Here is a 121896-nt window from a genome sequence, read left to right as displayed (position 1 = left end):
GCAAGCGGCTTCTAAGTGTTTATTTCAGCCTGGAAAAGAGAAGGCTTCGGGGTGACCTAACTGCCCCTTTCAGTACCCGAAGGGAATTTACAGGAAAGATGGGGCAAGACTATTTACAAGAGCATGTAGTGACAGGACAGGTTCAAAGTGAAAGAGAGTAAGTTTAGACTGGATATTAGGAAGAAGTTCTTTGTTGTCAGGGTGGTGAGGCACTGGAACAGGTTGCCCAGAGAAGTTGCGGATGCCCCATCCCTGGAGCTGTTTAAGGCCAGCTTGGACGGGGCTCTGAGCAACCTGGTCTAGTGGAAGGTGCCCCTGCCCACGGCAGGGGAGTTGGAACTGGATGATCTTCAAGGTCCCCTGCCAACCCAAACCGTTTAGTGATTCTTTGATTTTCCGTGAGAGTGTAAAAGCTGGGTAGCGCGGGTGCTGGCCGGAGCACCCGGGGCGGGAGGCGGGAATGGCCGGTCGCGGCTGCAGGTGCACAGCGGCGCTGCGGGTCCGTCGCAGGGGTGTTCGCGGGCCGGAGCTGACGCTGGGTAAGGCACAGCTGTGCCCCTGAGCAGTCTACCGCCGTCCCGGGACCGGGCGGTGCTTCGGGAGGTGGGCCGTGACCCGCGGCAGGCGGGGCCGAGGCCGGGGCCGCGCCCCTTCCGGCGGGCGCTGCCGGAACCCGTGGAGCGGAGCGGGCGGCCAGGGCCGGGACGCCGTTTCGCCCTCGCTGCTGTTGACCCCCGCGCTCCCGCTGCCGGTCCCTCTTCCCTCCCGTCCCGTCCCCTCATGGCGGTGGAGCGCGCGGGCACCGGCCCCTCCCGCCGCCCGCTCCGGCCTCCCCCGCCCCCGTCTCCTCCTCTTCGTTCGCCGCTGCCTGCGGGGATGTGAGGGGGCCGTGACCACAGGTACCGGCGGGGAGAGGCGTGCAGGGCGTCCGGCCGGCCCCGCGGGGGGCGGGGGGAGGCGGGGCTCCCTCCCCGCGGAGCGCTCGGCGCAAGGCCCTGGGCGCGGGCGCTGCGGGTGAGGAGCGGGCGGGCCGGGGGCGGCGGCGGTTGCGGGGCTCTGGGTCTTGGACCTGCCTGTAGCAGCCCAGGGTGGATTTCTCCGTAGTGGGAAGCTTGCTGTGGTTTGGGCAGAGAAGGCTGGAACTAAAAACCCTAAATCTGGGTGTTTGTGGGGCTCTCCCGCCGGGCAGAAGTGGCCGGGTACGGTGGCTGGGTCTGCCAGAGCTCTGGAGCCGCTGTGCCTCGTACTGGAGTGTTGCTAACCAGGGAGCTAAACCGGTTCGTCTTCAGGGTTGGGTTACCCGAGGTTGAGGGTTGAGCAGAGCAGCTTCGGTAGAACTTCAGAGCCCTGACGGTGCTTTAGTTTGACATGGAAAACGGTAATCTTAACTTTGCATTGTAGTTCATTGTAGGCTTAAGCAGCGCCAGAGGAGGTTTAGGTTGGACATGAGAAGAAATTTCTTCACAGAAAGGGTGACATTGGAATGGGCTGCCCAGGGAGGTGGTAGAGTCAGCATCCCTGAAGGTGTTCAAGGAAATAGAGGACGTGGCACTTAGTGCCATGATCTAGTTGACATGGTGGTCTTGGGTCACGGGTTGGACACAGTGTTCTCGGAGGTCTTTTCCAACCTAATTGATTCTGTGATTCAGAATGATGATTTCTGTTTGTTCATACACTGTGAAGATGTTGCCTGGATCTGACTCTTTTGTCCCTGTTTTATTCCCCTGATCTTTTCTGTTTTAAGCAGTCAGCTTTCTCCATTTCACTGCAATGTCTTTAATGTTGCTTTTAATTAAAACATAATCATCGTGGCTCTTTCTTAATGCTTTTGATGTGCCTTGTATAGAGTTAGGGTTTTTCCCTGGAAGATAACAGCTTCATCAATAGGAAATTATTGCGTAGGTATTTGTCAGTATCAACGTATTTAGAATTCAGTGTCACACTAGTTCTGCTTTTGTTAAAGTGGTTGATTCTTAGCATAAAATCCTGGCAAAAAGAAGGCAGGTTGTAACAGGTTATATCAGTCATGTCAAAGGAATAGCAGTGACTAATATCTAGATTTGACTTTTACATCCTGAGTTATCTTAAATTTGAAACTGCCCATCTGAAATACTAAAGGTGGAACTTGAGTGGCCCTGTGCTGGTGACTCTTCCCACTGAGAGTAGAGGTAACGTGTCAGATACAGCAAAAGTGAAGCAACTCTTATCTTGAGTCTATTTTTATAGATTTCCTGGAAAACAGTTAATACAACATCATCTGCCTGTGGCACTGTCTGTATTTGCATTCAGTTAATAAATAACACTCTTTTAGTGAAGGTATTTGTAGCTTTATGTGAAAATGCTTTAATTAAAGGTCATTCTTTTCATAGAAGTGAATAACTACAAATAGAACATGCAAAGAAGAAGTTTTTAGTGTGGCATTTTTTTTATTTCCTCCTGGTTTTATAAAATGGAATAGTTGTTGCTTTTGTTTTATTAATAGAAATCTACTGTAAAGAATAAATTTCACCATCATTTAACTGAACCTTTTAAAATGAGCAACTTAAGAATGGTTAAGGTATGTTTTGCTTTCTGAGCACGTGCTAGTATATATGCATATACATAACAATATAAACAAATATTTTTTTAGTTTGCCTGCGAAATATGTAAATAATTATATGTATAAGTTTGAGCAGTCATTTAACTTTGACAGAGCTGGAGAACTGTATCTGTATTGGGGCAGATTTACAAAGTTGCAAAATTGAATATAGTGTTTCGTAAACAGTGTATATAGAATCTTTGGGTACTGCGTGCGTGCATCTTGGCCTTTTAAAGATGCACATGACTCAGTTTTGAACTGGCAGCTCTTTTATCCGAATGCTGTGTTACATCTGCCCCTTCAATGTTCTCTCTATACCTGTGCTTAAAAGATACATTCATGAGTGGACAGAACACAACTGAGGGGGACTTGGATTAAAGAGTTAGGTATATTTGGGGGATTTTAGTAACTTTACTGAGACTATTTCTGTGTTCATACTCCCCACTGCTCCAGAGTTCTGTATATCCAAAGGAGAGCTACAAAGATGATGAAGGCCCTAGAGGGGAAGCATACGAGGAGTAGCTGAGGTCACTTGCTTTGTTCAGCCTGGAGGAGACTGAGAGGAGACAACATTGCAATCTACAACTTGCTCACAAGGGGAAGCGGAGGGACAGACATTGATCTCTTCTTTCTGGTGACCAGTGACAGGACACGAGGCATGAAGCTGTGTCAGGGGAGATTTAGGTTGAATGTTAGAAAAATATTTTTCACCAAGAGAATGGTTGGGCACTGGAACAGGCTCCCCAGGCAAGTGATCACAGCACCAAGCCTGACAGAGTTCAGACCAGTGCGTGATTCTTTGGGCTGTCCTGTGCAGGGCCAGGAGATAGACTTGGCCCTTGGGCATCCCTTCCAACTCAGCATATTCTGTCATTCTTATCTTGAGTTATATAAACATCCTCTGAAAGCTCAGCATACTGAAGTCAGTAATTAAAACTATATTAGTTATTTTGTAAGAAAAGTGCCTTACAGAAAAAACCAGAAAGGACTAGGATAGTATTTCAGTTCAACTTTAACATAGTGCCTTCTAAAGAATAGCTTAGATCACAAGTTAGTTTCTTTGATTTGTGAAGTGAAAAGCAAAGGGATGAAATAATACTTCAGGCAAGACATACCTAAGGAAGATGAAATTTAAAATCACATTACTTTGTGTTTTTAAACAAAAATCCTGTCCCTTTTTAAAGCATAGATGAGACATTGTAAAGTCTTGTGTGTCATGCATGAAAATGAAATCAGCTTGAAATTATGGACAGTTTTTTTGCTGAATTCTTAAAATGCCACTTAATACTATTTAAAACTTCTGTTTTAGAAACCTAACTTCGAAATATTTTAGAAGTAAATGCCTCTGGATTTTGGAACAAAATTGGTATGTATAATGAGCCTTCTAAAGGCTCATCACCGAACATTTGGATTTTTGTTTTGTTAGGGAGTGTTTCTTTCTGTTACCTGTAGTTTTATGCCTGTGGAAAGGAAGAAGTGAACACATAATAGCCAGTGTGACACATAATAGTCAATGTTTATTTATTAAAGCAACTTGTTGATTCAACCCCTTTTTCTTCCATGGAAAGCTTTATGGCTAAAGGGCATTAAGTAGGTGCTTTATTCCAATGTTAGAAACATAAAAATTTTCATGGAGCTCTTGTAAAAGAGCAGAATTTACAATAAAATACCGCAGAACAGCTCAAAAGATGCGGAATGGCTGTACCTGGAGTAACTATTGTTTTGCCTGAACAGGCCTTTGTTTTAAAATCTTCTGCATGAGTCATGTCTGAATGAATTACATTCAGGCAGGAATAATTTGCTATACAAGTGCAGGAGGTTATACTAATAGAGAAGCTGAATATGAGTCAACAGTGACTACTGAGAAAGGGCTAGGAAAACCACCTGTTTTGGGTGTATAAGAAGAAATATAGTTTTTCACTGATTTGTGGAAGTAATAACTCAAGATAAAGCACTGTATGCAGCTTTGGGAGTTGCATTTAAAAAAAGCTATTCGGAAGGAACCCAGAGGGTGACACAGCAGGAGGTGCTGAGCACCTAACTTACAGAGTAATCTTAATATGTGGGTGCAAAGATAAATGGGCTTGTATCTTTTCCAAATCCAGAATGAACAAACACAGTGGGCTTTGGTAGTGAAAGTGAAGATCTAGGTGAAGATCATTAGATAGTGAGAATTCCTAACGGCATCAAAGCATGGCTGCCGTGTTTGTGAAGTTTCTTTTTCAAGTATTTCTTGGGAGAAGCTTGGCTGACTTATTTGTGATGAGAAGCAGCAGTGAATGATGCAGTACGTGGCAAAAGGTTGAAGTAAAGGGCCTCTTAAGGTCATTTTTTGCTTACTTACATCATCCTGTTCACAGTTTAAAAGATCAGGTTTTAGATAAGAAAATTGTGAATTCTGGTATTTAAATAATTTAGCGTATATTTAGATTACTTCCTGTAAGTCTTGTAAGACTGTCTACTGAACTCTAGAGGGACTGTGGCCAAGTAAGTAAAGTTGGAACAATCTACCATGTCTGCCTTTCCCAAGTCTAATTCTTGCTTCTATACAATGTACAGCTTGTGGAATTGATACTAATTTTCTTTGGCTGATATCTCCCACATACTTACTTAAGCTGACTTGCTTTTGAATGTAAACTGTTATTTCATCTCATTACGCCTCTTTTAGTGTTTCTGCATATTTAGAGAACTTACTTGCTACAATAAATGTAACATCTTTGAGCGCTGTGTTTGTGCTGCCTTTTTGAGGCAAAGAAACATTACCTTGTATTTTAGACGAGAGAGTCTGTATCTTGCCAACATTCATCATGCTTTTTGGTTACACCTTGAAAATAAGCAAACAAACTTGTGGCTAATCTGGACTTTCTTATGTTCCGCAGTTTTTTTTTTTACATTCAAAGTTTCTCCATCTCTCCCTGTCTGTTAATCTTCCAACCTGGTATACGTTCCCTGTATAGTCTGCCATTGCCCTGTTGCGTGCTGAGAGTTATGACTCAGGATAGCAGCAGATCCACAGGTAGTTCATTAACAAGTGAGTTTTGGAGGCATTGTAAAAGTTGTAGCTTCTGTGGGTAGGAGAGTCTCATCCCCTCATTACACCACTGAGATCAGAGCAGTCAACTAGTATTCCTCCATGACACTGCTGGTCTTGAGTGGATGAAATGTTCTTTGTGTTAAAATCAGCTGTGAACTTGATTACAGAACCTTTGCAGAACTCTGCTACTGCTGGTTTTATTTAACTCTTACATTTTCTGGTTTCTCTCCGGTTTATAACCTAGTAGTGGCCCTGGCTGCTGAGATGCAGTGGTTTTGCATGTCCCAAAGCAGAAACATGGAGGCACATTTATTTCAGAAACTGCTTGTTTCATGTAATTTTCTTTTCTTATTTCCAAAGATAATTTTTCTTTATAATAATTTTGAGGATGCATTAGTTCTTCTTCTTTACTGAGTCTTAGGGTTAGAATTGAACTACTGATTTCCTGAAGTGGAAAGCTTCCGGTGCCTGGTGTTGCTTTGACCTTGCAGCTGTACGTATCAGTTCTACCTGTGCAAATTATATCTCTTCAGAGAGAACTTGGGTTCACCATGACTATGGGACATTTGTCTGCAATTGTAGACATCTGTATAAACAGGGGAAAGTATGACAGTCCAGCCCAAGCAGAAATGGGACTGGCCATGTCTGTGAGGACAAATAAACTTGATGAGAAGAGCTAGCAGTAATTTACCTGAATTTATGTAATTTAAGTGATGAAGATGTGAGTCGTTTACAAGTTTAACAAAGTGGCTGACAGGGCATCAAAAACTCTTTAGTGTATTTGGGACATGGGGTAAAGTAGAACTACTAGTTTTGAAGTGTAGCATCCTTTTAAAGTATAAATTCATAAAATTACCTGTTAGCTCACAAGTTTCCTCATTCTTCTGCAATCAGATTCTTTTGCTGCTGCAGAGGAAAGCCGCCTGTGCTTCTCCCTTGTCTCTGAAATGCAGTGGGTGGAAGATGTCAGGATGGGACTAAGTGATGCTCTTTCCCTCTGTTAGTGTAGGTGAAGATATGCAAGCCAGGGAGAGAATAAAAAGGAAAAAAAAGTACGGAGAGTTCTCTTTTAGTAAAAAGCTATACTAGTAAAAATACTCCCTTTAGTAATATAACAAAAGTAGCAACTGTTGAAAAAAGTGGTAGAGTATAAAAGCTTAGCAAAAGCAGCCCCTCCTCCCCCAGGTGATGCTATACCAGTGTCACATTTTGCACCAGCTGGAGCTGGAAGAACATTCATAGCTCGATTACCTGAACAGTGTGCCTTACACCTGCTAGAGAAGATGGCAGAGAGAACAGTTGCAAAAGCCTGTTGATGTCTTTTCCTTGCATTAAAAAATCCCTTTATTCTTCAGGGGACTGAAAGTCTTGTTGGAATTCAAAACCAGGGGAATGTTTTATGTGGTAGGTGAGGCTGCTAGGTCTGGTCTATCTCATGCATTGTGATTTCTTTTCCTCTACTTCTTCACAGCCTCACTGGATGCAGGTAGGAGGATCTGTGTTCAGGTTTAACATTAACCTACCTGTAGCTCTCTGCTAGGTTTTTCCTAGGGGTATAGAAAATTAATCAAAATCGGAAGCACGAAAATGCAGGGAAAAGTAGTACTGAAAGAAGGCAGGTTCTGAAGAAACAGGTGCTTCATACAGGTATGGGAAACTGTAATATAAATCAACAAACAAATGCCTTATTTCTTGCCAGATTTTCCTGGTTGTTAAAGAATAATTGCATGTGCATGCATGTCAGGCTTGTTTGTGTTATGGAGATGACTATATGATTAAACACCCTTCTAATATTCTCTTTTATTTTTCTAGGGAGTTTATGTGGAAGAAATGCTGTGACTGTTCTCAAACTCTCTTACAGACTGATTTCAACGTAAGTCATTGTTTGATCAGTATCATCAGTTACATGGTGTGCCAGCCACAGATCTGTGTACTCAATGAAAAGAAAAATAAATCCCATATTTGTAAGCTTTGCTTAACATTTCTCAAAGAACTTTTATTTGTTTGGGTATCAGTTTTTATATGCCAGGTATATAACCATTCCTTCACTGTGTTCAGACTTGTTAGTCATCCATGGTGCAAGCTCTCACATGCTTCAAAGATTGCTTTTTTTTTTTTAAACACTGTTAGCAGAGACCATTTGTAGGAGAACCAGTCACATGAGCTGTTGAGGATTTTCCTATACAGCATGTATTTCTACCAGTTTAATTCTAATGTGTTTATTTTGTTCAGGTTTTGGTGTTGCATCATTTTGTGTTGAGTAACAGAAGTTCTACTCCTCATTGATCAATGTGACAGTGTTTAGTAGTTTACGAAATGAGCCAAACTCGTGGGAGATATGACTTCTGTATTGGTCTGGTGTTGGCTATGAGTTCCAGCATTTTCATTGGAGGAAGTTTCATCCTGAAAAAGAAAGGTCTCCTCCGGTTAGCCAGGAAAGGCTCCATGAGAGCAGGTAAATAAATACATCTTGTAATAAATTGCCAATGTTTAGATTTTGCTGTTTGACAGATTACTAAACCAATGATCTTGTTTTGACTTTGAGGGTTTTTTGTTTGTTAAATGTATATGAAAACTAAAACATAGGGCTGATGTGTTTTTCCTCTGGTGTCAGATACCCCTAACTCTGTGTGTGATACGTGCTATTTAATTTGTATGTAATACCCTCTGGGGACACTTGTCAAAGGATTCCTTTACATGTCAGTTAAGTCTAAATTGTACTTGCAAATTGAACGTGGAAGCAGCACTCTTAACTACATCTGTGCTCCTGAATGAGTGAATTTAGGAGAGTTAACAATGTTGGAGTGTCAGGAGATTGTTTTAGAAAACTAAAAATCACGTGTGGTAATTGAGTGTAACCAGCAGTGTCCCTTGAGGATTCATACTGGAAGAAATACTATTAAATATCTTCATCAGTGATATAGACAGTGGGATTGAGTGCTCTGCCACTGAGTTTGGTGGATGACACCAAGCTGAGTGGGGCAGCTGATGCACTAGAGGGAAAGGATGGCATCCTGGATGGGCTTGAGGAGTGAGTCTGTGCAAACCTCATGAGGTTTAACAAGAACAAGCGCAAGGTGCTACACTTGGGTTAGGGCAACCCACAGTATCAGTAGCAGCTGCAGATGAACAGATGGAAAGCAGCCCTGCTGAGAAGGACTTGGGGGTGCTGCTGGATGAACAGCTGACAATGACCTGGCAATTTGTGCGCTCGCAGCCCAGAAAGCCAATCGTATCCAGTGGCCAGCAGGTGGAGGGAGGTGATTCTGCTCCTCTGCTCTGCTCTGATAAGACCCCACCTGGAGTGCTGCATCCAGCTCTGGGGTGCTCAGCACAGGAAGGACATGGACCTGTTGGAGCAAGTCCAGAGAAGGGCCATGAAAATGATCAGAGGGATGGAACACTTCTCCTATGTGGACAGGCTGACAGAGTTGGAGTTGTTCAAAGAGAAGGCTCTGGGGAGAACTTTCAGCACCTTCCAGTACCTAAAGGGGGCTTATAAGAAAGACAGAGATTTTTTTTATTTTTTTTTTACCAGGGCCTGTAGTGACAGTACAAGGGGCATTGGTTTTAAACTGAAAGAGGATAGATTTAGATAGGATAGTTGCAGCATCCTCAGATCATTCAGAAGGTTGACTGAATATTTTTGATTCAGTACCTGTCATCTTTGCTTCTAAAAGATGGTTGATCTTGATATACCATAGTTCATGCTCCCTGGTTTGGAACGAGAAAGTGTGATGTTTGCACATGTAATCAACCACATAAACCATGTACGATTTCCACAGAGTAGCACTCTTAGTAAGAGACACATAACTTGGCTTTTCATGTCATTACAGTGAGTTGAAAGAACTGTTTCTCACAGCAATGCATATATGGTCATCAGCCATTTCTAATACAAAAGAAATAACTGGTTTTCAAAGTAGGCTGTAGGAGGCAGATGCATGTCAGAAATTGAAGATGTTCTACCTAGAAAGCCTAAGTATCAAAAGGTTGCCCATGTTTTTAAAGGCAGGGGCTACAAAAATTATTTTATGTCATGGCAGCATTACTAGTGATGGAGTGTTGATGTATGTTTTTAGTGGAGCAGCAAACATTCTTTCAATTTTAGGTCAAGGTGGTCATGCATACCTTAAGGAGTGGCTGTGGTGGGCTGGACTTCTTTCAAGTAAGTATCAAAAATATATTCATCTAAGTGTCGCAAATACAATCTGCATGATATAATTTTAATAAATAACTCTGCCACAGATGGCAGCAATGATTACAAAAAAAGGAACAAGATTGGGATGCTACAACGTATGGTAATGCTATCTGGAGATTGATGGGTGCAGCTCTAAGGATTTTAATATAACTTCTCTCATACCAGAAGTTCTTCCTTTAATTTAACTGCCCTCTTTGTGCAGTGGAGCTAGACAGACATTGGTCTTCTTGTAGGTCTTTGCTACTATATGCATTCTGGTTTTTGTCTTAGCAGAGAAGTGCCTAGATATATTGGATTCCTTAGAGGGAAGCATATTTTGGGATTATGTCTATTTTCTGAACTTCTTTCATTGCTTAAGCTCTCAACTTACTGGCTGTATTCAGGTAACTGGCTTATTGTATGTGCTGCGCTGTATCCTGCTATTGCAGATTTCTCCATGGAGAAGTTCATGAGTCAAGTAGGCAGGTTGAGCAGCTAGAACACAGACACTAAAAGAAAACACCTTGTGATTTGGTAGAATTAATTCTAATACCTGTTGCAGTTCCACAGCCTGTTTTTAAAATTTAATAGTGGGGCGGAGGGGCAAGGGTGTGCTCTGCTAGTACTGCTGGCTGAATGCTGTAATTAGAATTTCCATTGTTCCTTACTGCATGTCTGTGGCTACACAAACACTTGCACTGAATGTCAGGTTTGTTGTGTGACAGTCTAACTCCTGTTTTTTAATTACTGTTCCTCTGCAGTGGGAGCTGGCGAAGTAGCTAACTTTGCTGCCTATGCTTTTGCACCAGCTACGTTAGTGACTCCTTTAGGAGCTCTCAGTGTTCTTGTAAGGTAAGAAACACTAACAGAAAGCAGTGTGATTTGAGAGAGAGAAGTAAAACATTTCTTTAGTTATTTGTCACTGAACTATGCTGTAATAAATGGGGTTTGTTCTTAACAATAAAGAGTGCTTATAAACATCAGGAGTAACTTTTAAGTTTCTCCAAATACCCAGTGACTGTGATATGAAAGGGCTCTAGCAATGCATCTACACTTCTATGTCTGAAGAGTATTGTCTTCTGCATTTCAAGAACCTGGTGTATACAACAGAGCAGTATTTTCATTCCTAAGTAAAGATTTCTGTCTTTCTAAAATTATTTTTGCAAGTTCTTAGAGCATTTTTTTGCTGATAGCATAAAAAGGGGGTTCTGGGGAGAGATGCCAAATATTAACAGGTAGTTGTGTCCATAGCAAGTATCTTGAGATAACTATTTTTAAGCTGCACTCTGTGTATGCAAGTGACCTTTACAGTCAAAGCAACCTGTAAGTTGATGAGAAAATGAATATTACTAATTCCATGTTTGTTGGTGCATTTTTTTCTTCTTAGTGCCATTCTGTCATCCTTCTTTTTAAACGAAAAACTTAATTTACATGGAAAAATAGGGTGTTTGCTAAGTATACTGGGATCAACTGTGATGGTAATTCATGCTCCACAAGAGGAGGAAGTAGAAACTTTGGATGAAATGTCCCACAAACTAGGTGATCCAGGTAAGAAAAATGCTGGCTTGATATGTACACAGCCCATCATTTCTTTATTATAGTTTCATTACTGCTGCTCTCAAGTTTCGGGAAGATAGCCTGTGTTTGCTTCATTTTGTGTGAATGAATTAGAGATTTGAATTCTGTAACATAATTCCATAGGGAACTTTGTGTGATGCCAGTGAACTTGTCTGGTCTTGAACAAAGAGTCATGATGTGAAGCACTGAGATGACTGTTTATATAAATGCAGCAGCACAGGTGGATAAACAAAACTTCTATAAATGTTGACTGAAGTGTGTCAGTCTCCAAGCCCAAGTCTGAGCCGTGCTTTAAAATGAAAAAGTAGGTGTCGTGATAAGTGTCTGCTGAGAAGTGAAATTCTGAAGATGAGCTGTTGTGCTTACATGGAAGATGAGGCACTCACAAATGCACATCTGCAAAATACAAAGGCAATCCCCTTTTTAAACATGAGGAAATAGACAGCACAGATTAAAAAGCTATTCTTAAAGAATGACTTGATTTTTGGAAATGTGCAATGAATGCAGCTGCCTGCCAAAACCTAACTCCCTAAAAAGAGTCAGTTCAGACTCAAGCCTGTATCCGGCGGCATCTACACCTCAGTGAGTCTGCGTGTAAGGCAATTTAGCAATCTAATCCTGTAGATGTCTTGCCAATAGACTGGTAAAGGTAATACAACATGCCTGGGGTTCATTGTTTTGGTTAGCTCACTCTAAAGTCATTTTAACTGTGATGTTGGAGGGGTAATGAGAAACATCCTGAACTCTTCTGTTTAAGCTGAGTCGGTCAAATTGTTAATAAGTGTTTTCTTGGTACCCCTAAGACATTTTTGGTAGTGTCCACAACTAACAAGACTTTTTTCCCCCCAACCACAGGTTTTGTGGTCTTCGCAACGGTTGTTGTAATTGTGTCTTTAATTTTGATATGTGTGGTGGGACCTCGCCATGGACAGACCAACATTCTTGTGTACATAACAATTTGCTCTGTAATTGGAGCCTTGTCAGTCTCCTGTGTAAAAGGTTTGGGCATCGCTATAAAGGAACTTTTTGCAGGAAAACCAGTGCTGAAACATCCCTTGTCTTGGATTCTGCTGCTAAGCCTTACTGTCTGTGTGAGCACGCAGATCAACTATTTAAACAGGGCTCTGGATATATTCAACACTTCAATAGTGACTCCAATATATTATGTAATCTTTACAACATCTGTTTTAACTTGTTCTGCCATCCTTTTCAAGGAATGGCAGCACATGGCGGCTGATGACATTATTGGCACCTTCAGTGGCTTCCTGACTATTATTGTGGGGATCTTTTTATTGCATGCCTTCAAAGATGTTAATTTCACCCTAGCAAATCTGCCCCTCTCTTTGCGGAAGGATGATAGAGCAGCAAATGGCACTTTGCTGAGCACATACGACAGCTTTCATGATGATGAAGAAAGTTCTGCCTGTCTAGGTGAAATGCAGTCCACTGAGAGTCTCTCAGCCAGGAGAAATGGAAGTCTGTCAGCCTTCTGAAAATAGCTACATGTTACTTAAGAAAAGAACAATTCTGTAACTCTGGAAATTTTTTTTCTGCTGTGAAATGTCTGATCTTGTCTGGAAATTCATGTACTTTTTAACAGTATGTGTAGACAATCGTTGATTTTTAAGTTTGATTAGTTTGGATAAAGAACACTGAAACTGTTTTTATTTGCCTTATTTTTACTTTAAAAAATACTAAAATGACCTCAGACCACAACTGGTTTTGTTGCTTAAGTTATGTGTAAATACTTTCATTTCATTCTTCTGTTTTTAAGATGTATTGCACTAATGACAATTTTATCAAAAATAAATGGCTTTATTTCTGCATTGGTGGTAAAAAGTTTGCAGTGAACCTGAATCCTTTGTACTTGTGCCCTGACTGACCACAGAGGGACTGTAACTGTAATGAAACAGGAGCTGCAGCAACTACTTCCATCCTAGTTTGTGAAAGAGGAAAGGGAAAGCTACAACCAAGCACAACTGATCCTTTGAACGTACTGCTGTATGCTAAACTTGCTGCATTTGCATCAAAACACCCCAGCTTTACCAAATCAGATTAACTGGCAGCAACAAGAAGGCAGGAGCTTCTACTCTGCTTGGATAGGGAGGCCATGCCATTTTATGCAGGAAGAAGAATTTGAGTCATTAATAGTAGCCAAAAAAAGCAATTCCCTCTTCTGTAAAAGCAGGTTCTGTCTGTACTGCACCATGCTGCCCTGGCTCTGCAGAGCTGCTCTGTGCTCTTGGTGTTGCAGCTTGAACTCAGAATTGCTTGAATAGAATTACTGTTTTGTTTGCAGTAACGCAGTTACTGGCTGTAACACTGAGTTTTTCAAAAAGGGCCAGAAAAATTGGAACATAATGTCACTGCTTAAAAAAGGGTTAAGGCAGGTAGGTGGTAATTTAAGTTTGCAAAGGCAGAAGATAAAAATTAGTGATAGAGGTTTTATAAAAACATTTCTACCATGTATATGAAGGTTGGAAATACTTGGAACAGAGACTGCTACTTACTGCTGGTTGTTGTCAGTTTTAGTGCTTACTGTTTAAGAGTATTTAAGATTTTTCCCAGAACAGAAAAAAACCCTCAACAGTCCTCACCTGTGAAACAAATTCTGCTGCCTTCCTTTGGTGCATGTCTTAACATACAGGAACAGCGAAGGTGTCAAACAAGAAAAAAGTTCTTTCAATTCTGGCTGAAGAACAGGATTTGAACTTGCACCTCATTGTAAGGAACATCACGTCAGCAGCACTCAGGGGTAAAAAGTCCCTCCAGTGCTGACGCAAGGAAGAGCACAGAAACAGGGAGGGGCAGGGAGAAATTGCTGAACTTGGTTGCCACTTCTAGTATCAAAGCACCGGCCTACCTACCGCAAGAGCAGGTTATAATTTCACACAGTAGAGTCTGTTACTTTCTGTGGTGATGGGCACTTTGGCTTCCAGACCCACTGGTTTTGATGAGAACTAATGAAAAATTAAAAAGTTACACCTTTTATGCACCTTCCTGCATTTTTCCTTTTAGGTAGGAGAAGAAGTTATACCAGGTGAAGAGGATTTAGCTGCTATGAAGTCTAATGCTGTTAAAAATTCCTAGGACTAATGTCTGAATTCTCTTGAACTTTTTAGTAAAAAGTATGTAAAAAGTAGTTTTAAGATGTTAGAGACCAATTCTCTTACTGCTGAAAGTTAACTGGTGAGAATTAGAACTTACTTTACTAATATCATGACTAGTTATTTTTATTTTAAATAGTTCTTAAACAAACAGGCTTTATTAATTAACCATAGTGCCAAGTCAAAGCCTCATGTGTGCAAGACATCCCTAAACCAATGATTATCTCAACAAATTAGGAAAGTTGTTCATGTACGTAATTAAAGCCTGAAGCACACCAAAGAAGCTGGTTGACCAGAATTCTTCTGAGAACTAAAAATGTTTCTTAAAGAAAACTGTTCAACACCTTGTAAAAGAAATCCTGCAACAAGCTGGTGTAACAAAGCACAAGTGCTTCTTACTTCTGTCTCCCACGCAGTGGTCAGCCCTTGTGTGTGTTCTCACGACAACAGACACTGCTCCAGAATGGCAGCTCTCAAGCACAGATGTCCTGGAAAAACCTGTGACAGTGGAAACTTGCTTACAGATTGTTTGGCAAATCTCCATCCTCTGTTTAGCTGAGGAAATCTAAGTTAATTTCATTCCACAGAATCCAGTTCCCTGCCACCCCAATACCTACACACTGCTCACCTCCTGCATACTTCCTCTGTCAGAGGCTCATTTCTACCCATTACTGGACTCAATCCCGTGCTGTGAAGCATCTGGAAAGAGCTGAGCAGGAAAAAAGATGTGCTGTAACCTAATCATGAACTGGTAAGAGGGAAGGGGGAAGAACAGGTTCTCAAAGGGATGCATTCTTGGTCTCACACTGTGGGTTAGAAACACTAACCAAGTAACATCTCCAGATATCCATATCCTGGGTAAAACATGTAATTATCTGTCTGTGTCTGTTCTGGCCATCCTTTACTCATGTTTGGTTTGGCCTGATCCCAACAGCCAGCTGACAAACTCTGCTAGGACCCTGGAGTAAGCAAGCAGGAGTTACTACTTTTGCCTGAATGAGTTGCTTTAAAATTCAACTTTTACAGTTGCAAAGTTTTACAAACAATTTTACTGATGCAGTGTTTGCATAATACAGCAAGTGTAATTAAACAAATATTTTCCATAAGTAAATCATGATTAACATCATTAGAATTTATGTACTGGGTAAGATTACACTTGATTGCTGTAGTCAGCAATTCCTTATCACTTGTAAAGGTGTTTGGGTACACAGGTATGTATCCAACCAAAATATAAACTCTGTTAGAAGCTCTCATTAGGAAAAAGTAAACAGTACCCATTCTAATCAGTCAAACTACTGTCTTTTGAAAAGATCAGAACACTATCGGTCACCCCCATGCCAAATAACTTTGAAACAAACACTTTAATTAGTCCATAATAACTGACCTCAGAGAATAGCTTTGTAAAGAGGAAAAATAATCAACTGACTACAAAAATTATTCACAAAGCACCAGCAGAGTTTGTTTCGTTGTTTTTTAATTTTTTTTTAATAAAGGCAAATTAAGCAGTTAAGGCTCTAATACAAACAATTATGCATTGATTTCTAAAAATTTTTTTTCTACAGAACCCAGTTTTTTATCCTCCACAGCCATTATTTTGATAACTTCAGGGAAAAATTATGCCAGTCCAGTCTAAAATGGCTACCTCGGGACAGGAATGCAAAGAGATTTCAAAAATCTTACAAGCTTTTAATCAAAGTGTATAAAATTTTAGTCTAGAAAAATAAGTATGGATTGTATACAGTTACTGTGCTTGAAGACTGGAGAGGACAGTGCACCACTCAAATGGCACAGACATACAGAAAAATGCAGATGAGAGTATTCCTTAAAACTGTTGGTGTGGGTTTTGTTTCTTGGGGTTTTTTTCTTAAACTTTTAGCCTAAATAGGTGCAAAAAGTATCGTCAGGTGGGAAGTCTAGTTGCTGGCAAGGGACTGATGGATAGGTGGCTGGAAGCAGCGCACGTGTTCCACAGGAGTGCTCTCTCCATCGCCGGACTTCAAATACTTATCCAAAATAGCAATAATTTCATCATTCAGAATCTGGAACTTGCGAATTCTCTCAACCATTTTCTTCAAAGGCTGCAAACATCAAAAAACCAGACACACAGGAATTAGCTTTGGAGATAAAAAGCCTTAGACAGAAAAGCAGCAAATGCTGTTACCTCTCCGAGCAATGTTACCAATGTTTCCCTTTCACTGCTAAGCCAATGGAAATCCAAGGCTTGTTTTGGTTTTTGACAGTGCTGCTTTTGGTACAAAGAAGTTCAATTTACAGCAGCCTTATCATTATCTGAATGCACATATATGAGATGGAAGGCATTAAGAAAATCTCACATACGCGAGACATCAGAATTCTACTTGATCAGTCTTCACACTCCAGTATTGATGCCTTAATCTTTTGTTTCAAAAGTTCTGGTGCCCTCATTTTCAGCAATTCATTCTAAAAAACAATTGCTACATCTATGCTGCATTTGAGCACAAACAGCTCTGAGTTGTTGCTGTCTTTCTTACTGCAGCAAATACAGAACAGATGTTTTCAACTCACCACATTCTTTATAACCTCATCTTTGCCATCATGCTTTTGGACTTTCAATAGGTGGTAGCAGAAATCCAACACATCAAAGCGACGCTGCTGCCCCAAAAGCACGATGATCATACAGCCAGCCCAGTGCAGGCCATCTCCAAAGCACTGCCTGAAACAAGAAACACATCACACAGAGCAGGTTTCACCTAAATCTATTTACAGTAAGCACTTGGTAATCAGCCATTACGCTGAATAATAAATACGCTAGACATTAATCTACAAAACAAAAGCTCTGGTACATTAATTTTCTTTGCAGATATCACAAGCGATTCAAATGGATGCTTAAAAAAAATACCAGAAGGCCACCCTCCACAAATTTTACATAACGTAGAGTTACTCCAAAAACTTTTACTCCCCATTAGACTCCTGTGTCATTACATTTCATTTTCAGTGGAAACAATGCTTTCCAAGAAAACAAAGTGGGAATTCAACACCACTCTGTCCCTTCATGCTGCAGGCATGAAAGGAAGCAAATGTCCTACACTGTTTTCTAATTGCTCAGTGAAAAGCATGTTACAGCTCAACAGTTTTTCAAAATAAGGATATTCTCAAATTCAACAAAACTGAGAATAAAAACAGTTCCTAGTTAACTCATGTTAATCATGTTAAATTCCAAGTGCTCATTCCTGCTCTTAATTCAGAGAAGAAATACTTTTTAGAAATAGATGCACAAATGTTCTGCTGTTTTATTTAAGCTGAGCATCCATAGGGCTATGACCCCTATTGAAAGACACGTGCTAGGGCCTGTTTGTCATGGGATCACTCATTGTACACTGGCAATACTTAAAATAGAGGGCTATTTTCCTTAAAGATACAATAGTATCTGTGTTCATGGATTATGAGCCCCTCCCAGTGATGGCAGCACTTTTCCTTGTTTTTGTGCTAAACTCTTGCAGGCAGGCAGACAAACGCCTCTGTTCGGCTCCACTGCCGCTGACAGGGAGGACAAGCTGAACACTGTTGCCGCAGGTGAACCGCAGGCAGCTGGCAGTACGTACTCCACAGTGAACTCGTGTGTTCCCACAGGGATACAGTAGACAAACTGCATCGCGCTCCAGAGGCGATGGAATTCCACGCACTCATCCACATGCATCACTCCATTGCTGGGCAGGGGCCCGCGCCAGATGGGATCATCCAGGAAGGAGCGGATCCTTGTCAGGATAACCTCAAACATGGACAGGCCGCAGCAGAGGCGTTCTTTGGTCAGGAGGTCCCCTTCCCTTGCAATGGCTATTTGCTAAGGTGGAGAGAAACAAAGGGCAAAATCCTTGTAATAGCCACTTGACCCCAAGATCTTAGTTTAAAATATAAATACATTTTACATTTTCACTTGGTTTATTCTAGGAGAAATATCTCCTGACCCAAATGAGGTCAGCGACTGCTAACCTGGGGCTCAGATGAGTGGAAAAAACATTTCACAGAAAATTGTAAAAGCAGACAGGCTTGAAAGTGACACTAACTGCAGTAATACTAGTCCTGGACTTGTCTCAGGGAAGTTTAAAGAATCTGTGTCTGAATGGAGGCAGAGAGCAAAACCAAACACTTCTGTGCTCTCCTGCTAGTATGAGCAGTACCTCCTGCCTGTGCTCTCCTGCACATCTCCTTTACTGCTGCTATTCAAGATGGGAAAGCTCAGAAGAGAGCACAAACAGGCTCAGACAAAATCCATAGGGAAGTAATGCTGTTTAGGGCTTGTCCCATCTTGTGCCATCGCACCAAGAGCTCTCCTACTGCAGCACCTATGATGACGAAAGCAGTCTGAAGTTCGCTTCAGACCACTATGTGCTTAGTTTCTACTATTCACATCTCACCCACTTGTAAACTTCTACAGGGAATTAATGCAGCCCTCACACTGAGAGAAAGGGAAATAGTGCTGAAGCTGCAAAGGCAGTTAAAAAATGTTCTCTTTGGTCATTGTTTCCAGGAGCACTCAACTGAAATGACAGCTCATTTTCCAAGAGTTTCTAAATGACTGGTTGAAAGAGTAAAAAAATGTTTTAAAAATATATATACAGGTGCACAAGAAAATGGATTGTTTTTGCTGAAGTTTGCACAAGTAGCTCCCAGGCTGGACTTTACACTGGGAGGGTATCACATAGCAACATACATGCCAATTAGCATTTTCCCCCAAATGTGTCACCTTCACCCCCATCTCAAACGTTTTAAACTTCTGAGTTTTATATCTGAGCTTTAACGGATTTACCAAATTCATGGATCTAAAAAAAAATCCTGTTGTGCGAACAAGCTGGATGTGCAGGCTAAAGTTCTGACAGAGCTATCAGGACAGGCTTTCTGGTGCTCAGAGATTTCTTGAATTGCCTCTGACACAAATGAGAGAGATTACCTGGGGTGTGCCAAGTCTTTCAATGAGAGGAACCAAATGTAGTGAAGCATATTTTGATTCCAGTCTCTTCATTTTAGCATCAAGTCTTTCACCCTCTGAAAGAAAATTTAAAAAAAAAAAGAGAGCACTAATAAATTGCAGTTAATCAAGAAAATTCTTATTTTCACACAATCTTTATTCAGTGAGGAAGAAAACTCTGTGTGTCATTTTTATAGGTAATTTCAGTTCTAAATAGTGGGTTAATCTTCAACGCGCTTTTAGAAAAATATGCATTTATATTTTAAAATGTTACATTACTTGTGCATACAGAAAGAAGGATTTGTAGTAAAATATATTTAATTAACTAAATTCAAGGAAGAATATAAGGCTCTATCATGCTGCTGCTGACATATTTGACCCCTACTTGTACTAAGACAACTAAATTGTCCTTATGCATAAAATGCTTGTCTCTAGAAGGTGAAGTATAATGAGGATGGAATCTTGTGTATAGCAAGGCTGAAAAAGCAGCTGGCACCCCCTCAACACTGGCAAGTAGGAAATGTTCTCTGACAAATGGGAAAATACCATTTACAATGGTCTGGTTAGTTTTATGCAGAAATGCAAGTAGCTGCTGTAAGCCTGGAAATATTCTCACAGATTTCTAGCTGATGGGATTTCTCCAAGCAGAACAAATCAGCTGCTCTGGCAGCAAGAAATGGAGAAGAAAGGAGACAGAGAAGCAACACAGAAAGAAGAGAAGGTGGGGGGGCAGGGGGAGACAGCTCACTTTCTGTTGATGAAAGAGGAGAACAGATACCAAAGGAAGCAATATTGCAAATATTCACTACTGCATACTCAGTTTAGTAAAAAGGATGTGAAAAATCTACTGGGACCAGGAACCATTGATATTTACTTACTTGCTGACAGATTTCCTACACCCTGTGTGATCAAACCTACTCCATCTGACTGACAATCCTATAATCTGAACTGCAGCTTCAGAAAAGCCTCTCACCATATCCACAAAGCAGGATAATACTGCCCTGGGCATCCATCCTGCTTTTCCATATCATGGCATTCCTCCTCTTCCTCTTCTAATTTGCACAGAGCCTTGCTAAGAAACACTTGTTTTTTCAGCCAGGCAAACAGACCTCAATCTGTGAACTTTGTCCTGCATCTATCAGTGGTGTTGTAAAGGGTGTCTGGGGACACTTACCAAAACTGCAGCAGCAGCAAGGAAAGTGGAAAACATTACCCAAAGAAAGTATTTTCACTTAACCGTTACCTTTGACGTGAACCCTGGGCAGGATATTTTGGAATGGTGCCGCGTGCAACAGGTCGCACACTTCCTCTAGGGACTGGAACAAGAGGAAAATGAGAAGCATTTAGGACCAAAGAATCAATCACCAAACCACACCAGACCCCACAACAGAATTCCAAATGCAGGCCGATGCCATTGCAGAAACACAAGAGGGCAGCCGGCCTCCGTCACCACTGCAGGGAGCCCGCTCCCTCCTCATGGATCACTCCAAAAGACAATTTGATTTCATCAGGTTACCTTCAATTCCCAAACAAACTCCAGCAACTCTCCTCCCACCCTCAGCTAGTAGTTCATAAAGGGCAGGGTAATTATTAAATAAACTAATGCAGAATAAGTAATTTCGTTGGGAAAGTGGCAGACGGCTCCTGTGCAGACAAAGAGGGGAAGAAGATGACTCACTGCTTGGTTATTTTTACCAAAGCCACAACCCATTATCCTAGGGAGCTTATCGTAGTGGGAGCATCTCCCTGCCAGGCAGGCTGAGACACATAGCAGCAGTGAACCACGTCTTAGGAAGTATTTTACATCTTTAGGGACAGAGAAAAAGGGAGGCAGATGTCTCCTGTTTCTTGGCTGCTGTATGTACGTGCCGAGAAAATGCAGAGATGACCAGAAGCAGATGCATGACTTTGCTAAGACACACTCCTCATTTTTGAAGCAGAGGCCCTACTAATTTGTAATCCCTCAACACTAATACTAGAAGAGTTCTTCACCAGCTATACTCTCGGCAAGGCTAGGGTACTGGGGCTCATGTGCCTTTTCCAGGTCTGATTCCTTGATGTCAATACCAGGAAAATGCATGTGTTAGGCAGTCAAGATGAACAAGACCCACCCACTAGCAGAGATGTACTCAGAATTACACTTTGCACTGTGGTAAAGTCTAGATTAGTTATGATGGATGACCAGAATGGAAAAAATATGGAATTTCATGACAGGACATTGGGGCATGACTGAGGGCAAAATCAAGAGGAGAGGCAGTGAATACAGGTGTATGACTAGCAAGTGTAACCTAGGCAGTGTCCCAAAGAAGGCACCTCCACGCTCGTGTCACTTTGGTACACCATCAAGCAATCCTCTCAGGAGGGAGTTAGGGTCCTCACCTGCCTGGCCTTTTACCACATACCCACTCAGCCTGAATCCAGAGTAATACAGTTTCTCATTCTGTTTCACTCATGCCATTATTGAATACAGGTTTGCTGCTTGTCACCTGGCCCTCAAATTACTCTCCCCCATGAGGGAGGGATCCTTCTAACATCATGAGGAACAGCATGTCTCCATTACCTTATCTAACATCAACAGCTTTAACAGACCCTAGAGAAGTCATCTTCCGTGAGGATCTATTTTTGTACAACAGCAGGCCCCCATCCAGCCTGCTGAGGAAATGACGTGGCTGGTTTGCAGTCAGCAAAGATCTCTGTGTGATGTCCAACCTCGGCAGCACTGTGAGCCTGCGCAGCCTGGGCAGGGTGCCTGTATGCACAGCAGGAAGAGACTCCCCAGCCCAGTCTCAACAGCACAAGGCAGGTAAAGAAAGGGAAGGCAGCACACCTGTTGCTGTTCTGGTCCATTATCAATGCCCACCTTTCCCTCTGTAAGCACCCAAAAGCATTGAAGACAAAGAAATTACAGGGGCTGGCCATTTTGTTTGAACAGTAAAAAATAATAATGTGGAAGAAGAGTGGGAAAAGAAAACTAGAGGTAGGAATAAAGAGCAACTGTAGCACTGTGCCTTCAGCAGCGGGCAGGTTTGCACAGTGTGAAGTAGAATCAAGATATATCGGAACCAGCTGAAAGACTGGACACATTTCACAGCTTCATTCGCACTAGGACAGATGAAGGTCTGCCAGAGTGGGCACCACTGTCAGCCATCAAACCAGCAAGGGGGATGTCCAAGGATGTCCACATTAACTTTGTGATGACAACAGGAATGGAATGCAGGAAAGGAATATAACAGTACCAGATGTACAACTCACTGACATAAAGAGAGTCTGACTCTCTCTGTTGTGACTGAATGCAGTAGTACTATATGTGATTATAATTTATGGTGAAGATCACAATATTAGATCCTCAGGTAATGTCTCTCACCCAGCAAAGTCAGGCATCACTGCTGTCTCACAGATATGAAAGCCCCTGCAAGACTGTAAGAGATTAGCACAGGCAACTGTTTCTACCCATCTGCCCATCAGTAATAGCAAACTCGCAGATTTCCACCTTGTTATTGATGACGTCAGTAACAAAAATATGAGAGTACATTTTGAGAGACAGATGGATTTTAAACTAGCACAGCAGGCACGTACCAGACTCTGTTCAATGAGGAGGCAAAACAGGACAGCATTTCCCACTTCCCGCAAATTCTGGAAGCAAACAGTCTTCAGTTCTGCATATTCAACAATGTCCTTCAACTGATGGTGAAAAAACTCTAAGATACCTGAAATCAAAACAGAAGCAAAAAAATAAATAAATCTCAGGAACTGGAATAAAATCTAGTGACAGACACACTTGTTACCTCAGGAAAGCAGACAAAGGATACCGGGCAGGTGGATAAGTCACATGGACCGGGACTAATTTTTCTTTCTGCTTCAAAACCACTCTGACTTTCTAACCAACTTGCCTATTCAAAGGTTGCACAAATGTGTGTACATATAGTGTATAGAGCAAAACTAACCAAAGGTGCAGGTTTAGAGTTCTCTCTCCATGTATCAGCACATGAGATTTTATCTCCAGATGTGCAGCCCAGAGGAAACTGAAAGAAGCAGCATTTAAATGCATTAAAAATCAGAGGTTATGAAGTGTTAAGCCAGTCGTGCACTGACCTTTTTAACTGCATACATCATGCAAAATGGAGGCAGTGTAAGAGGTAAGAAATAAATACCCGGGAGCAGGAAGAGAGACTAGGCTCTTGTCTGCTATTAGTCCTGTTCTAGCCTCTGTTCCCCAACCTGCAACCTGCTGCACCACCCGACACACTCAATTCACAGCTGCTATTTTCATGGATGACAGGGCCAGCAAGGAGCAGAGTTAAAGATACAGGGAACAGGGGTAGTGTCAGGGTATGACTGACAGTGCCACAGGGCCAGAGGTGATCTGCAACCTCACAAAGCACTTAAATACAGAGATCCCAAGTAAAGCTCTGCTGGCTTGGATCCTGCTGACAAGCATAATCAGAACACAATTTCTGTCAAAGTTTTGCCAAAAGCTGATAAAAACCAGCTAAAATTATGATTTTCAAAACCACATAATTTACACAAACATATATGTTTTCCACCAAACCTCTCCCAAACAACAGTGATACCTAACACACTGGTGGACTTCCAGCTCCTTACCCTTCAGCCCCAGAAAGGTTGTGCAGTCCCTTGGTTAGAGATAAGCCCAGGAAACCATGGGCTCAGCAGCTTCTGCAGAGACCCGACCTGGTTAGCACCGCAGAGATTAAAGTGATGTGCGGGATGGGAGAGGAAGAGCAGAGAACTACACACAGCTCTTCAGCTTTTTACAAGTTAATTTTTATCAGCATTTGTCCATCTGTCTGCACAAGCCTGCCCCTTTTAAAAAGCCACCAAAACCCCTTGGCTGATAACAGAAGAAAATGCATCATACAAAGCTTTCCAGCTGAATGCTGCATATGGCAATTCATTTCCATTACACTGAATTAAGTCGGATAAATCTCCACCCAATTGCATCTAAAGCAATTGAGGGAAGACAAGGAAAGAGAACACAGATGCCCTTCACCACCTTCCCATGTGCTTCTTCAATACAAATGATGAACACTTCTCATGCAGGAGATTAGAGTTTGATATCTACCCAGTAAGGCAACAGCTGAGGGGAGCACGCAAATATAAAATACAGCCTGCACCCTATCTATTCCAAGGAAATCCCTCAAATTCAGCAGAGGAAATTGAAAACATACGGTGAAGGAGAGAACCGTGTAGCTAACTCCCACACTTCTACAGAAAGTCTTATGTGATCAAAACTAGTAGCACAAAACATCAGTAAAGTACATGACAAGGTGATGCAGGGCTGGCTCTGTTACATCTCAAAGAAGTGTTTGTCAATAGAAAATTAGCAGTAAATGAGTGTTCCCACATGTGTTCAGTGGAGATAAATTTCAGACCTAACTTTAGTACTCTGGTGACTCGACAGAAGAACAGAACTGAAAAACTAATGGAGAAAGGTCAGATGTAGCAAGTGCTTGCTGAGCTTAATTTATTCAAAAAAAACATACTTACGTCTAGCTAAAAAGCAAACAAGTCATGCCAGCACATTACCAACTCGCTCCTCCCCATAACACAGGGAGGGATTGCGTAATGAAAAAGCTCTGGAAAAGGCTGTCGGTGTTCTTTCAACGCTGCGGAATACAGGCCAGTCGCAATTGCCAGGTGTGTGAGGAGCAGTGAACACTTGTGTTTGTTATTTAAATACACCTGCCCACCATGGCAATGGGATGCTGCAGTGCTGAGTACTGGGACTCCTGTTTTAAAGATGAGGTTGAAAAGGCAGAAAATTTTTCACAAAAAATTTTTTGATGCCAGGAAAACCATGCAAAGTTAAGGAAGCTTTACCACAAGTTTACAGTGTGTTCTAGTTACACTAGTATTTCCTTTGTATTTGCTCATGAAAGGGTTTCCACAACTAGAAAGAAAGATCTTCTAAGGATCAACTGCAGAAGTCAAGTCAAATACTATCCTTATACCAAGATGTTTTGGAAACAAAAGTCTATTGTGTTATCCTGAACTTAAGTCCGTGCCACAAAGGAAATCAAACTAGAATACCTACCAATGCTTCTGGTCTTAGTATTTGTCTCACGTACACAGAGATTGATGATGAATGAACAGAAGTGCTGGAAGACTCCCTGAAACACAGTGAGTAGACTTCTCCACAGGGTTACCATGGCAAGAAAGCATTATCTGAGCAAACAGGATATTGGTGACATGGACAGTTATGGAGATGTTTTTCCTTTTAACTTGTATGGTGAGTGGAGAGCGACTTGGTTAGAAACAGAAGCTGAGCAGAACAGCAAGGACAATTCTGCTACTACAACATGGAAACAATCATTGGTCATTACAAGGATGGAAAAGGGTAGGGTTTTCAGATTCCACTCAGTTCCCTGTCCAGCCTGTGGATTTTGTGGGGAGTTTCAGAAAAAAGATTGATGTCTGGAAAGATGATGAGAAATTTTTTCATGGGCAGTGAAATTCTGAGAATAACCCATGTCACCTACAGCAAATATAAAGAAGCGGGATTGCACAGAGAGAAACCAGGAACAGCAAAAAGAAACTCATATTGAAAGTGTGACTGACACCAAAGCAAGCCATTAAGTCCACCCATAAGCAGCAGGATAGTAGAAGTCAGAGAGGCTTGAGGTTCATACCGTAAAAATTACATATTCTCTTTTACAGTCAGTCCAGGTGGCAGAGCTCCTCTCAAAATCCTTAGCAAAGTTCCTTATTTCTTCACCCAAAGCCCCAGTCTCCATATACAGATGTATAAATATGCACACCCACACAGATGCATTCATGAACAAATTGTGACATTATTTTGAAAAGCTGACAGCCAGTATTTAGCATGCATTTAGCATTGTTTCAAATGCTGCCATTATCTGTGTACTACTTCCCTTTAGATCAAGGGCTTGATTTACTAGCAAAACAGAAAAAAGTTTACAGAGCTACATAGGCTATTTTTGATGAAAGCACAGTCTGCTTCCCAATGGAGTCCTGTGGCAGAAATATGTCATCATGTTTTCATTAATGTTCAAGCAATGGCATTCCCAATTACACTTCTGTGTACAGTACACAGAACTGTATTTTTATGAAATACTATGCATGCCTACAGAAGCCCTGGAAAAAGAACAAGTGTCTTAGGAAAGTTAATTTCACTTGACTGCATGCAACCTTCCTCCTTCCCCTAATTTTATCTGTGGGTGCAATCATAAGTTACTGAGTTAGTTATATATACACTGAATTTTGCAAAGCAAATGAATCAAGGTTTTTGCTTCTCCTCTCCAAGAAAGCAATTTTAATTAAATCCCTCTATTCCTGCAGATGGGGTGACATTAGGTGTCATAATAATTGATCTTATAATCCCAGTTTCTGATTTACACAGATCTCAACAGAAGCAAAGGCTGCTGATATAAAATAGATCCAGTAAAGTACAGAGGATTAGTAAAGGATTAGGTTCCTTCTCTGCTTCCAAAATCCTATCCCAACAGCACTTAAACAGCAGATGCCAAGTTTCAGTTGTGCAGTCTGTACACTAATTCATTTAGGAAGTTCAAGCAAATCAACACATGCAACACAAAGCTGGTTGGAGTCCACTTTGGTCACCTTTCATTTCTCAGTTCACACCTACAGGCTGAAATCAAACACATTCCAGAGCTTGAACAATTGTGGTACCTAAAAGATTAGGACAAAAATGAGCAGCTAATTTCTGACTAATGACAAGTGAACTGAATTTCTGACTAAAACCAAACTGGATCTTTAATATAATTGTTGGCCTAGTGTGTTTTGAGTTATTTTCTGCAAAGAACTGACTTGACTATTATGAAATAAAATCTACTAATCTGCAATAGGAAAACTGCTCCCAAGAAATCGGGTGCTATAATGACCCTTAGTCTATGTTCACTTCCATACATTTCAATACATTCATACTTTTCAATACTAGCTCCAAATACTTCTTTGGTTCACAAGAGGCATCATTAACTCCACATATCACTGGTTCTGCCATTCCTTGATATAGAAATATTCATAAGGTTTAAGCACTTCCATGTATCCAGCAATTGTGACCATGGAGCCTGTGCATTGTGTTTATTTTGCTAGAAAGAAATACCCCATTGTTCTGCATATTTAACGAGTCCTTACTGCCCTTTTGCAGTCAACCAGGTGATTTAGGTCTTTCAAATAGTCTGTGATGTTCTCCCAAATTCTTCTCCAATGGATAGATTTCAGAAAGACCTATGAATACATTTCCTTCATCCAGTGAGCACTTAAGCCATCATGCCTCCACTTAACTTATTCTCCTACTCATCTGAGTTTGATCAAAAACCTGGGATAACAGGAAGCATTACTTAACCCTTCTGCTACGCTCCAAGTGATGCTTCCCCAGCAGCCTTCAGCCACTATTGCTCTTCCCCATGCTTCCCAGTGCAGGCTTGCTCAAGTTCCTATTACAGTCTGACCTGAAATATTCTAGAAAAAGAAGGCATGGAAGACCTCTTTTTTGCCAGATTGCTGTGCTGAAGCAGCTCACAAGTTGTTGCCAGATGTACAATCAGCCCAGGGAGAGATGGGAACACAGCAGCCAGCAGCACGGGGCATTGGGAGACTTCCCCAAATTGTGGTGTTAATACATGGGATTTCAAGATATCATAGCCTGGGGTAACAAGTGTTTTGTCCTGCACCAGCTTGAGTGTTTTGTTTCTTTGGTTTGGTTTTGTGTGGTTTTTTGGTTTGGTTTTGTTCGGGCTTTTTTAAAGAATATGGAAACGCTATACGTAGGAAAAAATACACAATTAGGTTACTTTCTCTTCAAGTTTATGTCTTGCTAAACTCATCAGTTTTTAAGAAACTTTCTTTTGGAGGGGTAGTATACCAGTGACAAAAGCCTCATCTCACAGCAGAGATGACAAATTACTTTCCTCATGGTATTCAACGACACTTCAGAGTGGCAGGATACTCATTCATCAAAAGCAGGAATGCCATGTTCAAATACTCAAAAATAGCAGAAGAAAAGGTTACCTTCAAGATGAAATTTCAAGTTTAAACTCTTATAAGGCAAATACTCCTTTAAGAGCTTCAGGAACTTTAAAAGGTCCCTTTAAAAATCCTTATGCCTAATGTATTTTTAGACAAATATTTTTATGAGTACAAGATGAGCAAGTTCCCCACTGCTTTAGACTGTTCCTATGGAAACAAACTCATTGGCAAAGAGGAGTCCTGAACAACTCTGATGCCACTGTCTGTACTCTGCTCCTTTTAGCAGGAATAAACCATCATTTAGAAATCCACAAGTCTAGAAGGCTGACTATGTATGGCTCAAGGAATTGCAATTAGCAGAGACCAAACAAAGCTCTCCAAATAAAAAGTCCAAAGTGTATGAAAGAGCTAGAGGCTTATTTACTGAGCATACTTAAAACACTTTGCTTGTGGAGAATGGACTCAGGAAATTAATTCTGAATTGATAAATGCATGTTATATCAAGAGAGATGAGAATCTACATATTTAATCTAGGGACTAGAATCACAGTTCTGGTCTGTGTATGTAGGTAGTGCCAGTTAAGTGATTGAATGATTTGTTATGAAAGAACAGAAGCAGCACACAGATATATCCCATAGCACTCAGGCTTACTACTACAACCAGTAACTTCTGAGAAAGCTTCTGGAGGCAGAGGAGAGAACAGTCAACAGTTGTCATGTATTGGCTTGCATTTTCTGTGGCAAAACACATCAACAAGGTGTGGCAAAGACTGCTACAGAGGAGAATTTAGCACAGAAAGGTGAGGACAGTGACTGAAATCAAGCACACTTTGAGCCCCCCCTTCTACAATCTGGCAGTTCCTCTCCAGATATCAGATGAAGGCTAAAATTTACAGCACATCCCCATCACAGAGAACATTTTGCTTTATGAGTCAGAGCTGTTCCAAGGACAGACAGCTCCGTGATGGGTAGGTGTCAGAGAGCACAATGCAATGCTCCCGTGACGTGAGAGAGGGATAGAGGGGCCCTGAGCTTCCACAAGTCTTTTCTGTCTGGTGTCTTTGAGAGAAAAGGCAGAAGTGGCAAGACAGTGTGATAAAGGCTGTCTCTGCCATTTCTTGGAAGAGACTCTCCAGGGGGTTATTAAGTGTCCATTGCTAGAAATAGTTCAGAACAAAGAAACTACATGTGTCAAGACAAAACCTGACAGGAACAGGGGCAGTGAAGGAGCAGAGAATCAGGTGTGGTTTTGAGATCCAGTCCAATTCTAGTTGCTATGATCTTCCATTGTAAAAACAGGAGTTGCTTTGATTTCTTGGTACAGTAGGCATCTAAACATACGGTATTTCTTTTGGAAGAGTAAATATGAGGTCCAAATTGTTTGTTACCATTGTATAAGTAAAGTTCTGCCTTTCCTATAGGATGGATTGCCTTTTAACATTAAGAAAAAGGTTTCTCCTAAAGCCCCTGGGCATCTCCTGCCATCTTACCTTACAGGTGAGGATTTCTGGCAAGAGACTATGAGCTTCCTAATGTCACCTGAAGCGTCACAGACCCTGGTGATGCATAATCTACATTTGAGAATACCTACTGCTTTTGAGGTAAGACTTTAATGAATGGATAAAAGCCTCAGATACGTTATTTTTATATTGCTAACTACCATGATTCATCCATTTCTATGCTCTAGGGAGAAAAATAGGAAGGAAACACTTAGTAAGGCCTCAGTTTCATTTAACATTGGTAATGAGCGTCAAGAAAACTGTGGGAAGCAGAAAAAAAACAACCTCATTCCAGCTGGAGTGGCATTTAATAAAACTAAGCAACTCTGGAAAAATAAACTCAGGAGGTGGGTGGCACATGGAAGGATTAATTTGTATTAATTAGAAGTTGTGGAGGAGGAATATTTTGAAGGGGGGAAGCAGATTCAAAATTTCAGTGAACAATGTGATAAATACTAATTAGCCAATTATTTCTCCATAGTGGCAAGTGGTTTTCAAAGCCATTTCTTCTCCTGCAACTGTCACTCCTCCTGCTGAGCAGCTAAGATGCGCCCCACACAAGCCTCAGACATAACTATTCTGGCAGGACCAGTTTGCTTCTCAGCAGATCACTCCTTTTATCTGACATTTGATAAGGGCAAAGGAAGAGGGAATAGAGGCTGTTCCAGAGAATCAAGGTTATCTAAATTAGTCATTTTAAAAGAAAAAATGTGAGAGGCTAACTTGCAGAGGGAAAAGCTCAACACACTTATGAGAAAGACTTGAAATAGAAACTATTGTGAACATCCCAGCTCAAGATCAATTAATCTTAAGACTGTCTATATACAGATTGTCATCCTTTTGCTCTCTCTTTAAAAGACAGAAGTCTTTAAACTTTATTATGTAATTTCAGAAAGCCCAGCATTCAATGATTCATGTTGTGGGAATAAACAAAATAAAACAAAACACCAAAGCCTAACACAGACTGTTGATTAACAGGAGGCAAAAGAGGGAGGGAAAGACAGATATATACAAGACCTAGAAGACAGTGGTTAGTATCATGTTATTAAGGCTGCTACGATAACACCAAACATGAACTAACCTGGAGAGCCGTACTCATGTCTTGGTAACCTACAGATCTTAGGCATCACTTCCATTAGGGTCTTGACATACTGAAGAATTGTCCCTTGTAACTAAGAGAAAACAGATGTATGCAAACATGTCAGTGCTATTGAATGAAGAAACTTTACAAGGAATTGCATTCAAACTACACGTGAATTGAAGCAGTTCTAAAAATCTTGCATTTAATTCCACCATTCATCATATTTAAAAAGGCAACTTTTTCAGATTGATAGAACTTCACTTTCCTTCATGTGGCATTAGACACCTTTTGCTACAAGAAGAGTGGCACAACAGTAAGGTCAGGAAGGTAAAAAAGATGAAAACATGCTCTTGTCTTGCACACTGTCTCTACTGTCCAACTAACTTTCAGGTTTTTGGCAAAAAAGTTACATTTGAATACTTTCAAAACTATTCAAAAAGCATTTGAATACTTTCAAAAGCAACAAGAGAGAAAAGCTGATGATCAGATATGACTGTAACTGCCCAAACTGGATCTTCTGGACATACCAGTTGAGACACAGTTCCCAGCCTACAGTCAGTCTGTCTTCCTCCCACTAGATACCTATCTCTTATCTATCTCCCCACATCTGAGCATCTGCATCAGGCATTGGCAGGATACCTTCCCCCAGGCCTTTTAACCTTCTTTGTAAATGACTAATTGTTCAATGCCACCTTTAATGAATTGAGAAGATTTACCACTAAGTTATTAAAAAAAAAAATCCCTCATGAAACACAACAAACCAACACTCAACACCCAAACCCTGAAAAATATATGTGATTTCCTCTTTCCCTGAAGATTAGACTACAGCACTTCTAGAACACCAAAAATGTAATTAGAACATTTTGGGAATTACTGTAAACAAACTGCCAAATGTGTCAAGTGCCTGAAGTGGGATTATGAATGCCACAGTTTTCCCCAGTTGGATTTTTGGCAGGAAGCTTCTAACAAGCAACAGGGACAGGCTAGAAAATACAATTTCTTTGGCTTAAATTAACTGCAGTACATTATGGCTGTATATATAGACACTAATAATATAGCAAACAGCCAGCCCCTCAACCTCCTCCTAGTTACAGAAAAGGTCCTTTCCAATACAGGATACCCAGGCTGTATGGGTAACATCTTCAACATCTGGTCCAAGCACCACTGCTAGATCAAGCATGGAGATCAAACCTGGCTTGTTTGATCTACTAATGATGTCATCTACTGAGTCATCTACTAATGATGTCATTAGTGACAGTCCTGAAGTTAGGCCCAAGGCAGAAAGCACACTCCAGCTGTTCTCAAAAACATATCAAGAAAGAAAATTTACAGTATGGTCTTTAAGTTGAAATCAACTACTTTGAAATATTCACACTTTTCCAGAGTCTACCTAGGCCCTAACATCATAGGTCTCCACAAATTAAATTAATCTCTAATGAAGAATCCAGGTTTTCAAAACACTGCTCAGGGTACCAAGGCATATCTATTGCTTGCACAAGACTGTCAAGCCCAGCTTATATTGAACCTCAATGGAAGTTATTTTAATTATTTTTACCCAAGATCTTATTTTCACTTTGTTTTCCCTGAGACATTTCCTACCAGAAACCCTTTGGAATAGCAGAAAATTAAAGACAATTAGCATACCAGGCTCTTGACAACTTTCAGCAATTCCTCCATCACCACAGCAATGCCCTGATATCCAAGAAGTCTACAGATGACTTTAAAGTGAGGGGGACCAACAAAATTCCTGTAGTTGCTGTAGATGCTGGAATATGCCAGATTCAATGCCTAAAATGAGAGAACACATACAATTAATGGAAACTTTGTCTGCCTGTATCTTTATAATTATATAATTTAAACAATGTTTTAAAGCATAATAAAACTAAAATAACATTTTATCCCACTGTCACTCCGGAAAGTTTAATAACAGAGTTTCCCTTTTATAAGGCAGGAACTTCAACCAAAATCTCTGTATTAGCAAGACAAAGTTGTAAACACTTTTTTTTTTCCCACCAGACATCTTCCATTTACCATTTATAAAGCCATGAACATTTCCTCTTTTGTATTTTTTTATTTACATGAGTATAAAAGGCTTAAGAGTAGTCAAAGCCAATGTTCAGATCCCTGAATTTAAAGCACAGCTTCTATTCCTATATCATCCATTTTATGCACAAAACATCTTGAAAGAAGTTACTTCAATTTTCTGTTTTAAGTCTCTAAGTACTCACCTCCAAGAAAAAGCCTTCTGCAGTTACTGCTCTCTGCAACTAATTAATAAGGATCTTTCCTCTTCAAACCCCTTAGGTGTACACAAGATCAAAGCAAATCTAAGTTTGGGATGTAACCTCATGGAAATTCTTCAAGAGCTGTATAAATAGGACAAGGTGCTTTGCCATATTATCATTTATTTCTATGAAAGAGAACACAAGTGTATGGACTGGTGCTGTATGGGGATTTAAGAACTGTTTGCTGAAGCCACAGATCAGAGAGGAGTCAGATAACTTGACATCCTCCATTTCTGCAACTGGGTTGTTCTCCTAATATCCTGAAATTTAATATTAAGAGGGAATCCTGCTCTTTCTTTGTCCTTTCTTACAGAAGGCACTGTTGTGTTTCCTTTTATTTTCTGCAGTTTCATTCTCTCTAATACACACATGGAAAACAGCATACTATTAGACTTTTAACTTCACACACAGCTGTAACAGAAAATTTTCCAGGAAGAACATTCCCTTCAATGCAGATCCTGCCCTAATTCCCCATGCAAGTCAACACCAGATACTGTAAAACATGGCATTAAACTACTAGGAATTCAAGTAATGAAATTCTACCAAGCCCTTGAAGGATTTTAGTCTCATAACAGAAAAGGACTTAAAAACCATCTTTAGAAGCAGTCAGGATCGAAAATGCATATTTTTATTTATGTTGTAAATCTCTATATAAACACTAGTTTCCAACTGTGGTCTTAGAAATTTAAAAATTGCATTCTAGATGCAAACTAAAACAGACACTTGAATAATTATTAGAATCCTAATACATAGCAGAGTCCTGCTATTAGATCAGAGCTGGCTAAAAGGCCAAACTCCAAACATGTCCCACCAGGGGGACAGTCTAAAGCGGCATCCCTCTAGTACAACCTGTGCATTTCCATAGCTTTCCACATATGGAAAAGGGCTCCGGGGCAAAGACAGTGGAGAAAACTGGGAAAACTTTAAGAACAGATGTGCAGATCAACGTCCTAGTACACTAAGCATTTACAAAACTGCCCCTAAAAGATGAGATTTCCTCTTTTGCTTTTGATGTTTCCAATCAGGTAGGTCTCCACAACAAACGTGTCCGAACTACCTATTTTGACTATAGCACAAGGAGAATTTTACTTCAGTAGGTTAAAGCCTTTTACTGCTGTGAGGTTAAGGGGAGGGAACTTCTCTTCAGACAGCAAAAATTTGTCATAGACAAGCAAGCCCTAAACTCATGATTTCAGTATTTAAAAAACTCGCCTATACATAACAATAAGAAGCCAGCCAATCTAAAAATACATCTTTCTTTAATGTAAACCTCATGGGGGAGTACCTAAAATGGTACACTGTAAACGCTGGATTATTGGAGCTTTATGAACTGTGAGAAGGGATTTAGAAAACACTATTACACACCACCACCACTTCCCCCCCCATGATGCACAAAAGCATAAAATCCTTAGGGAAGAAGCCACTAACAAAAGAGGAGTGGGGGTGGAGAGGGAGGGAAGGCAAGTTGTTGTTCATTATTTTTTAATCTATACTTGCTCCCTCCCCTACTTAAATTAAAAAAAAAAAAAAAAAAGGAGTTGTTAGTTGCTGATGTCATCTAAGAGCTAACATTAATCACTCACAGCATCACTGGTCCACGCACAAGAGCATATAACAGGGATGCTCAAGCAGTACACTGTCCAAGGGGAAGCAAGCAAGAGAGGGGGGGAAAGACATTATTTTTTTCTCCTGTATAGTCTTTGAAAAGCCAGGCAACAGCATCTTTAGACAAGATGTGCTCTTGCATGAATTTAAGTGGAGGAGACAAAGAAACCATGCCACTAGCAGCATCGGAGAAAAAAGCTGAAATCACCAAGCAATGAGAATTCAGTCCACGGAATCTGAGGGGAAGAAAAAGCAAACTGGCAAACAGAGATCAGTCAGGAAATAATTCATGTGGAAAGGGATACAGAAAACTTGGTGTCTAAATCATTTTCACAGCAGCATCGTCATATGAAAATTCTGTTCTGAAATTTCCATCAGGAAGTGACGGTAAGTACTGACTTTACAATCCATAAAACATCAAATGGTTTTTCCAAACATTTACATGCCAATAACTGTCTTCTAATAACTGATGTTTTGTAACGTTAGAAATGTATCATTGTTTTTTAATTACAGTCCAAACATTCTACTTACAAAATGCTGTGAGGATTAAATTGATGAAACTATTGTTTCTAGGCTGTGTTAGGAAGTGTTCTAAAAACAAATAAATTATAATTTTAAGTGCTAGGGATATACCAGCTAAAGAGAAGACAGCCGAGAAAGTAAAAGCTCTGATCTTACTAATGCACCCAATTTCAGTATCTGCAGTAGCTGGGTAGATGCCAAAATGTGTCTGTCTGATAAGTTTATTTGATAGCAAACTCAGTTCCTTTATATTGTTTCTGTATTAAAAGGGTGCACTTACCACATAATTAGAACAGTAGCATCTACTCAGATCATTCATATCCATTTTTTTCTCACTTCCCAATAAGTATAACCCAAAAGCCTTGAGCAACAATTTTCATACATAAATAGGCATAGAATTCTTACTATTAATGTAATGTCACTATCAAAATCCCACTAAAATCATATATACTTTTCCAGTCTTCCATATAGTATAAAATACAAGTATTACAGAATAATTTCAGAACATGTTATGAGCAAATCTTACAAGATTTCTTCCTCAGAGAACTTTCAATACTTAATTGCTATTTAGCCAGGAGTAACATTTTAAATCTGATCATAACAAATTCATTTTTATAATGAAGTCATAAACAATTAAATACAGTGTTATTGTCATGGCCATTTATCTTCATAAAAAAAGTAAGAAACTTTCAAAGTGGAAGAAAAACTTTCACATGAGTGCCACTGGAAACAGACAAATGAAGAGATAGGCTCTTTTTCAAAAGTTACACTCACAACAGTAAAAGCAAAACCAAATGAAAATACCCACTGGCTGTTATTATATATTCTTTCATAGATGTGTTTAGAAAAGTGCACAAAATAGATGCTTTCCTTTCACTTTTTACAGTGGTAACGTATACTGAAAATCTCAAAATACTGGCAGGTTTTCTATTTTGAATTTTATTATGAGGAGGAAAAGTTCAGGGCAGACAGACTATGGGATTACATTAAATCATTTAGAACAGAAAAGACTATTAGTAATTAAAAAAAAAAAAACACACTACTTTTCCAAGAGGTATGCTACAGTGAAAGCTGTATTTCACTAAGCTTAACTTGAGAAAGCTTTTCCAAGAGGCTGACTAGAATCAAGACTAAATATTGTGATACTGATACCACCAATGTACAGTCATCACAGCCACTGCCGCAGTGGAGCCGCAGTAGCTACAGATGTGCTAATTCGCCAGCAAAAAATGGAGCGTATCATAGAACCACAGAACGGTTTGGGCTGGAATGGACCTTAAAGATCATCTAGTTCTAACACCCCTGTGATGGGCACAGACACCTTCCACAGCTTCTCTGGGCAACCTGTTTCAGTGCCTCACTGCCCTCACAGTAAAGAATTTCTACTTATCTAATTTCTTATCTAATTATCTAATATCTACTTATCTAATTTAAATCTATCCTCTTTCAGCTTAAAGTCATTGCTCCTTGTCATATCTCTATCTGCCCATGTAAAAAGTCCCTCTCCAGCTGTTCTGTCAGCCCACCTTAGGTACTGGAAAGTGCTGTAAGGTCTCCCTGGAGCCTTCTCCTCTCCAGGCTGAACAGTACCAACTCTCTCAGATGGTCTTTATAGGATAGGTGCTCATATTCATATTTGTGAATAAGAAACTAATGTAAAATACTGGAGACAAAATAATGTCTAGTGATGTTTCCAAATACTATTTTGTTCTTCAATTGAATGTGACTGGCAAAAATGAAGACTTGTGGATGGTAGAGGCATTTATCCCTCAATATCCACTCCTGCCAACCCTCTTTTTCCACTAAACATAAAATGCAAGATACTCAGACTAGAGAAAAAAACAACTGTTGCATTTTTCCATTATCACCTGGGAAAAAAATGTAAAAGGAAGTGATTCCCTGATTGCAAATTCTGCAAAAATTCACTGTCTCATGGAGAAAAGGTAAAACTGGTCACTTGTACAGGCAGCAACTCTGATTGAATTTCTCTAAGTTTATGTTTATCCTTTCACTTGGAAGAGAAATACACATTTTAAAATACCCCAAACTCCATGAACTTTAATCTCACAGTTTTACATTGCAGTACCAAAGATGAGAGCATACTTTCCTAACAAACTCCATTCCTAAATTACAGAGCACTGCGATTAAGATCCACACAACATCCTCAGTGCCGCGGATTCTCAGTTACCTCCAAAGAACGTCTTCCCTTTCCACAGGGAGATCAGCATCAAGAGAGAAAAAAACACACGAGCAACATACTGATGGGAATAACCATCCAAAACATCACAGGAAACACGGCAATGGTAATTTGGCCAAAAATGGCCAGCTGTGTTGACAGCTTTTACAGCATCATGTACCACCCTAACTGGAACAACATGCTATCCAGCTACTCAAGAAAAAGCTTTCAGAAGGAAGAGAGGGTGCCCACCAGTCGCTCCTCCTTTGTTGTTGAAAACCTAACTCCACTAACTACATACATCATGTGCGTGACCTGCCAGTCCGCAAACCCCTCCAGTGACCAGTGCAGAGTGTTTAACACACTGGAACGAGACCCAGCATCTGCGAGCAACACCAAGAAAGAGCTGGCACTGGGCATCTGGCTCACCAGCAGCGTCCTGCTCCTCATCATTGCTGCAATCCTCCTCTACGGCTGCCTGCACCTCCTGTGCCGCAGGAGACATGAGCGCTTGCAAGAACGAAACAGGACCTCCAAACAAGACCACGGGGAGGCATGGACCAAAAGCATGGCTTACACCTCAGAGGAGTTCAGCAGACAGAGACAACAGATGCAGGACACTGAAGAAAAGCATCCAGGTGGCATCCAGCTGGCCACAATCATAGAGAATCCCTCTGTGTGCAATGAGCCTGTCATGTCGACTTCCCAAAGTCGGGAACAAGTCCCAGTAAGAGGACAGTGCTCTGCTATAAATTAGAAACCCTTTGTCAGGGAGAAGATTTTTACTACGTATGATATCCCAACTGCTTCCAACACATCACATGCATTGCCAGCGCTCACAACAGGGAGCTCTGATTTTTCACCCCAGCGCTCTCAGTTGTACCTCTGCTGTCACATCCCTTTCCAACAATCTACATGCATCCAGAAGTACTCAGAAGCAAAGGTTCACATTCCCAAGAAGTGAGCACTTCAGTTACACTCCATTGTTTTAAAATGAAGCATGTAGCAAATAATTGGTTTACATTTCAAGGGGATTTTTTGGTTACTTTTCTTTAGTATAAAACAGCAAGCAAATAGAAAAATTAATCAAAAGTGACCACGAGAGTTTTTGTGGGTTTTTTTCGCTTTTTGTTTTTGTTTTTTTTAACTAGAGTGAATAAGACTGAGTAGAAGTTTTCAGATGGCAACCCAGACTGCTACACTACAGGCAACTGGAACATACACACAGAGTGCAGTGGGGTTTGACAGTGTGAGTTTTACTTGTACAAATTTAACTGCTTCCCAAACCACACACTGCAAACTACTACATTCAGATTATATACTTCACTGTCCATGGTGCTCTCCATAGCTCCCATGTGCACTGAGGTCAGTCTCAGCATGTAAGCTAAACTCACCAGGATTTTTGTGGTATCCTTTCATTTGTCTTTGAAATTTTCCCTTGGTCTAAATACATGCAACGCAGTGACTTTGTAAGGACACTTCTAATTAAGGAAACATCCTGAGTTATCATACTTTGCACTCTTCTGCTCCCACCACAAACTACCTTCTGCTCCATGGGCCAGCGACTCCCTGCAGAGGAAATGGAATTCAGAGAAGCAGCTCCCGGTCCTTCCTTCTCTCTTTCCCTTTCAGTTTTAATGATAAAACTCACTAATCAGCTGCAAATTTCTTTCCCATAGCACAGTACATTTTGAGTAATGAAGGGGGGCAAGATAGTAAAAACACAATTTATTTTTGTAAGAAGAAAACCTGTCGATTATCTTACTCTGCCTCAAGCTTCATGGCAAAGTGCCATGGTCCTTTAGACAGAAACCTGTTCACCCTCACAACATGACAACTCTTGTCTGACTTGCATGCGTAAGTCACCCTGTTTTAAATCTTTAAAGTGCATTTGTGTTCCATAAAAACATAATAAATCTTAGTATTGCTATATAGTACATATAAAATACAGGATATTTTGCCTAGAAAACAAAGGTACACTGTGACTGCAGGCATTTTAAATTGTTATTGGTATGAATGTATGTGTGAAGTCAGCTCTCACCGATACAGCTCCGTTGTACCAGTAAAGGCTGGAGAACTGTTAGCTGGGCAGATGCCATCCTTTTCCACCATGCCCTGGAAGTTAGGGGAGTGTACAATTTTGGCAAGAAAGTGCCCAATCTCACAGCAGGTAGCAGATCTCTTCAGCTACTCTATTTTGACAACAATTCCCACAACTTGTGAAAGGCATCAACTCTCATAGTGGTAGGAAGACAAGTTGGCATAAGTTTGATGCATCTTCTTTATTTTTTTTTTTACTAGGATAAGCATGGCACACAGAAATGTGTGCTGATGGGGGTAAGTATTACTTTTAGAAATCAGTTCAAAAGGCATCTGTATTGTGTGAAGTTAGCCATAATGTTTTGTCCACCTGCTACAGAGAATTTCCTCCAGCTGACATGTTTTTCTTTGTCTTGCACATCAGTCTCAAATAAACTTGAGAATGATAACAGTGTACCACTGTTTCAAATGATGGTCTTTTATGAAACAGATACTGAAAAACCTCTTCAGACAATGAAGCCAACACTACGGTTAACTTCCGAAAAGCGGTGGCTGGGTAGTGGGGACAGAAAAAATGCTTTAGTATCTTTTTGTAATCAAATTAATGGTAACACTCCCGTGATCGGGTTTTCATCAAAGAAAAGATGATTTTTATGTTAAAGGGATAGAGCTAAGACACATCTTCTCATCTCTGCCAACATCTTGGGCCCTTGAAAACCTGTTTACTTCTCTGTTTCTTTATGTGGGTTTTAAAGCAGTCCAATACACATATTTCCATACATTTATGTTATATACACATGTATACATCCTATTGAGAACAAGGAGCAGTTCAGTCTTAAAGCAGTTTCAAGCAATTCACCTACTGAATTTTGTTATTTGTACATAAACACATATCTCAAAAAAGACACGTCTGTGTCAGACTGAGACGACAAAGTGGTACCACAGAAGTGCTCCCAAAGGGATTTACCTCATCTAAGTATAAAACCATTCCACCCACAGAGTTTACTGTGCACTTCTTAGATAAACATTTATATCATCTTACAATCAATGAACCATCTTGCACCCACTGCAAATGAGCCATGTATCAGAGTGTCATCTGTGTTCTCCACTAGCTTTGAACAACTCACGCCATCACACGCTCACAGAGCTACATGATTCTTCCTCTCTTGCTCAGAAAGTTTTATTACAGATTCATTCAGGTTTGTTCTGGCAGTTCTGTGTTTTGGTAGTTCACTGTCCAGTTTTAACCATCATCTAGTAAGGGGCAAACACTCTAAGTGATTACCAAACTCATAACAAGTTACAACATAGTGCAGACTGATGTTAATTACCAGCAGTAGATAAAAACCATTATATTCACATTGAAAAGTACCTTCCAAAAGGGGTGTTTTTCAGAAAACAAATGAGTTAGCATCTATAAAATGCAGGACACATGCAAACATGAAAATCTTTGGAAAATACTGAATAAGAAAGCAAGCTCTGAAATGCTGGTCTACACAACCTCTACAAAACCAGGCATTTCATTAACATGCCAAGTTAGTTCAAATCCCCAGAGGAGACTCTTTATTATATGTACATTATTAAATATTTTATGCATCCACTCCTTGTTGCCAAATTCCAACCTGTTAACATTAATTTCATTAATCCTACACTCACCTTACCTGAGTAAAGGAATTTCAATGACCATGCTCAATGAGCTTTTAAAATATTCCAGCTCACTTAAAAGCCTGAGGAGCTTCTGCAGGTCAGCCCCTTCTCACCTGACAGCTCTGCTTCCACCTCAGCCAGAAGAAATAAGATTTATCTGTGGGGTTTTGTTTTGCTAATTGGATGAAGATACCGCTCAGGAACTTTAGATGCAAAAGAGAATGTTGCTATAACTGTCTATGCTAAGCATCAATACACATTAGTATAGACCAAATGCTTTGGCTCATTTAGAAATATCTGAGAATATGTGAACACTTGGAGAGCCAAACTAAAATCTTCTTTAATTACACTTATACAAGCATATTGCTCGTGCAGAGCTTGTGCACAGGAAGTGTTTAGCCATTGCAGTGCAATACATGCATGTATGAGTGTACATACGCACAAGAAATCAAAATACTTTTGACTTGACCTAAATAAACACGTGTTGCTAAAGAAACCTAAAAACTCAAAAATGCCAAAAAACCCCAAACCTACTAGCAACAAAAAAATCCAATATGGAAAAGACATTTCTTTGCTATGAAGGCAAAATGATCAATGTGAAGTGCTCACCTGAATTTCTTAAACAGTTCAAGAACTCAAAAAAGACAAAACTAAAAAAAAAAACCAAACCACAGCTACTCCATATTTCATTATTTTCCAGTCAGGAGGCAATTCAACAACGTAATAGTTACAGGACTCAAACAATGATGTGCTCTGTAACAAGCCTGGCTATATACTACACAGAATAATATCATGCAGTCATATGCCACACTAGAACATGCAGGCTCTATCATGTAAGAATTCCTATCTGTTACTGGCTATATACAGTAGAAGTGTAAAAAATTTCATTCAGATATCCTCAATTTCAAACCACGCTAGATTCAAGAATAAAAACATGCTCCTGTAAAAATTTAAAATTACAGAGAGTCAGGAATATTTGCTAATATAGGCTTATTTAGTTACGAAATTTGCTCCAGAAATGCAAGTAAGACCCTCCTCAATTGCTTCTGTTCATAGATAAAAATAATCAAGATTTCTGAAAATGTAGAGCTCTCAGAGTAAAGATTACTAAACTCATTTTAATAATGTAACCCGACTGATAAAAAAGTGTTCCTCAGTTAATCCTCTGTCACCCCCCCACTGTATCATCGCTCAGATAAATTAAGTTAGCAATCTCTATGAAATTCAGTGGGTTTTTTTGCTCTACGCTGCATCTGGTCAGCTCCTAAAATAGTAAGGAACACAATAACTCTAATGTAAGAAAATTCCACTTTCCTATAATTTACTGTTCCCTGTTGGCAAATAATTATATAAAACACTATTCACAGGACCAAACAATCAGCTGTTACATTCCACATTAAGACATGTGAATAATTTTCTACTTCCTTTACATTTTAAAAGCATGAAAGTTTTACAAATACAACAGATATTTTAGGACTGAAATCTGTAACTTCTGAGCTATCTCTTCAGCTCTCAAAAACTAGATTGCTGAGCAGAGATTGCACCACATAACTAGGATAGGATGTACAGAAAATAACAGTAAGACACAGACTAATTATGTTCACATTTAAGCAGGAGGTAGATAATTAAAGTAGCCTGACATGACACTTAGAGTACGCTTGTATAAATTAAAAGTATAACTGAGTACGTATTTTTAAATAATTTTAAATAATAATAAATAATTTTAAAGTTTTTTTATTGTGAATCCTCTAATGTGATCCTTATATTTTCATTTATCTTTTCCATACTTAAATTTGCCTCCCTGGTATTCAGAAAAACAACACAAAATATAGAACAACAGCTCGTTAAATATTCTCAAATGATTTGCTGAAGATATCACTGCTGGTTTTTAGTGCTGTTGGAAGTAGGTCAATATTTCTGACTGGATATTAAAAATGCAGATAAATGTTAATGCATTATGCCTTTAACTGTCATTAAGACTCAGGTAATAATTCTGAAGCATAAGAAAATAGATCTGCAGTGATTAGGGAGAACAAATCTATCACACATGAGCATAGCATTGGTCCTCTGAATACAGGTTAACTTTCCTCACTCAGGTAGCCCCATGAAAACCCACAACTATTCTCTTGTGTCAAGTGCTATTTCAACTTGTCACCCACATAAGCTCCTTTCCATCCTTAGTATCAGGGATTGCTTTAAGGCACAGAGTATGTGAGTGCATATCATGTACACTTCTACTGAAAACTTGCATAAATCTTCCAGGCCCTCCTAATCTGCAAAAGCAAGAAATATGGTGCTAATGCAGGAGATGAGATGGCCTGAATTCCAATTTCATCCCAATGACTTTGAGGTCCTTGGTTGGAAGATGCCAAAGGAATGCTACATTTAAAAAAATTAATTTAAGCAGTTTGGTATCTGATAGTTTACGATGGTCAGAATCTATATGCCTTTTAAGTCAGATAACATCTGAAGCAATTTTTCCTATATTTTCCCTTTACTTCAGTCTTGCTTACTGTAACAAGGGAGCAGCTGCACCCAAGATGGGCTCTCATTCTCACTTCACCAGATGAGTAATTAATCTTTTCTTTAAGTCTGCTCTGCCACTATAAGCAACTGTGCAATGCAAGGTGGTTGAGAGAAGGAATTATTTTTAGCTATGTCAAATAAGACCAACCATCAGACTAATCACTTGCACTTTGGCTGAAACATATGGTGCGCTTCACAGTAAAGTCTGAAAAAAAAGTGTGTGTTCAATTTAAAATACACACAGAATGTATCTCATTTAATAACTATTTAATAACTTTCATATACCATACTTTCTATAATTAAAAAGAGATACCTTTAAACATTAGCAAACCATAAACATAACGGGAATTAAATCCAACCTTTGATCCATAGAGATACTGTGGCTGTGCATTAGGCTGCTTATCTCGCTGAAACTCCTGAGAAAATGGTAGCACGGTCCGAACAAATCTATTAAAAAAATAGTAAAGAATTAATTAATTATACTTAGGTTAGTCAGTGTGCACCTGATGCACCTTCCCTGTATAATACTGCTTTTGTCTGCATATAAAATCAAAGCCAGATTGGTAGCCTTTCAGCCCTAGGAGAAACGGAGGAAGCATATAGCCTGCATTGCCCAAAAGCATGGACACAAATCATAATGCAGTTCAACTGTTACTGTTCTTCCAGTGGTGTGCAGAGTCCCAAAATAGTCCTCACCTCTACTCTAGCCCAGCCCAGCAAATAAGGAAGCAACTAACAAAGTAGCAATAACCTCTCATGGGGAGTAAGGAAGCTCCTTATGCTCACAAAATTAAATCCTTGAGAAAGAAGTACACCTTCAAAGAAGAACATGACATTTCTATTTAATGTTTTGGAGCTTTATTCCCCCCAAACTCACAGCAGGAGAAGTATGTTAGATTGTTACCTTTAAAAAGAGTCACGAGGAAGGGTATAATCCTTGTAGCAAAATCAATGCTCCTAAAGTTTGATTAGACTTTAGTGTGAGCAAATACCAATACAAACCACATTTAGCTTTACCTCTGTATACTGTTAAGAGGACTGCAACAGAACTACAAAGATATGGAGCAGTACAAAAGATAGGATCAAACAGCCAACTGAGTGCCCAACTGAGGGCACCAAAGTCAGAAGGATTACTCACCAGTCCTCTTGTGAACAAGCAGCACAGACTTTCCCCCCAGTGTTCCCTGTTAATAGTGTTATGAACATTTGGCAGCACTACAGTTTTAGTGCAGAAAGAAGCTAATCAATATCCACTGCAATACTGATTCTGCTAAACTTCACTAAACAGAGGAAAATTATTGGGGGGGGGGTGTTTATGAGTTGGATGGACACTTTATTTTTTAACTTGATTAAAAAGGATTTCTTGCTAAGTGGTGCAAAGCTGTATAAGCACGGCGAAAAGCGAAAACAGCTATTTAAGGAGTGCACATCAAATGATTGTATCAAATCAGGCTGGTCTGAGTGGTAACCAAGCAAAATAAATGCATCTAGGACAAGGTTTCAGGAAAGGAAGTTTGCAATAAGCTACAATATCATAAGGTAGAATTTTATCTTGATCTGGTTTTGTTTAAAATGTATTTTAATTTAAATCAGCATACAAAATCAATTTTTCACTAACAATTTTTCCTAGAAATAACAGACATTCTATTTTTAATACATCCATTTTCTAGCTGAAAACAAAAACAGCTATGCTAACCCAAAATTGTTTCATCCAGACAAGTATAAATTGCACCATGTTGCTTTCAATTATTTCCACTATGTTTTATTTCTGAGAAATCTGAATCATTCTTGTGAGACTCTACAACTTCAGGACAATGTTTTCTTTTTTTTTTTATCCTGATCAAAAATAGGTACAGTTACTTGTTCAGACATAGTTTATCCCATCATCCCAAAAATACTTGTATTTGCTGCAGTCCAGAAAGCATTTGCATTTAGAACTTTTGAGGAAAAATACATCCTTTATGTGTATTATTTTTGATACTATATATATTATTGAAATCTCCTTACGTTTATATTTCCTCAGTTTACAAGTTTCCCCCCTTCTCTCTCACTTACATAGAAATTGAAAACTCTCCTTTGAGATCACTGGAATCTGTTTTCTGCAGATACTTCACTAATGAGTTTATCAGAGATGATATAAACATTTGATGGAACTCAAAGTAATCTGCAACATACGACAGTCCCGGAGATTACTCTATTCCCCTTTATCTCTCCAAATCCCATTCCTTTTGAAATGGACACAACTTTGAAGCCCTAAGAAAATTTCTAAAATGAAAGAAATCATAAGAGATATGTCATTTGATAAAAGACTGGGTTTCAGTGTGTGGGCACATTGGGCAAGAGCTGAATTCTTATCACTAAACTCACAAGGAAAAGAGTATTTCAAAATATAAGTGGGGGCACGCTATAACTTTGGAAGTTGCAACTGTAATTCTTAAACTTTTCAAAAGGTTTTGTGAATATATCTCAATGACAATGTCATTAAGAGTCTGGGAGCAAACCAGTTAGTACAAGTACAAGCACAAGTAACTCTTGTGTGTTTCCCAGTGTTCCTCTGCATTCTTGGGTGTTTCTCCAACTCTAATGCTTCAGAGCAGTAGCAAAACAGTCTTAAAGCTGTCTTGAAGACTTGAAGCAAGCACTCATTTTATACTTTCTTGGGTGAAAGAGGTCAAGAGAGGAAGAAAAAGAGTAAGGAAGTAGCAGTAAGAGACACAGTCACATTATGTTACGGACAGGCAATGTCTAAGGCTAAGGATACAACAGGCTAAAGAGACTGCATCATTCTAGGAGTTATGTGACTAATCCCAATATCATTCAGATAAGTATTAGAAATTTCTTCCCTCAAAACTAAGGGCTACATAGAAACCTTTACAGTTCAGCATCATCTACTATTCTTCAAACTTTTTCTCTGTGTATGTGTTTTCTTTCTGACATTCTGCTGGTTGGCTTCCTCCTGCTCCTCCAAAAAACACAAATATCTCTTTGAAGGACTGAAGCTCTTTGAGTGTCAATTCTAAAGCTAAGTAAATTTTTACTTTCCCTTGGATACTGATTGGATGCAGGTTTCAGCATACTCCAAGATAATCAGTTTCATTTTTAATCAGTGTTGATGATCTCATAGCAATTTATCCATTTTAATCAGTACAGGTTGTAAGCAGTCCAAGCAGATTAAGCAGATGAAAAGCCTTCTGGTTTACCAAAGCTTTGCAACAGTGATTGCTAAAGGAAAATATGAGCCTCTAAAGTAAGTATTTTAGGGATCACATCATTTAATATTGGTGTTTGTGTGATACCTGCCAGGAAGCAGTTCATAGTGAGCGCTTCACAAACTAACCTAAATGATTCCATGATTCTAATTACCATAATATATTTAAGGGGATATCTGAAAGATACCACTTTGGTCAATGAACCTCCTGCCTTGCTACTGCAGGCACCAGGTCAGACAATCTCATTCACAAACTTCCTGAGCTTCATCTCAGAAGTAATAAGATATCACTATCCTCCCTCCCTGCTCCTACAGAAACTGTCCCTTTGCACTCCCCTGCCTAATTGGTATGGACACTTTTAACTTCCAGCCTTCTGGTTAGTTTGTCCCATCTACCTAAGAGTAGCCCTACACCTTCTCTCTAAGTGAATGTTAGATCCAACTCACCCTTCCTGAACATGGATGTCAAAATGGAGAGAACAGAGGAAACAGCAGACAAAACACCACATGAAAGAGTAATAGATATCTACCAATCCATTGCTATCACTTTTCCTTTTGGCAGAAAGACTTTTTGTTTGCTTGGTTGCTTTCTCAGGTTGGGAAAGGTAGTCACCTCAACTTTGCCTGAGTCTGTAACTCTGCACCATTTGGCTCTTTGTAGCAGAAACTAGGTAATTTTCACCGCCAGTGCTTCTTTTCAGGTTTGCTCCAGCAGTGCCTGAAAGGGCTGAACGTTTTTCTGAAGAGTGACTGTCAGCGTATATGCAACACAAGAAGACACAGCTGTTCTCTTCTGAATGCTAGTCTCAAAAGCAGCATGAGACAGAGAGCTTGCAAAAGGAACGGGGAGAGGCAGGCAGGCAGGCAGGAAGAGTGAAAAATAAAAAGCTGGTCTTTTTGTTCATTCTGTGATAAATCTGTATCCTTGGAAGAAACATGTCACACTGCATTTGGAAGACTGCTATACAAATGAATTTATACCAGAGAACATAGATTTGGGTAATGTGTTGAGAGAAGATGGAGCTACTAGTCTGACTACTGTGTCCAAAAGCTTGTATCATTTGTGTCAAGAAAGCACAGAAAATCTTCTATTTAAATAAATATAAGACTGTCTCACACTTGCTCCTCTATTAGTCCTTAACACAAAACAAGCTGTCATGGAAGGAAAAGACAATCTTAGAATTAGTAAAGAACATAAGGCAGGAAAAGGGACACTACAGATAGTGGAAAAGGAACAAAGAACAAAAATGTGTATGTTGTCTTCATGTCATTTGAATCCAGTGGACAGCCCTAGACCTCCTAATTGCACAAAGGGAGGTATAGGGGAATGAAAAAGTACAGATGCAGACATAAGCATGACAAAGATTCCTGGTGTGGAAAGACCTCTGGCTTGGGAAGACATGCGACTGAGGGCCAGCATGAGAGCAAACAAGAAGAGATACTTGCAGCACACAGCTTCACTGCAGCACATCACAAATGCCAAAATCTCACGTAGCTTTATAAAAAGGACAGGACAAAGCAATGAGGGGAAGAAATTATACCTGTAAAGGGCCAGAAATACACTAACATCCCAACATTTTTATTTTACAGAAACACCTAATCATTGCTAGAGGCTGGCATGTTTCCTGGGAAAAAAAAAATCACCTTAAGCCTCCCTTGTTTTCACACTCGGCCCCTTTATGGCTGCTGACAGCAGCAGGACACTGGACTAGACACAGCTTTGACATCACCTGCCTTTGACCATGGCATTGAACCTGCAATTCATATGCTTGTGCATTATCCAAAGGTTTGTTATCTTTCTTTCACGATTGTCAACTGCTGCATTAGAAATACCCTTTGATTTTACCGCTAAGGCCCATCCACAGAGGCCCCCTCACTCATCTCCCCACTGTTCTCCACAAACTGCTGTCTCTGAGTCTGGTCACATCTGTACAGCTGGCCAGCATTAATAAGACTAAATTTCAGATAAATGGCAACTGCAATTACTAAATTATTAAATTTTTTAATAGCAGCCTCACTGCTTAATCTCAGTACGTTATCAGATATAAAAGAATTCCTAAGTCCCAAATAATTAAACGTGCAATGTGTTTCAGCACTTCTGCATGAAAAGCCTTAGCTTTGAACTAATATGCAGGGTTTCTAAATGCTTGAACTCTTCTACAGATATCTGAAATTGTAACATTCCAGCATTCTTGGGAAAAGAGCTTCAAAAGGTACTTACAAAAATCCACCAACTTTAAAAGAAGGACCCTTACACTGAAGCTGCAGACAAATTAATATAAGGCAAGCCATAGGTATTACACATTTTCTGGGAACTCTGTCTCCAACCCCTCACACCAACAAGTAACCTCTCTGCTTTTCATCATGATTACGTCTCTTCCAACCTTTCATTGCTACTTTTCTTCCCTTGCTTACATGTAGCCTTCATGCAAGGCATTACCTATCAGGAGTCAAGAATTAGACTAGCAGCTCTCACACAGCTCCTCACTGTATCCTCCTGTATTTACACACAATAACCTGTACAGTTCAATGCAGAGAGCTCACCAATTGAAAATTCATACTAACAGTTAGGCAGCAACAGACATCGTGAACGTGCTTAAGAACTACAAAAATGCTAAAAACTTCCTGTTCCCTCTCTCGCCAAAAATATCAAAGGGCACTGTATAGCACGTGCAACACACGCATTAATTCTTTCCACACTGCTGCTTTTGACTGAAATCAAAGCAATTTTGTGATGAAATCAGACAACATGGTACACAGATTGCCTAAGATCTGGCTCCCTTTATCATCTCTTAAATTAATTACCCTGAATTAATTACCCAACAAGCTTGAGGATCAGCTTAACTCAATTCTTGTGTACAGTTTTGTGGTGGTTTGGGCTAGGCCTTCCTTGGTGACCAGTTTGTAACCAAGGAAGGGTCCAGATTTACCCAGTATTCCCTACGATTTTTACGTAAGCCAGACTATAAGAAGAGAGGAGGAGAGGCCTTCGCTCTCTTTCCTTCCGGCGGCTTGGAGGTGCAGGTTCCCTGCTGTTGAGTCTGCCGTGTTGGGGAGCGAGGCCTGGCTAGGCCTTGCCGACCTTGGGAGACAGAGGTTGCCGGCGATCGTTCCGGAGCGACTCTCGGTTGTCCCAGGAGAGTAGTGAGATATCTTCTTTGCTAACTCTTTTGTTCTTTAGTTACTAGATCTCGGGCTACTGATTGGGATATATATATATATATATATATATATATTTTATTTTAGTTTTGTTCCTTCTCCCCTTCCCCTTTCCCTTGTGAAATTGTATATAAGTGTAAATATATTTATATATATCAGTTTGGTTGTCCTCTCTCTCGTTTTCGGGTTTTTCTTAGTTTTTTTCTCCCTCTTCTCCCTGAGGTTTTTTTTTTGTTGGGGGGGGGACTTCTGGTGGTAAGGTTTGGAGACTTGGCAGGGAGCCAGCTTCAAACCATATCAAGTTTTTAAACAGACAAGCAACTACAAGACTCTGCTGGTGTCCTTTGGCACTTCACTTTGGCTTTCCAAGCGCTGTGGTCTGCAGTACGTCAGTCCTTACAGCCAGGATGAACATAGACTAAACTGTATAGGACCTATTGAATGTCTTTCAATAAAGCTGAAAGCAGCAGCATTTCATCAGGATTTTCTTTTAATATTATGCTTATATGATTCTTAATACAGCGCACTGAATATTCTAATATTGATCTCCAGACACATCAACTGCACAGCAGCTCCCTCGGAAATATATTCAACTTCCCTATGCAAACAGATTCACTTAACAGAAGTTAGCCACAAAAAAAACACTCCTCTTTTTTTTTCTTTGCAGACAGAATCTTGGATCTAAAATACAACATAACCATCATAGAACATGTCAGACAGGGAAAGCTTTTGAAGGAGACAGTGAAAGATGAGAACAGGTTTCCTCCTCTTCCTACATCTCAATATTCAATATCACTTTACTGTCACTTCACGAGGCTTTAACCAAAACCTGAGTAAAGACTAAAAGCAACACAAATCCTAAAAACAGCACACAAGCAGGAAGCCCATAAATGAAAAATCTTGAACACTGCACCTTCCCCCTCATTCAAACCTTAGATCCCACCTTCCTATTCCTATTTCCATTACTCACTCAAGGCTGCAACTGTAGTTGCAGTGAACACTGAACTCTTCCGTTCTCCAGTAAACAATCCTTCATATTAACACAGAACCAGGAATATAATTTTATTTCCATTGTCTCACAGTTGAAGATCATGTTTACCAAAATATCTTCCTGATACACACTTCGCAGTGGTTTTGGACACACTTTATTTTTCAGCATACCATAACTAAGTCATTAAAATGTCAGAATTTGGATGCTGTGGTTACATTTGACTTCTATTGCGGACAAATAAGAGGCTTTCATACATTTAACAGTAATGAGTAAAATGACTCGTGCCACTTCATTTGAAATGGAAAATACTAAATGAATGGAGATGGACTTGTCAGCACTTGCTAAGAAGGAAGTTGCAGGAGGATGGTAAAATAACAGTTGCAAACAAAAAAGCTGCCTTGCTAACCTGTTAGTGGATCCATTGTAGCAGTAGTTTGGCAGGAAATCATAATTGAGTTCCCAAAAGACATGAAGAGTGATTCTCCCATAAGGGGCTGAAACATTGTGATTGGCTTCTCTGAACATGGCATCAAAGCTGTCCAAGGTCATATATCTACTCAGAAGCTTGTGAGTCATTTTGTTTATCTCTATCAAGCCATCCAGCTCCTACAAAAAAACAGGAGGAAAGAGAGTGATGCATTTAGTAAAGTGGAGAAACTGCACAAAGTATATCAATAACCTTGACCAAACAGAAGATTAGAAAGAAGTCAAAACGAACACCTCTTCCCTAGTCTCTTACTTTAATGATAACAGCTGGAAAGAATCAATGCTCTTGGGACTGTTTTGTAACCAAAAAAACATCAAAACCCTTGGAGAACTTCAGAGTATTCAACAAAATCGTCCACACTGCAGATGGGTCTCATATACAGATCTGTGCCAACTCTTCCTCCACTGAGCAAAAGTTAAAACTCCCAACATTTAAACGGGGTCAGACATAAGCCAAAAGCATTTCTGTGATACCTTATGAAGTAGGAAATACAGAAAGTAATTTCTGCTAAGTAGGGTAACTGGTAAATTAGCTGTTGTAGTGCTACTGGTAGGAATAACATCACATTTACCACAAATCCTTCTCATCATTTACTCCAGTGAAGGAGGTTACTAAGATGCAATGAAAGACCAGATCAGACATTTACAAATGTTGTGAAGATATCCATAGAATCACTAGCTGCAGGCTACATAACTATGTATAAGCACTGCCTTTCATAATGCTTTCCCTCTTAACAAGAAATTCCTAGTATCATTTCTGACACTTTCTTTAAACTAACCCCATATCTGACATCAGACACTGAAAACACCAAACAGAAAGAACACCACCTCTTTTTCCAAAAAATCCAAGCACTGCTTTTAAAGATTGTTGTACACTGACCTAGTGAAGAAATGTCCAGTGGTTTTGTTTAGCTGTGTATCAAACTACTGGTCATCTTCCCATACACTGTTCTCTCATTTAAGTGCTCCATATTTCAAAGGATTTTTAAACATGTGAGTAAAAGCTACTTCAAGGAAAAAAACCCATTATGATTGTTATTACAGTATTAAGTCCAATTTGAGGGGAAAAAATAGCTCAGTCTTGTAAATACCTTAATTCAATTTATTTAACTTGAAAAACAGTAGAAATTATAGATTACTTAAGTTATTAGTATCAGTTTCTCACTGAGGAAACCAAGCAGTTTTCAGTGGAAATTATTTTGCATCAAACAAACAAATAAAAAAACCAAAACACACTTCCCCCCGAAGAAAAAGAAAGAAAGAAAAAAAAACAAAAGAGGAGCACGGTGAAGGGACAACACCTTAGTTCTGTCACTTTCTAACTCAAAGAATGAGAACTTGTGACCTAAGAAACACATCAACAACAGTTTCTGTTCACCTAGCCACTACGAAAATTCTGCACATAAGGAAGAAAAACTACATTTCAATAATTCAAAGGTTATAAAACCAAGCACTGAAAAGTCAAGAAGCTCTATGGCCTCAGTATTTGATTTCTCTTCAGTAAAGAATGAAATTAAATCAAGGTAGTTAGCTGCATGACAAAATGTCACTGGTAAAAAACCTATTACAGAATGACCAACTGTAAACTTTCTTGTGTAACTTTTAACTTATTTTTCATTGCAGCAGAACTGAATGTGCCTGATATATTTCTTGCTGACTGCATATTTACTTGTCAAATTCATGCCGTCTGGAAATAAAATTTGTTTTTTAGCATTTTAATCAGGAAACTAACTCAAAAAGACACCTCAATATTGCACAGATGCTCTTCTTCCACAGGCACAAGTCAGATCTCCTTCCCCCACAAAAAAATTATTTTTGTCATGCTACAAAACCAAGCTGCCTGGATAAATAAACTGATTTTGATTCTACCAGGCACAAGGCTGTTCTGTTTTGATTTGCAATTTATCTACAAGCATGAATGGAAGTGGGCATTTACAGAAATTTAAATCAGAAGAACGCTGTTTTCCTTGTTTCCTCGTGGCTCCTAGTATACTCCTTCTCTATACTTTACTACTTTACTCCCAGGGTCCTCAGTTGCACTAGGTTTGGGTTTTTTTCTGGGCAAGGAAAGAACAAAATTCTCTATCTCAACAGGACTGGGACTTGCACAGTCCCATGTACAGCAGCACACTTCAGAGGACTGCATCAGCTCAGGCCAAAGCACTGTTTGAACAGAGATGCAGGGCAAGGCATGGCGAGATAAAAATCATGGCACATCAGAACTAATGAAGTCCACAATACATATATTACAATGGTAACAGAGTGTTTGCCAGTATAATTTATGACATAGATGGAGGTAACTAAGAAAATGCCTTTTGTATGACTAAGCTGTTTCTCTGGTAAGAGGTTTTATTGACCTAGACTTAGTAAACCAGACAAACTTCAACCATTGCATTGCATGATTTCACACTTCTAGGACAATGAAGACAAAACATCAGAACGAAGAGTTTTGTTATTCTTCTAATGACACTGCTTAAATTATTTCCCATTTATATATATGTAATTAAGGTTTAGGATAAACAAATTTGCCCATTTGTCATTCAGCCTCTTCTTATTTCAGGAGCGACTGTCCAGTTATTTGCTTAGTGTATACTTAGAGGATTTCCAGCAAAAGACAGAAGTCCTAATGCTTCTGCCATTAAAACACAAATACCAATTCATAATGAAGAAAAAAAATATTTTAAAAATCACTCGATATTTATGATTCTCAATGCAAATAAAAGAAGTAAACATTTAATTAAAATAAATTACATTAAAACAAAACAAAACTAGCACCTAGACCTCAACTGACGTGTCAGTGACCTGGCAAAACTGCAACACAACACTTACCACTATAGAAGTCAAATCCTCACTTTCAAATCTGCCAATTGCCAGTTCCATTGACCTGTACATGGCTGCTGAAATGCGCTGAGTGATCAGTCGATTTAGGTCGATCGACCTACCAAGAAGCTAAAGAAAAACATGCTATGAAGTTTTGAACTGGAAGTCAGACTATAAGACAAACTCTGCAACGACTATGAGACTCCACAGATTAACAGACTCTCACATTGTGAACTTGCATTCCAAACACATTGAAACAAAGCAGATGGACAAAATTTATAAATTCATGAACAAATGAAGTACTAAAATTTACATCCCAACTCTCACAAAAGGCAGTAAAATTACATGTTGCATTTACACTTAAGTATTTATATCAGCATTTTATGCTTCCATGACATTGTGTCAACAACATATTGAAAACCGGTGAAAGACATTACTAGGAAGACAATGCTACCACCTGTGACATTCTTATTTGGCCTGTGTTTGCTTAACTGCAACAGACATTTGCATTAAAACAGGATCCTTTTAAGTTTTTTTTTTCCTTAACTTACTCCTTCATATGACAAAAAAGCAGATCTCAAATGTTCAGTTATGCCACTCAGATGACAGAACATAAAGCACATAATGAATTTGGTTTACCTACATAAATCAACACCATTGGAAAATTGCCAAGCAACTCCAATACAACATAGTAGGAGTTAACTCACTTGAACATGTCTCTGTTTCAGCAGTGTCTCGTAGCGGTTGGACTGTAGCAGCTGAATGGTTGCTCCCTGATTCTTGCATTCTGAACGCAATCGCTTATCCAGAAGCAGGCTATTGAGAAAGGAAGAAAATGCTTTAAGTACATTAAACAGCAAAGCAGAGTCAAAATGTGTGAAGAAAAGTTCTCATTACTGGAATAGCTACCTGCCAGCCATTGCCTTGTAGTATGCAAATATCTGGTCTGCCAGCTTGTAGACAAATTGGTCAAAACATAGGTTAACCTTGAGGGGAAAAAAAATGTGCATTTAGAGGTACTTAAAATTAAAAGAGGGGACCTTATCCAAGACCTCCCACTGTTTATCAAACAGAATTGAGAAAGTTAATACATCCAAATTTCCCAGTACAAGAGAATATGACATTCAGCTTTCAGCATTAACGTGAGGCACTTTGCACAGGTCTGCAGGTTTTCTCACAACATATCACCCAACCAGTTACCCATCTCCTGGTCGGTTTTCTCAGTTTCTTTGTTATCTCCAGCTGAATCTCTTACATAGGTCTCTGCCTTTACCATCATTTTCACATTCAGGTACAGATTATTTTTGTCCAGTAGGTAAGGTTACTTTACCTCTGCCTCAATTTCATCATAGAGGAACTGCTTCTTAAATTTAGTAAGTGCATAATGAGCACTGTCATTATAAAGGTCCAAAGAATACAGAACATACCTGAATGAAAAAGAATAAAAAAACAGAGTTACATGTGTATAAAAGTTATGACTCTTTAGGATGGAGTAGTCAAGATGCTGCAAGCCAGTCAATACTGTAATCTACATGTGGTTCATGCAAACAGGATCTTTTTCTTTTTCAGTTTATATAAAAAAAGTATCATAATTTTTCCTTTAGAAAGTATTCAAGAAAAGGTGTAGATAAGTTTTTGCTGTCTAAAACTTGTTTAGACAGCTACTAGATGTAGCTTTCCATCAAAATGGAACTAGGCTTTTACCACTATACATTATATTTGATATCTTTGAAGGGTAAGTAAGGAGAACTCACTCAGGGAACAAAATGTGTGGCTGGTGCAATGATACTTATACGAAAGGTTCAGCATTTCAATTATTTCAAGAAGAAAACTTAAGAGAATCTGGAAATGGGCAAATGTAAGTGGAAAATTTTACAAAGGTTTAGAATACCTTCTCAATGGCTACTTGTTAAAACCACTGAAAGCAGTAACATTATAATAAGGAATGGCAATCGTTAAGAATAAACATTCAGTGGAAGAGCACAAGTGGGTCTTACTCCATCATCGATGCCTCTTTTGTCTCCAAAATATGATCCGTCAAAATCCAAGGCATGGACATCTCAATGGGAAACTGGATTCTTCTGCCCATGGTCAGCTCTAAGAAGAATTCCCTGAACCACAGCTGGGACAGATCACAGCATTGCTGCAGGGTTTCTTTCAGAATAAATAAGGGAGAATTACACTTCTTATAAAAATACATCAGGCACAATACAACTGCAATTCTGATGATGCAACGTGAAACAAAAAAAGCAGGTGTGAGTCACTAGAGCTATACAGAGGCCAAGTATGTAAACCAAATTCAGAATATAAAGCCCATGACATTTTAAAAGAGTTTTGAATTCCACATTGGCCCCCAAAATGGTGCTTTATTACAGAAAAAAAAGAGTGGAAGTGGACCAGACTATCAGTAAACAGAAAAACTGTAAAGGGGGATTTCTAGTTTATTTTCTCAGCTGAGGGCTGAGAAAGCCATACACTGAACTTGGGAAGCAGCAGGCGAAGGAGACAAAATTGCACTGGATCCACCAGTACCATCTCTGCCTATGGAGGACTGAATCACTCCACATGTTCCTGTTGATTAGATGGACAGGAAGTGACAGACAGACACATGAAGTAGGGATTAAACCAACAGGTTCCTAAGGACGCTGTCAAGGGCAAAGAGGTGTGCTTCCCATCTCTATAGAAAATACTTGACACAATCCTTCTTTTGCAGAAGGCTTGAAAACTAAAACAGGAATGAAGTTTTTACATTAAGACCTTCTGAAGACCTTTTGCAGTGCTGTTCCCCAGTAGCATTATGACTGACATTAACAGGCTCCCCCTTCTCTGAAGGTAAAGGAGACCAGTAGCAAAACAAAAATAAAAGACAACACAGCATGGTGATGACAAAGACTAGATACACTCAATGTCAGTAGGTGAATTCTTTAGGACAGCATGTTTCCGATTACAATTAACTGAATAGTAAGAGTAGTGAAATGACATCAAATTTATCACAACAGAGATTTTTTTCCCTCTGTACTTGAAACAAAAACAAAAAATCTTCCAAAACACAAAAACTACTTCCTTTTAAAAATTTCCGTGTATATAGGTTTATCTGTCCCTTGTTTAAATAAATACATACATAAAGAAAATAGAAAAAGGAGTAACAATACAAAATTTGACGCATTATAAACAAACATATAACAAGTCAAAATAAAAACCCCACCACAATACTAAATACCATGTCTCAGAAAAAGTTTGGACAGACCAAGGCTTTTGATAAACAATCCAAAGGTAAGTTGGCTTAGGCAATCGGAAACATTTTCCAGGTCGTGTTAGAGGTGTTAGGACATGCTAAGCTGGACACTGATCATCTACGTATCTTACCACTGAAATTTATCAAATGAGTGTAGAAGAAAGACTCGCGATGGAATTTTTCTATGTCCAATATGGTGGGCCCCTCAAGGCTACTTCTCAAGGTTTTCTTGGAACCACTTTTGTCAGCAATGAGGGACTCTAACATAGTTCTCACCATGTAAAGCTGTATCATTAAAGGAAACAATTATGGTGGAAAGGGGGGGAAAAAAGGAAAATACACATGGTACATTAGTTGAGCAACACTGAGAATTACTATCAGTAAGCGACTGCTCCACTTCAAGTTGAAAACTGACACGGTGTGGATAAAAGCCTTTCAGGCAAGAGGAACTGATGCAACACTAGCCTATGCACCAGCACAAATGCCTACCCACGCCAAGGGGACCTCCACTGACACTTAGCAGCAGGACCATTTGCAGTGGAACAGTTCACCACAAAAAGTAAAAGTAATAAGTAATGTCTTACCACCAAAGTTTAAAAGAGGCGGATAGATGTAGGACTGCCTCAGAAACTTGTGTGTCACATGCAATAGCTTTTCCAATCCCAGAGACTTGAGCTGCTTCAACAGCTCAGCAGAGTTTAAGGACTCTGTCATAGTGCGAACCATGAAGAGCTAAAAACCAACAGAGGGCAGGCAGGGGAAAGAGAATCCGTTAATAAAAACACATGGGTAAATAAGGAAGGGGAAACAGAAGCAGAGAAAACATGTTAGTTTGTTAATAATGAAAAACAGCACAGTAAGCATGCAGAGGAGGTCATACAGAAAGGTTGTTCAGAATAATCACTGCAGTATGGTGCTCCCTCGAGCAAAGGGAAAAATTCCCATTCATTTCAGAGGACGCTCAGAGAGTCATCATCTTATCAAATGATTTCGCAAAGATTTCCAGTTATTAACCAATTACCAATTCATACACAGCCATTTTAGAACTGCATGAAACAGAGAAAAAAACCTATCTAAAAATCGATATATCTTCCTCCTGCCAGCCAAGAAAGACAAGTGTGCCAGCCCAAGAGCAGAAAAAGCAGACAGAACCACACACTCTAAGCAGCCTATTGCAGCAGGTGAAGCACCAGAAAGCACACTGGTGGTAATATTTAACTTTTTTTTCCCCAGGAAATTAGAAATCAAAACAATTTTTTCCAATTATCAAAACAAAATCTTCATTAAACCCATCTTATCACAAATTAAGCAACTTTTTATTACCCAAGATTATTCTCCATACATGCTCTCCTTCCCATAGATTTTAGGTATTAAAAGATTGTCTTCACAAACCACAGTTGCCTTTAGTTTGTCACCCAAAGTGCTCACTTTCTCAGATGAGCTCTGAATATCAGACCATACACTCTCCAAACAAATCCATAAATAAAATAAAAAAGAGAATTATATGGAGGTAACAAGAACAAGCATCTAGTATGGGATTTCAACGACCACCACAGATAACACTTGAAATACCTCTTGTTTTAGCAGCAGCAGCAGACTAGATAGATTTTAGGGACCAGCTTTATCATTCATTACTGAACACTAAGAGATCTTGCCAGAAGTTGAATACTCTCCCATATTTTCCAGGCATTCATTATATTTTAAACATATTTTAAAACTACTAGACATCTACTGAATAATAGGATTTAAAGAAAAAAATTTCACCAGCCATAGCAGAGATGGCAGTCAGTCAACAAATAATTAAAATAGTTCAAAAATATTATTTCAAAAACACTAGGAGCTCAATGAGAAAATATTTTTCCCAGGAAATCAAATTGAAGAAATTGAACACTTGGAAAAATCATGCATCAGAGCAGAAAATTACAGTAAACCAGAGGATCTTGGTTAAGTATATATAATTTTGTAAATATAAATCAGAGTAGATTTTCAGCATTTATAAAAAACACAATAAAACCTGCAATTTTAAAATAGTTTAGGACAGAGAGAAAACATCTCATGCAATAATTGTTGACAGGTATCACAACCACCAGACAGGAAAATACCTGAGTGCTGGAGGGTCCCACTGCACGTCTTGGGACTTTGATGTCAAAACCACTTTTGGGGTCCTTCTCTCCCCTCAGAGCTGGGTCATTGAATGGCTCGTGACCCGCTTCCCAGTCACAGACTGTCTTCCTTATGGCCTGCAAAACACTGAACACAATTCACACGACTTTAGACCAGTGTGCATTCAAGTGTGCTGATGAGAACACTTTCCAGAGCCCTTAAAGACCATCTAATTCCAACCCCCACACCATGGGCAGAGACACTCTCCACTAGATCAGGTTGCTCAGAGCCCCATCCAACCTGGCCTTGAACACTTCCTGGGATGGGGCATCCACAACTTCTCTGGACAACTTGTTCCAGTGTTTCACCACTCTCAGAGGAAACAATTAGGGACAAAAAAATAAGATTGGGAAATGTCACCAATCAGTGTTGGCAGATGGAGCACTGGAAGAGAGGTGTAAGGCAAAAGCAGCAGAAGCTGAGAAATAAGGCAGAATGCTATGAAAAGCAGGGAATAGATCGAGTGGGATAAACATGAGACACAAGGAGAGGAAACACTGGAATCATAAAGTGGACAGCGAAACCTTTCTTCAAAATAAAAACACTAATCTTGCTTTCAGAATCACTATATTCATATTTTCTTAAAATAAAAAGAAACAACAGGGAACACGAGACTTTCAGAAGTAGTCCTAAGAGGCTCAAGACAGCCTGGACGCTTACTTTAGCCATGCTGGCAGCCATTCATTTTTAACTTCAGGCTTCCTCAACTTTCAACATGTATCCAACCGAGCTAATTACAAATGCCAAACAGACTAGTAGGGGGATACAGATTAAAGAGGTAGAATTTAACAGCTGTGCAATTTTGTAACAAATTTACTAAGGCTTGGGGGAAAGAATATAGAAGGAGATGAAAACAAGAATGCTACCTCTGAATGACATTTTTCTTCTTTTTAATGGCTTGTCTTAAAGGCTCCCTAAGTGTGACTTGGGCAAAGTCCTGAAGAGCTGCATAAATAGTATGACGAATGGCATGATTGAAAACACTTTCCATCCGTCCCATCAGCACCTGAAGACCTTTGATCATGGCAATCACCTGCAAAAAAAACCCCAAACAACTGTATTTTTTTTATTTTATTTTTTTTATAATTGTTCAAAAATCCCTTTTTTAAATACAGAAAATTAGAAAAAAGGAATTAAGCTACAAAAGATAAAGGATAGTTTTGCTGTGCTCGTATATATTGAATGGAGGAACACATGGTGTTTCAGAGTCAGCACAGGGTAGGCTGTCTTTTTGCACTGGGTATAGAAAATGCTTAGAGAGAATGTTCTCCTTTGTATGGAATTAATCTATAGAAAATCCCTAAAAAAAAGACAATTATCTTACCTCAACCAGAGCAAACTTCTCCTCACTAGTATAATTGTATCTTGTTGCTCTTTCATACTCTTCTGCATTGTCAGGACAATCTTTATTAGAGTATTTGTCAGTTGGGTGTACCAGCTTCCATGAATACTGCAGTTTGCAGAGCAGAAGAGGGAGAAAAAAAGATGGTGGAACAAAAAATTTTTAAAAATGCCTGAGAAACACATAAAAGACAGCTGGACACAAATAACATGCTTTGAGAAATACTGTAATGTTTTCCTGAATATCTGAAAAACAGTATTTCGTACTATACACAAATCCTGCATAAATTCTGAAGCTACTATCTAGCAGAAGTACCAAACAATAATTTCCCTAAACAATTTTCCTGAAAACCAGTGATTCCATATTAGCTCAAAAAATGAAATTCAAACTCATCAGGTAATGCACTTCAGGGTATTTTTTTCTGAGCAAATGTTGGCATAGGCAGAAGTTTCTTTTCCGCTTCAAGCACAAGAAACACAGAAACACCTCAGAGCATAAGAAAAAAAAGAAATCCATCACACCCACACACAGAGTAGCTTCCTACTTGGCCAAATTGTCACATTTATATTTCAAAAAACAACTGGAAAACTACAGGGGGTTTTTTGAGGGGTGGGGGTGGGCAGAGGAGTTTTAAGTTTAATAGGCTGAAATGTGTGGAAATAACTGTATTATCTGGGACAATATGATCTGCACAGCATGCATTTCTTTTAAATACTGCCTTTTCAGTTACTGCAAACACAGCTCAAAATGTCCCTCAGCATTATTAGGCTGGTCTAATATCCATTAGGGTACATCAAGTATAAAATCCTAGTCACATTTAAATACAATTTTTCACAGTTTGAGTTCAGGGAATAGTAAGATCTGGTTGACCTCATCTTTGCATAAGTGTTTGATGCCTTAAACCCCAATGGTTTTCTTATTTTTCTACCTTATAAGTTTTATAGGTAATAGAAGTAGATTTTAGAAACCCTTTCTCCCTCCTCCCCTAGCACCCCTTACATTCCTTAAGCATCTCACCCCATTCCATACCCCCATGTCAACCCTATTCCCGTATCCAGTAGAAGATGTTTTGTCTCTTGTCAAGGCAAGCCTGTCTTGTTTGGGGAACGCCTGTATCTTGGCCTAAACTGCAGGACAGAGTCAAGGAACTGGGTGACTCTGCTCTCTGTACCCTGAAGATGATGAAGGATGATGAAGAGGGGGTCCCAAAAAGCCCCCCGACCCAATTCCAGGAGGTGGGCCAGGGGGTGGACCAGGCCAAAAGTTAGAGGGTGGACACACTTGGGATTGGCCAGATATTGTTATAAATGTAACATCTCGGGCACAGCCCAGCGCGCGTCGTTTACCATCTATTGCCTTGGCACAATTAAACCCTTTCTTATCTCACCCCAGCTAACGGCTCCTGGATTTTTTTCTAAGCACCAGCTAAGCAGGCATCAGTTAGATTACACAGCAATATAAATTTGCCTACTATAATGGATTAATAGTACCAATTTACCTATGGCAAAAGAGAGCATCACACCCTGCAACCTAAGTGCTAAAAAGAGGACACCGAGGAAATGATTAAACAAAGATGAAGCATTCTGGGAGGCATTAAGTTAAGATGGACAACAAACATAAGCTGAAAGTTTTTATCTGAACACAATGCACGTAACTACGTTCATGGATACTGAGTGAATGGGAAGACAGATAAATACTTAGGATACTCCATATCAGAATGAAGTCGCAGTAGGAGGACAGGAAGAAGGTGAATATGAATTTGAACTTACATAAGAAGTGCTTATGGGAATCCATACAAATTAGAAAGACAAAGAAAAGCAGTAAGAATATTCAAAAAACCCTCCTGTGATGCTCAGAGAAAGTTTGTTCTGGAATGAGGAGAATAATAACAGAGCTAAGAATGAGAGTTTCTTCAGTGACAAAATAGGAAGATTGTCACTTTGAAGAGACCCTGGATGCAGCGATTTTTGATGACAGAAATAAAGGGAGCAAGTCTGGGAGCTGCAGAGGCCAGGAACAGGTGACAGCAACCTCTCTTAAGAGGAGAAAAGGAGAACAAGATTTTCAACATAAAATACACTGTTGATTTAAATAGGAATAGAATAATATAGGAAAAAGCATGACTCCTACTACCTTTTAAAAGAGGCAGTTAAAAATACAGAAAGAAAGAAAACTGGGTCTCTAGCTATGCTCACTGTGACTGCACTGCACAAATTCACATAGTGCAAATTACTTGATGCCCCCTGAGACATCAGAGGCAGAAGTGGAGCAAGTCTGGCTTCTCTCATAAAGTAAATCATGTTTCAACCCTTCCTAGCACATATTTTGGTGCTGCTAAGGCATGCAACTTTTATCTAAGTCTGCAGCATAAAAAAGACTCCTGCATCTTCCTCTTCAATTTCTGCCTTAAGCAGCTTCTTATTGGAAAAAAAACCAAACACACAGTCACTTTTCTAACTGGCATCTGTTTTTAAAATAAACTATTACAACATAGAGAAACAACTCTGCAGGTTCTTTATTTCCCCTCCCTCATCTCCTCTCAAATTTTCCTTTCCCTGCATTATTTTCCTTCTGACTAAAAGCCTAATCTAAAGCCAATGGGAGCCTTTCCATCCATTTTTGTGTTTTAAGACTGTACATGCTTCAATTTACTAAGTGGTGATGTCTAAACATAACCAGTTGGAGCCATTCTACCACCTCCTGGGTGACTGCCTGTCAGTGTGCATAGTTCTCACAATATAATTTTAAACAATGTTTAGAAGAAAATGATGAAGTCTTAGTCTACAAAATGTACGTATCAAGAGCAACATTAAAACACCTGCTGAAGGTTCACAGGTGACAGCCTATCCTTTGAATACAACAAGTTGATGTACTGTGTGAGATGGTACAAGCTACTGGATCTTCCAAGCAGCAACATTACTCCCAAACTCTGAGAACTTCACATGCCTTCTTCTAAGAGCGGAGTTTGGAGCAGAAGGAGAAAAGCAGTGAAGGAAGAGGGCAATTAAGGGAACAAGATCCTTGCGGGTCCTTACAACTCAGAATATTATGTGATTCTGTGAAAACACAACACGAATTTTCCATTCCACTAAAGAAAAGCTGTTTTATTCTGTCTAACCTCACCAAGCCACCTCTTTTTCATCTGGTTATATTTCCAGATAACATACCACTTCCATGACATGTGCACTCCACTGAGAGAGAAGCTGCAGGCCTTGGAGAGAGAGATCAAAGAGCTTCCGATACTCCGCATCCGTTTTTTGAGCTTCCTGCCGACCAGACCCAGTCACCACCTAGAATATTATTAAACGGAAAAAAGCCCAACAAACCCATTTCAGAACATGCTGTATCCAGCATCAACAGCCAAATTTCTACCTAGGTTTCTTTTAAGCATTAAAACAACATCACATATACCAACACCTGCATTAATATCAGCTTTTGCTTCCAGAGATTTACGTAGCTAAGCTTCACAGATTTTGGTCAAGAGATGGAAATCTGGTATCCCCAATGACCAAAATACTACTGCGGATGAACTCAAGACATCAATTATATACACTATATATAGTTATATGTTCTATATAGATTATATATACAAGTGTGTGTATACATGTGCACTTCAGTTTTCCTTTACTAATCCCTTAACTTTTAGTTTCATTTAAATTGCTAAATTTAAATTGTTACAAGCACCTGTTTGGAGTAAGGGCTAGACAATATATTCTAAAAAATAAATAGCAAAAGTTTTAGGGTATTTATCCTAGAAATATAGAGGGAAAGAGGCAGAAGGAGATTGCACTTTGTATGATGTGTCATTATTACTTTAAATTTAAATAGTGCAAATATAATGCAGAGAATGGATACTATCCCTGCAGCCAGCTCCTGACTCAGGTGATCAAGTTTTGTCATTTTCCTAGCATGAGGTTTTCCTGCTCTTCAGATACTTAACAATAACTGTTAGTGAGTGATGTGAAATATGCACATGTAGCTCTAAACCCACACACCTCACTGTTGCTGTAACGAGCCAGTTCTGATATGAAACGCATGTGGTCTTCTCTGATCTGGATCATCTGCTCACATATATTGTACTGGGGACTGCTGCTGGAAGACGTGCATGTCCATCTGTTTCAGAAGACAAAAAACCCACCATATAAATCAGTTTTGGCAACAAACACCACAACTGATACTGCAAAGTAAGATCCACAATGCATTACTTTTTGGTTTGTTTTTTTTTTACATCTTCCTTCTCTGCTATTTGAGGCCTTTGCTCTCTTCACATCTCTACCTCTAACCCTGCACAATCCATTAGTGATGAACGGCCCTGCTGAGTTCAAAGAGCATTCCTTCCAAGTCTTAAAAAAAAAAGACCCCAAAATTTTCCTTTTCTGTTTCGGGGGTTTTTCTTTTTGTTTTTCAAAGGCTGTTGCTATGAAATACAAACCAGTATCTCTCCTCAGGGGCATACCCTTAGGAACAAGACCTAAAAGGTCTGAAAGGTCGGGCAGAAGTATAGGTATAGGGTGTAAGACATATCTAGCTACCTTTGGATTTTTTTTCTTGTTTAACTATGAAGAGAGTACAGTATGCTCCCAACTATAAAAAAGGCATTATTAAATACTATTAACATGTTATCAAGAGGTAAGAAAACATGCTACCAAGGACGTCATGTTAAGTAGCCTCATATTTTTAGTAACTCAGTAGGCCCATTGCTGTTGATTTTCTCTTAGCAATTACATGCAGGTTATATATTTTTTTCTGCAGGAATTAAAATGCAAAGCACAACATTCTGAATTCATGTAACTGCATGGAGGAAAGGTCTTGGAGAAGCGTAGAAACGTTCACTAAAACAAAGCAATAACCATAAACCATGGAACCATTTATGCAAAAACTGGCTGCATTTTCCAAACATTTTGCTGTGCTGCACACCTAGCCAAAAAAAAACAAAATCAAAAAGAGGAGGGAGACAAGCTAAGTTGCTGCTCCATGTACAATGTACACATGCCTATTTACCCATGCACTACTACTGCTCACCTTGCTTAGTAAAATCCTTCATTTCTTTTAAAGAAAGTTTCATATTTAAGGAAAAAATAAAAATTAAATTAGTACAAGATAAAATTAATTTCTTCCAACTCAGGTGATAAGAAATGTCATAGATACAAGAATGAGCTCAGCAGCATAGAAATGCTTTTAAACAATCTGTTTCTTCAGTTGTATCTATTACATGAATTACATTAATAGCGAAATACCCACACCAAAAAAATGCCCAGGTGAAAATCCCATTAATTACTACAGACTTACAGACTACAAGGTGATTATGAAAATAATCAAGGGTATGACTTTCCCCAGCCCAGATGCTCCACTCTGCTTCCTTCTCCCTCTTACCTGGATTTATTTTCCTCATAATGGGCACTGGTCTTAATGTATCTTGCAAGTTCAATCTGCATGTCACCAAACAGTGGGACAACCTGCAACTGCTGTACACAGGGAATAAATCAGATTAGATAAATTATTAACACAAATCTTAGTGAAATGACACCATTATTTACCCATAGTGTAATCCAAAGTGATCTTTATTCTATTTAATTATATTTAAAATGCAAGCGGAATCACCTTTAAAATCACATACTAAGATCACATCTTAACCAACCTTAAAGTACTTGTCTATCTTGGCTAAATTTATCCTTTTCTTTGCATCCAATTTATAGATGTTACTGACACTTCCATCCATCAGGTATAATCCAAAACCCATCACCTGAAAAAGAAAAAAATCAATCCTTTTCACAAAAGGACTTTCAGAGGTAAAAACCTGCTGGTAACATTTTAAAAACAATCCTGAAACACCAAACCTCCTTCAAACAGAATATATTTTCAAATACATACATTTATGAGTATTCTTTATTATACTATATTGGTAGTTTTTACATTAACATTAGCCTGATCAGTTAGACTTAGAAGTTGCTATTCGTTTGTATAAAGGTTTAGCATACAAAAAACCCCACCTCACAGAAACTAGAGGCTGGCTAATTTCAGACAGGTTTCTTTTTTCATTGGTATTTTACTATAACTCCGTATGTGCAAACTGATCTGTAACAGAAACTTAGATCTAACATCTCTGAGTGATTGCTTTTTATGGCTTTCAGCGCAACTCTGAAGTATACACATAAGAGCTCCAAAGCATCCAAAAAAGATCTAATTACATTTTGTCCAAGTTATTCATTAACATAGAGTTATAATCTGGTATTTACAGGAGCCAAGCATAGCCACTCACTGTTTTCTAAGCAAGCATTTACCAGATAAAAGGTCTAAATATTAAAGTCACATTGGACATCCCTGCAGACAGAAAGCAAATGCTCTAGAGTTTGTGTATGGTTTCGGGATGCTTTCATTTGATCCTAATAAACAGAGCTCTTCAGAAATTAAATGCTGAAGTGACTCAAAATATTTGAGGCGTATTTTATGTTCTTACTCTCTATCTTTTCTTCCACAGCAAGACATGGAGCTAAGATCAACCACACTTCATATTGCCTACCACCCTCTTACTCATGTACATATTCAAGCTAACAAAATTTACTTATTAATCCTAATTTTAAACTGCTTGTTCCCTGAAACATTTGATATGCAGCCTCACTTCCAAAAGCTTTTTATACAAACTTGCCACATATATAAACTAAAATGTAGCAGTTCATTTCTGCTGTCATACTTCATAGAAACACAATTCCATAGAACTGGATGTAGGTTCAATTGGGTCAACTTCAATTCATGAAAAAAAAAATTGGATTAGAAGCTTAATAAATACATTTAGCATGTAATATAATAAAGACAGTGTGTAAGGAAAAGGAGTAATTTATTTGGTTAATCTGGTTTCTTAAAAAAAACCAAAACACAAACTATCGGGAATTCAAACATCTGTGTCCTGTCTCAACATTCCTTTTTAATTTCATATCCAAAAGAAACCTACTTTCAAAAGCATATGTTTCTCACTGGGTGTTAGATACATTTTGTTTTCATAGTAGTCCACACACAAATTCACAATATCTGCAAGCAGCTCTTCATAGCCAACAATCACCTCCAACTGCTGCTGCAAAGACTGGAAAAAAAAGAAGAAAGGATATTAGTCAACTAGTTATACTTCTTGGTGAACAATAATTACTACCAAACTGGAAGAGTTTTATTTTAATAGTTTTGTAAAGCACTAGGTAATTTGCAAAAAGACGGTTAAAGCTTACTTGTGTTATCTTGTTGTGGTTGGCAAGGAACATGGAGAGGTTCTGGGATTCTTGAATGGACTGAGGATCTGCCATTTTCCGCAAGAACTGAGCAGCTCTTTCAAAACAGAAGAAAAACAGTATTTCCCCTAGCCAGGACTGTTTGTAAGCAAATCCATCCCCACTCAATAGAAACACATCCATCCCCAAATATGTCAGTGGAACTGCAAGTCATCAGCACACCTTTAAGTGCCAGTACAATAGCGTATCATTCACTGATCCTAAAGGATTGTCAACCTCAGTCCACCTCCAAACTCCTGAATGAAGCAGAAAGAAAACTGGGCAGACACAACCAGTACTTCTTTCACCACAGCTTTATAACAGTGAGTTATTCAAACACAGGCTATGGACTCAAAACTGTCAAGACCCTGTTTCATAAAGGAGAAGGTTTTTTAAGAAAACAGTAAAAAAAAAAAAAAGGGGGGTGAAAAATTCACTAGAAGAGAAATGGACTTAATTTATCCAAAATATACTGGTTTGCCATCCCAAATCCCCCACTACACCCTAGTTAAGAGGTCCAGTAAAACCCAAACCAAAAAACATGGGGTATATCCTTCAACTGATGCGTGCAGCTGTGGCTCTACAGATCCAAGCCACACAACAACACAGGAAAAGTCAGCCTTCCAGAAAACAAGAGTTTGGCCTCTAGAAGCACACCTCCAAAAAAAAAGAAAGGCAAACCAGGTAAGTTTAGGAGGTCTCCAGGCACAACAACAACTACAACAGGTGGAGGTAGAAACTAAGTCTCAGGTAAGTAGAAGCAGCATAGGCAAAATTGGCTAGTCATTGCCTGAATAGTTTTCTTTACAAAAGGTCACAGATGCTAGAGCTGGCATAAAGGCTGTCTTCCCCTGGCTCTGACCACTGTGTTCAACAGAAAATACCTGATACCATCTGGTAGCTCAAGTACAAAACTTGGCTACTGATATCCATGCCCTACCCTCCCTGCTACACTCATGGTCACAATGCTCTTAAACAGCAAAGCTGAAATGTCTGAAGAACAAGTGTAACAACTCTCAGCTACAAATGTCAAAAGTGGATGCCAAGAATAAAATAGAATAGAATGGGAGTAGCACAAGTGACCAGAAAGCCAGTTTCCTCTCAAACTTGAAAAAAATAGAAGCTTTACTGAACAAAGTATATGCATACACCAGACATAAATACTTGAGAGCTTGGCATCAAAAGGCAGGAAAACCTTTTGCTGCTGGAACAGCACAAAGAAAACAGATGCACTCAACTGCCTAACTGCAGTCAATCCGTCCCTAGTTTCAAGGTAATCTGTCCCACACGTGAAGAGAGTATTGTTGAAGAAAAAACTGTCCGAAAAAGAGCAACTGCTGCCATCTCGTGGGAGGCCTGTATCCTGACAGCAGAAACCCAGGTCCTGTTGCTCCTTTCCACTTACCGCTTGTAGGCTGAATGGTCGTTCTTCACGCTGCACTTCATATTCTTCAACTCATCCAATACCGCAAACATATTGATGAATTTGCCCAGTGTGATCAGATATGCTTCGGACACAAAGTCCTTCCTTCTCTCCGCATGGCACAAGCGTCTCACCTCCCCACAAAATCTTTCAATTGCATTTCTCTATTGGGGGAAAAAGAGAGAAGAAATGGGGAGTAAAAGCCATGACATTTCCAGGGAAAAAGTTTCATCATGTAACTAGAACTGGTCCAGTGAAAAGCTCCACTTAAGCGGAAAAATGTTTAAAGCATGCAAAACCAGCAAGGCATCATCAGCACAGGCCTTTCAGCTCCATCTGTGTACTTGATGTGTGCTACAAGTGGCACCAGTAATTTTTGCCACAGAGCTTGCTTGACACAAGAGCCAAGGTTCTTCTTTGCAGATAAAGGTAATAAAAGTATAAATAAAAAATAGGACAAGGGACAATAGTTTAAAACTGAAAGAGGGTCAATTTAGATTGGGTATAAGGAAGAAATTTTTTACAATGAGGGTGGTGAGGCACTGGTTGATCAGAGGTCATGCATACCCCATCCCTGGAATTGTTCAAGACAAGGTTAGATGAGGCTCTGAGCAACCTGGTCTGGCTAAATATACCCCTAATCACTGCAGAGAGGTTGGACTAAATGATCTTTCAAGACTCCTTCCAACCCAAACTGTTCTGCAATTCTACAAAGTTCAAAATCCCTTTGAGACAAGTAATTTGATGCTCTTTAGTGAGAAGTGTATATACATTAGAAGGCAGATTATAGGTATATTCCCTTCAAACAAACAAAAAAAAATCCACAGCACACCGTACACGCTAACTCTCAAAGTCATCCTGGCACATGTTTATTTGAGAGTTTATTTCCAAGCACACACCAGAGCCATTTCAAATGGAAATTACAAACACAAAAGAGAAAGCAACTTCAAATGTAAAGAGGAATCTGTTCTGACTTTAGAGTACTAATCTGCTTGAATGAAAGGAGATTGATTGTACTCAGTAAGACCCCCTCGGCTGGGGAAGATGACAGGAAATATTACATTTTATTCAGTCTCCTCTTCCTGTGTGCTCTGACCCTCGCAGGCTCTAGCTGCTCCAGCTCTGAATAATGCCTGGAAACATCCTCAGTCCATTGAAATAAATGGAAAGCTGCCAGGAGGCAGGAGAAAGCAAGACAGACTGCTATTCTCCAGCTCGGGTGGCTGGCAGGTCACAGCAACTGGGTTAGCTTGCCTCAATTATAAATTGCCATAGCCAAGTTGCACCTGCTGCTCTGTTGTCCAGTCTTGTGGATCCCTCATTCTCCAGCAAATGGTTTCTGTGTTGAGATGTTTTTATGTGTACATGTGAAACGCATTATATTTCTATTTCTTTTCTTCCTAAAGTGCCAGATCTCTGTCCTCATGTGCTGCATAGGGACTATACACAATTACTTTTGATTTTATGTTGAAAGTCTTACAGGAGATTGCCTAGTGTTTAGGGTGGGCACTAGAAATTCTGCCCTTCTGTGAGAGTATATGGTGGTTTTTTCTGAAGTATAATGACTAGGTTCAGTATCCGGGCACACAATATCAAGTATACAAAATAGGAACATAGAATTACAAGCCTACTGACAAATTTTGTTTCCATTTCTTTTACCTGAAAATACATAAAATTCATCAGTTTTGTGACTTCTGGCTCCAGAACTTCCACAGTTTTCTCATAAATTTCTACTCTGTTAGGCTGCTCATTGCACTTGACCTGAGGATAATTAAAGACATCATTACACTTGGAACTTTCCATGATTAAGCCTCAGAAACTAAGATCCTGAGAAAATGCACTATCATTGTAAAGAGACAAACATAAGATAAATTTCCAGGTTTGGTAGTCTTATGCTAGTCTTCTAAGCTTAATTGTGTTAAAAACAAAAAAAATTCTAAGATTTTTCTATTACCTCACAGCAAGTAATTTAGTTGTCAAACACCTCTGTATGGTTAGAACAATATTCTTTCCACATTAAGCCACTTGCTCAAAATCATGCACTAAAATAGGGCCAGAACTAGAAATTAAAACAGATTACCTGACTTCCGCTTTAAATATTTAAACTACACGACATGCCTCCCTTGTATTTCGTAACAAAAATGATTGCATTACAAATTCCTTGTAAAGGAAGGTGTCAGCTCATGGTAGTAATTTTGTTTGGTTTTCTAATACATCTTAATATTCTTCCTACCCCCTGCATGTACAACCATTCCCAGACACTTAAAGCTGATGTATCACCTCTTCTCAGTGTTCTACTTTTGTATACAGATCAAGAAAACACTACATAGCTCTGACATTTAGAAAGTGACTACCTAAGTTCTCTAGAAACTTTAATGTTTAACTTGAATGTTAATTGTTACATGCTATGCTAGTCGTTAAACCTGTTCTAAGTATTAAGCTGGGGAGTGGGAAGGGTCCACTCTCTTGAATGAAATTTTGACCCCAAACAGATCCCACAATCAAAATTTCCCTTCTAAAGCATATTGCCCCTATACTACTCTTGAACAAAGATTGACACAAAACCCATGAGGTATTACTATAGGCACCTTGTTAAAAAAAAAAAATCCAACTGGTCCCCAGGTGCTAAAAGACTTCATGCTATAGCATCCCCAGTTTCATAATTCAGGAATCAAAGTAGACTCCATTTTGGAGCTCATTGACAAAGCTCTATCTGTGCAGCTCCACACTAAAACAAGACATGCATGACATGTATGACAGTACAATTTTCATCCTTTACCTGAGGAATGGCTCTTGAGCAGCTTCTCCATGTGTATAACATGACTGCATATTCCTGACCTTCTTCTAGCATCTCATTCTGTAGGAAAGAATATAATTAGGCACTGTAATAAAAAAGAGTCAAATCCATGTGTCTTCCGTCATCCTAAACCCTTGTCCAAACAAACCTATTTCTCTTATCAGACTGTTTATGTACAAACACACGCATATTGCAAGCAGAATGATACATCATAATGTATGTATGTTAAACAGTATTAACATAATTCATAGGCTCATCTGACATATTACGCATATAAGAGCTGATCCACTATGGATGTGCAGCTTGCCTATAATCCAGCAGCTAAAAAAATTCCATTTATTCTCAGTCATCTGTTTTAGCATCCACCTAATTCTGAGAGAATTCACATCATCATCATTATCATCCCACTTAAACAAGTATCTATCAGATCATTAATCAACAATTGCAACAATTGTGCTTATCTAATGACAAAAATTATCATCTCCCCAGATGAGATTGGGTTTTGTGTTGTTCTTTCTTCCCAAAAATAAAGACACTGTGGTCTGTAAGTATAAATAAAAAGGCCAATCTGAGAGGGGAGGGTGATGGGATGGTGTTTATTTTTCTTTTTAAATTTAGGGACTCCAGATGGAATGGTAAAGGATAAAAGAGTCCACACATGCAGAGCAGTATCCTTTATTACATGGCAAAGGAGAGATACAACAATAGCCATACAGTCAAAACAGGTTAAGGAGTCACCAAATAATTTTATAAGTAGATTGGTGTAAACATACGTAATTTGTAGTAGCATGTAACCAGATGCTTTATCTGTCCACTTCACCATTTGTGAACTGGCCTCTAGAATCACAAGACATATTATTCCTCATTTTCCAAGAATGCCATGAAAAGAGAACAAGTTCAGTACAGACCAGCAGTGGCAGCCTGTAAGTTTTTTTGTATCCCAAAAAAGTTACACCGTCAGCAGAGATGGAATTACTAGCATGAATTCTTACCTTCTATTGTAGAACTGTTAAAACCACAGAATACCTTACACAAAAGAATGCCAATAAACCACCATACTCCTCAGTGAGGAAGCCAACAAAAACCTTTCAACACCATTAAACTGACAGAAATAGTGGAAATCTGGGTGGATGGAAGGTAATTTTTCATTCAAGTTACAGCAGCTAGCTGTCAATAGAACTAACTAGCCTCAGAATACTGGGAAAATGCACAATGAAAGCAGGGAACATTTGAACAACATTGGCTGATTAAGAAGAAAGGTAATTTAAATATGCTGGGGAAAAAAAGAAAAGTTGCACACTTCTTCATCTTACCAGAACATCTACTTACCATGCTAGAATGGACTGTAGCTTGCTCAATGTATCTTGCAATGCCCGTGACAAATGCATTTCTGTCTTCAAAATTAGTGTTGAAGTTTGGCTGCAGCAAAAGGAAAATACAGAATTAAATCTTTGGTAGCAGCATCGCTCCTATGAAGAAAACCTGAGAGACCTGGCATTGCTGAGCCTGGAGAAGAGAAGGGAGACCTTATAGCACCTCTCTCTCCGGGAGACCTTATAGCACCTTCCTGTACCTAAAGGGGGCCAGCAAGAGAGCTGGAGAGGGACTTTTTACAAGGACATGTAGTAACAGAAAAAGGGGGAATGGATTCAAACTCAAAGAGAGCAGGTTTAGATTAGACATTAGCAAGAAATTCTTGACTGTGAGGGTGGTGAGGCACTGGAACAGGTTTCCCAGAGAGGATGTGGAAGTCCCATCCCTAGAATTGTTCAAGACCAGGCTGGACGAGGCTTTGAGTAATCTGGTCTAGTCGAAGGTGTCCCTGCCCACAGCACAGGGGTTGGAACTAGATGATTGTTAAGATCCCTTCCAACCCAAACCATTCTATGATTCTATGAAAAGAATTTATATATATATATATATATATATGTATTCAATATTAAGACACTTTGGGTTTGGGCAGTTGTTTTTTTTTTGAAAAGCAGGTACTCTTTCTTAACAATGGAAAAACTCTTTTTCCTGCAGTGATAATATACCTGGTAAAGAAGAGATGATGGTGGGGGTTCAATACACGGTTGCTGATCCGGCAATGGTAATTCTTCCAAGAGATCCACATTGGACAAGGCATCCTCCAGTGTTACTTGAGCAGTCATTTTGCACCTGGTTAAAAAATACATACATACATACAGATATGTATATGCACATACATATAACCTTGTATGTGTTACTATATACACAGTAAACAAACGAGTAATATGAAGAGCAGGGAACTATTTATACTGTGGGAAATGGGAAGTTTCCCTTCAACCACAATGGTAGAGAAACAGTCAAACAGAAACTCAGTCAGTTTTAGTATACAAGCTTAGAAAAGACTTTTGGAACTAACAGTCTCGTCCTTACTTTTAGGAGTTGAGAAATGTTTCTCTTCCCCCTCTGCTGCACACCAGAAACACACCAAAAATAGAGGAAAGGATGACTTCTAATGCTCAGTTTGAGCCAATGTGCTATCAAAATCTCATGCAGAACTACTACACCCAGACCATCTTCAGAAGACTAGCCTGTCAAAAGGTGCCAGCAGTCTCCAGTGTTTCATTTCCTAGGACATCTGGATCTGCTTTGGGTAGTTACTGATAGAGAAGTCCAAAACCCCTCACGGTCATGGCAATCTCCATACACCTTCAATTGCTGTCACTGCATGGGGTTTTGAACCAAGAACAGCAATGGGAAGAAATCTGGGCGGCCTGTGACCAGTGACCATGCACTGGAACAGACTGTTCAGAGATGTTGTGGAGTCTCCCTCAATGGAGATGTTCAAGAACTATCTGGATGCAATCCTGTGCAATGTGCTCTAGGATGACCTGCTTGAGCAAGGAGGTTGGATCAGATGACCCACTGTGGTCCCTTCCAACCTTATCCACTCTGTGATTCTGTGAAATTTTAGGAAGCAAGTGTGGGGTGGAACAATTTAATCACCCACTTTTGTATAATGATCTACCCATTCTCCTCAGTGGAGTAAAAATGTTTAAGGTAACACCTCTAACCAAGCTGTCTCTCTTTTTCTGCAGGGCTTTGCAAGTTATTTTCCTTCACTTACCACAGCAAAACCAACCACTTTGGGTAAAAGGATTAGCTGAGCACTGCCTCTGGCTCTAACCAGGAGGGAAGGAACACTGAAGCACCCATATCCCAGAGGAGCAGGACCCTGCTTGGCATGTGTCACCCCCATGGAGCCATGACGTCCCCACATACAGGGAGGTTGCAAGCAGATCCCAGGGCAGATTTGACAAAAACTCACTGCAAGACAGCTGGCATGGGCTGGCGATGCCACCACTCACTGCACTTTTATTGGCCTGGCAGAAATATCTCCTCACTTTCTCTTGCCTAATTTTAGATTCCTGGGGAAAGCTCCACTGAAATAGCAGCTTTACCTTCAAAGAAGGGCTCAGTTGATAAAAAAATAGAACCAAAACCCAAACCAAAGGAAAGGAAACAACCAGAAGTGATTACCTATCTACCTCCAGAGACCAATCCCATGTCCCAAGCGATTGCTGCAAAACTAATGTACTCCAGATGGAGAGAGCTCACCAATAGCTTTACAAACAATGAACAGAAAGATCCAGGGGCCTGTTTCTTGAAGCCCTGGCCCAAACCTTGCTTCCAGCCTGAGCATATGAGTTTTTGTTAAAATAACTAAACAAACACCCATACTGTGCAATTTGTGATCCTTGCCAAAAAAAGGATGAAGAACTGGAGTGACAGCAGTGCTGGCTGGCATTCCAGCACTAGGATGCTTGCACAACACCTGCCTACACCCAGATCGAGCTCCAATACAAGAGTCACAATTATTCTCAAATTAGAGACCGGCAAAAAACATGGCATCCTCCCTTCCATAAATGAGCACATGCCAAAAAAAATTCCATGGCTGGGCAAAAGTTCAGTGAGGAGGTCAGACTGAATAGTTTTACCCCAGAGGAAATGGGGAGAAGAAGTCAGAACACCTACAGATGAGTCTGAGTGTCTATAGGTACTTTATATATGAGTCTGAGTATCCATAAATTCAAACTTTAGCTAAAAAAAGAAAAGAGCACAACACTTTACATAGGTTACTTTAACTGAGAGGCTCCTTCCAACTTGAAACTTTTCCTCCTCTTAGCCTCTCTGTCAAAGCAGAAACACCCAATTGTGCAGCTGCTCCGGGACATGCCGGTGGTGGGACCAATAGGCACACAGCCCTCTCTCCCACTGGACAGGCAAACAGCCACAAAGCATTGGTTCCAAGAAAGCAAAACATGCTCCAAAACCCACAGCAAAAAACGTCTGGCCATTCTACACCAAAAACTACTGCACCTATCTGTGTAAAGGGGAGCTGTCACTGAAAGCAAGGGAAGTATCAACACCCTTTCCTCAATCCACACATCTTCCTTCTCCTCCTAAAACATGGTCCATCAATGACTTAGGCCCCTGCTGCAGAACAGCGTCAGGCATTCACAAAAGCCAGGCTCCTGACTTATGTTTCCTCAGCACTACAAGCAAATATTTCGAAGATGTGGCTCTTAATCCCCATACATCCTATTTCAGAAAGCATACCTGCGCACTTTTGGCCTCAATATTTACTATTGTAATCCTCCAGCATCAGCTTTCTATGTTCAGACTATCTGTGGGATTTTTTTTTTAAATACTTGAAAAATAATTTAAAAATGGAAACCAAAGTCCCAGCTGACTTACACTGCTATGTAATTAAAAGCACAACTCTGGGAAACCCTCACTATCAGACCAGAGGCCCAACCAAGAAACAAAAGCTTCCTGCTGTCCTCTGGGTTGTGAAAAGAAATACGGGAAGGTACATTTTTCCAAGCCCTTCAGCATGATTTCCCAAAGACAGATCAGCATTTTTCAAACCAGGAACACATAAACCATTGGACACAAATGTTACAATGCAGTTACAAACATCTTCTTGTTTTGAGGTTGCTTGCTAACAGCTCCACTTCGCAATTTTGCCAAAGGTATCCACACACCTGGTGTTTCTTTGGCCAAGTGCAACGCTCCTGTTCTTCCAGCCCTTGTACTCTGTACCTAGCAAGACATGAAAGAGGAAGCAGCTCCTTCCCACCCATCTTTGACACTTTTGCAAACATTGTGAGAGGGTGATTCACGCTCCCCTTCTGCCCCCCAAGAAGTGAGCAGCATAGGTTTAACAGTGGCAACAGTGGGGGGATGGCTGGAGCTCAGCTACACTCCCAACTGTGTTAGTCAGGAGACAATGTACCACAGCCAGGTGACACCACTGCACAGTCCACGCCACCTCCTTCTTTGATGTGGAAGACCTGGGATCAGGACAGAAAAGATTTCCTTGAAGTTCAGGGGTTTTTTTCTCCTTTCTTTGATGCTGCTGTTCTTGATAAAACAAGTTCTAAAAGACAACGGTTGTTTCTAATGTCTAGTGATGAAAGGTTGGCAAAACCAGAACTTTTTTTTCCCTCTAAGATCAGAAAAATTAATTTAATAAAGCTAAAATTCCCAATTCCTTAAGAGGCAAAACTCCTTTGCCTCATTCACTATGAGTTTTTAACAGTTGAAATTACAGGGCAGGAGAGCTAATACCTTTAACAGGCTCCTTTTTGGCAGAGAACATAAGAGAGTTCAAAGACCTACTTAAGAAAAAAAAAGTCAGATTAGGAGTTTACCTAAATGAGAACGACTAAACCACTGTAATCATACTGATCATTATAGATACACTATTAAATTTGCGCAAGTTGTGAGAATTTCTTTCATTCTACATTCCTATAATGCTGTGTGTTTTCAGTTTAGTACCTACCTGAGACTATCCAGGACAGATTTTCTCAAGTAGAAGACATGTAAGTATTACTCCTGAAACAATCCTTTTTTTCTTTTTGGTATCTTTATACTATGACCCATCATTACAACAATAAAGTCAAAATGCACTCCAAGAACACATTTTCTTAGTCGTACACAACTTAATTAAAAAACGTTCAAGATCTGAAATCCTCCCTTCAGGAGAGAGAATCACACAGATCAGCAACCTGTCTTGCTAAATTTTGGTGTTAGATGAGCACAGTCAGCTTTCTAAGCAGGAGAGAGCAACATCTGTGCTTTTTCTCAGTTCCTTTTTCTGGATTTCAAAGCAAAAAAATCCCTGTCTCTGAACAAGCTTCAGCCTTACAGTGCCAAGTCCCACCATGTCCAAGAATCAGAGGTATCAGTCTCAGGGTGTTTTGGGGAAACTTTAAGTATGTTAGTGGAAGTATGCTAAACTAAGATATCCTTCTTCAGTTCTGAAGGAGATAAGCACCAGGTGGGCCTGACCTGCTCAGAAGACCTTGTGAAGAAGCTCACTGAGCTGCCTCTGTCACACTGCCCACGAGAAAAACCCAGCCAAAAAAAGGCAACTGATCTTGAAGCTCCTTCAGCATTGTTTACATTTTAATTTAACTTCAGAACTGGATTATTATTGAAACATATTCACAAAAAAAGAGTTGCCAATCTTTTTTAAATGTCCTAATTCTGTACTGTTGCTCTCAGCCATGCGACTGTGTGGTAAGCAGCGCCCTGCTCACAACATTGCTCTGGTATTTAGAGGAGATGATTGTCAGTCTTCGTAGAGACACCATTTCCACATCTCCATCCTTACAAAATGCCAAAGCCTTTGCTGAAGATCTATATTCTTAATTCCAAGTATACCAGAAAACAGACAGCACACATCTCCCAGCCCTGCTCTTATGGGCTTCTGGAAGCTTCAGATTATCTGGAAGAAAATATGAACAGAAACAAATAAGGGAGAAAAGTGTTTTGGACAAAAAAAAATACAGAATTAACCAGAAGAAATAATAAAAAAATGCAGAAGGTAAGGACTGACAAAGGAGAGAACAGAGAAGAAAGCATTAAATTCAAAATCACTGGGAGAGAGAGGACTACTGTAACACTATTCTGCTCTCAAGCTTAAAGGTAAAAAAAAAATCCCCCAAATTCTAGAGAGTTAAGTAGCTATATGAAGAAGTTTTTAAGTTTTCTTTCAGTGAAAGAGTTAAGCAGGACAGATTATTTACTAAAGAAATGATCAAAACACAAGTCAGGCACTCAGCCTATAAATAGCTAAAACAGGAAAAAATACGCTTATGATACGAGATAGTTCTTACACATGTTCAGCAACGGTGCACACAGTCCAACAGATTTAACTTGTAGCCAGCAACCAAATTAAAAATAAATAAATATGGGTAAAGCAAATGAACTTAAGTAACTGCAGCCTTATTGAGACCTTGTTATAAGTGCAGAAATCAGCACACAGTTCCTCTTTAGCCTTTGGCCAAGACTTCTCCAGAAATGTCCTCTAATTATCTGAAGAATCTATCCAGCTGAGCTTTAAAAGCACATGGATTCCCAACATAAAAGTTCAACCTCAGATAACTGGGTTTGATGATATCTATTTACTGGTGAAAAATAAAGCCCATCACCACAACAATTATCAGATGCAACTTTATAGCTGTGTTAGACAAGACCGGGAGAGGATGCTATCATGTTATCACAAAACATTTTAAATAAAGCAAAAGATATAAAGCAATAGGTATATTGAGTATCTTGAAAATATACAGGGAAAGAATGGGAAGTAAGTCCTTGGAGAGTACACATACATATGTATTAAGATTGTCAAGTGAACATTTCCACAGAAATCAGATAAACAGTATAATTCAGTCCTTTAGTTATAAAAAAAAGGTAGAGAATACCAAACTACAGTGAAAGCAACTTTTCTTCAGAAGATAAAGACACAGCAAGCAGAGGCATTTACTTCATAGCAATCCTTGCTTTACTTTTTGGGAATAGGACTAATAAAGTTAAACTTCCCTCAAAGAAACAAAAATAATTAAAATCTAAATCCCATTGCTGACAGGCATTCTTTTCCTTTGCATCACTCACTCAATGGTTTGACACCCTGAGATCACCTAAGCACCCTCACTCTAAACTCTTTAAGGATTTATCCTCACATTACCATCAGAGTGGTAAGACAGCAGCCTTCCCACTTCAAACATGGTGGATTGCAGCAGGGAACAATCTGGAGACAGATTTCCAGGTGGTTTTTGCTGTCAGCTTCTTACAGCACATCTTTTGCCATACTGCTGCATACTGGAAAGATCCAGATATGGACACAACTGTGTCTATTCCTATCACATGCTCATCTGATGCCCTGAAAGTTAAACTTCCCTGGGAAATGAAAGAAGGGTTTTGCTGATACAAGATCTGAGGAGTGATCAGTCAAATGCTATGGACGATACCTCTCCCCAACACCAATATCGCACATGGATGTGCAGCAACTAATCTCACCACCCAGGGCTGATAAGGTTCATCTCATTTAGGTAACAGCTCAGCCGTTCAGGGACGATGATTTTCTTCTATCATTAACCTCCAATAAAAATAAAAGTATAAAAGAGACAATGTCACAATGCAATGCACTTTCTTCAGCTTAGCTTCAGCTGAATTACCAGAAAGTCCTTAACAGTCTGAGAGCAAAACAAGTGTCTTTGTTCAGCTAGGTCCTTTCGCTGCCCTGGCATGAAGTGCTGCAGCAAGCTAGTAGGGACAGATGAAAAAAGCAACGGATGACATAACTTTCCTTGAATCATTCATCTCAATTTTCTCATTGACTGAAAAAGGGTGTCGAAAACCAAGGCATGTCCCATCTGCTCCTGAATGAATATACCCATGGTAGTGAGAGCAGAGCACACATCTCAGAAAAAAAAAAAACAACAAACCAAACCAAAAATAAAAACAAAATTAAGAAATTCTCCAAAGCTTTTACTTTCAGTCATTTAACCACAAGCTCTAAGACAACTCAGACTTTAAATGAAGCATGAATCCATTCAAAATGCAGATAGTTATACTTCAAACAGCTTGAAACAGTTCAGGAAAAACACATCATATCACCATCACAACTGCAGGGCAAGTTCCCACCACTCGAGAGGAGAGTTTGGGGCCTCCAGTCCCAAAGGGCTGGATCAGCAGTTCTGGGCCACAGCTGGCAGCCAGGGGCCATGCGCCACACTCTGAGCTGGGATCAGCAAAGCCTGACCCGCTCCAGCACAGTCTCTCTCTCTTTCCCCATTGTGGAAGAAGTTACCACAGCACGTTCAGCCACGTGTTCCTGCAATTGCTCAAGTGGGGCAAGCAAATGTGCTGCAGCACACCCCACCTCCTGCTGCACAGAACGGGCCCCTGCTGCATCCAGTACAATGTGAGCTCTAGAAACCAGCCTACGTCCAATACGAATAAAACACATGCAAATATTAGCTTGAGAACACAGCCCAAGAAAGCAGAGGGTTTTGGGACATTCGAGGAATTGGTTTTGGTAGGAGTATGCTCTACGTAATCCAAAAGGATCTCAAACGCTGAAATTTTAAGTGGAAAAAGTTATTTCATATAAAAAAATGGGGAAGGATCATGCCAAAGAGTGAGATAATTAAGGTGGAGTTTCCATGATTAACAAAAAATTGCTGGATTACAGAAATTTTAGTATATTTTCTGACTTTGCAGATGAGAACAGTGTTTCATTTGACTCAAAAATTATGTTGGGAAGGGATGCCCTATGCCTATTTGCAAACCACTGGTCACATTTTGCTTTTAAATAGACACATTTGATCTACAACTGCTTGTACATGTTCCCAGGCTCAAAATAAGACAAAGGGGAAGCATGTCTGCACTTCAAACAGCACTTCCTTTGACACTGTCTCTCTTCTTTCCTAAGTCTGCAAAAGCATCTTTGAATTTTAAATTAAAATATAGTGCCAAGCCTGGCATGGATACTGAAGATTGCAATTGCTGTGCAATCCATTAACTGAAATATGTATCCATATGATTTGTTCTGCCTTTTAAAAACAGGCATAAATAAATAAATAAATAAATAAATAAATAAATACATCTTACCCTACTGAAGAGGACAGAATTCTATGAAGAAAATCAGGAAAACTTTATGTACAGCCGGTAAGGAGGAAGAAGAGAAGAATATAATTTTAAAAAGGAGAAACAAAGGTATTCCACAGTCCATGCACTGAAGGAAAGAAATTCAAAAAATTCAAATGGAGATATATTTAAAAAGATGATCGAATGGCCTGCTGAATTGGGGTTTATGAGACCAACCCCAGTAAACTCCATGGAAACTAATGACAACATTCCCACAAGAATAGAATTGGTTTGCATGGCAGCAGAATTTAAGTTTTATCCCTATAGCAACACAATATTTTCAGGTTTCTTCTGTCCCATTATCTCATTCTCCTATGCCACCGGCTTGCAGAAAACCAATTAAATCATTTTTCTATTAAGAAAATTTGATTCAATATTCTGTGTAATGTTTCTGCTCAAGTTAAACCATGAGACTCCAGTCACAAAGGGCCCTTGTAAAGGGAAGAACTAACAAAAGGAACAGATTTCTTCTTCCAAGAACAGCATAGCAATTACTCTAATATTAAATTTTATTTCAAACCTCCAAGATGTCCCTCAAAAATTCTCTTTTAGTTCTATTTTAATTAAATTTCAAACACCTTGGCTGTTCAACTGCTTACCTATCAATTCAGAGTGAGCAGAAAACATTTTAACAGCATGATAACTAAAGTGCTTCAGAGAACACCAACACACTGGAGCTTCTCTGTTTGAATGCTCTTTTTCTGAGCTCTGGACAGCACAATCTGCCTTTTTGCCAAATGGATCAGCCTGAGATGTTCCTTTTGGGACTGGAGCTCCTTTTCGTTCCTAAGCAACAGATTTGCATAAGCTGAAGGAGCAAAGAAAAATGCTTTCCACATCATTTACTGGCCTGCCTGATTAAAGTAAAAGACAGAAGAAAGCAAACAGCAGCTGACAGTCCTTTGTGCAACAGATTTGACATACTGTTAAGCTTTCAGAAATACGTCTGTGACTGGAATAAAAATAAAAGGCTCAATAGGTGAAAAAGGGAAAACAAAAATTCCAACACTGAATTATCACAACTCAACATCACAGTCCTAGAAGAATGGCCACATAATGGAAACAATTAATTTAGTATTAGACTCCTACAGGGTGGTGCAGCTCACATCAACTGTTTTGCCTTGCCATTGGATGGGTGCAGGGAAGAAAGCTGCTTCCAAAAGCAGGCACAGATTGGAGGAAAAGCATGAGGCTAATAGTGAGGAAGTTTTCCTTTTTTTTTTTCGCAGAAAACCTCAACTTCCCAAAAAGCTGTTTGTGTTCAGTCATGTGTGAATTTTTCATGTGACCTATATTACTACCTGTCCAGCTTCTGTCCCCTGCAGGGAAACATCACAACAAGCAACCCTATCTCTTTACACAAGCAATACCTGCACTATGACTGTGCAAACAAGGTTCAAGCACTCAGTGATACACCAGTCTTGTCACCTGGAAAAGTGAATTCTGGGCAGTGTCAGTGAGCAAGAGTAGCACCATTTATGCAACCTAAAAGCCATGCTTTAATGAATCAGTACTGTTCCTCCCTCCCACCCACATGATAACCAAGGTCAGGAGGACGCCGCTGTAACAATGTTGGCACATTGTTACCAACAGGTAACCAGGACTCAGATGACGGTTACGCTTGTCAAGTAACTACAGCCATTCCCTTCCAACAGCCTGGATGAATCCAAGCACATTTCCAATAATGGGAAGGTCTGACGCTCTACTATCATCTCACTAGGTTATGAATGGGGAGTCTCAGGCTCTTCAGACAAAGCCTGCATCAAGACTGGTGAGTCATGAAAGGACAGAATCGCCTTTCCTGATGGTTACCATCAGGTGTAGGTCTGCTAGCTCCTCCTTTTTACAGCATCAGTAAGACAACTCTCCCACAAGTAGAGAAAATAATGCAACCCTAGCATTCCCATATCATAGCACAAGGCTGGAGTCACTGTGTCTTTGCTAGCAAGTCATCACAAGGCTGAGTTTATTTTTTCCTGCTGTTTTAGCAGCCAGCAGGAGCACACAGATGAGCACATACTAATTCTACAGCAGCAGTATCTGCACAATGCAGCAAGTAATGACCAGGTATGTTGAAGTGCAGCCAGGCCAGTACTATGCATCTGCAGCATCATTCCACATCCTGATGCTTTGGAGGAAAGATGAAACTTGCTGATGTTAAAACACAGGGTCAAATGCTACCCCCATGTGAATCTCAAGCACAAAACGCACACACTTCAAAAATGAGAACCTATTTGAGAATCCATTATGATGGTATGGGAGAGGCCTAAGTCTCTAAAATTTGCTCCAAAGGTATCCCACTCACATGAATAAGGAGTGGGATAATAAGCTGCAGCTTATTCTGCAGCATGCAACCCCCTCTGCAGCAGCACTTGTGCTACAAGAATTCAGAGGTGTTTTGCTTGGTTTGCTTTATCTGTGTACCTAAGTCTGACACTCAAGATAAAAGTCACAAATAAAAAAATAAAATTCTAATGTTGGTGGGGCTAGATGGCTGAGGGGATTTCTGCTGATTTACTAATTAATTCTTACAGAGCTGAGTTAGTTCTGAGTGAACTAATTAAACTTATGTACAAAATGAACCTCCTTCTGAATATTTTGTCTCTCTTCAGCTGAAATGAACTTAAAGATTTAAGCACTGTCATCATAGATTAGGTGTGCTGAGATCCATTTTGCTACACTTACTTGCCTCACCCTCTTAATACTGATATTACATCTTTGAGTTGCATCATTTCATCTTATTTCTTCTTGACTAACTCACTCTCCTCTTTTTCGTGTTCTTTTCCTCTCACCCAGCTCACTCCTCCCCTCTCCTGTTTCATCTCTTCTGTTTGCTGCTATCCCCTGCAGCTGTCCTCAACGAGCATTTCTTCCATACTTCTGTTCCTGATTGTTCCTGCTGCTGCATGGCTGTGTTAGGAAGCAATGCTGCACAGCAGTGCTTTGGGGAAGACTGAAGTTTAGCACAGAAGCCAAGCACTGAAGCACAGTGCTTACAGCATGTTCAGCGGTTGTGAAAAGCTCTCTCATTTCTTAGCAAAGATAACACCACCCATGTAAACAGCCTGCAAAGAATGAGAAAGGAAGGGACAAGAGCAATAACCACCCCACAAAAGAGAGAAGAAGCACGTGCACATGGAATTAGGCTGGCATGGCTCAGACACAGCACCTTTCATCCTGCAGGAAGACTTCTGTCACAGATTGCTCATGCCTGTTCAATTCAATGTGGGTTTGGTTGGCTGCCCTTTGCATGTTGTGTAAAGGGAGTGCTGTTACTTTAATCAAAAAGGGCACAGCTGTGGATGGTGGCTGTCATGTTACAGGCAAGAGAGATGAGCCACAAAGATACGAAGGCAAAGGTCTGGAGTCTTTAGATTTCAATCTAAGCAACAACACAGCCCCTCAGCCTTAGACAAACTGTTTATTTAGAATCATAGAATGGCTTCAGTTGGAAGAGACTCTCTTCCTTAGCTCAGTTACAGAGAGGGTTGTAAGTTAGTCTTACAGCTTCTCAGTCGAGTCTGCTTGGCAACACCCCTACCTTTGGGAAGCACACCCACTGCATCACTGCTGAGGGCAGCTGTCCATGCAGGGGCAGCTCTGCAAGTCTCCCATTCCACAATGCCTTCACATTATGCATCCAGCTCCGTCTTACAGCATGTGCCCCCCAATGACACGGCAGGCATTAATTATATCCAGTGGGTTTTTTTTTAAATGCAAGCCTGCAGCTGAAGCTCTGGCTTCAGCATTGCCTTATTTTGACTTTAAAAAGTAAACAAAGGCCAAAATAAAAATTACTCTTTAAAACATGGGCTGTCTGCTGTCATTCCCACTCCTTTCCTCTACCTGTAAGTACTTGGTAAATACAACTCTCTCCACTTTCAGTTTAAAAAAATTACATGGCTTCATCTGAAAAATAAGCTGGAAGATACTTTAGGCAAATTTGTATTATCTATGCTTAAAAGTAGCTTTTCTTTAATATACAAATCAGTAAAAGTATAATGTACAATTTTGCAAAATTGTAGTATTATAAAAAAAAAAGAAAAAAAAGAAAAACACAACAGGCTCCAGAAGCTGTTTAAGAAAACGTACCACTGTGTGCATTTCTGTGAGGCGAGTGTGAATCAGACAAGAAGCAAGTCATGATTTAATCATTTCCTTAAAAAAATAAAGGAAATACTACAGGAGAGGATAGAAGGAAAAACAGAAATAAGTACATAGCTTTTAGTTCTTAAGCTCTCTTTTTTCCCCAAAAGAGCTTATAATCTGTTACATTTTATACAAGAAAACAAGCCGTTTCAGTGAAAATTAATCCAAAGCTTTACTTCTGATATCACCTATCTCACATATCTTGAGCTATGTGTCATGACAGTTTGCCTGAACTTCACATTCAGAATGTATAATTCAGTGTACTCCCCTTACTGATTTTATGTCACTGAACCCACTTAAAACAGTTAGAGTTATACTGAAAGAAGACTATAGATAAGTTCAGGTCAACAGCATTTTTAGTTCCTGCCAATAAAGTGTCCACATCCATATCAGAATTAAAGTATTTTAAAGTGACGTACGGTACTACTGTATTTTTATCTAAATCCCAGAAATCTCTTCTACACCTGTAGTACATAAAGCAAGCATCTCCAAAAACATCTTGTACCTTTTGCACACCTGGAATCATTACTTAGCATGTCAGTTCTCAAGATTTGTGTCCTAACATAAACCCACAGTACAGGTTTTTAAATCTGATTATTTGTTTCTAAGAGTAAAAGCACCATTTCATTTTTTTCTTTTACTTAACAATATATTCTATATTAATTCATAAGAATATTACTGAGACTCAACTCTGTTAATCATTTGTAGAGAGTGTCATCTAGTAAGCATAAGTCTATCTGCCTGAATACTTAAGATGCCTTTCAGTGAAAGGAAGGGGAATGGCATTTGTTTTATCTAAATGAGCAATTATTGTCTCTAAAAAGTTTCTTGGTTATCCTACTACCTCCTAACCAACATTCCTTGAAAGCAGACCTGCAGAAACCAGCCATGTGAGAGGCTTGGTGAGAGTCACCCTGTTAAACTGAGAAAATCTCCCAACATCTGGTTCAAGCAAGGAGAAATCATACAACTTCACTCCATGAGTAACTGCTTTGTAAACCAGGAGCACTCACGAATCAGGGAAAGGACAGCACCACAGCCTGTTGACCTGGCATTTACCTCTACTGAAAGCAAGAACAGCAGTGCCAATTCCTCACATGTTACCCCATTAGTTGAAATAAGAAAAGCTTTATTAAAGTCAACAGGTAGAATGCCGCCTCTTGTGGAGGACACTCACTTTCAGTTGTGCCTATGCCAGAGCAGCTGTCCTGGCAACACACACAGAACCACAGAACAACCACACAACTGAAGGACCTCCACATTCGCCTTTACTTCTCTCTCGTCATTGAGTTTCATGGGAACCTCACAGCATAACTCAGAGGGTTGCAAATCCACACTTGGCAGACCACAGCTGGATATGTCCCACACAGGAGGTGTCCAGAAAGCAGCTCATTTAGCTGTGAAGGGATTCCCAGTCCAAGAGCCCTCTCTGAGCTCACCATGCCATTAGACTGATGCCCTGCTGGGGTCCCTGCCAGCAGGAGCAGAGGTCTGGCAGAATGAAACAGCTACAGAAGATGTGGAGAAAGCGATATGGCAGCAGGGCATAAGTGCTGCTCCTAGTTGTCCTTGGGAGCAAGGACCACCACCATCTATCAGCTAGGAAGGATTGGAGAGATGGGCTCTGTTTCCAACATCCCCAGCCAGATCTGCTCTCAGCTCTGCTGCCCACAACCTTAAATCACTTCTCTCACAATGGTCTTTATGTAGAAAGGCTACATAGCTATAAATTCATGTGCTATCTTGCTGACAGTCAGCCTGAGGGAAGGGGCATTTCTGCTGAGATGGCAAATGCCTGATAATTATTTGTGCCATACTCACCTTTACCACAAGTCTACTTTTTACAGTTAAAAGTCTAAGACTGTCACTTTTCTCACAAAACTGAACCGTGTAAAGACAGGAATTTCCCCCCAAATGCACACATTTATGAGTGCACATATATTTATAGACATAACAGAGGTAAAAATGAAACAGTGCATATTGTAAGAGAGAAAATCTTCCGCGTCTTACGAAGAAAACAAGCTTCAGGATTTTTGCCAGTGTGTTTACAAAAGATAAGGAGTTACCCAAAAGATCTTACATTTTTGGTGCCAAGAGATAGAAAGATTATCTACTATTTTGCACCCTCTGTATTACTGTAGCAAGTCTCATCAATGCATCATACATTAATTTTACCACTAGAAAGGCAGTGATGTGGATTAATGGAATTACACTTAAACAAAGCAGATCAATACACACTCCGTTATCAGTATTACACAGCAAAGCGTGCCCCCAAGCCCTACAAACATAAGCTTCTAAGGGCAGATGTGCAGTAGAGAATCCTGATGTCTGTAGCTTAAAACATAAAGCACTAAGTTCTCAGGTTTTGTAGGTATACAGTCATATTTCACAATGTTGAAATGTCCTTCTTTCATGTTACTGTCTCAGTTCTGCACACACGCACAAAACCGACAAACACGGGGGCTTTAATTTGTTGTGTATTCAAATAACAATGTAGCCAAAAAGTAACAAAATGTCCTTTAAGAATGAGGTCTGTCAGAGGCCACTGGTAACAAGGTACATGTTCTAAATATCAATCGTTTCCAAATCTGTTACATTTACTACTCTCTCTTTGTCTTCATCCCTGAGAACATGTTCACAGGGAAGCCCAGGACTGTTTAAATGAATTACATTCCCAGGCACACGGATGGATCCACCCGAACCACTTCACTGGTCATTCACGCTTGGGTTGTGTCAAGCTTCCGCAGCATCCCTGGGTAAACAAGCACTTAATTTGGTTCAAGTATAATTGCTTATTAAGTTGGGGCTTGCCATAGTAACTGCAGCTATTTAAAAATAAACAATAGAAATTTAGAAACTCACAGAGTCACTGTTTCAAGAGCAGCGAAGTCAATCACACAGGTGATTTCCAATTCACCAGGGTAAAACCTGCTGACCAACATTCAAGTTTACTTTACAGCAAAGGAACCACTTCAAGGACTTGCCCTGAGAACATGGAGTAACAACTGTAAAATGAAACCCTCTTGATGTGCACATAAATAGGTGCGGAAATTATACTAAAATTAAATTTCTCTTCTATAGCATTGCAAGAAATTCTAGCAGCTTTCAGACCAGAGGATGAATAAAACCAAATCCACAAAAAAGAACTTTGTGGGGATTTTTTGTTCCATCTTTTTGTTAAAACCTTGCAGCTCAATTCCACCTCACCTTAAATATCTTGGAAATCTTTGAGAAACAAAACTAAAAATAAAACAAGCAGATGATTCTGACAAGAGTTATGATAAAATTTTAAAACCTACTCATGGGAACAAGCCACCTTCCAAGACAACTCTCTCACATAATGAATAAACAAGGTACTAGCCAAAACTTAAGGAGTATATCAGACAACATCTAACGTAAAACATGTAGCTGGAACAGATATCTGTTAATTATTTAATTACACTAAAAAGTCTGTATAACCGACCAAGAGAATTTGTTGGTTTAAGCACAATGGACAATTTCCATCCAAGGCAAGCTGAAGAAACAAGAGTTTTGTTAATGAATGCTTTGGTATTACAGGTACATCACTAAGGGACTACCACCTTTTTTGTAAGTCACACATTCAGCAGTTAAGAACTGAAAAGTCTGGATTGTTTGGGGAACACTCCCTTTCTTGTAACACAGATTGATTTATTTTTTTTAAACAACTTTGGTAATTCAGCTCCACTTCAGTTTAAATATTGTGATACCTATTAAGGTAGAAATTTTAAGTTAACAGAGCTGAGCACATTCCAAACACCACTCCGCTCTCCCCATCAGAACCCTCAAGAGAAACTGACAAACCCAAGATCTGTAAACAAAACAAAGCCTTACCCATCTTCAGCAGGGCAGTTGGGGGGAGGGCGGAGCTGGGAGTATTTGGGTACTTTTCTAAGACTCTGAGAGGTTTATTCTCAAAATAAATAAATTAGGTGTGACAATCTGAAAACCAAAGTATATTAGAGATATTTCACCAATTGCATAGTCCCTATTAAAAAAAAAAAACGTAAAATTCTAAGCTGCTGCAAAGAAAAACTGCTGTACATTTTCTAGAGAGCAAGATTTGATGATACTGGGACTAAGCCTTCCTGCTATACCCCAATGCTGTACAGACTGCTTCCTCCTCCTCCTCCTTCCTGGCCGCTACAGAGACAACTGGCTGCCTGCACCAGCCAGACTTCACAGACCCAGTTGCCTGGGAAAGCTTAAAGAGCCTTTTACACTAGATCAACAGAAACTCTGTGTTTATAAATGTTAAAAAAAAAAAAAAAAAGATTTTTAAAGGTAAAAAGTGGGACAAATGAAGTCAAGAATCAGAACTTTAGTAAGGACTAGCAAAGCATTGTCTAGCATATAGCTCAGATATTCTCTCTCTGAGCATAAAACAGTTTAAGTACAACTAATACAAACATAATTCAGAGACTGCAGAATTGCATTACAGTATTATTAGAAATTCCACTTTGAAAAACACACTAACCATCAACACTGCATGTGTATGTGTTCAGTAAGCTTATTAAAATAAAGTTATGCCAAATAAGTAACTGGAATGTAATAAGGACTGGAGTCACTCATTAGCCTAAGCTTTCCATTTCCCACAGTTTACAGTAAAGCCTGGCATGACCTTCTAATTAAGAAGAAATTCCTCCAGCTAGCTTTCCTTCCCCTTCAATAACGCACACTCTCTAGCCAGCACTTCAGGCAGACTGGCTACATCCCACAAAGACTACTTCCTCCCAACAGCCTTCCTGGCACAAACACCTATTTACATGTCTGAATGCTACTCCAACCTGTCATCAAACGGCACGGGAATAAAAATCAAGGCAATAAGAGCCTACTGAAAGGCAAGAACTATTAGCAGAGATGTTGATGAACTACAGGAATACTCACGCAGATGAAGTGCGTGTCTGTCTTTGCTCATCAGAGGGGAGAGATGGAGTACCAGACCATCCATCTGGGGATTTTCCAGCTTACATTGCTGCTTTCACTACAGTATAGTTACTTTAACTCGATAAATCTCAACTTCCTCAGGAGGAAGTTATTCCATGTCCTTAGACAAGCACTATAGATCACCTCCTTCCTCTGAAGAGCGGGATGAACTTGCACAGGGCTTTCTACTTTTATTTTTTCCCTCTCTAACCCGCTCCAGGACAGTCTAGGAAGCACAACTCCGACCATCTTTGTGTTACAGACACAAGGGCTACGCGTGAGAGAGAACAAGACAAACCTTACACCCAGAAGGAAAAACCAGAAAAGGCTTTTAGGCGAGCACCCGTGAGGGACCCCTCCTGAGGACAGGCCGCCTGCCCGCTGCCCTCAGCGCCGGCCGAGCCTCCGCACGACCCTCCCCTCCGCGCCCCCGAAGTGCCGCCCGGCCCCGCCCGAGCGCCCGCGGCGGCACCGGCACCTCCCAGCCGGCGGGGAGCACCGAATACCGAGCTGTCGCGAAATATGCGCATGGGACTCGCGGTCACCAGCGAGAGGGGGCGCGGCGCCGCCCGGCCCCGCAGGCGAAGCGCCCATGCTCGGGGAGGGGGTGAAGCCGCCCCGCGGCGGCGGAGGAGCGACATTCCCCCCGCTCGGCGGGCGGGCCGCTCCCGGCCCCGGCAAGCGCTGCTCACCCGCTCGCCGCCGGCTCCCGGGAACGGCGCTGCCCGGCGGCGGGAGGAGCGCGTCTGTCCGCCCGCCCGGGGGCTCCGCTCGGCCCAGCCGCCGCCGAGGGTCGCGCCGGCCCGGCAGCTCCGCTCCTGGGCCGCGCCCGGCAGGGAGTTTCCTGTCTGAGTCACTTCAACCGGGAGTTGCGCAGGGAAACACCCTTCCTGCCGCTCCAGCTCCTCCTCCTCCCGCCTCATCCCAAACCTTCCGCCCCTTCCCCCCCCCCGGCAGGCTCCGGCCCCGGCTTCGGCTCCGGCTCCTCCTCCTCCTCCCGGGGAGCCGGGAGAAATCCCAAGAATGCCGCAGGCGGCCCAGGTGCGTCCTGGACTGCCCCTTTGCTTTTCATGAAAGGGACGTTTTCTGCGCCCTACGGAGCGGGAAATCTGCCTCTAAGAACACGCCCAGGAGGACAGCGACCCCTCGTACTCGTAAACAAACCCGCCCCCGGCACCGCCCCGGCACCACCGTAGGGAAACCAGCGCCCCGAGGGCACCGGGGGCGGCAGGACAGGTCACTGGGTTTTTTTCCCGCTTCATAATTTTGGCAGCGTGGCGAAGAAAAGAGACCAGCAGTAAGGATGAAAGACCTAACCTTAAAGAACCAAAGTGGATCCCGTGGGAAACCCCTCTAAATGTCCTGCAAAGGGTGCTCGTACCTGTGGGGTTTATATCCAAAATAACCACACTTTGTTAAAATCAAAACCATAAAAAAATAGGCTGTTTGCTAGTGTCTGTTGACAACCTTCCACTTTTCATCATCATGGCTAGGCTTCGCAAACGAAGATTTGGGAAGGGCTCTACCCACATTTGTTACAAGCACGCTGGCGGCTAAAAAGGCCAATGCGAGATAGACAAGTCCAGTTGCAAAAGGCACAGCAGAAGGACTCCCTAGGTGGTATATTCTGCAAGACACGATTCTTTCTGCGGTCTTTTCTCCTCGAGAGTGATCCTGTGTGTGTTCTCAAAGAAGCGGCAGCGTTATAGATGGTGTGTCTCCAGATCTCCCGATTGGAGGCCAGAGTAGACCAGTGATGATGATCAATATGGTCAAGGCTGAGATGTTGTTTCAGGGAGTCCTTGTATCTTCTCTTCGGGGCTCCTCTCTTGTGGCAGCCAGTGGCAAGTTCACCATAGAGCACGATCTTGGAGAGGCGGTGGTCCTTCATCCTTGAGACGTGTCCTGCCCAACACAGCTGTGTTCTCAGCAACATGGCCTCAATACTTGTAACTGCTGTTCTAGAACAGATGTGTTAGTCACATAATCTGACCAGTAAACCACAACAAACATACGTACTTTATCTTTTAAAGTTTCCTTACCTTTTCTATGTAGTGTTGTCCCTTTTGAAGTTCAGTTTTTTCATTTCTTCAAGATTCCATCTAAGAAACTGGATGCTGCACCACAAAAACAAACTGCCAGCTCTTCCTCACTAAAGTTTGTCCAGATTGTTCTTTCCATCCACTATTTTATGGCAGACAGAATCCACAAACTACTCTATGTAGGGGATACATTCACCTGAGAGCATGGAGACTTCCAATTTTTCCTCAGTCTATTTGCTTGTATTTGTTTGCTAAACTTGCACCCAACATTTTATTTACTCTTGAAAAACCTCTCTAATCATCATTAAATTACACAGTATTGCTGTAGCAAACAATTTTAGGTCTCTGTTTTCAACAGCTCTTTGTGGGACACTGTGCCATTAACGATCTTTGTGCTGACAACAGAATAATTAGTCCTTCAACTATTGTTTGTTGGGGTTTTTTTCCAACAAGTTTGCATCGTATTAAGTTTCTTTAAATAATCTTTCTGTAATAGCATCAACAAGAAAGCCTTTGAAGACTGGGGATAAGGTGTTAAACCCCCCAGTTTTCATTATTTCAAGTGTGCTCTAATCCAATTATTCCACCCTTTTCATACCATCAAGAATTTCCACAGCTTGTGGAGAAGTTACACATTGTTGCAGGATGTTAGTGTTACCAGTTCATCTTATCACAGGCACACCTTCACAGTCATATTTTTCTCCAGTACAGCAATAGTCTTTTTATGAAACAATTAATTTTCTAGGACATGGCTGCTATTCCTCTCTGTGTATTTTTGTACTCATTTTGAGTGCTTATATGAAATGAATTAATTTCAACCATCACAGTTCCTTAGCAGCCTAACTTCTTAAGCCAGCTCAGGCAAAACTGTAAAATACAACCACAGCTGGATGCTTCAGTTTCTAAAATGATAGCTGATTCTCTCCAGTGCCCTATTCCACAAACTACTTGGGACAATGAGCTTTCTATCATAAAGAATAACTCATCTTCATAACATGGGATTGGTTTTGTTTCCTTGTCCTGAGCAAGTGCAAATTCAGAACAGCCTTGTCTTGATGAAACCACTTGGTCCTACATCTGTTATCAGGCAACGAGACATCTTATCAGGCCACAATGGAGCAGCAAGGACAGCAGTTGAACACTCCCAGTGAGATCCATCAACAGCAGCTTGCCCCCAGATGGGCAACGCTTCAGTCTGCCAGTCTCTTCCATGCAAGACTGCCCCTGCGGCTCCTGTACCTGCCGAAAGCCATCTGGTGCCAGAAGCAGCTGCTTTGCATGAAAGCAAGACGCTGCCAACCAGCATCATACTGTTGAGGCAGTAACAGCTTGTCCTGAGGTCTGGCTGATGCCCCAAGTCTTGCTATTTCCATCTAAAGTAATTGACTGGGCAAAGGAGCTGCTTCCCCACTGCTGGAGCAATCTGCTTTTCATCAGCATTCCATACTGCAGTTTATAACAACCCATAAGGTCATATAGAAAAGCACTGATGATGATATGCAGCTACTCAAGATTTGTGTTGCTTTTCCTAATATTTGATATAGGAATTAGAGCACGATCACATTTTACCATCTGGATGTCTTTCTCATGTAACACGTGGCACACCTATCATTCCAAATGAGCCCAATTAGTATCATTCCAGATGCCTGATTTAATTCTGTAATGCCCTCACGACCCCCTGCTCTTTCCACTTTAGTGGAACTTAAGTGCTGAGATAGCAGTACTTGATTATCAATCATAGAATCAGCCAGGTTGGAAAGGACTTCTGAGAGCATCAAGTCCAAGCCCTGATCCACTACCACCGCGGTTACTAGACCATGGCACCAAGCGCCATGTCCAGTCTCATCTTAAAAACCTCCAGGGACAGAGAATCCACCACTTCCCTGGGCAGCCCATTCCAATGCCTGATTACCCTCTCTGTAAAGAATTTCTTCCTAATATCTAACCTAAACCTCCCCTGGCACAGCTTAAGACCACGCCCTCTTGTCTTACTGACAGCTGCCTGGGAGAAGAGACCAACCCCCACCTGGCTACAACCTCCTTTGAGGGAGTTGTAGAGTGATGAGGTCTCCCCTGAGCCTCCTCTTCTCTAGGCTAAACAACCCCAGCTCCCTCAGCCTCTCCTCACAGGACTTGTGTTCAGGTCCCTTCACCAGCCTCGTTGCTCTTTGGACCTGCTCCAGCACCTCAATATCCTTCCTGAACTGAGGGGCCCAGAACTGGATACACTCCAGGTGTGGCCTCACCAGTACTGAATACAGGGGAAGAAGAATCACTTACCTGGTCCTGCTGGCCACACTGTTCCTGATACAGGCCAGGATGCCATTGGCCTTCTTGGCCGCGTGGGCACACTGCTGGCTCATGTTCAGAAGGACACTCAGCAAGTCTCCATGACCTGCTTCTCCCTCTACTGCATTCACCCATCTCAATTATCCTTACCATACTGAACACAGGCCTTCTAGGTCTAGCTAAAGATATAATACCTACATATTCCCAGTCAAGCCATTAACTGATAGCCTACCCACTGGAAGTTAGGTGTGGTTTTTATGAGGCCAATGGCTAGACTTAGGATCTCAAGCTGCCCTTTCTTGGGTGGAATTTATTTTAACCTGATTTTAACCCATTCCCTGTCAACAATCTTTAGCAAGATCTGTAACACTAATGTATCATGCTCCTGGCAATTTATGAACCCTATGCCTAATCACACGAGTATCAGATAATACAGTAGTTACAAGCTTAATGCAATTGTCTGAAGACTAGATAAAGCCTTTGTTCAAGGCACTATGCTAGCCACAGTCAGATGCAGGTCTACTTCCTGAATTCCAGCTATTTTTACTTTATTTTTAATTTCCTTCTTTCAGCTCTTAAGTATTTACCCAAAGGCAATGAAAATAAATCTTTTCCAGGAGCCCACAGGAATACACGGAAGAGTTTCATTCCACAGCAGCCTAAGCGCTTCAACAGGAATCTTGTGTTTCTGCCACTGGTTGTCTTCTATAACTATGTTACTCTCTGGGTTTGCAGATATTTTGGTATTTAAGCTTAACAGCACATCTAGATATTCATTTATTTTTTTTTTACCAGCTGAGTTCACAGATTTTTCATCCTCAGAAAGGAGGTAAGATAACACAGGAAACTGTCATGACCTGACACACAGAAAGATATTTATTTACGAAATCATGACAGGTAATGGTCACAAAGACCCCAAGAATAGGACACCATGCAAAACTACAAGGAAAGAAAATAGGTAATTATCTGTAAGCCAGTTTAAAAATTAAATCCAGCCTCTGGCAACCACCTGTCTGTGCTGTAAAGAACTGGACAAGATTTTTCACACAAGGTGGCAGCATGGACTTCACGTTATACATGACAAAAAGGTTTAAAGTATAGCAAGGCTACAAAAACATCACATCCTTCCATGTTACATATAGCAAACCCATTGTTTCAGCTCTCAGGAAAAAGGCACCCATGCAAAGGGTACAACACTTGGGAGAGCTTAAGCAGAAGAGACCAAGTATAAAGCAGCAAAGAGGTCTCAATGAGCAGTCAGCTCAGAAAGTGAGAACCTGCCCACAGCAGGAAGCTTGGCCAGCTACCTAAACATAGAACTCCTACCAGAAGCCGCCCCACTTCACCAGGCCTTACACGAAAGCAATGATATGGTCACCCATACCTACCTTTAACTCCAGGAAAAGCCAGATCCCTGAGAGCACATGTGCTGCCAAGAGCACAGCTGACAACAGCAGGCATGCTGCATATTCATAAATACTAATGAGCACATGATGACATGTGCAGTGCGCAGCTTTCTGGCTCCAATTTCCCTCCTAGTGCTGAATGACACCATCTGAAGTGGATCTGAGCAAGCAGGGTTTCCTAGTTCTGCTTTCCAGCTCCCTGAAACACTACACAAGAGTTCTGTTGCTAAGTCTGTGGGATTTAACTCTTTATGTGTACAATGGGCCCATGTCCCCCACTCTGCTTTCCAAGCCTGCTGCACACTGTGCTGCCAAACTACACCAGAGTCCACCCACCAACTCCCAGACAGACATTAACATGCATTCAATCATTTCTTGATTCTTTCATAAATAACATTCATTTTCCTCATGTAGGACATCAGTACAGGAATTAGGGCATGTACGTTAGGTAATTCAGCCCCCTCACTCCTCACCCGAGCCTCGCCCCTCTAACTCGGTAATGTGTGACCCCGTGCAGCCTTTCCAGCAATAAAGGCACAGTGCAGCAATAAGCCACTACACCGTCCAGTAAATACCAACTGAAGCAATGAGGAAAGGTTTTTCTGCAAGTATGCAAGGGAGTACAGGAGGAAAGCTGAAAGATTTGCAAATCGTTATAGTTAGTAAGATTAAAAAACACGTCACAGGGATTTTTTTATATTTTTAATCAGCCTGCAATTTAGAGTTGCTATCTTTAATCTGTGCTACCACAGAAACCATGCAATCAACAACTGGTTGCTAACTGTTTTGATATCAAGAGCTTGACATAAGCAAAGGTCCTCAAGGACCTAGTGGTTAATTAGGGCTTATTAAAACTAAACAGCAAAGAAAGCATAGGAGAATTTACTAAATCTGTGCTAAAACATGAGCTAGAGATTACAGAAGCCCACAGGAAAAAAAAGGGGAAGGAAGAAAAGTAGCAAGTCAGATAGATAAGGGCTTCTATGCTCCAACTTTGATAAGACTGCATCCAGAAGTTAAAGAGAACAATTAAAGGTGGAAATGAAGAACAGATGAAACTGTGACAGCATCCAATAATGCAGTGTGTTCTTTTCCAAAGAATTTTATACCCCCTTAGAAGCTTAGAAAGTTCCCTGCTTTGCCTGGTGTTATATATGTTTTCCTTTAGCTAGACTTGACAATTTACAAAACAACAGATGATGACAGAACTCCTTTAAATCTATACACACATGCAATAGATTAAACCTTTCCTAACATCTTTGAAGTTGCTTACTTGAAATTCCAGACGTGCAAGTAAAGCATACTCAAATGCTATGTCTCCTCCAACAAAGAGGAAAAGTGTCCAAAAGATAAGATTCAAATCAATTCAGAAATAACTGATGAAAACAGGAATTTGAAAACAAGGTAAAAAAATGTCCAGAAAGAATGGATTCAGGTCAGAATACAAGTAACAAAACTGCTCTGTAAAGAAAGCAGAAAATGCTACAAGGAAATTTTAGTAAATAAATAGCTAAAATACCCCTAATCTCACAGAAAACCCCTTATGTTTTTCCAAACAGGTAAACAGCCACGTTAACTACTACCAGGAGACTGATGAAAAGGTCCTGGTGGCATCACAGGACATGCACACTAAAAAACAGGACTTGTTTTTCTATGGTTCTAAAGAAAAAGGAATGCCATTAGATGGACCCATTCAAGGGGATTTGTCAGTCAAGTACTACTGACACCCAAATGTTAAACGTGGAAGATGTCCCTGACTAGAATCAGTAAACATTGCCAGAGCTAGATCTTCCATTGTGCTTTTTTGATGATAGATGTGCAAATATTGGAAGTTGCCTCAATAAATGGCATGCAGACATCACTTGTCTACAAAGTGCATAGAAGTCTCTCTGCAGAATGCGACGTTAATTCCCAAGCAGGAAATTGGGTGAAAGAGCAAAATCTTTCACTTGCACAGGGTCTTTCACATAAGTAAAATCGAAAAGGGATTTACTAGGAATTACTGTTTCAACAACATGAAGGATTGAAGGATTTTTTTTTCTCCCATATCTAGCAGTATTATCCAAGGTAAGGCTATGAAAAGCAGGAATTTCACTGAAGGTAACAACTGCATAGAAAGGAGAAATAAAGCAACCATGTTAAGACTGTTTATGAGCAGAGAGTCCAAGACATACATATGCTCAAAACATAATGAACTAATGCATGGAAGTGCTGAACTTCCAAGTAAAAGTATGCCTTTTAAAACTGTTAGCATGCTATTCAATTGTGCTCTTAGTGAGCAAGAAACAGTTAATAAAGGACATACTGTCTCTGCTAGCAATAAATAATATGGAATCTCAAATAAGAACCAGCCAGGGTAAACTGGAAGTACAAATTACTTTTAATAAGTGCCCACCTACCACAAAACAAATTCACTTGGAAAAGTGTGTCTTGTGGTAGTGAAGGACAATACAAACATAACATTCTCTAAAGCAAAACCTCCACTCACTCAAACAAAAAAGAACATGTTACAGGGCAGCAGAAGGTTTCTCAGTGTTATACTTTTTCAAAAAATTAATTTCTTTTCCTGAAAACATTTCATGGCTATAACTCGTAAGATCCTTCTGAGATCTCCTGTTCAAACAAGAACCTAAATATTCACTTTCATATAAAGTAATTATTAGCTTCGAGCTGAAAAAATAGTTTTATAATGAGCCACACAGTCTCACAGTTGGTAGTAACATACTTCATTTACCTTGCAGACACAGCCCTCAAACCTTAAGTTACTGACTGGATTTCAGCAGAAACACACACAACAGTGAAATTCTTATTATTAAATCTTCTATTTATTCAAATAAATCAATAGGTAAATAGCTATGATTGATTTTATCTTTTTTAATGCAGGTGTACTGATACCAGAATTTAAACAAAACTTTAATGGGGAGGAGACAGGGCAAGTTGTCTTGTGCAGAACAAGTTCCACATTTACTTGTCTAGAAATGTACCATTCTGTATCACAATCGACTACTTTATAAGAGATTAGCTATTAGATATAAAGTTTGTTTGCAAAAGGCTTAGAAGGAGGATAAAGGTCAAGTCATATCTGACCACCTCTGAAACATCTCAACAATCCAACAGTTAAAATTAATATATTACACACTGTAATCTTGATCCTACTTAAACTGACGAGAGTTACGAGAGTTCTGGTATTTTATGTTCTACTATAATCCATTTTGATAAATGAATCTTGTATTTTTTACATTAGCTTATTCTAACAGTTTTCTTAAGAGAGTTCTTAATAACCACTAAGCAAATAAGATACATGCTTCTTAGCCTTTTTAAAAAAGAAAAAAAGGCCAATAATTAACTCGACCAACTTTCTGAACATTAAGATTTGAGTCACACCACTCCACACTACTCTGTGACCTATTCACAGCTGAAAAATTAATGGCAAAAGTAAATGATAAATTACTCATAATCAAAGAAAAAATAAATCCTTTTTTCAGCATGAAATATATTTAATGTATTTTCAAGTAAGATTGTTTACACGGAATGCATTTTACACTATACATGTTTTTTGATGTTGAAGCATATACAAACACTGCCACCACCAATACACTTACCTGTACATTATTTACATTTTAAAATATTTTACACAGCTCCAAACCATTAGCATCATTTAGCTATACATATTTTAAACTGGAGTGCAAAATGCTTACAGTTTTTTAACATGGGAATTTCAACATAAATGGTGCTTTCAGTTCTTCATTAATTCAACAGACTTGGGTATTAACTTTGTTCCATGCCAGCCATCAGCGACAAAGCTAAAGATTCCACTGTGAAACAAACAATAAAAAAGTAGTTAATATTTGCATTTGCAGCAGCCTGCAAATACTTATTGCAATATTCAATTCAGTAATTTAAAAGGAAGATACTGATTTATTTTTTAAATTGTAATACTTCAGGACTTAAGATGGTAAGACATTTTATTAGTCTCTGACAGTTTAGACAATATTTCACCACATTCACCATCAGTTATCCATTAGTTATTTCATGTGGTAAGAACCAGAAAGAAATTAGCTCCTTTGTTTGAAATACTGTTGTACACAAAAAAAAAATAAAGGTTGCGGGGGATTATATACAGCAAGCTGATCTCACAGATGGTTCTTGTAGACTGAGTAGCAGTGATGTCAGATATTAGAATCATAGACTCATTTTTGTTGGAAAAGACCTTTAAAATCATCAAATTCAACCATTAACCTAACACTACCAAGTCCACCACTAAGTCATGTCTCCTACACCATCTGTAGATGTGGTTAGAAAATACATCTACATGTCAACAAACCTCATTGAGCAGTCCCCCCCTAACTCAAACTGGCACTGATTAACAATTTAAGCTAATATCAGGTTTAAGTAGAAACACAGACATACTATCTTCTGCTGTTTCTACTACCAAGGAAGTAACTTCCAACAGATGGGCAGAGCCAACAGCTCAGTGCAGTTGCAGCTGAGGCACCATAATACTAAAATATTATCTGCTCAAGATATATCAAAGCTGTCATTCAATAAGAACAAAAAGAATGCTCTTCTATGACCCCAGAACTTAGTTTCATTAGTTTAGAAAACTGCTTGTCACTTGCTTGGCTACATTAGCTTCCCCCTATCAAGAAGGCAGATAAACTGAAAAAAGCTGTCATAAAAAAGCTTGGCACAAATACTCTAAAAAAATAATGACTTTATCTTAGTAAGAAGTAAGTCTTCATGTCCCTCTGTGAATAACTCACAAAATTACATATAAGATGTACTGACAAACATTCATACAGATTAAAACAAACACATTCTTAGCAAACCTGTGTTAAGTGCAGGTATGTAAAAAGCTTCATGTACTTACAGTGAGGAAAAGAGCCTCGACAGACAGCTTTGTTGAGAACAGTTACAAGAAACATGTGACAGTTTTTAAAATCAGATTCCATCTTCTCTATGGATTCCATCCTACAAAACAGTTATGTAGGAATGCTGAACAGACCAGTCACTATGTTATCTTCAAAATATGACCAAAATTTCACAGTAAATGACAAAAGTACTCTTTATATAGAATTCTGGCTTAAACTTACAATATTTCAGTTATGCCTGAGTACGCTACTTCTAGAAAACAGAGAAAATTCTCACAGGAGCATCTGAGCACAATCACAATGGCACTAATAATTTCCTCATTGTCTTAGAAATCTCTGCAGTGATTTGGAGGAACTCTATGGTTCCAACTGACAACTTTTATTAATACATATGTTTGTATATCAAGACAGCCTTTTCTGGTCCCTATTGCTTCAGAGCAACTTGGGGTAAACCTACACTGCCAGTAAAACAGGGACAGCCACACTGCTTTACTATCAGCCATCTCTTGAATTCCACTTTGGACTCTGTCAGCTAGCACTCACCAGTCAAGGGAGAAGACATAGTTCACAATAGTCACTCCTTTCTTTTTTCCCCTCTCCCAAGATGATACAGATGACACTACACCAGCTATGACTTCCTCCTGCGACATCCAAGAGCACGCAACCACATCCCCCAAATTTCAGTCTTTATTAACAGCATTCACAAATTAGTTCTGACACACTGAATGAGAAAAGCACTCCAAAAATAGCAACTTCCTAATGCCACAGGAGAGTGGGATCCAAATTCTAGGTAGCATCTGTGCCAAAGAGAATTAGTCCTGAAAAACATGAAGTGAGCCAGTCCACACCAGCTGGCTTCAGGACCATACATCAACTTCTGAGTGTCTGACACAGCCAGACAGTCAAAGGAGGTGATTATCCCGTTGTATTCAGCATTGGTGTGGCCTCACCTGGAGTGCTGTGTGCAGTTCTGGGCACAAAATCATACTTAAAATTAATTCAAAATCATACTCAAAAATATGACCATGTAGAATTGTAGGCATGTGTACTTACTTCCAAGCCCCCAAACCGGCTTGCCAACGGTCTGCAAACATCAGTACTAAGTTTAACACCTTCATTATAGCTTCTTTCACAAAGCTCACCTAAAACAACAATTAAAACACAAGGAGTAAGTCAGAAATTCATTGTTCAGCATAATAATATGCATTATTATGCTGCAATACAAAGGCATCACAGGCTATTTAATCTGATCTGTAAAAACAATCTCCTAAGTACAATGTGATTCTTCCAAATTTAAGATGTGTTTTGTATTTGTTCTCCAATTCATTTTCCAGCTGACTACTTCGATGTGGACTATGCACAGACAGTACGAGGGATAAAAGGTTTCAATGCTATATCCATGTACCTCCATTTCCTGCCATATCACTAAGTATAATCCTCCTTACATTGCCATGTCTCAGCTTGTTCAAAACTTCCTATCTCTTAGAAACAAACGAGCCATGTAATATCCAATATAAAGGATTTAATTTTATCTCCTCTCCTTGACAGAACTGAGGTGAGACCAGCACAGGAAACTCCATGTCTGTGTTAACTCTGGAAAAGTTACCACTTCCTCAAGAGTACCTAAACATTGCTTAGGATGTATGAACTGCAAAACAGACAGAATAATTAGTACTGAATTACTTTCTTGTACTGCTAAATTCAACATATCAAATTTGCTAAGTTTTTACCCACCTTTTCTCTCAGTAAGCAGCGATCATGAATTGTAGATAGGTATCTGTAATGAATCTTTATCAATTGATCTAAATCTTTGGCTTCTTCTACCTGATGCTGAAACTCCAAGCCTGTACTGTGAAGAATCTTAAAAAGATGACCAGTTATTAAATTCATTGTTGCACACATGCAATTATGACTCTCTTCCAATATATTTCTAAGAGTCTGAAATTGGATGATTCATTTGGTCTTCCCTCTCAAATTTTAGGATCAGCCTCCAAATTACCATCAATAGCAAACATTTCAAGCTCTTCTCACTACACAACAACATTCCTCATATAAATACGAATACTGCCACTACACAAGGACATAGAGACTATCCTTGGAGAAGTGGAACTGGAGCGTATTAATTTTACTAAAGGCAAAAAAAGGCAATAGTAGAGCAGATATAAATCTATAGGCACTGCCTTTATATTCAAGAAGTCATGTACACAAATGTGTGCTAGAGATTTTTGAGAAGGATCCATTTAACTAAAATATCTGCAGTAACACTTTTATCAGCATAAACAGTTCTTAAGAGAGGAACAGCTTACAGAAACCTCTTTTTACATGACTATGCTTCAGTCATCTACCCCTGGGAGAAAGAGTCAAAAAGAACTAGTAATATCCAAAGATCAATCGTGTGCACGTAGAACTCCTAAGCATTTTCAGAATTACTGAATTAAAATGGCCAAGTTAAAACTAAAACATGTCAAGCTCAAAATAATTTTGCAGGAAGGATATTATACTTAGATTTTGCACTTGTTTAAATATATTTTAAAGAAAAATTAATACTGCATCTCCAGTTACAAGTTCTTAATATAAATGAAAGCGTGATATAAGACAAACCCTTGTCATGATGTAGTTGTGCAGGCTGTTAACAAAATGCATAAGTTTCACTCTTAAGAGGAACATGCGATGTATTTGTTGTTTTATGCTTTCTGTTTGCGGTCCAAACAGAGGACGCGTTCCTTGTTCTAATGAAGTTCCTTCCTTAACCTGTGGGTTTTCTGCAGCAGAGATTAGTTCTAAAAAAAAGGCAAGAGTATTGCTCTTTTTGGGAAAAGACTCAAGCAGTCACACCCATCAAGTTTAAACAGTAGAAAACCACATACTTTTGGGAAGATAATTACTTAAGTGATGGTCAAATCATAGATGAACCCACCCACTTTCTAATTTGTTTTTCTAAGACACGAAGCCCATATCCACTTTACATGGGACAGGAAGAGTATACACATTAACCTGGTGAAGGAAATACTAAGAAATCTCTTTCTATAATCCCCAAACAGCTTACGGTTTCAATCTCAAAGAGAGTATTTTTTTCATCGTTTTCTTAACTTGTCTGCAAGGTATTACACATAAACACTTGGACTATACATAAAGCAAAACATTAGGGTGTGGTAGACAGACCTTTCAACTGCAAGGTCTGAAGAATGACGTAACAAGTTTCCAATATAACTAACTAGACTTGAATCAGAGACCAAGGGAATGCTTGAATAGTGTTATCCCTGAGGCTGAAAAGAAGTGAAAAACATAGCCAGCTTATGATATCTAATTTGCAATGCTAACACAGATTAATATTTTATAGAATTAATCAAAATTCTAACTAGTTTATACTACTTACTGCAGAAAGCAGAACACTCTTTATATCCTTAGAATACAAACCAAGTTTATTTATAGAGTATCTCTCATTGAAGAAGTATCTTACCATCAAATCGTAAAACATCTAGACTATACTTGGCCCACTTTATTTGCAGTAAGAGCAGAAAAACTTGATTGTAAATTTTTTGGCACTCTAAACTTATAACTATATCCACAGGCCAAGGAACCTAAGAAGAAGAGAGGATAATCAGACAGAAAGTATAAGTAATTTTAATACCACATTTCAAATCCGTTCTAGAATAAGAACCACAGCCATATTAACTCATTACCTTATAACTCAATGTCAGACCATCTAAGGTGTGGACAGGAAGTTTCTTCTTTGCTGTATCAACACTTTCAAATGATATAGACAATCTATGCAAGGAAACAAGTGATGTCATTGATAAGAATCTGTTTTAAATTCGTAATTAGTTTTATTAGGTTTTATTTCTTATTGCTAAATACCAACTGTCTGATTTAATCTGGAGGACTTGGGTAGAAAAGATGGCAACAGCTCAAAACTTCATTAAAACAGATTATTTTAAGGAGTACACAATAATTAGTATTATGCTATGCAAGTTAAGTACATTAATAGAGATAAGTGCAAAAGAAACATAACTAAAGCATGTTTTGCATTTTACCTTGCACTGTCCTCTGGATAGCGTTGTCCAACTGCTTCTTGTAGTTGAACATTTAAGAAAGCAACATTCTGCCAAGTTTCCTTTTCTCTAATTTTGTCAAAAATAGATGTATAGAAGTCATACATGGTATCTCCAGCTTCAAGTAAGAAAAAGTTTCTCATTGCTTGCAAATATTCTACAAGCCTAAACAGGAACAAACATATAACATTTCCTCAGTTTCCTCACACAAGTGAACCCAAAACACAAAACTCCTCACTACAAGAACTCAGCATTGGACACAAATGTAACAAGGTCCACAGTGAATCTTTTGTTTAACCCTCAGAGAGCTTTCACATGCGTTCAAATAAAACCAAATAACCAATGTGTTTTTCCCTGTAAGCCTGAACAGCCCCATTAACTTCAACAGGAGTGCTCATGATATTCAGCTATCTTACCAGCTAGGTAATTGTCAGAAACAGCACAGTTTGGAAATCTTTCCCTCTCCCTAAAATAAACTTCAAATGACAACATTATTAAGAACTGTTTGAAACAATGTCCCCACTGAATATGTACTGAAGATAAATGATAGCTTTGCTGTTGATTTAAGCTAGACCAAGTTTTCACCCAAGAGTCTTTCATGTTAGATCCCCCTTTTCTCCCTAATGATTTCATTGTTGGTTATCAAATTGAAACAGAAACATAAGATAAAATTGCTTCTTTTAGTGATGGCATACCACTGGTAATAAAAAAAAAGTTAAGGAAAAACAAATCTACTTTCTTACCTATAATCCTTTTTTAAAGTTTGCATCAGATTCCCACAGCATTCCAAGTATTGCTTGTCTATGTGCGGATAAAGGCAAGACCTCAATGTCAGTTCAAAAGTCTGGCAGGTCACAGATTCTGAAGATCTATCCACAGAGACATCCTCACCAGTGAACTTCTCATGAAAGTCACTCTGTTCCAAATACAGTCTTCAAAATAAAACAAACTGCTTAGGGAAGAAGGCTCATTACTGATACAATGCATAGAACAATGCCGTGCTTTTTATCAATATTGGATCCTCTGCTCTGAAATACATGGTGCAGGAGTACTAAAAGCTGATTCATAACAAGAGTACATATCAAGCCTATTAAGTCATCCATCATACTGTTTGTGCATCACCAGACATAAGAATATCAAAAGGACAGCATTCTATAATCACAATTGCTTAAGGCATAATTCTGAAAAACATCAAGTTCAAGCACTATACAGCTTAATAAGCAAACCCATTGTCATAGGAACTTTTAAAGCTCTACTGCACATATACAGCAGTCAGATGACCTTCCCAGGAAAGAAAAATAAAATTAAAGGAACAAAGTAAAAATTTGACCAACAACCACGAAACAACAAACAAAAAAAAAACCCCAAACCACCCCACAGATGAAGAACTGGTTTGAGGCATCTTAATTATGGTGTCCCTGTATATTATCTGTAATATTATGTGATGGGAAGAGGAGTATCTGTAGTCTACATTTGGTAAGTTTAATTGTTTTTGCACAGAAAGGATCAAATTTTTATAATATTTTGTAAAAAGCTACTTGCCAGCTGAACCCACTGTTAGAGGAAGTCTGGCTCATAACAGCTATTGCCTTGATAGACTGGATAAGTCAGACATGAAATTAATGTAGCAGTTTTGACAAAGACAATGGTCTCAATGAACAAGGGAAATAATAAAGTCTTATCTACTATTAATTCTGATTTCTTTACAACATGTTCCTCCTAGGACTGAAATGAAAACATGTATATTGACAATTAGTATTCAGGAAAAACATAAAAAGCTATTTTCTTATTTGTAATCACAAAATAAATGAGATTTTCAGAGTTTGCCTTTCCTGCTAATTTCCAAGACATTTATAACCTCTACAGGACCTCCCTCATTACGAAGAATGAAGAATTTCTATGCAATTAACATGAATTTTGCTAAGTTTTTACAGTTAAATGATTTAAACACAGCACAACTGAAGCTGCATTCTTCTAAGAATATCCACTGTGCAAATCAAGGACGTTGTATACAAATTCCAATCAAACTAATTTAAAAGTTCAGATTTTACAATGGCATTCCCTATTATTCCCTATGAAACCACTTATTTGCTAAAAGCCTGTTATGATAGAGACTACTCCAATTTTCTATGCTACCAATTGCGAATAGCATATTTTTCTTTAACCAAGCACAAGGGGAGTGCCTATTTAGCCTCTGTCACTGATTGTTGATGCTCCTCTTTATTCTGCACTTGCTTGTTTCCAGGAGCAGCAGCAATGAAAATGTGGTCTACCAAAAGTCACCAGGCAGAACATTGCTCTCAAATACGCAGCAGGAAGATCATTCATTTACCTGGCAAAATTAATAGCCAGCAGTGGGTCATGGACATCATCCAGTTCCAAGTGTCTTTCCGCTATAGACTGCATCTTTATCAGGCTCTGCTTTGTGGCCTGCTGTTCTGTAATAGTATCAGGAACAGACTCTTCCCCATGCCGCAGGCGAGACTGCACCGATTCCAAGAACAGCGTGTATAAACTCTTTCGTTCAGCATCTGAATTGGGCAACACATTCCGCAGTAAGATTTTCTTCAAAGAGAAAACACCATCTGAACTAAAAGAACTCCATAGTCCAACATTCACTAGCTAACTTTTAAAACAGTAAATTTAGGCCACTATTCAGAAAAAAACCCAACCCCCAAATACATATTTGAAATGACAGGAGTAGTCCAATGCCTAAGGTCAGGCATATGTTCAAATGGATTGCAGAACAGGTGTCTGAAATATGAAATATTTCTGAGACTGTTAATTAACTTCCTACTTCAGTTGCAAAGGCAGTTAATTTTTAGCACCTGAAACAATCCTTCACCATTCACTAGAATAGATGATACTCTCACATCAAAGCGGGAAATAAACAGAGTGAGTCTCTAAAATAATTTAACTGTTTCTACTTTTAAACTTCAAGGAACAGCAAAATGAAAAAAATTGCTTCCTTAAAGAAAAAAAGGCCAAAAAAAGCTCCAACACTGGTTACAATGTTGTATAATGTTTTACAATCACACAAGACAAATATCCTAGATATCCAAATATCTTTCATCTACTTATCAATAAGCTTTAAAAAAAAAAATTCCACATGCTATCTCAGAATTACTGAACCACTTAGCAATAGAGAACAATTATTTATTAAAAAAACCTTTACTATTAGAACATACAAGCTGGTTGTGTCTCATAACAAAAAAAAATTGCTTTGCAAGCACATGAAAAGAAGTTTAAGAAAAAATTAAAGAAATAAAAAGAAAACGGAACACTCAGCTTTATTTACTTTGCTCTTTTCACTTGTTTGCATTGGAAGAATGTTTTCCGTAAGACCTCAAGTTACCAACCACGATACTGACATTCAGCATGGAGTGTTATATTATTCTAAAGCGGGGGGGGGGGAACTATTACCAAAAATACACCCATACTGTTAGATACCCTAAGGCACGATAGGGTACAAACTGATGTCTCACCTCTTGACGCAGCCTGCTGTGGAGAGCCATCTTTGCACTGAAGATTCTTCAACAGCTGCATGGATTTTCCAGCCATGATAATTTGCTTTAGCACAGGTTTCAGAAAAGAGACCATAGTGTGCTGTCTGCTTGAAGGGGCCTGATCACTGCCAGAACTGGCACTGGCATTATCACTCATCTTCTCTTCATTCTCCGTCTTTTCTGACACACTATATAATGTGTAGGTAGCATACCAGAAATCTCTGTGATTAACTGGAACATTTTTGTTTCTGCAAAGAAATAAAAAGCTGTTGAGTATTTCCCTTTTCAAAAGATGAAATTTCATTACTAGGAGATAAATATAATCTTTGTTCTATGTTTTGCCTTTCTCTTAAAACAGTCATGAAGCACTTTTAGAAGTATATAAAATTAGCACATTTATATCGCAAACTATCTAGACACTCTGAAATGGATGACTGCTTTGGCAGGATAAACAATCAGGTCAGAGGACATAAAACAACTGCACAACCAAATAAACCCCCAAAACAAGGCAAATAGAGTAATTATAATTAAATTTGTCCAGGAAGTTAACTATTCACAGGGGCATGCATCCTTAACGTCAAAATGATAAGTGATTGACTTGCAGATTTATTGAAAATGCAACACTGAAGCAAATACTACTGGGAAAGCTGAAAAATTCTAGAGTAGGTGAAACCCAATTTGTAGTTCACTTTGGTTTTTTGTGTTGTTTACATCAGATAATCAGTTTTTGTCTTTCAAGTCAGATGGGAAACAACCTAAATTAGATAACTAAAATGAAACATACATATAAATAAAAGTTGAGATCAGCCCTGTTGGTAGCACTGAAAATACAACTATAAAACCCCAAAATGAGCACATAAAAGGATGTTAAACATTATGTGTGTTTAGTATCAGCATCCCTACCTCTGAATAATAAATTCTTTTGCAGGATCAAATAAATTACCATGGACTATCCACTCATCCACTGTCTGTAAGTATGGCCTCACAGTTTCAACCCAGAGAGAGAACAAAAGGGATACCTGAATTCAAAGAAAAAGATAAAAATGGTTGAATGTTTTTATACTAAGCATTGAAAGCAGTATGGGCAAAGCCTAACCTCTCAGTTGGGCAATCACAGTTCATAAGATATACATAACTATATTTAAGGATTTTAAAGATAGAATGTTAAACTAACAACTACAGCTTTAGTAGTTTCAATGGAAGCCTGTATTGTTCATGCTTCCCCTTGTTACTTTTGTAATCAGTTACACCCAAACAGCACTTTTTCACTCTAACATCTCTTAAACAGTAAGGGGTAGTCATAAAACATTCTGTGGTTCCATAACATAGAAAACAGGAAAATAAAAAGACATAATGACATGGACTATACTTCCAGTAGTATAATCAGTAAGTTAATGTAAAAATCCAAACCCCCACATTTCAGCAGTAACTGAATTATGCAGCTATAGAAATAGGAGGGAAAGCTATTCCAAAGTTCCCTCTTTCAAAACAGTTTTCTGGCCTTTGATTCCCCAGAGTTCCTCCCCTCAGTCCTAAAAAACACCGCTGCTGATCTTCTCATAAATCCAGTTTTGTGCAGGTTGAGTGAACTCATGTCAGGAAACAATAATGCATTAATTACTAAATCTTCTAGTGTGTTGTTCTATCAAGGAAGGAATTATTTCTCCTACCGTTTGCTCAGATGCCTCTCCAACACTGTCATACTCAAGAATAGATTTGTAGAGAGTATTAAGCAGATGAGATGCTCGTACAACATTTCTGGTGTCAGGTGGTACTTCCGCTACTCCTGTGCTGAAAACCTTGTGAAGTACTTTCAGCTGTGCCAGTCTGGGAGACAGCTTATCTATTACTATTGAAAGTGTGACTGTTTTATCTGGAAAAAAAAAAAACAAACAAAACAAGATGTATAAAAGAACATCCAACAGAAAAGCAAATTTTATCAGTGTTATTAAATTGTGTGTCCCCCTCTTGTAAAACTTCCCTCGCACTGTACCTTTGTTGATTATGCATTTTTCAATTTCAGTAAGTTCTTCTTTAAAGCTAATAAAATATTTATACAAAGCCCACATAAAAGCTTGGTAGGTTCTGAACGGAGCTTCAGTAGTCTTCTTTGGAGTCGAAACTGTTCCATGCATTATGCTTTCTGGGCTGTGTCCCATCACTTCATCAATAAACTTCTGTAGTCTAAACACAACTTGACCATATGCTGCTATCTGCTCCAATACAGATCTCAGGCAATTCTAAAAAAAACCATACTTTTTAGAATCATCTAATAAGAATTGTATTTTATGAAGCCTAAAAATTGAATTACAATATTATCTTTATGAATTAAAATACTGTAAAATTCTGTAATTGCTTCATCACATTCTCAAATACAGGAACAGCCCATTCAGTTTTATTAAGCCAGATGTCCTTACTTTAGGAAAAACACAATTGTAGAAATGTGATTTTTCCACAAGTAGTTTAATTTCCTATTCCCCCAAATTACATCTTTCTAATGACAGATATATTCAGCTGAGATTCAGAAACAACTTACGTGGGTTAAATGAGTTACAATAATATCATTCCGCACAGTCACTTTTCCATCATTCAGCTGAAATATATAAAGCTTTTTCACTCCTGAAAGTAGCCTTGAAAAGACACGAAAAGAGTAGTAATTTTCCCCCTTAATGCACTTATAATTACATAATTAATAAAAGCAGTAGCTCTCCCTTGCCTGTAAGTTTATTTTCTTCGAGTAACAGGAGACCACAGATCAAGGAGGATGGTATTGGTAATGTAAGTTGTTGCTAGAACAACAACATTTAAATATATGCACCAAGCAAACATTTCTTACAGTTTCTTTCCAGTTGAGATAATTCCCAGCTATAGGATGACTATACCTACTTTCTAAAATTGGACAGTGTATTAAAAATCCATAGGGGTAGGATAAGAACAATTTGGTTCTTTTTAAAAATCAGAACTGAAGAATTGATGCAAACAAGAGGCAGTATACTACTTCCTTCTTTGTGAATCACAGAATGGAAGGGACCTTAAAGATCACCTAGTTCCAACCTTCCTGTCATGGACAGGCACACCTTTCACTAACCAGGTTGCTCAGTGCTCCATCCAACCCAGCCTTAAACGCTTCCAGGGATGGGGTATCCGTAACTTCTCTGGGCAACCTGTTCCAGTGCCTCAAATGTGAACAGTTAACACACACATGCAGCATCTCTCTTTTCAGAAACAGTGCAAATTAAAAGCTCAGTAATAATTCTTCAAACATGTCTTCAAAGACAGATCTCTCATTTCCTTGAGAGAAATACTAAAAGTTAAAGCGCAAGCTTTGTGATGTTGCTCTTACCAAAGAGTTTCACGTATAACCTGAGTTTCTGTGACTAGGGTTCTCTCTTCTGGCACATACAAAGGATCACTGGTGTACAAGTGGTGATCCCTTAGAAAAAAAGAAAATGAAAAAAATTTAATGGCTGAAATACAAGCTGAATCACCTGAAAATAAGAATGAAGAAATAATCCTAATGCTCAGTTTTGTTCTACTCGTATCTGAGCAGATTTAATGTTCATGGGGACATTTTAAGCATATAAACAAAAGCACAGTTTGTTTTCATATTGTTAAGCAAGATACTACGGAAAACATTCAAATATTATCTAGTCTTACACAGCAAGACGAGCAATTAAGTAGCAAATACATGAAGTACCGGATTTTCACTAGGTTTTGGGGTTTGGTTTTTGTGGGGTTTTTTTAATTCTTGATCCTTGATTATTCAATTATTTTTCATTTAACACTGTGAAATTTATCGTTACCTTCTGGGAAAAATACTAAGCTAGAAAGTAAAATATCAATTGCCCTAATCCATATAAGGAAATTCACACTTTAGCCCAAAAGTTTACTTAAGAAATGGAAACTTTCATAGCCACCTAAGAACTTTCTCTTATGATCCTGTCTTACACAATTCTTTGTAAACTTTCCAAGTTACTTTTCATATTTTAGCAAAGTATAGAACAATTACTTACATTTGTAGTATTTTTACTCATTAATATCATCAGTGGCAAAGGTTATGTAAATGTGCTCAAAATTTAAAAGTCCAAGTTAAGTAATACTGGCTATATATCACACATATATATAACATACATTTGCAGTGCTGCTTTATTTGTGTTACTGATTTTCTAATATTCATTGTAAATTTGGGTTATAACTGGCTAGATAATCAACTTACACTAAAACAGCTCCTTGATTAAGAAATTGATTAAATTAAGGAAACCAAAGACAAACCTAATGAACTTTATTACTACAGTACTGATATGTCAGAATTTGGAACAGGAAAGAACCAGGCTTTTTTTCATTTTTTTAATTCTCATTTTCTTTCCAAGACCATGGCAGATCATGGCAATATACTGCTTCATATTCCTTCCCCACACAAAATCTGTGTTTAAGACTAACTTTGTAAAGGAGACACCAAAAACAAACAAACAAACACTTCAGGGAACTCCTCACTTCCAGAACCACTTACAACCCCCCAATATTAGTTCCTCAAGACCTTCGTAACAGTCAAGCCAAACAAAATTCAATGGTAAGATTTACTTCTTTGAAAGCTGACACGAGAAACTTATTAAAAATTAAATAAAAGCACAGGAATTTATTAATAAAGTTCATTTATTCAATACACAGCTCATTTGTTGATCTTATCCATTTGTATGCCTTTAATTCTGTTTTTAAGTGAATTGTAATAGCTATACTATTGTTATGATTCCAAGTAAAGATGCTTAATAAAGTCAATATTTAGCACCGTATGCCAGTAAGCAATATGTAAGTGATACTATTTTTCTTACCAGACTGCAGCCAGATTGGAATGCAAGTGCAAACTATGTGAAAAACGAGGAGCTCTTCCTGTCCAGTACTGAGGAACTACATGCTGCTCCAGCCAGCTGCGGGCATCAGGTTCACCGACTGTGAAAACATGTGATGGTCAGCAACGTTTTTATTTACGCAGGAAATGCTTATAAAACACAGGAAAAAGTTATTAATAAGCCTATCTGCTCGGCTGCAGATCTTTTCAAATCAATTACCATGTACAACTATTTACACTTTACTGCACTCATATATATGACACCATCATGCAGAATCTCATTTACAAAGAAATGCCACATCTCCTAAATGTTGCAGAAGTCCTAAAAAATACTACTGTGTGCTGGTGTGGCCTCACCTTGGGTACTGTGTGCAGTTTTGGTCACCACAATATAAGATATTAAGCTATTAGAGAGGGTCCAAAGCAGTGCTACAAAGATGGTGAAGGCTCTGGAGGGGAAGCCATATGAGAAGTTGGTCTGTTCAGCCTGGAGAGGAGGAGACTGAGGGGAGACTTCACTGCAGTCTACAACTTCCTTGTGAGGGGAAGAGGAGTGGCAGGCACTGATCTCTTCTCTGTGGTGACCAGTGACAGAACCCAAGGGAATGGCCTGAAATTGTGTCAGGGGAGGTTTAGGTTGGACATCAGAAAAAGGTTCTTCACCTAGAGGGTGGTTGGTCACTGGAACAGGCTCCCAAGGTAAGTGGCCACAGCACCAGGCCTGACAGAGTTCAAGAAGCGTTTGGACAATGCTCTCAGGCACATGGTGTGATTCCAGGGGCTGTCATGTGAAGGGCCAGGAGTTGGACTTTGATGATCCTCGTAGGTCCCTTCCAGCTCAGGATATAATATGATTCTATAAGCTTAGAAATTTGTATGGTTTCCATTTTTTTCTCAGAAAATGTGCTTCTGTCTCAGGCAATTCTCAAGTGCTATATACAAAACCAAGCTGATTTAAAAAATAAACTCCCAAATATCATCATCTTCATCACTATGTTCCTTTTCACTAGGCATTTAGTACACTACTTAAAATTATTTTCTTAAATGTGAACTTAAAGGGAACTTTGCCTAATCCCAGTTAGACAGCTACTGCTTATATATTGTGCAGTTGTCATATAAAAGGTAACCTATATCCTACAATATTCTATAAAAAAATATACAGCTACATTTAATACTCCCTGAAGCTACTCAAGAGAAAGCCACTAGTGTTTTAATTACATAAAACTATTTTTTCAGAAACATTTAATACTCAGAACTGAGTCAACTATCTCTGTTCTCAACCAAATTTTGTTTCCGCATTCTCATACTTGATAATAAAAATGTACATTATATCCATACAACTACATGCTACATTTACTATATAAGTTTTCACTTCTATATCGGAATATCCACATATATTTCCACAGAAACAGAATTCTTCTCCTTTAGCAATAACAAAAATCAGATCAAACCTTTCACATTGCTTCTTTACTGTAATAAAACCCCATCCGGAGTGAACAGTAAGGTGCACCTTATAGTACAATTATAAATCTAAAACACAATACCTCATTAAAGAATAATAACCAAAGCTGCATTAGCTTGCTAAATTTCAGTATGTATGACTGTATCAGAAGAGTTCAGCTTATTCTAACCTTTCCAGGAAACATTAGGTACTGTTTTCTTATTTGGATCTTGGTCTTCTAAAGGTGTCCTGTCTACTTGAATACCGGAGTCCTCCCTGCTCAAGGGCTGAGTGTCTTCTTCCTCTTCGCTTTCTCCAGACCAATCCTATTAAATGCAACAAACCCCAGTACACTTCAGTACAATGTGGCAGACAGATCTATATCAGTTTCTATTCAAGTCAAACACAAACTATTCTCTTCTTTCTTCCACTATGAAGTAAATTCAGGACACTAAGACTAACATAACCACCTAACAGAGACTGATTTAAGTTATGCATAACATGAATAACCAGGCAAATGAGAGAACTGGAAAAGATCACAGAACTGCAGAAATTTCTGATGAGGTGGAAGCAGGGGTCAGAAGAAGCAACCAGTTTAATTGCAGGATTAGTCAAAACATTGTGAAAAAGAAAAGTGTTTTTATTACTGTTCTTCTGCTTGGGTCTGCGTTTATTTCATGGTATTAAGCCATGTATTGGGGAATCCTAAAGGAATCAACATGCAGAGCATACAAACTAGGACAACTCAACCAGGTCTCTAACATACTTCAAACGAGTTTATACAGTTTGGGGTTTTTACCTTAAGAAATTACTTACGGGTGTATCTACACCGGGACCAAAGTAAATTTCTTCTCCTTCCATCAGATACTTCCCCCAATCAAATTCTTCTTCCTTTTCTATGAGAAGTATAAATATAAAAATAGTAAATATCTCAAAACTCTGAATTTCTTTTCCTCTAAAAACACTTCCAAAGTTAAAATTACCTTGATACCCTCAACCTAAAATAGAAGGCATTCCCTTCCACTTAAGGTTACACCATTGTTCCTTTAACAAGGTTATGCACTTCCAACACAACATGTACTGTGATGCATCCACCATGTATATCCCTTATTAATTCTCAATTTTATTGCTTTAACACTCCAAATATGCAACATCATGTGCCATTGGCACATTTATCTGTATGATGTTACAGTACCCAACACTTCAATCCTGGAAAAACATGCAAGAATGCAACACATCACTTATTGTGACTAGTCCCATTTAGGTCAATGGAAACATTATAAATGTACAATTTCTATATGCACATGGATCCTGGACTGTAAACAACATAAATCAAGGACTGTCTTAATCTCCAAAAAAGACACCACATATCCATGATGTGATGTGCAATACTTCAAAAGTAACAATCACACTTACAACATATTATATCTTAAACATGAAGCTTACTCAACTGTAATTAGTGTTGTTTGAGATAACCTCTTCATATTCACATTCCTGGAATGGGCTGAAAGTGCATTCAAAACACCGCCGAGGGAATGTGCAGAGATCATTCAAAAAGGAATCTTAAGATGCAAGATTTTCTTTAGGTTAGTCTGAAATATTCTTTCAGTCTATGATACAACACTGTAAACAAATGGGGGATGGTATCCACTCAAACTTAAGCGCAAGCCTCATTCTCAGGCACTGAGTGAAAAAGCCCTACTTTAGAAAGCACGCAGCTGGGATCTCCCTCTGGAAACCTTCAAATGTATCTCCCTTTCCTTGATTATATGGGGAACATAGGAATTTACGTCACCAAAGCTGTTTCAGCAGATCTGTTATTGAGGTGCAAGACAGAGACTCGGGATAGAAACCCACTGTCTGTCTTTGAGCATGTAAGCACTGTTCAACAGGTGGAGAACGTTTGTGATAGCGGTACAAGTCAAAGAGAGTTCCCAAGGTACTTTGATGGCTGGAAAACTTAACCAGGTGATGTAACATAAACAGGGGTAGGAAGGATTTGCAAGCATTTTAAATGCATAAATTATAAAGAAGACAACCAATAAAGCAATGTGAAGTGAAGAAGATCATAAAATGGAGAATAAAAATGTCCTTCTTATCAGATTGTGTTAACAGATTGTATCTCTCATTAGCAATATAAACATCTTGTAAACTTACCCACTTCTTTGACTCTTGGTTTTTCCACATAGGTGGTGTTGGATGGAGAATCAGACAAACACAATAGAAGAGACAGTATAGCATAGTGTGTATCTGTCTTTAAGACATAGTAAAAAAAAGAAAAGGCAAGACTGTAAGTGTAAAGATTTTAGGAACAAACTCAGCCTATTATCTGCATGAATACTACCCATTAGTTCCCATTCCCCAGTCTTGAATTACAAAAATAACATCTGCCACATAATTATTCTGCCTACTAATTAGCCAATCAGTATACAAATACCTGAAAAGTAGCCACAGCATAAGCTACCTCTTACTGAGCTGACAATCAGAGAACATGGAAAAGATGCAAGTACTGTGAAAGTCACAGGACAAGGGATAATGGACAGCTACATTAACGTGGATGAGCTGGAAGGACAAAGGTAATGGGCCTGCAGGAAACCAAGTCTTAGGTTCCCTTGTTCACATGGCCAATTATTTAAAACAGAGACTAAAGTGAAGTTAGCTAAAATCACTACATTTTAATATTACGTTCACATTATCTTCTCGCATCTGAAAATCTATACAAATTATTAAGGACAAATCTTAAACTCCAGTATTGCACTAATACAGTTGTGAAACAGGCCTTCAATCAGGTTAGAATACTGTGCCAACACTGTTAAGGTCCAGAGATTTGTATCATGCTATTCCCTAAAATCTGCTTACAATCTGCACAACCATTTCTTACTATAGAAAGATCTTTCTCTGGCCTGATTTCTACCTTTACAGAGCTGTTCAGCCAACCACTTCATATCTAGATATGGATATTCTTTGACACATACATAAATACACTTACAAAACTGTTTTCGAATGAGATCCACTCACATTTTAGAAAAAATGACTCAAATTTCTGATAAAGCAGCATCATACTCATCTACTATATGTGGATTATACTATGTTCCTACTGAACTTTGCTGATTTTACAAGTGTCTGTCAAAGAGAACCAGTAGGTCATTGACAATCACATGTGTGAGCTGGTGTTTCACTTACCAGTCAGAGAAACTGATAAATACTCAATCTTCCCAGTTATGTCACTGCTAAAAACTAAATGCTATTTAACTACCCAAATATGAGATATTATCTACCTCCAGCCATATCCAGTAGCATTTTTAAAAAGAAAAATAAAAGAAAAATCTTAGATACTTTTAACATTCAAGTATTAAGTGCTTGCTTGGGTGTTTGGGTTGGTTTGTTTGGTTTTCATTTCATTCCAGTCTCAAAACAAGCACAACTGAAGGTACGTTTTCAAAAATCTAGAGAGTACTTTATAATAACTGAAGATATGTGTAAGCTATTGAGGGTTCCAGGGTTTTCCCCACAAATTAAAAGGAACCTAAAACAGTGCAAAGAAAGGTAATTGTCAGTTCAATGAGAAGGAAAATCAGACTGCAACTCAGAACACACAGCTCTATTAAAGAATACCACTGTATGTAGCATCACCTCTTGAATCATAAGCTTAAATTTCCCAACAGCGGGAACTTTCAGTTTTTGAAGATCAAATTCATTATTACACTGCTACACTGGACAATGTCTAAGTGAGACAACTTTTGCTATATTCATCCATTCCATATCCTAAACTGATTTGACAGAAAGTGTATTGATGGTTAAACACATACATAGTCTCAATAAGGAAGCTACAGGACAGGAGCACTCCAACCAGGAACACTCCAACCAAAACATCCAGATGCATTACTTAAGGTTAAAAAAATTGGGCAAAGAGTAAGAACTGCTCAGTTCTTTGTTGTTTTAGAACATAGAGGAATCTAGATTCACCTAGACTCCAGCTACAACATTTGCACAATGTTGACCCTAAAACATCTGCTCTGCAATGAGATCATATCCTTTCAAGTCATGAAACTGCATGTGTTGAAACCCTGAAAAGACAATAAATGCATTTGCACTTCTGGAAATCCATGACCTGAACAGCAACTGCAGAGTCCACTGCTAAGTCACCTGAAATTTCCAACACAACGTTACAACTGAAGCCCCATCGTCAGTACAAATGCAAGAGGGATGGGAAAAAAGAACACGGTAATTGCAACGCACATACCTTTGTTTCTTCAAGACTTGGGAGTGGTAAGTTCAGAAATTTTTCTGTTAGTCTTTTCCAGCTTGCAGCTTTTCCAAGGTCAGAATGAATTATCAATTTCTCATGTATTCTAATAACAAAAATAGTATAAAAAATGCTTCAAAAAAAAAAAGGAGAACCAATGCATTATTAGCATACAGGCATAAAACTCACCCTTCTATTGTCCTCTCTACTTTATGACTGTTCACATCAAGAAAACGGTGAAATCTGTGTGAGAAATCTGCATTAGAATACATTTAAAAGGAAGCTTAAGTAAGGAAGAAAATAAAGCTGATTTATATACATGAAGACAACATTACCTGTTTTAAAATGCACATTTAATGCAGCAACAGCATTAAGTGTCAACAAAAATAAATCTTGGTGTCTCTTAGCTCAAGAAGGATTAACTACAACTGACCTGAAAGACGGAAAAATTGAATGCAGGTTACATTTAACCAGCACTTTAAGCTGAATGGAAAATTACTACTGTATCAGCAACCTAAGGAATTAAAGTATGCTGTCTCCTAAGTCAAGTGGAGCAAGGAGATCAAGAAATGTGTTGTCAAAGGCATTGGTGTCAAAGGCACCAAAATTATCTGGGACTTGCATCACAGGCACAGGCAAAACAAACACCCACATGGAAAGGCCTCTAAACCCAAAAGAAGCTCCTTTTTATAAAGAGTAAAGGAGAGTGCCTAGGAGAAAAGAGAGCTTAATCAAAAATAAAAACAGATATACCAACAAAGGTATATGTACAGGACAAAATAAGAACTCGTGAAAGCTAAGATGGACTTTGCAGAATAAATTAGGCTATGAATAGGTTCTTCAGATACAGACTGAAAAAGAACAGGAAGTAAGATGTGCCAGTAGTGAGCACAAGGTCAAGATACTCTATATGTGGGCCATCAATGTAATTTTTCCAGCAACAACTACACAGAACACAAGGCTCTTGTAACCACAAACAGAAATGAAAACTACTGGATTGGAATCATGAGCAAAAGTTAAACTAAACAGACTGAAATTGGAAAGACAATATAAAGCCACCTCAACATCAAAGTAATGAACTAGAAAATGAAACTGTAGGCAGATCTCAAGTATCACTGCAAGATGAAGATAGGCCAATATTAAAGAAAAAAAATCTTTGTTAATTACAGACCCATTAGTCTGATTTCAGCTGTGTATGTATTAGGATTTGGAATAAAAGCATGACAAAACGTATCACTGATCAGGTAGCTGGCATTTAGGTTAAGAAAATACAGCTTATGTCATTTCTTACAGTACATTAGTTTAAATAGGAAATAATTAATTCACATGGAAAAGGGTGGTAAGTATAAGAACTGGGAGATTCAGAACCTCACATCGGAAAGACAATAAAAAACCCAAACCAAGGATCTGCACTGAAAAGGAAAATTAAGCTGCAGGGAAGTTACTAGTGAAAATTCTTTAGTCTATTACTTAAAGTTTTAATTAATGACCC

The 121896-nt window shown here is 39.3% G+C and overlaps 4 protein-coding genes across 15 annotated transcripts in view; 2 read left to right on the top strand and 2 right to left on the bottom strand.

Annotated features, from left to right (window-relative positions):
• The first annotated feature begins 515 nt into the window (after positions 1–515).
• Positions 516–13177, top strand: NIPA2 (NIPA magnesium transporter 2). 8 transcript variants are annotated; one of them, XM_027674821.1, is made up of 8 exons: positions 669–899; positions 3888–3944; positions 7425–7485; positions 7845–8067; positions 9721–9777; positions 10551–10641; positions 11177–11337; positions 12223–13177. In XM_027674821.1, the coding sequence occupies exons 4-8, from the start codon at positions 7929–7931 to the stop codon at positions 12858–12860; spliced, it is 1086 nt and encodes a 361-aa protein (XP_027530622.1). In that variant the 5' UTR covers positions 669–899; positions 3888–3944; positions 7425–7485; positions 7845–7928; the 3' UTR covers positions 12861–13177. The 8 variants fall into 8 exon arrangements, with proteins under 8 accessions (XP_027530629.1, XP_027530622.1, XP_027530626.1 ...); XM_027674822.1 differs by lacking the exon at positions 669–899 and adding an exon at positions 1009–1088; XM_027674824.1 differs by lacking the exon at positions 669–899 and adding an exon at positions 1181–1199.
• A 2754-nt stretch (positions 13178–15931) lies between these two features.
• CYFIP1 (cytoplasmic FMR1 interacting protein 1) lies at positions 15932–92488 on the bottom strand. 2 transcript variants are annotated; one of them, XM_027674819.1, is made up of 31 exons: positions 92398–92488; positions 74683–74806; positions 73976–74065; positions 72629–72706; positions 71509–71610; positions 69832–70013; positions 68388–68484; positions 68120–68248; positions 66809–66913; positions 66544–66635; positions 65166–65283; positions 64338–64460; positions 61153–61278; positions 60695–60861; positions 59768–59915; positions 58250–58397; positions 56428–56584; positions 55761–55857; positions 55340–55416; positions 55138–55246; positions 54440–54559; positions 51531–51730; positions 44126–44213; positions 32610–32753; positions 30966–31056; positions 22996–23126; positions 20663–20735; positions 19402–19496; positions 18056–18294; positions 17019–17166; positions 15932–16552 (listed from the first exon to the last, which is right to left on the bottom strand). In XM_027674819.1, the coding sequence occupies exons 2-31, from the start codon at positions 74797–74799 to the stop codon at positions 16388–16390; spliced, it is 3756 nt and encodes a 1251-aa protein (XP_027530620.1). In that variant the 5' UTR covers positions 74800–74806; positions 92398–92488; the 3' UTR covers positions 15932–16387. The 2 variants fall into 2 exon arrangements, with proteins under 2 accessions (XP_027530620.1, XP_027530619.1); XM_027674818.1 differs by lacking the exon at positions 58250–58397 and adding an exon at positions 57797–57950.
• LOC113963572 (fibronectin type III domain-containing protein 9-like) lies at positions 34822–40049 on the top strand. Its single transcript, XM_027674820.1, has 2 exons — positions 34822–35242; positions 37512–40049. The coding sequence occupies exon 2, from the start codon at positions 37639–37641 to the stop codon at positions 38308–38310; it is 672 nt and encodes a 223-aa protein (XP_027530621.1). The 5' UTR covers positions 34822–35242; positions 37512–37638; the 3' UTR covers positions 38311–40049.
• An 8670-nt stretch (positions 92489–101158) lies between the features above and the next one.
• Positions 101159–121896, bottom strand: part of TUBGCP5 (tubulin gamma complex associated protein 5) — a 22265-nt gene continuing 1527 nt past the window's right edge. For 2 of the 4 annotated variants that reach the window (XM_027674814.1, XM_027674815.1), the window contains exons 2-24: positions 120594–120647; positions 120402–120510; positions 118316–118412; positions 117610–117720; positions 116975–117054; positions 116349–116484; positions 114701–114818; positions 113215–113304; positions 112408–112501; positions 111865–112111; positions 111542–111744; positions 110775–110890; positions 109851–110119; positions 108698–108896; positions 107109–107297; positions 106348–106530; positions 105997–106081; positions 105774–105894; positions 104915–105093; positions 104048–104173; positions 103367–103455; positions 102313–102413; positions 101159–101257 (exon numbers count right to left, since the gene is read on the bottom strand). In XM_027674814.1, the coding sequence (XP_027530615.1) occupies positions 101211–101257; positions 102313–102413; positions 103367–103455; positions 104048–104173; positions 104915–105093; positions 105774–105894; positions 105997–106081; positions 106348–106530; positions 107109–107297; positions 108698–108896; positions 109851–110119; positions 110775–110890; positions 111542–111744; positions 111865–112111; positions 112408–112501; positions 113215–113304; positions 114701–114818; positions 116349–116484; positions 116975–117054; positions 117610–117720; positions 118316–118412; positions 120402–120510; positions 120594–120647 (3043 nt within the window). In that variant the 3' untranslated portion in view covers positions 101159–101210. The remainder of the gene's footprint in view (positions 101258–102312; positions 102414–103366; positions 103456–104047; positions 104174–104914; positions 105094–105773; positions 105895–105996; positions 106082–106347; positions 106531–107108; positions 107298–108697; positions 108897–109850; positions 110120–110774; positions 110891–111541; positions 111745–111864; positions 112112–112407; positions 112502–113214; positions 113305–114700; positions 114819–116348; positions 116485–116974; positions 117055–117609; positions 117721–118315; positions 118413–120401; positions 120511–120593; positions 120648–121896) is intronic. The other 2 variants (XM_027674816.1, XM_027674817.1) reach the window with 1 other exon arrangement.

The sequence above is a fragment of the Neopelma chrysocephalum genome, unplaced genomic scaffold, assembly GCF_003984885.1.
Source record: "Neopelma chrysocephalum unplaced genomic scaffold, ASM398488v2 Primary Assembly neopelma1_25, whole genome shotgun sequence".
Taxonomy (NCBI): Eukaryota; Metazoa; Chordata; class Aves; order Passeriformes; family Pipridae; genus Neopelma; species Neopelma chrysocephalum.
Note: the sequence above shows the minus strand (reverse complement) of the source record. Positions and strands in the feature narration are given on the sequence as shown.

Bases quoted from the DNA above. Each gene is read 5' to 3' on its own strand.
- NIPA2 (XM_027674828.1), top strand. From the start codon at position 7,929: ATGAGCCAAACTCGTGGGAGATATGACTTCTGTATTGGTCTGGTGTTG. The intron at 8,068-9,720 runs GTAAATAAATAC...TTTCAATTTTAG, and splicing joins GAAAGGCTCCATGAGAGCAG to GTCAAGGTGGTCATGCATAC. The intron at 10,642-11,176 runs GTAAGAAACACT...TTTTCTTCTTAG, and splicing joins GCTCTCAGTGTTCTTGTAAG to TGCCATTCTGTCATCCTTCT.
- LOC113963572 (XM_027674820.1), top strand. From the start codon at position 37,639: ATGGGAATAACCATCCAAAACATCACAGGAAACACGGCAATGGTAATT.
- CYFIP1 (XM_027674818.1), bottom strand. From the start codon at position 74,799: ATGACTGCTCAAGTAACACTGGAGGATGCCTTGTCCAATGTGGATCTC. The intron at 68,485-69,831 runs GTAAGTGGAAAG...CTGTTTTGAAAG, and splicing joins GACCATTCAGCCTACAAGCG to AGCTGCTCAGTTCTTGCGGA. The intron at 64,461-65,165 runs GTGTGTGGGTTT...ATAATATTCTAG, and splicing joins CTCGTTACAGCAACAGTGAG to GTGGTGACTGGGTCTGGTCG.